General features: G+C 36.5%; 1 pseudogene; it reads left to right on the top strand.

The window, feature by feature from the left end:
• Positions 1-63755: 63755 nt before the first annotated feature.
• LOC106145563 (antigen WC1.1-like) lies at positions 63756-143302 on the top strand (annotated as a pseudogene).
• The last annotated feature ends 877 nt before the right edge of the window (positions 143303-144179 follow it).

Here is a 144179-nt window from a genome sequence, read left to right as displayed (position 1 = left end):
TTTACATGATCCAGGTGAGGGATATGGATTTTTCCCATCTATTCACCTTAAGTACATGGATGTCTTTGTCTATGAGGTGTGTCCATTGAACACAGCATATTGTTGGATCTTGTTTTTAATAAATCTGCCAGTCTATGTCTTTGATTGATGAGTTTAGGCCATAAACATTCATGGATATTATTGAGATATGATATGTATTCCTGGTCATTTTTTATCATTTCTCCTTTTTAAGTTAAATTAGTTTAGCCTTTGATTGACTATTCACTTAATGTAGTTTCTCCCTTTGGTGCTTTTTATTTATTTATTTTTTTCATTTCATCTTTATGGAATATTTTGTTGAGAATATTCTGTAAGATAGGCTTTCTTGCTGTGAATTCTTTTAACTTTTGTTTATCATGGAAGGCTTTTATTTCATCTTCAAACCTAAAGCTTAATTTTTCTGGATATAGAATTCTTTGTTGGCATCCATTTTCTTTCAGAGCATGGTATATATAATTCCATTGCCTCCTAACCTGGAGGGTCTGTGTTGAGAAATCAGCTGAGATCTAAATTGTTTTCCACCTATACTTAATCTGATATTTTTCTCTCCCAACCTTTAAAGTTCTATCCTTATACTGCATGTAAGGCATTTTCATTATAATATGCCTTAATGTAGATCTGATTAACTTTGTACATTTAAGATGCTATAAGTCTCTTATATTTGATTCTCCATTTCATTCTTTAGGTTTGAGAAGTTTTCTGATATTATTTCATTGTAAAGATTGTGCATTTATTTGGTTTGTATCTCTGTGCCTTCATCTATCCTGATAAATGTTAAATTGTTCTTTTCATGTTATCCCATAATTCGTGGAAATTCTCTTCATGGTTTCTTACCATTTTCTCTGCATGCTCAATTTTATTTTTAACATTGTATATTTCATGTTCATTGCCTGAAACTCGTTCTTGCAAGTGATCTAGTCTATTCATAATGCTTTCAATTGAATTTTTATTTTGATTTGTTGATTTCTTCATTTTGAGGATTTCTGTTTGATTTCTTTTTAGAATCTCTCTTTACTGATGTGATCTTTCACCTCCTGTAATTTATCTCTGATTCTGTTTCTTACATCATTCTTCTTGTAAGGGATTGCTTTAATTATGCATATTCCAAACTCCTTCTCTGATATTTCTTCTACTGTGTTGTCAATAGATTTTATTATTGGAGCATCTTAGTTTTCAATATTACCTAGTTTTTCCATGTTGTTCATGTGTCTGCCCATCTAGCAGTGTGGATATAAGCCAATACAGTTTCTTTACTGTAGACTTATACTATCTCTGGGAGTTTCCAGTACCTTGCCTTTAAAGGGAGAGACCCATATTAACAGCACCCAATGCAAACAGTGTACAGCTTTAAATCAAATAGTTCCTATTAAGATGTTTACAGTTTTGTTGCAATGAACAGAAATTATGTGTCCAATTATTGTCTATGATATAAATAGTAAGTTAGCAAAAGGGTTTATAATTTCAAATGGTGGACAAAGAAAGAATAGAAGGGGTGTAGGATGTTATGTTTATGAGGTAGGAGGACAGAAGATAGAACTAAAAATGATAGGAAGAGTGAAAGAGGAATTAATAGAGGTTGGTTAGGATAAAAGTAAATCAAGGGAAAGGGGTCAATGAGAGTAAAAATATATATATATGAAATCATTTTTTAAAAGGGAAAGGAAAAAAGTAAAAATAACAGACTACACAACCAAGCTGTAACATACTATTCAGACATTCCAGTTTTCAATAACCTGATATATAAAAAAAATACTTGGTTTCAAAAATGGTAGAAATGTGACTGAAAAAAAAAGATTATCTTGAAAAATTTAACAATTGATTTTATTGGAGTTCAAAAAGTTTCTCAATTTCCCTTCTCAGCAGCAAGGTGTAGAGTTTGATTCTAAATCTACCCTTAGGATGGTTGGGGTTGGTATGGCGAGAGGGTTAGTTCTGGAGGCAGAACTCGTGGAGGTGGGGTGTAGGCTAGGTATGCTCTAGTCTCTTTGCTGTGTGCCAATTGGTCTGGAGATTTTATGTCAGCACATCTCCAGGGCCCAGAAATTGCCAGTCCATGTTGGAAGATTGCACCTCAGGAATCTCCTTTGATTTCCACTTGTATGGTATAGGAGCTTGTTATTAGCCCCTTATATCACCTGCAAACCTCATAATTTCCGGTCTCTGATTTAGTCTCCCAACGCAATCTCTCTTATCAACACTCTTTTGAATTTTTGATCAGGAACTTGTCTTTCAGCCATTTCTGAGGCCTAGGTGCCAGGATCTGTGTACCCTTTGCAGAGCTGTGTGCTGAACCTGGCAGCTAAGAGGCATGTGGGGCCCAGCCACATCAGGGGCCCAGCTATTCTGTTGGGTGAATCAAGACCAGGCACTGAAACCTGTAGGCCAGCTGTGAAGCTGCAAGAGATGGGTTAGTCTGGGGTCTATGAAGAGTTTGGGAAACTGGGAATTGGGTATCTAGAGGACCTGTTGGGTGCTGGAATGATTCCAGACCTGGTACAACCAAGGGACTGGTGGATCCTGGAAGAGGATGAGAGCCAGGGATAAGGTTTGTGCAAGAACCCAGGGAGTGCCAACCTGAGTGGGCCCAGGTACCCAGTGGGTGCTGGACCTGCCTCTGGACTGAGAGGGGAGAGCCTGGCTCTCTCCAGCATCTCTATCCTGTATTTCCTGGGCAAAATGCCCCCAGTTTCTGACTTTCCCCAAGATTGCTAAACTCAGAGAGGCACACAACAACCTAGTGGCAAACTCATAGATCTGGGTTTCAGTTTCCATAGGCTTCTCCAAACCATAATCTCACAATGGCTTCTGGATTGAGGACAACTGATAAACTCCAATGGACAGGCTTTTGTTTTTTGGTTTTTGGTTTTGTCTTGTTTTGTTTGTTTTTTCGATTAATGAGTCATGCAGTCTCAGCTAGGGCAGACTACCTCTCAAGACTCGGAATATTTTAGTCTAATCTTTGGGGAGACATGGGATTCCCTCTGTTTGAGTTTTGGGTAGCTGAGCTAAGAGAAATGCTGCCTCACACTAATCCACCATCTTCCATCTCCTCAATTCAATTTCTTTGCTGAATTTTAAGTAGTTTATTTGTCTCTTTATTGTTGAGTTGTAATAGGTTTTATGTATTTTGAATACTAGTTCCTTAAAAAATACATGATTTGGAAAATTCTGTCCATAATGTGGGTTGTTTTTCTCTATGTATTGCTTATGACATTTGGGAGTATTGCCATTTGAAATATGAAACATTTTAATTTTAATGAAGTTGAATTGATCTACTTTTTCTTTTATTGCTTCAGTGTTTGGTATCATATTTCTTGCTTCATATTACCAAATCCAAGGCTGTGAATATTTATACCCATGTTTTCTACAAAGGTTTTTATAGTCTTGGCTTGGCTCTCTCATTCACTGGTTTAAATTTTGCATATGGTTTGTAGTATGAATCACCTTTTAAATTTTTGTTTATGAATTGTCTATTGTGCCAACAGTATAAAAAGTAAAATCAAACTACTCCTTCTCCAAGAAAGCAAATTGATGCCTTTTCAAAACTGAAAAGATCATAAATAAAAAGATATATTTTCCTTTATTCAATTGATATTGTATGTCACATTAATTTTTAAAACTTATATTCTTGAGATAAATCTAACAGGGTTACTATGTATACAATTCTATATGTTTACAACTAATTTCCATATCCTAGTATTTTTTCAAGGAAACTGTGTGTGTGTGTTTGTGTGTGTGTGTGTGTGTGTGTGCGCGCATGTGTATACACAAATATATAGAATACATACATTTTTCAGGGATATTAGTCAGGTGTATTTCTTTCTTGTGCAGTATTTGTCCTGTTTTAGTATGAAAAATATACTGGCATCATTTAAAGGTAGATAAGTTACAAAATCATACCTTGTTCTGTTTTCAGGTTATTCTCTTAACTGAAGTTATGAGTCACCTGAGAGAGTAATACAATTGGCAAGATGAACAATTCATTCCAAAATAGGATGTAAGATAAAGTTCTAATGAATTTTTCAGGATACTTGGGCTTCCTTGTCAGTTTGAAATAGTTGAGGCGTACTCAGGGGTACTTCATGCTCAACCACAGTATCTTCCTCCTGGGGCTCCACTGACAGCTCACCACAAAGACCAGCACAGGAAACCACATGAAGATGATTTGATGTCACAGAGTGCAAGTGGTGATCTACAGCTGCTGGAGGGAGAACAGAAAAAACCCTGAAACTTTCTTCTAATGGGAAGCAAAAGTTCTGGGTCACTAAATGAAGAACTGCAAACCTTTACTTTAGGGTACAGACAATTCAGTGCTTCTGGTGAAGTAGAAGCAAAACAAGTCTGCCTTTTGCTTTTTTTTCTCTTGTTAAGAGATGAAAAATCTCTCTATCAAAGAGCTGGTAAGAAAAACACCTTTTACCTGGGCACAAAAATGAATACTAATCTCAGTGGTCTGCTCATCACTGGGGAAGTAGCATAAAACACCTATCAAAGATCAACCACATGTATATTTCAGTTGGCTGCTGTGGGGAGAAGCAGCACAGATGCTGAAAACATTCATACTTTAAATTCAAACACAAAATGTATTTGCTCCCACAATGAACTTAACACCAAATAATAAGAATGAGATCTGAGGGAAGAAAGAAGCCTTCTTCTGCTACGGTTATTATAAAATACCATAGAACAGGTGGTTTAACTACAGAACATTTTCCATCACAGTTCTTAACCCAGAAAATCAGAGAGGAATAAATCCTAACTAATTCTATTAGGCCAGCATTACTCTAATACCAAAACCAGAAAAAGGACATTGCAGGAAAAGAATACTACAGACTAAACTTTCTCATGAATATAGATGCAAAATCCTTAATACAATATCAATAAATGGAATGCAATAATGTATTAAAAGAACATGACCAAGTGAAATTTGTCCCAGGTTTTCAAGTTAGTTCAACATTAAAAAAAAAAGTAATACATCAGTTCAAAGAGATAGAGAAGAAAAAAAAACACAATTATATCACTATATTCCGACAAGGTATTTGTCAAAATCTAATGCAGATTCTTTTTTTTCATTTTTTAGTACTGGGGATTGAAATCAGGGGTCTTAGTCACTTAGCCACATCCTCATACTTATTTTGTTTGGTTTTTATTTACAGACAGGTTCACAGTGAGTTGCCTACTGCTTTGTCATTGCTGAGGCTGGCTTTGAACTTAGCATCCTCCTGCCTCAGTCTCCCAAGACACTGGGATTACAGGTATGCACCACCATGCCCACTTGATATTCATTCGGGATAGCAAATAAACTCTCAGCCAACAAACATAGAGTGTGAAGTTCTTCAACTTGATAAAGAATTTCTACAAAAGAAACCTGGAACACAAATCATACTCAAAGGTAATAATCTCAAAGCTTTCTCACTGAGATAGAAGAAAAGACAAGGAATTCCCCTTTCATCATGCCTATTAAACCTCCTGGAAGTCTTTGCTAGTGCAATAAGACAAGAAAGGGAAAATAAAGGTATACAGATATGGAAAAAAAATAAAACTCTCTTTGTAGATGAAATGATTATCTGTGTAGAAAAATGTCAACAGAATCAACAACAAAAACACTAATTTCTGGAACTAAAAAGTGATTACAGAAAGGTTGCAGGATGCAGTACTATTACATTAAAGCCAATCACTTTCCTATTTACCAGGAAAGAACAAGAGAAATTGAAAATTAAAAATACATTACTATTAACATAAGCACCAACAGAACTAAGACTTAGATGTAAATCTAATATGTAGTAGATGTATAAAAGGGAAACTACACAAATTTAATTAATAATAGCAAAGAACTAAATAACAGAGATACTCCATATTTTTTAGTGAGAATTCTAAAATACTTAATGGATATTTTTTTAAAAAAAAATTGTGAGTTTTAAATAGAGAATCATTCTGACTAGCATGACAAATTTTTGAATCATTCTAATTAATCCTACCACCATATGAATCATCCCTTTGTCCAGTGCAATGTACGAGATATTTTGAGAGTGAGAGAGACCACATTCATATAAATTAAATTACACTATACTGATATAGTGTTCTATTTCATTATTATTTTTTGCTGTTAATCTTTAATTGTCCCTAATTTATAAATTAAATGTAATCATATGCATGTACATATAGGGAAATATAACACATGTGGAGTTTGGTACTATCCAGTTTGGCATTCACTGAGGTTCTTGGAATGTGGTACCATGAATAAAGGGGCACTATTGTATCTTCTCAAATAATAGGATGAAGTGAGAAGTTGATATTATAAATAAGAACTAGACAATTCACAAATTTGTCGAAATTGACCAACACACTTGTTGAATGAATGAAAGAAGAAATCAGAAGGGAAATTAAAAAATATTCAGAGATGATAGAAAATGAAAACACAACATGCCACAATGATGGAATCAGTGGGAGCAGTGCTAAAGGAGAAAGTTACACCTATAAAATGAAAATTTAAAAAAAATATGAACTCGAATCAACGACTTAATGTTACAACCTGAGGCCCTAGAAAGAGAAGAACAAACAAAATCAAAATCTAACAAAAAGATGTAAGTAGTAGTAAAGATTAGAGCAAAGATAAGTAGAGACTAGAAAAGCAAGATAAAACTAATGAAACCTTACCACCCCCAAGAAGGGCATCAGAGCACAGTCTCCTCACAATGGGAAGGGCAAGGGGCATCAGCAGCATTGTCTTGTGTAGTGAGGTCAACACAGTATATTGAACCTGCTGAGGATGTTTGCTGTAGCAACCACATATTTGCAAACAAATATTTGACCTGAATTTGCAATCATTATCATGATATGTTGAGTCCCAAAAAAGGGTTGTTATCCCAAATTCTCAGGAAGAGAAACTGCTAATTTAGAAACTTAATGACACCCTACAGGCCACCTACAGTGAAGCATGCATTCAGCGTTTACAGCTGTGGTAAACAGAATTTCTGAAATGTCCCCCAAAGATGTCCCTCTCTACTTCCTAGAACCTGTGAGTATGAGGAAAGTTTCTCCCTTGCTTGTCTCATGTTCTGAGGCACAGCTGTTTTTTTCCTATAAGGAGATCTTCCTGGATTGTGTGGGCAAGTGTTCCCAGGACCCTTAAAAGCAGCAAGCTTTCTGTGGCAGCTGGAAGAAGAGATCAGAGAGATTTTAAATACAAGGATTCTTCAGTTCACCATTGCTGAATACAGTAAGCTGAGAAATTTGTCATTTCATCGCATCTATTTGACAGATCTGGTGACCAGCAAATCTATACAAAGAGGTTTAGGGTAAATTGGGGTATGGAAGTTGTTTCTTCTACTGGAAGCTGCTTGAAGGAAATGATGGCTTATGTCTTTTTGGATTAGGGACTCTCTGCTATGAAAGGCATGATGCCATTTGTGTTGCCTGTGGCCACCATGGTCCTTATTGGAGCTATGTCATGGTGCCATGCCACTTGGCAACAGTGCTGTAGTTACTCTTTGTGAAAGCAACCTGCCTAGAAATATTCCATTGAGGAAGTCTTAAGGAGTATTCTGTGTTGGTACAATCTGTAGCACCACACCTTTGTTAACTAGTTGAACTGAGTGGGAGTCACACTGTTAGAAATGGTAGCTTTTCTTGAATTCTGAATTGGATATAAACTAGTCTTCCTGTGAGTTCTGGTGTCAGATGAACTCTCAGCAACTTTAACCAGCTAATTAAAGTTCCTTTACCTCATGTAGGATGAGCCAGTTCATCTCCATATTGGAAGAGTCTAAACGAAACCTCAGTCAATTGTCTTATTCTGGTGACAAGGGAGAATGAGGGACTCGAGTCAGTGTACGAAATAACTCAGAAGTGCATGGTCTATAGACAGTGGGTGTGTAAGCTATAATCTGGAACTTAGAATTTTTAACTTCTTTGGCTCAAGAGCAATTTGTGCATGTGGCCATTTTGACAATCTGTGTTTGAAATGTATTTACTCCTTTTGAATCACTTATCCAAATTCCTGTGCATTGGTTGATGGATGTAAGGTCTTTTAAAGACAATATAATTTTTAAAAAATGGCCTACACACATACATGGAGTCCTCGGACTGCATGGACCATGCATTTGAGGAATTGAAAAATTACAATAAAAGATAAGCAGAAATATAACTTTATTGACTATATGAATGAGGACTGAAGCAAAGTTATTTGCATATTCAGTGAGAGAACATTTGATCTATTCACTGTGAGAAGGAATCTTTGCCAAGTGGCAGCCATGCATCAAAGACAATTGCAAAACAGAAATGAGCCACGGCAGGGAGAGAGAAGGGAAACTGTATGGAAATGGAAGGAGACCCTCATTGTTACACAAAATTACATATAAGAGTTTGTGAGGGGAAAGGGGAAAAAAACAAGGGAGAGAATTAAACAACAGCAGATGGGGTACAGAGGAAAAATGAGAGGGAAGGGGGTGGATAGTAGGGGATAGGAAAGGTAGCAGAATACAACAGTCATTAATATGGTATTATGTAAAAATGTGGATGTGTAACCAATGTCATTCTGCAATTGTATTTGGGGTAAAAAATGGGAGTTTATAACCTACTTGAATCAAATGTATGGAAGGTGGTATGTCATGAGCTTTGTAATGTTTTGAACAACCAATTAAAAAAACACAATAAATTCCTAAAAATACAAAAGCTACCAAAATGAAATATGTTGGAATCTTTTCCCTATTGTCTTTTTGTTTTTTCTTTTCTTATATAATAGTACTTCTTCCTTGATAGCTTGGTGAAACAAAATCATATAAAAATCTAGACATATATTTTAATAAAGATCAATCTTCAAAAACATTTTAATTCTGTAATATTTATTGTTGAATTAAGCTCACTAACTCTACTTATTTTAAAAGAAGCATGATATACATTTTATAAAACTGTGAATTTATTTAACTAATAATATACATTTATCTTAGTTAAGAATGACTTTCTAGCCCTTTGTATAATTCTAAGTTCAAATTTATTGTTTTTAAAAATTTTATGTGTCTCTCTCAATTATCTTTTTATAAACACTTTTGCTGTTTAGAATCAATCTGATTCACACTTCCTGGAAGTTCATATGCCCTTTCACTTGGGTGTTAATTTGGTACTTTTCATATTTCTCTATAATTTGGACAAGTATGATGATTTTTAATTATGGAAATGTACTAGTGTTTTCAAACTGAGATTGCATCTCTCTCTTTTTTTTCTTCTATAAAATTTAATCTGTTATTTCTAAATTCTTTCTTTTTCACCAACTTTATTTCTGTTCTTCTGGGATTTTATATAATTAGATGCTGCTTCTCTGTCCTTCAGCATTTTAGTGATATTTTCTCTCATCTTTTCCTGTGCCATCTTGTAAAATTTATTCCAAGTCACTAATTTTTTTTTACTTTTTTGTTTTTTCATTGTTTAATATCTTCCTTAGTAATAATTGGTACTTCCCTGATATGAGTCAAAGATCCAGCAATAAGATTAATAGCAGAATTCTGTGGCTATAGAAAAAGGAATAAATGGGGAAATGGAAGATCACAAAATTCACTGTTTTGTCAGGAATAAGGATCCATGGCATAGAACACAAATTGTCCCATTTAAGAAAAAATATTTAGAGAAAATAATACAAGTACTCATAGTTTTTAGCCAAACTAAATAAAATAATATGTTAATAAATCAAATTTAATTGTCTACAGCTATATTCCCCCTTATCTCTATGATTGATCAATGGTGAAGATGCTTTATTAGAAGATTTCAAACATACTATGGATCTTTTAGAGTGATCCAAGACACATAAATCATATCACAATTCTCTGCCAAGTGGTGATCATCAAGGCTTATTGCATTGCTGTTCATCAGATATGACCAAAAGTGCAGCATGTGTTTCGTTTTGTCATTACAACCATTTGGGTTTGTCACCATAGTGATATATAATAGCAAGGAAAATTTTGCCCTAACAAGAAAAAACATAAGTTGATTTTGCACTCAGGAAATGGGGGTGGGTTGCAGGTAAATAGGAAGTAAGAGTTAACACTATGTGTGCTGTACTACAGGAGGTCACTCAGTGCCCAATCATTATGACTGTATTCATATTTCTAATAATAAGCCTGCTGTGCATAAAGTTTTTAATTAATAAAGTGGTTTAGAAACACTGTGTCCAGAGTAGATAAAATTCCTATACTCTGATTTTAATGGAGAAATAATGTTTTATTGGTTTACAATCCTGTTAAATCTCTATATCCAAGCCAAGAAGGTTTAATTTAAGAGGACTTATGAGAGCCAATTCAAACCTTATAAAACAAAGAAACCAAGCAAGGTTGGGAGACAGAGAGGGAAATCTATACAAAGTTATGAACACAATTAGGGTGAAATGGAAGAAAAGGTGAAGAGAAATCCCCTCAGAAGAAAGAAATGTGAAAGAACAGAGGCGGAAAATTAAAATTAGGTCCATGTGCTTATAGTTACATTGCACTTTCCATTTAAGAGTTTAAAAAAAAAAGAACTTTTGTCCTCAGTTCATTATCTTGGAAATATCTCTCAAGGGAATTATTGGCAGACAAGAGAAACTGTAAAGTGTAATTTCTCAGTCTGTATAACTAACCACATAAAATAGGAGACAGAAAATGTGAATATTCCATCCCATTTTTCCTAGGAAAAAATCTTAGGAAATTGGTGGCATAAAGGTACAGCTCTGTTACCATCTATCCATAAACATACTTAGGAACCAGATTCTGACTTCTCAAATGCCCACAGAGTTAATATCAGCTTCTACTGAAAGTCGTCAACTGGGTGCAGCTGCCATGATTTTTCTCCTCCCAAGGGATTAGACCACTGTCACACAGGCTTTGGTTTATTGGGCCAATCATCTCTGAAATACCTCATGGACATATAACCTATAGAATTGCACATTGCTTTTTAAATTTTTTTAAATTTATATATGACAGCAGAATGTATTACAATTTTTATTACATATATAGAGCATACTTTTTCATATCTCTTGTTGTATACAAAAGAATTGCACAGTGCTCAGGATCAGAAGGGCCTCATGGTTTGTTGAATATTTCAGATCCATTTTGAACATAATGGTTTTTAAATCGAATTTTAAATGTTTACATTGACTAAAATTATTATTATTTTAAAATTTAAAATAAATGTCAATTAACACATAAATAAAAGATTAATTGAAATAAACACATCTAAGTAACAGACACACCAAGAGAACATAACTCAAAATCTGAATGGAAGTGGCTTGTGGGTAAATTAAATTACACTAACAAAAAATGAATAATGCTTATTTTTCAACAGGTTCATGAAACTGTGGAAAATAAGGTTTTAACTCAGGCTCTTCCAGGCAATCTGAGTCCTTCTGAACTCTAGATGAAATTGAAATTTTCTGGAGGGCTATAACCTCAAAAGAGAGTAACCTAGAAGTAATCTTAGCCCTAACAAAATTACCACTCAAACAAATTTCTTCTGATTGTATCTGCATTAAGAAATAAAAGGCTCACTTAATGAAGAAAGATTATTTCAAGTCAGAACAAAATTTTCAATTAAAAAAAATCTAGCATTAAATCAAAACATGTTAGGTATAATAAGGATGGGATGAACAAAAGAGGGAGAAAACAGGTAATATGAACAGGATTATAGATGATAAAATTCTATCATAAGCATGCTAGAACATTAAAAGAACAATTTTTGAAACAACCATTTCTATTGAGATTATAGAAAATTACAAAGAATATTTATTTCTCCTTCTTAAACATTGAGAAAAATGTAGACGAGATAAAAAGGCATAGCTTTTTATTCCTTTAACTTATTTTTTTAATTGAAGTCATTTGTTATCCAAGTAATCCTAATCCCAAGTAGACAATCCACTAAAAAAAAAAGGATATAATATACAATTTGAAAGAGTTGCCTCCTTGCCAGTTTTGAATTGTTGAGGTCAGAGACACAAGGGTACATTACACTGAAGTATCTTCCTCCTGGGCTTCCATCAGAAAGATCAGGAGCAGCACAGGAGATGACAAAGAAACCTCAGTCTCACAGAGTTTATCGACAACTGCTGATGGAGAAAGGCAAAGTCCTGTCTTCTCTAAAACTTTCTCTTATAGGCAATAAAAGTCTTAAGTCACCAGATAAGGGGAAGCAACCTTTTCACTTTAGGGTGTAGCAAAAAGCTCAGTGTTTCAAAAGAAGGAGTAGAAGCAAAATAAGTGCCTCTTCTTTCCAAGGTACAAAGATTCACTCTCTTCTAAAGGGTGAGACGAAAACTCTACCTCTGAAGTAAGTGCAGGGAACTGTCTTGGCTATGAACCAACACTACTAACACCAAATAGAAGGCTCTTAAATATGGAGGATATGGCACAAAACCACCACCAAACATCAACCTCAGACACATTTCAGAGTTCAAATGCTGTGGGGAGCAACACAGAAGCTAAGATGATCCACATCATTAGTTCAAACACAAAGGTATTTGCTCCCAGTAGAAAAAAAAAAACTGTAGTCCTTTTGGGCTACTACTAAATATAGCAACTGAATAACAATGTGAGCACTTATTTCTCAAAGTTCTTGTTCAAAGAATAATAGCAAAGGGAATATTTCCTAACTTATTCTATGAGGCAAGCATTACTCTAACACCAGATAAAGGTATTACAGGAAAGGGAAATTACATTCCAACATCCCTCATGAATATAGAAGCAAAATTCTTAACAAAACATATTAGTAAATAGAGTCCAGTGAAATATTAAAAGAATTATATACAATGACTGAGTAAGATTTATTCTACTTGTACAAGGTGGTTCAACATTCAAAGCCCAATAAATATAATCCATCACATCAACAAGACAGAAAAGAAAAAATCACATGATAACATCAATATACACAGAAAATCTTTTGAAAACTTCAACACCTGCTCATGATAAAAACAACAAACCCTCAGTAAATCAGGGATGTAGGGGAAACTTCCTCACTTGATAAATAAGTTGTATAATAAAACCTACAGGTAATGGTAGGAAAAACAAAGATGCCCAATAAGATCAGAAACAGACTAGGATGAAGGAAATCTCCTCTCAACATGCTTTTTAACACCATTGAGAAGTCCTTAATAATGACATAAGACAAGAAAAGGAAATAAAAGTTGTACAGGTTTGGAAGAAGAAGAATCTTTGTTTACAGATGCAATGATTATGTGTAGAAAAAATCAAAAGACTTAACAACAAAAGAAATATAACTTGGAAATACAACATGAATACAGCAAGTTTGCAGGATATAAAGTTACTGCACTGAAGTCAATTACTCAACATACCCGAAAAAAGCAAGTTGCTTTGGAAATTAAAAACATGTTAGCATGTACGTAAGCACCTCAAAAATTAAGAACTCTGGTATAAATTTAGCAATATAAGAATTTAAAAAGGAAAACTAAAACTAAGGAAAGATAGCAAAAAACTGAATAAAGAGATATTCTATCATCCTTTTATTTTCTTTATTACTAGATTACTTTCAATTCAATTAAATTAGCCTGTAATGCCTATATAAAACAAGGGAGAAAAAAAGAGACACTCTATGCTCATGAGTAAGAAGACTCAATACATCAACTGGAAAATTAAAACAATTTTTCATTTTTAAAAAAATCTGCCATTCTGAGTAGCATAATGACATCTTGAAGCATTCCTGTTTATCCCAATAATGTGTAAATTATCCATTCATCCAGCATACAGTAAAATAAGGTATTCTGAGAGTGAGAGAGACCACATTCACATAACTATTACATTATATTTTTATAATTATTTGATTTGATTATTCATTGTCACTGTTAATCTTTTACTATGACAAATTCATAGATGAGACTTAATCAGAGGCATATTCATATGGGAGAAAATGTGGTATATTTTGGCGTGCTACTACCCACAGTTTTTAGCATCCTCTGAGGGTCTTAAAAAGTTGTCCCTGTGGACAACAGGGGACTATTATATTCTTCTTCAACCACAATGAAATAGAGTTAGAAATCAATAACAGATACACAACTGGAAAAATTACAAACTGGTAGAAATTAAACAGCACTCTTAAACAACCAATGGATCAAAGAGAAATCAGAGAAAAAATTAGAAAATATTTCTGAGATAAATTAAAATGAAAACACAGCAAGACAAAATTTAGAGCATTTAGTGAGAGCAGGGATAAGGGGAAAATTACAGCTATAAATATATTCATGGGGAAAATAAAGCTTATCACTCAAATCAGCAACTATATTTGCATCTAGAAATAGAAATCTAGAGAACCTAGAAATAAAAGAACAAGCTATGCTCAAATCAAGCAGAAGGATAGATCTATCTTAGATCTAATAAGGATTATATCTAAAATTAACAGAATAGAGTCCATGAAAAACAGATAATACTATTACCTTATCTTTGAAAATACAAACAATATTGATAAATCTTTATTAGGGTTCCCTGGTGCACTCCTGTAATCCCAGCCACTAGGGAGGCTGAGGCAGGAGGATTACAAATTCAAGATCAGCCTCAGCAATTTGGGGAGGCCCTAAATTGCCTAATTAGACCCTCTCTTAAAGTTTTAAAAAATGGGATTGGGAGAGGCTGAGAATGTAGCTCAGTAATAAAGAGTTCCTGGGTTAAAATCCCCAGTGCCAAAAACAATTTAAAAGATTGACAAACCTTTAACCAAAAAAAAATAAGAGAAAGAGAAGACACAAATTACTAAAATTAGAAATGAAAATAGAGGCATTGTTGCCAATTCTATGGAATTTTTTAATGTTATTAGAGTACCATGAAAAATTGCACACCAAGAAATTTGGATAACCTAGATTAAATATATAAATTCATAGAAACACAAGAATTGCCAAGACTAAACAAGATGAATATTTTTTCCACTATTTTTTGTTCTGTTTTTCTTTTTGTGTAAAAGAGAAAACATTCTATGAGAGTTTGATGAAAGTCAACAATAAACAATCTAGTCCTGTGTTTCACTAAGATTGGTCTTTGAAAATCTTTACGATTTCCTAATACTTATTGTTGAATTGAGTTTTTTCTTTCTTTTTGTGTTAGTGGCAGCATGATATGTATTTTATAACGTTGTGGGTTTCTTTAACTTATAAAATACTTATCCTCTCTTAAGAACAATATTTTGCTATAAATAGAATTCTAACTTCAAAGTTGTTGGATTTTATTATTTCAAGATATTACTTTATTAATTTTTTTGTAAGCAACTTTGCTATTAAAAAGTTTAAAGTCAATTCGTCTTTCATCCTAGAAGATCACATATCCATTTTTTGAAAATTTTACTTTAGTACTTTTGTTATTAGTTCTTTTTATTTATACATGACAGTAGAATCCATTTTGACATAATTATACATGCATGGAATAAATCTTATTCTAATTTGTTTACTTGTAATTATCATTATTTATTATATTTAAGTGGCAATATACAAGTCTTTTCAAAATAAGATTTGTTTTTTACTTCTCTGCAATGTTCAACTGATAGTTCTTCATTATTTATATTTTCTCCAGGTTTATGTTTCACTCCTTCTAGGACTTCTGATAAATAGATGCTCTATGTCTTTAATGTTTCAGAGATAAGTTCTGCTTGTATACTTTCTTCTTACCTTCTTGGTAAATTGACATTCCAACTAAAAATTTGTTCTTCAATATACTAACCCTGTTTTTAATTCTTTTAATTGTTGAACATTTTAATTTAGTAACATTTGTATATCTCTGAAGCATCATGGACACATGGACTAGCTCTGATTGTTTCCACAAATGTCTGTGGCTATAACACAAGTGATAAAATGAAATGAGGAAATACATGATCAAACTTCCCTATGATCAATCCACACTGTCATTGCCTCCCAGACGCAGTCCTATTCTCAGGCAAAAGCCATTTCATCACCCATAGAACATATTTACCAGTTTAATACAGGCTTCAACTATTCAAGGACAAATTTATTCTAATGTGCTTAATACTGTGGATAGTTACTCTTATTGTCACTACTATTTCTCTAGGGTTGATTATGGAAGAGAGAATCCCCTGTTAGTTCACTGATTTGGCAGAAATATGGAGACGTTGCCAATAAAACACATTATTTCATTTAAGAAAAAATATTTAGAGAATATGATATAAATCATTGTCACCTTTCAGCCAAACTACATGAAAAGCTATCAATTAACACATCAAATTCATATTTCTAAAATTAAATGCCCCTTTATCTCTATGATTGATCATTTGTGAGGCTGGCAGTTTAGGAAATAATGTAGATGATATAGATATTTCAGATACACAAGTCACACCACAATTTAATGCCAAGTAGAGATCAGCAAGTCCTCCTGCATTACTGGTAATCAGATATGACCTAAGGTGCAGGATGTTTTTCTGCTCATTGTTATACCCATTTGCAGTTATAATCATAGTGATACATAACAGGAAGGAAACTTCTGCCATATATATATGGCAGAAGTTGCATTTCCATTCAGGAAATGGGGATGAGACATGAGTAACAGTCATAAAAGTTAATGCTGTATGTATACTGTATTACAGGAGATCAGTCAGTGCCCAATTATTATAATTTGATTCATTGTCCTAACTGTAAGTTTACTGTGTTGACAAGGTTCCTATTTCTCCCAGCAAGCCAGACTAATCAGTTCGCCAAACTTCTGCCATGTTACTATTTAGGCAGTCTGTCTTGGACCAAATCATGAGTGTGGACTAAACTCCAAATAGGCAGAATGCACAAATCCTATTTTGTGGGGTCAGCTTCTGCACACCATATCTCACATATGAGAATCAGGGAATCAAACTGGCCAAGTAATGACTGTTTGGAAGCTAAAATTTTCTTTTTTTCTGACCTTAGAACAAAGTATAAAATAGGAAGTAGACAAAATTTCTCCACTTTGCCTCTTTTGGAGGAAGAATATTTAATTAATTTACTCTCCTGTTACCACTCTACACCTGAGGCAAGAGGGTCAATTCCAAGAGGACTTATGGGAGCCATTTCAAAACTCATAACAGAAAGAAGCCAAGATAGGCCAATCTGAGAGATGGGAGAGACTCCATAGTAAGTTATTGTCACAATTAGGGTTGAATTTAATGGAAATAATCACAAAGAGAAATTTCCTTGGGTGAAAGGGATTGAAGGGCACAGCAGTATGATATTAAAATTAGGTTAATTTAATGACGTTTACATCTTTCTCCAGGTTGTATCACTCTTCACTTTCCCTTTAACACTAAATATCAGTAAATATTGACTACAAAAAATAAAATTTTAAGAGAAATATTTTGGATACAGAAAAAGTAAAATGTCCATACAGTAAGTGAAATAGAGCAGAAAGAAAAGCAATAAGATCCCACTTACAGAACATAGTATTTGGAAGCATGATAGCCTGACACATCCAAAAGCCATGAGAAATACCAGAGTGTTTATAGAGGAAAACTTTATCCACTTTCCTTCTCATTACTGAAAGAATTAAAAACTTGGACTTATTATCTGCAGATAATATGTTTACTTCTAGCAGAACGTGAACTCTAATGTTCTTCCCAGGAAGCTCAGAGGATAGCAGCTCTGACCTTTCTCTAAAGTGTGTCATCACATTAACCTACTACAGCAGGTAAAAATAAACTCATACCCCTCCCCTTCCACTGATAAGAACATATTAATATGGAATTTGGAAAAAAGATAGACAATTTTTTCTTTCTTTTTTATTTTTATTTTTTGCTCAAATCAAGTTATTCAAAGATAGTGGGATAGAGAGTAATTTTATAGATAGTGTAAATAATTATACTAAAACGATTTTTCAAGGTATCATGCATTCATATCTTCTCATGGCTTAACATGCTCAGGGAATAAGACTCATCTATACCCTAACAGAACATCATTAACCCTGACACCAATCCACTTCTAGCATTGCTATTACTCATCTTTTCCTGTTTTTAGAGGAAATTTCTCATCTTTTCCTGTTTTTAGAGGAAATGAACAAAGAGTTGAAAATTGTTTCCCTAAGTAGAACCTAATAAACTTACAGTGTCACTTGGATTTGTTTACATTTTACAATATCATTGCAGGATTGGGAGTGGAGCTCAGTGGCATAGCATTTGCCTAGCAGGCACAGTTCCATGGGTTTAATCCCCAGCACAGTACAAGTAGATACATTAATTAATAAAACAAAACAAAAAAATATCCTCATAGTTGAGAAAGCTGTGCTTTATCGGGCCAATCAGCTCTGGAATGTTGTGAATCAGGGAAGCATCATAGGCATGTGGCCTATAGAATTGCACAGTGCCCAGGATCAGAAGGGCCTCATGCTTTGTTGAATGTTCTAGATCCATTGTGAACATATTTATTGTTTTTAAAGAAGGCATCTCACATTTTAATCTTGCACTATGTCCTGAAAACGATTCAATCAGTCCTGCTGTGGGTCTTAAATAATTATGGAGAAATTATTTTGCCTTACCAAACTCTGCCTAGTGAAAATGAATGCTTAGTCAAGAAATTCTAATGTATTAGAAACTATAAAGTATCAAAATACTGTGTCAATGTTACATCCTTTTTTACTCCCAAAATATCTATTCATAACTTATGCCATTGTTGTTATTGGAAAGATAAGGTTGCTGCATGGTAAAATGTAACTGTCAGTGGGAGCCTGTCATAAGTCCCAGTCTCTTCCCATCTCCCTAAAGATGCCTAGAAATAAAAGAAATTATTTGAGAAGTTGATTTTCATTGAGAATAAAAGTTTTGTCTTTGCAGGAAGGCTTGGCAATTATTGACTCAAACCCATACTCCTAGGAAATGATGACTTCTGAAAATGAACCATACTTGTACCTGTCTTTGAGGAACTGTCTTCTGGACTAAAGAACTAGTAAAGCCCAGGGAAAAATTAAAATGCAGAGTATCTTGTCTAAAAACCACTAATAAATCAAGACAGTGACAGCAGAGCAATCAGACAACACATGGTGGTGCTGTCCTGTCCCTTAGGTGCCCTTCCTAGGAGAGTAGCCCTGGGTACGTCCATGTCATCAATTTTACATAGAGAAAGCAAAGAAAGCCATTCATTTTTCTTACTGTTTTTAGACCATCAGCCTTCTTTCCTCTAAAAGCAGACAAGAGTCCCTGATGGAAAGCATGAAGGTGATGGGGACTTATGCTTAGGGATGAGAAGAGGGCCATCCTGGATCAAACAGTGACCTCTGTGCGACCTTGAGAAAGTCCCATGTTATCCACTTTCAGTTACTTCATGTGTGAAGTAGTATTTTGTCCTGCATACCTTGTGACCTCTTAGAGTACTAAAAATCCCAGTCTGTAATTAAAGAGAGTTTGGATAGTTATTAGAGGTTCAAACTTCAATATTTCTTGCAAAAGTCCCTTCAAACAAAATGTTCAGTAGAGCCTAATATTTTTCACTAAAATGTTATTTCTCCATTGACTCACCCTAAAGTTTTATGATTTTTTTTAATTTTTGGTCTAATGACATATCTTAACTAAATAAAAATTTATAGCTGAAATGATTAGAGAAGCTTTGAATATAGAGAACACAGACTGGTTCCTACTCTTTGAGGTCAAAAGATGTCTGAAAAAGAAAAAGAAAATAGAGTGTAAGTGTGAAAATTATTTAAGTTAGAAAAGTAGTCATTCCATTCCTTAAAGAATGGTCCCATGAGAACCAGATGCTCCCTCTCAGAGGACAGATGTTCTAAATTCCCTAAGCTCTATTATCCTCAATGTCTCCTCTATATAAAGCCATATTCTACCTCAACTCTTCTCCTCAGAAGTTACTTGCTCACATTGCCTAGAATGTCTCTGAAACCAATTTGGTCTTCACACCTCTCAGTGCACAAAGGCAGATATATTTCTGAGGTGGGACTCAGAAATGCTGGGTGCAGACATTGTCACACAGGCAATGTGAATAACCCCAGATGATGGTTTAGGGTAAGAACATGGTAGAAAAGATAAGGGACATCTGCCTGACTCCAGCTCTTTCTCCACTCTGGTCTCAATACCTCCATGGAATTTGTTACATGCCACCTCACAGACAATATCACAAATAATAAAGACTGAGACAAAAGTTAAACAAGAAACATCATGAAACACATTAATATAGACCAACCCTTGAGTTCTGGGACTGCTGTTAGATCAGCAGAGTCCCCATAGTCTTCATGTTTTCTGTGCTCTGAAGAATAGAGTTCCTGTACATTGAAAGAACAAAAAGGACACTCACTGCTGGCCTAACTTGATTCCTGGTCCCATGTGTCCATCCCTACTGTTATCGTACATTACATCATGTTTTCAAAGTCTCTGATGCTTACATTTTAGAGAAGTACAAGTATCACTTTCCAGAAAACAGTAAGGACAAGATACAGACTCAGTAATCCCCATCACACTGGGCCCTTTTTACCTACTTCCCCAAAGCTCTCCTCATCCTAGGATCCTTGTGTTTTCTAAAGTCCTTGTTGCATATTATATTCTTCCTGCACCAGTAAAATGTGTAAAAGGAAGAGGCAAGTTCCCAGAATAAAACTAAGGATATTTGTTACAAAGAAGATCCCAGTAGTGGGATTTGAATGGTCCCCTGTGGGTTGGGGGGAACATATCTTGAATATAGAAAGGATGTGGAGGGTCCTTCCACTTACTATCACATATTGGCACTCAACATGATGAAGTCAAAACTTCAGGAGCAATGCTAAATTGTGACAGCCTAGCAGAGACCTCAACCCCATCCCATGCTGTCCTAGATGTTAAATAAGAAAATGCTTCTAAATACCTGTAGGCTTCATAGCTGCCAAAGACTTAAAATTTCAGAGGCACAAGATCCAGCCCCTTTCACATCTGAGTCACCCACATCTGAGCAGAGAGAGAGAGAAAGTCAGAGCACAGTATTTGCTGAGCTATCTGTTTCTTCAGCTTTTTTTCCTAAATCAATCAAAGAAACAAGAGTTTTCCTGAAGAGATATCTTATCCCTTTTTTGAAGGACTAACGGTCCCTCTGGGCATATTCAGTCCTGTCTAAAAAGTGTGCTCCAGAGGAAAACTCTACTCTCATATGGGGGTAAATGGAGGAAACCATGTGTCTGTTTGATAATGCACCAATTTTTCCTATACCCTAAGTAGAGAGAGAACCTGGGGTGGGTTAGCCATCTCCAGGATATTGACCCTGAATTCCTTGCCTCTGCATTGCTAGTAAGTGTCAGGCCCTGTCCTCTAAAAGGGCCTGGAGAATTCAGGTATTCAGCCACCGCTTCACCTACAGTAATAGACATTTGTTCCATGGAAACACTTTTTCAAAGAGCATTTTTACATCCTGTTATGTTTTGGATCTGTGGTGTCACCTCAGTGCTCTTATGGCAGAGGAAATTTAATGTAGCACAACATGTGGCATGAATATTTCTAGCTGCAGGTAGCTAGATTTACATTTAAAATCAGAACAAAGAGTTAGAGCAAAAAGATTAGAAAAACCTACAGTTTGGCTAGAAAAATAACTTGTGAAATTGAGGTTAAGGAAGTTTTGAAGAGATTAGTGCCATTACAAAGAATTCAACTACTTTGTACCCTTGTACCTTAAGGGCATCTTAAGTATTAGCAAAATCCTAACAGGATGGTTTGGAGCTAAAGAGTTCATCCCAAAGGCTCATGTATTGAAGACTTCATACCAAATGCAGCAATACAGCATTGTTGAGAGGTGGAGCTTTGTAGAAGTGATTAAATCATGGGGACTCTAACCAAATGAGTGGATTGATCTTTTGATAAATCCGTAATTTGAATGAATTACTCAGAGTTGGTAGAAATGGTAGGAACTGGAACCATGATGAACGACATGGCTCTTTGGAATTCTTAAGAATTATATTTTGTCCCCAACCTCTTCTCTCAACCCCCTTCCCTTTTCTCTCCTACATGACAACCATGAATTGAGCAGATTTCCTCCACCACGGCTTTCCACCATGGCCCAAAGAAACTAAATAAGCGAACCATATTGTAATCTCTGAAATTGTGAGCCATGATGAATCTTTCCTTCTTTAAGTTGTTTTTCTAAAGTGTTTCATCACAGTGATGAAAAGTTAACTAACAATGATACTATTTCCCTGAGATATAAGTACGAACCTGAAGCTGGATATGGTAGTGCATGCCACTAATACCAGAAGCTCAGGTAGCTGAGGCATGAAGATCAAAGGTACAAGCCAGCCTCAGCAAGTTAGCAGATCCCCAAGCAACTTATAAAACAGTTCAAAATGGCTTGAGATTTTGCTCTGTGGTTAAGAGTCCCTGGGATTTATCCCTAGTGCCAAAAAGTAAAATAAAATAAAAAATAATGTAAGTAGAAAAAAACATTACTAAAGAACATTGCATAATGGTCTATAGTACAATGAAATACCATAAACCCCTATAAGAAAGGAAATCCTGTACCAGCTACCACACGCATTAAGTTTAAAGATGGATTATATTTAAAATCGTTTTTATAATATACTTTATGTGATTTTCCACAAGGAAAAAAATAGATGGAATTGTTATATACTAACATTAAATAAAAATAAAAATTAAAACCATAATAAAAACTTTATTTGCAATAACCAAAAACATATATTTAGGTATACATTCAAAAAGATATATCCAAGACTGTTTTGTAGAAAGTTTTAAAAGATATACAATAAATTTTAAAAGATAAATGGAGAGACATACTCTATTCATGGATTAGAAAATCATTAGATTTATGTGAATTTCTATCTAAAGACTATTGAAAAATTATATATATAAAGATATACATATATATAAAGAATCTTTTAAAATTTATGCAAAAAGAAAGTAAATGAGAATATCTAAAAATGGGGAGGAAATGATAACACAGTAGGAGTCAGTATGTGCACTATCAAGACATTTACAGCTATGATAATAGAGACCATCTGGCTTAAGTGAAGGGACTGGCATGTGAGTGGATGTTACAGAACAGAGAACACAGAAAAAGACTTACAAAAACAGTCAACTGAGTTTTTATAAAGGTACAAAAACAGTTCAGTGGAGAAAATCCAGCCTAGAGGTAGTGATGCAATTAGATATCCATGAGCAAAGAAAGAAACTGAACCTTACCTGAGTTTCACTCCCTATTCAAAAATTAAATGAAAATGCAACCTGGGTTCAAGAACAAAATGTAAAACCACAAAACTTTTAAAATATAATTTAAGAGAGAATTTTGGGATCTAGGACTGGACAGAGAAATATTTGATGATGGCAAAAGCATGATCTTATTATAAAGGTAAAAATCGATAAATTAGATTGAAACATAATAGAAAAAACTATTTCTCTAGAAAATTCCACTTAAAGAAGATGGAAAGACAAGCCTCATACTGAGAGAAAATATTTGCAAAAGAAATTTCTGATAAAGATATATTTAGAATATATATAAATTTCTCAAAATTCAACACTAAAAATATCCAATTAGAAAATTGGCAATAAGCATTAACAGACAATTCAATAGAGAGAATACAAAAATGTCAAATAAGAATATGAAAAATGTTCAAGAAAACTAGCCATTGAAGATACAATTTAAAACTATGATACAATATTATTATCATCTATTCAAATAGAAAAAATGAAAAATATCAACTACTAAATGTAAGAGTATATGCAAAAAATTAGATCTCTCATGTGTTGCTGGTGACAGTGTCAAGTTCCTAGTTTTAATACTATACTATTGTTTTACAACATGTAAATTTTGAGTGGATTTGATGAAGAGTATGTGGGTCATTTCTAGTTCTGCAACTACCTAAAATATATAATCATATCAGAGTAAAATTGTTTTTAAAAGCAGTATGCATCTTTGTTTCTATAAAAAAATGAAACAAATATAGTCACCAAAATTTGCAAAGGAAAAGGATGGAAAGAGATACAAAGAGAAAACATTACTCATAATAAAATTGGTATAACTACATTCATATAAGAAAAAGTAGACCCCAATACAAAGGCTATGACAATTAAACAAGGACTTTTCAAGATGATAAAATGTAAATTTTGTGAAGAAAACAAAACCACCATAAATACTCGTGCAAATAATGGCAGAGCATCAAAATCCATGAAGCCTGGATGATATAAGCAAAGGCTGAAATAGACAGAGTTGCCATCTTAAGTAGGATGTTTTCCCTGTCTCAGTAATTGATCAAGTAAGTAGACAACACTTCAGGAGGTATGCCATTCGGGGTAGTGGTTGAGAAGAGGTCAGAAGAGAATGTGAAAGAGAACTAAGCAGTTTATATGAGAATGAAGGGAAGAAGAGGAGATATAAAGAGAAATGCTGAAAATGAGGACAAGGAGCAGGGTCTAAAAGGGCAGAAATACCAATATGGTACAAAATAAATTCTTTTAGCAGAATCCATGAGTCCCATAGAGACTGGAGTGTCAGAGGGAGGAGAGCTGAATTGTAAATGAGAAGTGAACAACTTATTTTCAACCTCTGATCCACCCATGTCCCATGGAAGTACAGTTTATCCCCATGTAAAATCAGTAAATGTTCTCTGAGATAAATCTTAAGGAGATAAAGACAGTCTTCATAAATTTAGAGTGTCATCAGTAGAGTTATGGAGAGGCTTTACTTATGACCTAGAAATGAAGAAGGAGGGAAATTAAGCCTACAGGATCCACACTCACATCCTGTGATGTCCAACTCACCTATGTTCATTCCCCCAAAGTATTTTTATCTTTCTAATCCCCTTCCTTTTTCTTCTTACAGTAAGGACATCTTGATTTCCTGTAGCTACAACATGCTGGTCCTGTGACACTGGAATCTTAGATATCACTCAACCAAGGTAGTCTTCTCTTGGTTCCACTGGGTAATGGTACTGACCCCAAATCTTGTACTTGATTAATGCTAGCAACTGGGTGAAATCTGCCATTGAACCAAGCCGCTAAGTTTAAAAAAAAATTGCTTTTCTGTATCAGTCTTGAGAACAGAAAGAAATCTGATATCAAAAGACCCCTGTTTATATAAGGAGATAGTTAAGATTCAGCAGCTAATTGATGTTTTAACTTCAGAAAGTTTCCTTTTCCTACAGTCTCTGAGGGCAGGAAAGATGTCAAACACAGTTTCTATTGGCTGTCAGAACATGGCCATGTCAGAGGCTGGCACTATATAATCCCTGCTGTAGGAGCCCCATCAAAAGTTGGGAGGGCTCCCTAAATCATCTGGGGAAGCCGATACTGTGACCAGAGGACACAGGCACAGAAGAACCATGCAAGGACACTGCCTTCTCCAGGGACTTGCTTTTCTCCTCCTTACTGTCATAATGGATGCTCAAGGTAAGCATAGCTTACTTTTTAAAACTAGGGAGATGCTGGATTAGCTCCAGGATTTTGGGAAATGGTCTTTGGGATCCTAAAGACAATGTCTCTTTATCATTATTGGGTTTTGACCTAATATGATCTAAAGTGACAGTAAATGCTGATTTTTCTTCTTTGGGGTCTCAGTTATTCAAGAATAACAATTGGATGTTGCAAAGATATAAAGTTTGTTTCCAGAACAAATTATGAGACTATATTTTGGATTTCTACAATGACATCTAAAAACTCACTTCCCAGGTTTCCCATAACAGTTAGAGGCTGAGGGATGACCTCAGGCTGGGCCTCTTATCTCTTTCTCCTGTACTCTATATTTTACTTACCTTCCCTATTGGTATTTCTGCCCTTTTAGCCAGTGAACTGGTGTGTTTGTGTATATGAAAGAGAGACAGACATAGAAAAGGAAGGAGGGATATAGAAGGGTCATAAAGGGTCATGTACCTGAAGAGAGAAGGGCGAGAGAGAAACAGAAAGAAAAATACAGGAGAAGAGAGAAGAGAAAGATGAGAGAGAATGGAGGAAAGATTGAAAAATAGAAACAGAGACATATACTGGATGTGGCAAGGGGAGAGAGGTGGAGGGGTAGAGGGAGAGAGGGAGGAATTGTATCTGTGAAGGAACTTTGAAGTAAAAGTGTGAGCAAGAGCATGCCTGCCCAGTGGAAGTCAGCTGTTTAGACAGGAGTCCATAGAAATCACTCTGACCCATGATGGTGGATTTGATAGTGAGGATAGTTGTGGTGATGATATATGTGTATGTGCACATGACAAGGGCAGATGTAAACCTTGGTGCCTATAAAGAACACCCCCCCCAACATGAACTGCAATTATACCACAGATAACCCTGCACCTGCACTCTGAGCCTGACATGAAATTTTTTTTATTTCTCACAAACCCACAGCTCAGGCATTTTCTGTCTTACTATAGTGTTTCTCCTGCCCAGGGTACTTGGCAGAACTTTGTCTTTCTGCAGGTGTTTTACTCTTCCTATCACTTAGATTGATCCCATTGTGCAGAAAAAAAAAACTATACCAGATGCAGAAGGCCATGGATGAACTGATGTTAGAGCACTGTAGGCAGAGACTTTAGGATGCGTCTCTCCTGGTCCATTTTTTTTCTTTCCTGTGAGTACTTGAACTTGTTCTCTCAAATGCCCAGATTCTGCTGCTTAGAGGAACTCTGTGATTGTGAAAGTCTTCAAGGTAAATTTTTTACCTTGTGGTTTCCTCAGACCTTGCTTGAAATCTGTTCTCCACTGGACCTGTGGCTCAAGAGTTCAGGTTACCAGCATTTGAGCTCCTGAAATGGGAATAATCTAGCTACATCCTTGGAGAGCTAGCTTTTCTAGTTACAAGTGTTGGTCCTGCCTGCTTCAACAATGTCCCTCACTTCTCTGTCTGTACTCAATTTTTCTTCCCTTTTTAACCTCTTTTTCAGAAGTCTCTACTCCTCCCAAAAGAACAAGATGTTCTGCTCCACATTCCCTTACTATATGTATAGGAACGTCCAGTTCCTTGTGTTCTAGCCAAAGGCCCCTGATGGTTTTCTGTTTTCAAAGCTGTCTGGCTCTTAGCAGTGGAGGTTGACTCACAAAATGGAATGTAAAATTAATGTTCTGATTCCATTGTGGTCTTTATCATCACCATAAGTGAATGTATTTCTCATCAGGCTGAGAATTATTCCTCCTTCAAACAAACATAATTTTTCCTCAAAGAGAACATTATCCTCAGAGGATGAATATATCAAAACACATGTTCACATATTAAAGCACTTTCTTCAGATGAATTTGCCCCATCTTCTTGCAAAATTTCAACCTTGGAATTATGCTGTCAGTGCATTAAAAATTCCTTAATCCTAGGACATGTCACAAGAGCCTTTACTGCCAGTCGTCCAGGTGACACAGCAGCCTGCCAGATCACACTGGACCCTTTCTGTGGCACAGATTTAATGGATGTATTCATGATAGCTCCCACAGTGCCCCTCAAACAGTTCCAAGGCATAGCACACTCAGAAGAGCGCCCTTCAGAATTCTTCTCAGAACTACCCAATGTCTCCTGCTGGCTTATATCTTATAAATCAAGGCCATACTGGTGTCAGGACCTGTTGCCTAGTTGTTCTGTGGAGTATTTCCACTGTATCTGAAGGGATCCCTAGAGTATCTAGTACACTGCATTGCTAGATGTAATCATTCTTCATTGTGCCTTGACAGGCACCAGTGCTACAACAGTGAGCACACTTCTCAGTGACACAGCACAGTAGGGGAGGTGAACAACTAAACCAGTAACAATGATCAACCATGGTTGTGCAATAATTAAGAAAGTAAAGAATGCTCTGGGAACACAATAGGGAGTCAGCTAACCTACTCAGAAGTGGTCAGGGAAGGCTTCTGAAAGAAACAATAATACAAAGTGTATTTTTTGTATTTTGGAATTGAAATTGTTTTTAGGTATTTAACTGTATATATACACCTACAACATCTACATAATGCTATAACAGAAGTCCCCACATTTGTGTGTGCACACACATTTATTAATATAATAATAATTTCCATATTATTATTAATTTTTCTAATTTGGGCAAATGCTAACCAATAAGTAGGTAAAGAAATACATATGTTCCTCTGTTCTTAGAGTTCTTTTAAATTCTCCTAGATTCAAAGTTTATAATTTTTCTCTTAAAACAACATTTGTGACCAGTAAAGTCTCATGAAGATTATATTACTGAGGTAGTTTAGCATAAGAATAGAGGGTTTGATCTCTTAAATCCAATGGCCTGGCTTTGAATCTTCATTTTAAATTTTCATTGAAATATTAAAATATAGAAGAGTATCAAGTCTCAAGCTCCAGGAATTTTTGTGAAGTGAATACATGTAAACAACACAGAAATCAAGAAATAGAATATTAACAACTAGAAGACAACTTCATGCCTTCTTTCAGGCAAAGTTAACCAGTTTCTTGACTTTCAAAACCACACATTAATTGGCCTACATTGATGCATTCATACAGTATGTGACACTTTGTTCCTCTTTGTTCAACATTATAGATGTAGGTGAGAGGATACAAATTGGTAGATAAGTAACATGAACAAGTCTAGAGCTCTAACATACAACAGGAGAACTATAGATAATGAAATTGTGCTCTTTGAGGGATTTATGCTAAATGACTAGATTTTAGCTGCTCTTGCCAAAGGAAGAAAAAGTAAAACAAAATTTGGTAAGAATGTGTTTTGTTGGCTATGATGTTTTGCTTCACTATAGTAAATATATATGTGTATACATATCTATATACATGTATATAATTTACCATGGCACCATGTAATAAACATTAAATAACCTAATAACATTTATTTAAGAATACTTTATTCATTTTATTACATAATAACTTTTCATTATGTGGATATATCTCTATTTCTTTATCCATTCACCTATTATGGAACAGCTGAGTGACATTCTAGTTTTGTTACTATATACAAAAATGTTAGGAAAATGCATGTAATATCTTTCATTGCTTTGGAATATTATTGAAATTGTCACATCATTTTGTCAGTATCTTTCTTTTAAAGTAATAGCTGGAAGTTTCCAAAGTTAATACTACCATTCCCATGACTACAAATCCTCTCCAACAATTGCCATTTACTCTTTTAAAAATTCTCATAAATAAGTTTAATTCTCTATAAATCTAACTTGCTCTTCCCTACTTACTAATGGTTTTCAGTTCCTTTTGTGTCTTCATTGGTCATTCTTATATTTTACTCAGGAAGGGAGGCATAACATAAGAGTTTGATTCTAGGCTCCTAGTAGATTCCAATGACTTATATGATTATCTTTAGTCCAGTACAGTACTGTTTCAATGTGGTAGATTTACAGCAGATCTTGAAGTAAGCGGTCTGATGTACTTTTTCCAAAAAAGATTATTAACCTTTCTGACTTTTTTTGCTATAATAAGATGTTTTAATTGTTATGTTGTGCTTATGTTTTATAGCTTTATCAATACTGGCAGATATTTGCAGATTCCTAGTTTCACACACACAATCATATTCTCTGATAATAAACAGAATTTTACTTCATATTTTATATACCTTTTTCTTCTTTTTCTTGACTTTTCTAGCACCTCCAATACAAAAAAATGGAATTATTAACAGAAAATGTTGTTGTAGCTTAGTGAGATTCTCTTTTTTTTCCTATTTCCCTGAGAATTTTTATTATAAAAAGATATTAAATTTTACCAAATGTTTTCTCTCCATCTATTGAAACAATCTTGCATTTTCTCATTTACTTTACTATTATGCTAAATTATTTTCATTTACTATTTTAGAAAACCAGCATTGCATTCCTGGGTAAACCCCATTTGGTCCTGGTGCTTCTGTTTGTGTATTATTTATTATGACTTGCTATATTTTGCTGAAGATTCTTTTGTCTGTATGCATGAAGAATATTGCTTTGCAGTTAACTTGTTTTCTTCTAATGCATTGATTTTAACATTATATCTTATTGAGATTATAAAATAAATTATATAAGGTGCTTTATTTTCTTTTTTGAAAAGCAAAACAAAACCTAGAACTCATATAAATTTCCTATGAAATATAATTCACCACTGAAGGCTTCTGGTTCTGGAATTTTTTGTGGGGAGGTTTCAAGTAATAATTCAATTTGGTTATAAATTTGGTATGATAGTGATTTTTTTATATCCTCTATCTCCCAGTAGAGTTGATCTTTTGCTTTTTGGATTTTTTATGCAATTCATTGTCAAAGTGATCTTTCATTGTCTGATTTTGCTGTCTAATGTCTTCCTTGAGACTCCAGATCATCTGAAGCATGTATATCCTGAACCCTTTATCTGACATTCCATCTGCTGCAGGTATTACCTCTTTTAATGTTGAATTGACCTGCATTGTTTGTGGTCCTTTCTTTGCTTGTCTTTTCATACTGCTCATGTTTCTTTCTAGGTTTGTGAAACTGTTGTGTTAATGGTTTTCCCCTTATATATTTATATTGTTCTTGTATATCTCCAAAATCCCTCTTTTGTGGAGATAGACGATGTTAGAAGTTCCCAATATTAACAGTACATCTTCTAAGCACAAGTTTTCATTATTAATACATTTATAGTTAGACTCTAAGACTACAGATATTGGTTTCTTATTATTTAAAAATATAGTCATTAGATTCATAAAAGGCATACCATATCTGGTGGCATATAGAAAACTGAATTTCAGATGAAGGATGTTATACCTAGGGGAAAAGGAGTGAGGGTATGAGGTTAATCTAACTTAGCAAATTTGGAGAACTCTAAAAAATAGACTGGTAATTTATGGAAGAATGTATAGATTCAAACTCCTATCTGTATTTAGAAAGTTACCCTACATATAGATAGTAAAAGTTAGGGGGTTGAAAGTGGGATAGAGGAAGTAAGAATGAAGAAAAAAGAAAAAAAGTAACAAAAAAGAAAAGAGAAAAAATAAAGAAGGAAAAAGAAAGTAAGGAAGAAAAAAGAAAAAAATTAGGGGGGAGGTGGGGCATATGAAATTCCTCTATATTATATTATTTTGGTGATTCAGTTGTTCATTCACAGTTCTTGGTTTCACATATGTTGAGGTTGTGAAAGAGAGAAAAGAAAAGAGCACACACAAAAAAAAGTCTCTCAGAACTCTGCTTTCCTTTCTTCCAGTAGGTGGCGTTGTCTATTTGTAGCTTGAGCCTCTGTGTTCAGGGTGGTGGATGTAGCCAGTGTGAAAGGACATGAGCTTCCACCTGTATCCTCCCCACCCTAGTCTCTGAGGTGGAAAACAGGTGCCTGTACAGTTGTTGTTTTGCATTAATAGCTACACCCCCCAAAAGCTTGTGGGAAATATTTTGATTTATGGCAGCTAAGGGTGAGGGAGTTGGAAACCGGGTACCTGGATCAGCGGCAGAACCATGCTGGTAGCCACTCCCACTTTGATGGGTTTTAAGGGTTGATAGGTTTCCTCCGGTCTGGTGCAGAGGGGGCCAGGGCCAGACTTCCTCCTTTTTGTGATTTTTAACAGATATATAAAAACATAAAATGTACACATAATTATGGGATACCAGGTGATCTATTCTGCATATATATTATACAATGTTTAAATCAGGTTAAACCTATTTATCTCCTCAAATATTTATAATTTCTTTGTGGTGAAACCATTCAAAATCCATACTTGGAGCTTTTTGAAATATGCAGCACATTAACATTATTGATAGTCACCCTGCTGTTCATAAGCACAACAGAACTTGTTTCTCCTGTCCCCATCATCCCCTCTCCCCCCAGGCCTCCAGTCTCGCCTGCTGTTTCTACACTACTCTTCATTTCAGTGAGATCAACTTCGTTATAGTGCTCATCTCAGAGAGCTCACCTGGCACTTATCCTCTGTACTCCACCTGTTTCACTAAAGTATAATGTCTACTTGCATCCATGTTTTTTTGCAAATGGCAGGATTTCATGGTTTTTGGTGCTGAATAATATTCTGTTGTGCATATAAACCACACTGTCCACATGCTTACACTCGTTAGTGTTTGTATTTTTGATAATAGCCATTCTTACTAGAGTAAGACAATATTTCGTTGTACTTTAGTTTGCTTTTCCTTGAAGATTAGTGATGATGAGCATATTTTCATACACCTGGTGGTCTGGTATGTGTGTGTGTGTGTGTGTGTGTGTGTGTGTGTGTGTGTGTGTGTGTTGGTGATGATCAAACCCAGGGCCTTGTGCATACAGGACAAGCACTCTGCCAACAGAGCTATACCGCAGCCCCCATTGTATATATTTGGAGAAGTATCCGTTTTGATCTACACCCCATATTTTATCAGGTTATTTTTAAATATATCTTTTTAAAAAATATATATTATGTTTGAATATATCTTTCTTTTTAAAAAAACATTAATCCATTTTCATATATATAATTTTAAAATGTTTTCTCCTGTTCGGTAGACTGTCTCTTCACTTTACTATGTGGAATATTTTACCTTTTTTCATTTGTCTATTTTTTACTTTGTTTCTTGTTCTTTTGGTCTTGTCCAAAAGTTTCTTGCTCATTTTCAGTATCCTGAAGAAGTTTTTTGAGGTTGTTTCATAGCTTACATTAAAGTCTTTAATCCACTTGAAGATGAGTTTTGTGTCGGGTGAGAGGTAAATCTAGTTTTATTCTTTTGTTCTTTTGAATGAGGATATCCAGTATTCTCATTGGTGTTTATTGGAAAGACTGTTTTCCTCCAATGCATGTTCTTAACACCTTTATCAAAGTCATTTGACTATGGAGGTATGCATTTACTTCTGGACTATGTATTCTATTCTGCTGTTCTGTGTTTCTGTTTTTTTTTTTTTTTTTTTTTTTGCCCATAACCTGCTTTTTTGATTACTGCAGCTTAATAGTACATTTAGAAGTTGAGTACTATAATGAGTCCTGTTTTGGTGTTTAGGCTCAAAATAATCTTACCTATTCTAGGTTTTTTCATTATTCTATATACATTTTGAGATTGTTTTTCTCTAGATGTGTGAAGAATACCATTGGTATTTTGACAGGGATTACCTTGAATCTAAATTGCTTCTGATAGAAGTGTTGACTCTTGATCTATAAGCATGGCATGACTCTCCACTTTATATTTTTGTATATGTCCTCTTCAAAATCTTCATTAATGTTTTAGTTTTTATTGCACAAATCTTCTCCTTCTTTTGCTAAATTTATTCCTAAGTATTTCTCATAGCTGTTATAAACAGAATGGATTCTTGATTGTGTTTCGGATATTTCACTATTGGTAAACTACAACAATATGAATTTTCATATATTGATTGTATATCCAAAAGTTTGCTGAATTCATTTTCAAGTTTCAATTGATGTTGTGTGATAGAGTCTTTGGGGTTTCTGTATTAAGATCTTGTGATCTGCAAACAAAAGTTTGACATTCGCTTTTGCAATTTTTATTCCCTTTATTGTTTGCTCTTACCTGGTTGTTCCAGCTAGGTTTTCTTACTATGTTGAATAAAACTTATAGAAGTCGACATTATCATTTTGTTCCAGATGTTAGGAGGAAAGATTTTTAAGTTCTCTCATTCAGTAACATTTTACTTATTGGCATATTATGAATAGTCTTTATTATGTTGAAGGAATTTTCTTCTATTCTTAATTCATTCGATTTTGTTATTGTAAAAGAATGCTAAATTTTATACAATACCCTTTTTTGTATTTGTTATTATATAATTTTAATATCATATGATTTTTGTCCTTTATTCTGTTGATGTATTGTATCATGTTTACAGCCTTGGGTTTGTTAACCCACATTTACATCCCCAGGATAAATCCAATTTGATCACAGTACTAGTCTTTTTAATGTGCTGTTAGGTCTGCTAGTATTTTGTTAAGGATTTTGACATCTATAATCATCAAAAGTGTTCAGCCTGTAGCTTTTCTCTTTTTGTATGTGTCCTTGTCTAATGTTGATATGAGGGAATTAAGGCCTCTGAGAATGAGTTTGAAATAATTACCTTGTCTATTTTTAAAATGATTTTAACTGTATTGATATTAGTTCTTCTTTAAAACTTTGTGGGTTACGAAGTATTGAAGTCATATGCCCTTGTGATTTTCTTTAGTGGGAGGTTTTTTATTAATACGTTAATTCTTTACTTATTATTGGGTATTTTCATGTATTCTATTTCTTCATGATTCAATATTGATAAGGTGAAAGTGTTGAAGAATTTTTCCATTCTTCTAGGTTATCAAATTTGTTAGCATATAGTACTCATAAATAATCTCTAATGATCCTTTGTATGTCTTTGATGTGAGTTGTAAGGTTTACCTTTTATCTCTGATTTTACTTGGGCTTTCTCTCTCTCTCTCTCTCTCTCTCTCTCTCTCTCTCTCTCATAGTCTGGCCATCAATTTTTTGAATATTTCTAAAAACCAGCTCCTAGTTGTGTTGATATTTCAGTCTCTACTTCATTTATTTCAGTTTTGGTCTTTTTCTGCTAATATTGAATTAGTTTCTTCTTGTTTTTCTCTACTTCTTTGAGTCATAATTATAGTATATGTGTATATGGAATATTTTTCTGCTTTTGTTTTTATTTTTGATGTAGACATTGCTTAACATAATCTTTCCCTCTTGAGACACCTTGCTGTATCTCATCCATTTTGGTATGCTGTGTCTCTATTTTGATTGTTTTAAGAAAATATTGAAGTTCCTTTATAATTTCTTTCTTAATCCATTGGTTGTTAAAGTAAATTGTTTTCTTTACAAGTATTTATATGGTTTCCACCCATTAAAATATCCCTATGTGTTATTTATTTTCTTTTGATTTATTGAAATACTTATCTTTAATCTTTTAATCATGTTCCAAATTCACTTTAGGCTTTCTTACTTCCTCTTCATTATTTTTTCTTTCTCTCCTCAAACTGTGTGTTTTTAAATAATCTGTCTTTGAGCCAGCTATTTTTTTCTTTCTGTGCATATTCTTCCATATTTCATGGTTTTAAATTCACTTAGTTTATTTTTCATCTCAAGGATTTCTGATTGCTTTTTTAAAAATTACTTCGATCTATGTAAGTTTCTGTTGAATATTAAAATATTTCTCTGTCTGAAAGCTCATTGAATTTCATTAAAACAGTTGTTTACAGTTCTATCTAAGAGTAAATGGATAGTATATGGTCACTTTCTGGCACTTCTTTTGACCATTATTGAGGTTATGCTTCTTGGGAAGTTTTCTACCTTGGTGATGTGACATTACCTGCATTATCTGCATATTGAAGTATCAGGTATTATATATATATATATATGACATATTAATGGGGTTCAATGAGATATTACCATAAACACATGTAGTGTGCACAAATATTAACTAAGGAGACTTCATATTTTCTGTGAGCCTGTGGACACTTATATTATTTTAGTACTGGGTAGTAACTTAGCCCATGCATTTTTTGTTCAGTAGTAAACTAGGAAATACTAGAGAACAAGGCCTGATTTTCCCAAATATATAGTAGGTGTGTTTTTCAACATGAAATGGGGAAATGGGGAGAACCTAAAGGGGTAGTCCATACCCAGAAATTCTCCCTGAGACTGGGGTAGGTCTAGATGCTTCATCCAGGGTCACTAGCCTGCATTCAGGTACTCTGACATTCCACTGGGCCCTGGGCAGAATTACTGTGGAATAACTAGCTGCATCTACTCTTAACCATAGATGGTGCCCATTTTATTTCCTGAGAAGGTAGTTTTTCTCTTCATGTTGTTCTTTCTGAAGTTGGCAGAAGAATGAGGAGGGAAGTCTTTGGTCATTAACACTGCAATGTTATTTTACATGCCGAGGCCACAGTCAACACTGAGGAAGGACCTAGATCGATGCTCCTATGAGTTGTGTACTGCCAAGGTGGATTCATGGCCTATGACTGTTTTAACCAGCCACAGGGCATGCTGGCTGGAATACAAGTCCAATTGACTGGGGCCATGTGTCTCTTCTCTATTTAGGGATACAGGCCTGAGAACAAGTACCACCAGGATCTGCCCAGTATTAGATTTTACCTGTCTGGCACTAATAAACAAAGCCAAATTCGGTGCTTAATATATTTCTCTACACCCAGAAATTTGAGGTTGTCTCAACATTCTGCTTCTCAAAACTGATGTAGTGTTGGTGAAGGTAGTTCTTTGACCACCAAAGTTAGCACTAAACTGGGTCCCATTTGAGTCTTACAGCTACAAGTAGCTGCACAATCTCAGGGGTGTATAGAGGAGCTCCCTATAACTTGTTTTGATGTAGGCCAAAACATGAATCCATCCTATTGATGAATAAGTGTTTACCCTGAGCTCTGCTATGTCTGGAATTTCTGTGTGTGAGCTCTGGCCTTAGTAGAGGGACCCTTGGGTTCTCCTTGGTGCTATGTGTCACTGTCGTGGGCCAGAACTGAGCTCCAAGTCAAGTCCTATGATACCTTTTCTGCCCTGATTCCAGGAGCGTGGAGTCTTGCTCCTTCCTCTGCTGCCCAAGGTTGGGGAAGGAATGATGAAGCACTATTGGCTAAGGCAGTTCCAGAGAATCAGTTCCTGCAATGCAGGGAACTTGGGATATGACCAGGCCCTGGAGTGCACCATGACATGATTGGTCTTTAAGTCTAAGGTTCAGCTTTTATTCCTTCTCTCTCCCTATGTGGGAGGCATTTCTCCAGGCTGCATTACTTGATTGAAGGGAGGGACAATATGAGTAACTCTTTTCTTCCTGCCTTATCCAGTGCATCTTTTCCTATTATTATACTGCAACCAAGCATTATATTTTCTTGTCAGGATTTCTTAATTTTTGTGAAAGTAGTTTGGTGTGTGAATATCTAATTAAATTGATGTGTCTATGGGGAAATAATCAGTGAAAGGCCTTTGGCACCATTTTGTACCATCAATTTGGTAGTGATTTTGTTTTTTATTTGTCCTTGTACCAGTTTTGAAAAATTATATCTTCCTAGAAAATTATTAATTTTATGTAAGTTGTCTAATAAATTATGATGAACTGAATTATGGCATTTTCTTATGAAGGATAATGGATAATTGTTTGAAATGGAGTGATGCACTCTCCTTCATTCATCATATTCTGCTGAGAGCCATAGCCAAGAAGGAATGATGCATGGCATTTTTGGTTGAAAGTTGACCCCAGCAAGCCATTGACATGATAATGATTATGTTAAGATGTGCATTCAATTGGAGATTAGACCCCTGCTGTCTGCCTAGGCCTGCTACTTTGGAGCTCTCATGGGACTCCAGGAGAGTTCCCATTGGTAGGAGGGAATACCGGAGGAGGGATTTCCTGTTGGAGTAGTGTGTCCGGAGATAACACCACGTGTGTGGTTGGTGGGAGAATTCCTAGGGAGTGTTTGTGGAGTGTGCTGGTGGAAATAAAGTTTGTTCCTGCTTCAGTGGCTCGTGATTTGTGCCCAGCCAGACTGCAGCATTTGGTGGCCATTACGAGGAATGCCTGAAGCTCAGAGGTAAGTGAAATTGCTCGCCCCTGAGGGAAGGCAAGAGAATGGGTGACTATTTCAAAAAACAATGTGTTCTGGTTTTGATTTATTTTGTTTTTGTTTCAAGCTGCCTATCCCTGGAACATTCTCAAGCAAACTGGAAAAAATGGTTTGCTCAAGGTTTGAAGTTGTTCGGCCCTGAGGAAGAGAAAATTGATACAACAATTTTTTGTTCCGTTTTTGCTTCATTCTGTTTCAGTTTTGTTTTGTGTTATCTTATTGGGTTGCATAATCTTCATAGTAGACTAGAAATTAGTAAAAAACAAACTGAAAGAGTGTTAAGTAAATGGTTAGAGGTTCAAACCATGGAGAAAGACATTTTAGATCAAGCAAAAGAGAAGGTCTCTCGAGCTAGTCAGACAGAGGAAGAAAATTTAAAGGAAAGGGGGCTTTTAGGGAAAAAGCTACAACAGGATGCTGCTAATAACACCGTTCTATCACCAAAGGGCGTAATTCAACCAACAGCTCCACCTATAGAGATAGCTGAGTGTCCCTCAACCCCCGTAGTTGATAGATGAAATCCTGAGACAGGACCTCAAAGATTAGCATGCCCTGTACTTGAGCAGGCAAGAGGGCAGTGAATTCACCATGCTCTAGATTTCAAAACAGTGAATCAGTTAAAGGAGGCTGTAACAACCTATGGTCCCCAAGCACCCTTCACTGTAAGCATGGTCGAATCCATTACCAATTTGGACATGATGCCAGCAGATTGGGCTAGCATGTGTAAATCTGAGCTAAATGGAGGACAATATTTGTTATGGAAGGTTGCCAATGAGGAATTTTTCACAGAGACAGCTAGGCAAATTGCAGTAGCTGGTTACCCTGAAAGAAATCTAGATATGTTGTTAGGAAAAGAACCTTATGAGGGTCAATGGCAACAAATTGAATATGATCCTGCTATATATGCACAAATTGCTGCAGACACAGTTAGGGCATGGAAGACTTTACAAGGACATGAAGATTTACAAGGTCAATTATCTAAGGTAATACAGAGAGCTAATAAACCTTATGCTGAATTTCTAGATAGGCTTATTCAAAGAGCTGCCAGAGTTTTGGAGGATACAGAACAAGCAATGCCATTAATAAAACAACTGGCTTATGACCAAGCAAATTGTTGATGCAGAGAGGTTATTAGACCATGGAAACATGAAGATTTAAAGACATGTACTGAATTATGTAGAGACATTAATAAACAAGAACAAGTCTTGGCAGCTGTCATACAACAGGCTTTAGATGCCAGGCCAAAAACATGCTACAATTGTGAACAAACAGGACATTTTAAAAGAAATTGCCCCATAGGAAAAGGGTTTAACAAAATGAGATATCAAAGGAATAGAATACCCGGTATTTGCTCACAATGCTGTAGAGGGAGACATTGGGCTAATGAATGTCATTCTCAAACCACCATAGAGGGTACTCCATTATCAAAAAATGGACAAGGACCAGGTGTTTACCCATGATATCATGGGGAAAGACATCAGGCTCCATTGTCAGAAAACGGACAGGGGGGGCCAATGCTCTGGAGCCCACAACCACAAATATATGGGGCAGTGGAGGAAACCAGAAACACCATCAGGGTCGTGCCCAGGTCTTATTATCCATTAAATCCCTCATCAGACAAACCAGAGGGAGTGCAGGGTTGAACATCTGAGCCTCCACCAGAGCAGTAATAACTCCAGAGATGGGAGTTCAAATCATTCCCACAGGAGTAAAAGACCTCTTCCCCAAGGAACAGTAGGCTTTTTATTGGAACACAGTTCTTTTACACTAAAAGGACTTATGATAAGTCCTGGGGTAATTGATCCCGATTATGAAGGTGAAATAAAAATTATAGCTAGTTCTCCAGGAGGTATATCAGTAATTTCACCAGGAGATACAATATCACAGTTATTAATAATACCCAGCCTGCATGATAAATTTTCCAGTCATACTGTAGAAAGAGGTTCCAGTGGATTAGGCTCCACAGGTGTAGATTGGGCTATGCTGTCTTTAAATTTAGATTCTCACCCAATGCTAAAACTAAATATTCAAGGACATGAATTTAATGGGTTACTGGACACAAGTGCAGAGCTTAGCATCATATCTCGTCAAGAATGGCAAAAACATTGGCCATTTCAACAAGCAACTCAAATGCTTTGAGGCCTAGGAGTGGCAACTAATCTCCATAGAAGTGCAATGGTATTAGATTGGAAGGATCCTGAAGGATGTGAAGGAACTATACAGCCATATGTATTGGATCATATTCCTATAAATTTATGGGGATGAGATGTCCTAGATCAATTAGGTTTGACATTAACAAATAACATCAATCCTAATGCACCCACTACTAGGGCGAGACAAGGTTTTAGGAAAGAAAAACGATTAAAAGAACAAGAACAAGGTATAGCAGCACCAATTCAAATAGATCAAGGAATAAATAGACATGGATTGGGTTTTCAGAAGGGGCCACTGAGACAATCAAAATTACTTGGAAATCAGAAAGACCAGTATGGGTTCCTCAGTGGGTTCTGACTAAAGAAAAGATACAAGCAGCCCATGACCTGGTCAAATATCAATTAGTGGAGGGACATATACAACATTTCGTATCTCCCCATAATACTCCCATTTTTGTCATTAAAAGAAATCTGGTAAATGGAGATTACTGCAAGATTTAAGAGCCATTAATAATGAGATGGTTATTATGGGACCTGCTCAATAAGGGATTCCTCAAATATCTGCTTTGCTGAAAACCTGGTATGTTTTAGCTATAGATATTAAAGATTGTTTTTTTTTCAATTACAATTCATCCTGAGGATAGTCTACGTTTTGCATTTACTATCCCTGCAATAAATCATGAAGGTCCTGATCAGAGATATGAATGGAAAATACTCCCTCAAGGGATGGTTAACAGCCCAACCATGTGTCAAATTTATGTTAACAAAGCAATCCAGCCACTTAGAAATCAAACTACTGAACTACAAATATTTCACTATATGCATGATGTATTATTAGCACATAAAGATAAAAACACATTGCTAGAATGGTATGCCACATTTACAAATTTGTTAAAAATTATAATCTAGAAATAGCAATAGATAAAGTACAATTAAAATTTCCAATTAATTTTTTAGGAATTCTATTGTCCTCAACCATGTCCATCCACCAAAAATTCAAATACGAGTAGATCTACTCAAATCACTTAAGGACTTTCAAAAGTTATTGGGAGACATAAATTGGATAAGGCCTTATCTAGGCATACCAACAGGAGAGTTGGGACCTTTATTTGATATCCTAAAAGGTCCATCAGATCTAAATTTACCCCAAATGTTAATGCCTGAAGCAAGAAAGGCATTAAAAATTATTAAAACATATATGGAAAATATGCATTTGGATAGAATTGATATAAGTTTGCATTTATTATTTATTTTATTACCAACAAAAAAATATTCATACAGGATTATTTTGGCAAGAAGGTCCATTATTGTGGATACATTTATCTTATTCTCCTAACACTATTCTTACTAGGTATCCTGAGGCTGTAGGACAATTAATTCTCAAAGGAATAAAATAAGCAAAGGGAGTGTTTGGAATTTCTCCCAATAAAATTATTACTCCATATACTATGGATCAAATTGATGAGTTAGCTAATGAGTTAAATACTTGGGCAATAATCATGTGTAAATCTAATGTTTCATTTGATAACCACTTACCATCTAACCCTTTGTTGTCTTTTTGGTCTTCTCATCCTATAGTTTTTCCAAAAATCACAAGAAAAACCCCTATCATGAATGCTCCAAACATATTCACTGATGGGTCAAATACTGGTACGGCAGCAGTAGTTACCCCTGATCAAACTTATACATTTTTAATATCCAAACAATCAGCTCAAAAGGTAGAGCTTAATGCAGTATTAAAAGCTTTTGTGATGTTTAAAGATTCTGTATTTAATTTATTTTCTGATAGTCAGTATATAGTTAATGCTATAGTATCCCTTGAAGATGCTGGTAGGATTTCCCCTTCCTCTACTGTTTTCTCTTTGTTTTCCACTATACAAAGTCTAATCTGGGACAGAAAAGATACATTCTTTATAGGACATATCAGGGCACATAGAGGATTGCCTGGAGCCCTTAGTTTGGGCAATGAATTAGCAGATATATCTACACAATGCATACATATTTTTTTCTACACTAGAAGAAGCTTCAAATTTTCATAAAAGGTTCCACATCAATTCTAATACTTTACAAAAGCACTTTAAAACAACTAAGGAACAAGCCAGACATATAATAAAACAATGTCAAAATTGTGTGACCTTTTTACCACAAGTTAATCTTGGAGTCAATCCTAGAGTATTGATACCTATCCATATTTGGCAGATGGACGTCACACACTTGCCAGAATTTGGAAAATTAAAATATTTGCATGTTACAGTTGATACTTCTTCCAGATTTTTGATGGGCTCCCTTCATGTTGGAGAAAAAACTAAAGATGTTATAGCTCATTGCTTACAAAATTTTGCCACTGTGGGCGATCCAAAACAGTTAAAAACAGATAATGGTCCTGGTTATACTTCCACCTCTTTTAAACAATTTTGCTCATTATTTGGCATTACTCACATAACATGAATTCCATACAACCCTCAGGGACAAGGCATAGTTGAAAGAGCTCATCAAACTATTAAAATGTACTTATTAAAGCAAAAATAGGGAATTGGAAAGGGGTATATATCCCCCAAAGACAAACTTAAAATAACACTTTTTACTCTAAACTTTTTAAATTTGGATTCATCAGGGCTTAGTGCTGCAGAAAGGCATATGTTTCCAAAAAATGTATATAAGCCTAAGGTACTTTGGAAGGATATTCTAACAGGACAATGGAAAGGTCCTGACCCAGTGATTGTCTGGAGTTGGGGTTCTGTTTGTGTGTTTCAACAGGGAGAACAGCACCCAATTTGGATTCCAGAGAGACTAACCAAAGCGATTTCTACAGACCAAAAAGAAGATGATTTGACTCAAATTCATAAGAGCTGATATCCAGTGCTCCAGCTTGGCTATTCTTACATCTGCTACAGTTGTTCTCCCACAACCTGAAGCTAATGAATAATGAACACCATTAGCCTATTTCAAATATAAAAAACCTTGGGGCTTGTGGGAATACCTTCAGACCCATTATGCAAGTTTCAGGAAAAAGGATGAAATATCCAAAAAGAGTCAAACCCAGGTGGTAACCAGGATGTCTTTTTTCAATATCTATTTTATTATTGCATTTTTCCACATCATAAAGTTCTATTTTATTTTTTGAGCTCATACAGACCTCAGTTAATATTTTTCTGATCAGTTTTATTTTTTGACTGTGGAGTTTTCAAACATTGCAATGGAGATTTCACCTGTGTAAAGCTAAAAGGCCTTTACTATTGTCTTTCTAATGTGTTGTACGTTTGAGTGCACACTTGTGTTTTGTGTTGTATGTCTCTGTGTGCATATGTTCATATATCATATATGAGGAGTGCTCATGAAAAAATGGATCCAATTTTTTTTTATTCACGTGATTTAAATGGTTTAATTTAAATTGGGTAAACAGCTGTTGAGGATTTTTTTAATATGTGTACAAATAAGGAGGTTAACCGATCTGTTTGTTTACTTTCACCTTTCCTTTTCATTATATTTAATAATTTTGTTCAGGATAATGTAAATTGTTCAGAAAATTGTTTTCTTAGTACCTGTTGGAATGTTACATATTTTTTTAGCCATCATTGCCAGAATCCCTATCTTCATCTCAGTGTGGGTGAAGACAAAGATAAAATCCAACTACAGCTTCTTTGATAGCTATCACAGCAAACTGTATAAACTGATGCATCAATGAACAATAACTCAACAAGTAATGCTCAATCAAGGAGTCAATTTACTTTGGGAGGAAATGGACATATTGATAGATTCCTCTGCTTTGAACTGCTTGCAGAATTTTACTGGACTATGTATCACTTGTGTACATTGTTAAGTATCTTTTGGTGCAGTGAATTATGGTAATGTTGGAGTTTCTTTGCTGATGGTGTCACCAGTGGTACAATTTTTTCAAAGGAGCCATCAATTGGCTTGGTGTCATGGCATTTCTGTATCCTCCTTCCTTCTGCTTGTGATGGTCTAAAATTTGGGGGCCAACAGAGGTGAGGCAAAGAACTTCACCCCCCACTGGCACCAAGGCCAAATTTGGGAGCCAACAGAGGTGAGGCAAAGAACCTCACCCCTCCACTGGTGCAAAGGCAAAATTTGGGGGCCAATAGAGATGAGGCAAAGAACCTCACCCCTCACTGGTGCATAGGCCTACCCACAAGTCTGGCTGTATGCTGGACTGGTAGTCAGTGACGGGTATAATCAAATTGCAGTGGTACCAACCTAAGACAGGAGGCTGATGCCTAGAGGTCAGCTCATTCAATGATGGGTAAGGACCATATGTTGTATTGGACAACTTAACAGGCATGGTCCCTAAGCCATATTTCTTGTTGTTTAATTAAAAAGAAGTGGGGAGATGCTGAGAACCATAGCCAAGTAGGAATGATGCATAGCATTTTTGGTTGAAAGTGACCCCAGCAAGCCATTGATATAATGATTATGTTAAGATGTGCATTCAATTGGAGATTAGACCCCTGCTGTCTGCCTAGGCCTGCTACTTTGGAGCTCTTGCAGGACTCCTGAAGAGTTCCCATTGGTTTGGGAAGTGTGGTAGGAGGAAATTCCGGAGGAGGGATTTCCTGTTGGAGTAGTGTGTCCTGAGAGAACGCCGCGTGTGTGGTTGGTGGAAAAATTCCCAGGGAGCATGTGTAGAGTGTGCTGGTGGAGTTCAGAAATAAAGTTTGTTCCTGCTTCAGTGGCTCATGATTTGTGCCCAGCAATACTCAGAATTTGTGTCTTCTCTATTATTTCCTTGATCCATACAACTAGGTATTTTTCAATTTCATTGCTAATTTTGAAGAGCAACCGAACTGCAACAGCAGGCATGATGATATAGGAGTCCCATGCTCAGGTACTGTCATTGTATTGTCCAGTGTCTGGAAGTTGAAAAATTCTAGATTAGTAGGTTTGTGATTTCTCGGGAAATATGAGGTGGATAAGCTAGAAAGAACTCAGAGATTATAGATCAAAACTGCTCAGTTTCTGATTGTGATGAGCTTCACTTATTTCCCTCTTGTGAGTCTCAACTACAGTTTCCCCTTCTCCAGTTGTCTGTCTTAAAAAGATAATTTATTTTAATAATACCTCAATTAATATTAAATTTATAATTTTGTTCTTATATGTTTCTTATAATCCAAAACATCTGCAAATCAACGGATATATCTTTCAAAAGACAGTGAGCCTGTCAGAAGAAAGGACTAGAATGAGGTTGCACTTTCTTCATTGAAGTGTTCCATATGTGTAGCCTGGGACACTGTTTTGCACTAGGCTAGCAGGTGTATAGGCACAGACGATATCAATAAACAAATCACAGAGGAATTTATGGGTTACTACAAAGTCAAAAGTCTCTTACAAATTCAGAGAAAAGAATACATAGCTTTTGGTAAGAGGGAAAACTACAGATGAATAGCTTTGAGTTGTGGATTCTCCTTTCACCTTTACTACAATCCATTCTCTTCACTTTTTTTAACACAACATCTTCATAAACTCAAATTGGAAGGAACACTTGGCCATGTATTTGCAAGTCAATGTTGGGTTTAATAAAATGTCATTAGGTATGTATTTTGGTAAAAGATGACAGTTTCTACCTGTTGCAGTCAGTCATAAAAGTGCACTTGATGTTATATGATAAGAATGGGAGGATAAAGACAAGTGAACTTTCAGAAGGTAAAAGAGTCTTGTGGCCAGAGGATTTGACAATAAGAGCTGACTATGTACTTAAAGATTCTCTAAACAGAGCTGAATATCCAGTTGTAATTTGGAGAATTTCCTGTGTATATTTATGTAAATTCTGCATGGAAATTGTAGGAAAAGAGAAGAATGAGTTGTAAGAGTTAATCAATTTTGAGGCAATAAGCAGATCAAAATGTTGAAAAGGGGGTCCCCATGATGATATTTCATTAAGAATCTTGCCTTAGGTTAAAGTGCATCCATATAGAAAGAAATGAAAGAGAAACATATCTGACTGAAATATTCATTTTGCCTTTGGTTAGATTGGTTCGTACAAATCAGTAGTCCTCTGTAGGGGCAATATCTCTTTCTTTGTCCACCAGGTCCTTCATAAACCTTCATAAATAGTTTCAAATAACTTGAAACTATTTGCTTCTCTTTCTTTCCACTAGAAATAAGAAATTCCAAATTATGGGGAAAAGTGCATGGAGTACTGCATACATGGTATATGTTAAGGGTGTCAGAGTGGCAGGTGACTCTCCTCGTGTGCTAGGTGCATGATCAACAGGCTAATTACCCTGAAGGTACAGCCCTGGGCGTGAAGCCATGTGTTGCAGTCCCAGCTCTTGCTCCAAAGCCCATTCTTTGATTGGTCTCTGCAAGGACAGTTAGTAGAATTTGCATTGGTGGCTGTCTATAATCTGCTTAGTTACTGCCTGAGTATATATACATGGTAACTGTGCAATAAAACCAGACCTGCTTTCTGCTTGTCCTCTTTAGAGGTGTATTCACTATATTAATTCTAAACAGAGTGACCATTGGTAAAATTGTTCCTCTTTAGCTAGACTTTCCAAAAATGCACTGAATACAATAGTTTGGATCTTAAAAGTGTCCCCAAAGGCCCGTGGTAAATGCTTAATCTCCAACCTGGTTCTTTTGGGAGGTGAGAGACCCCTCAGGGATTTGTGAATAGTGGGAATTACTGAGTAATTAAGCACCTGCTCTTGACAGAGATTATAGAACCCTGGCCTCCTCTTACCTCTCTTCCCAAACAAGAGGAGAGCAATTTGCTGTACCTTGTTTTTTTGTTGTTGTTTTTGTTTGTTTTGTTTTGTTTGTTTACAATGAAGAGCTATGCTACCCCCTAAAATTAGGCCAACCAAATACTAGCTATAATTTCTAAAATTGTTAATGAGATTAAACTTTATAAGCTGATTATTTAATGTGTGTTTCATAAAAAACATTAACTAACACATTAACCTGGCTGACAATTTTAGTAACAACATTTGTCCTATATGTAAGACATAAAATTTCATTTTTTGAGTCAAATTTTTAAAAAATGCTCTTACCAAATCAATGGCCAATAAAAAGATTTTTGCTACATCCCAGATAAAGGATTTTAGTAAATATGGAAATATGGAGCCATTTTCATGAGAGGCTGAAATTTGAGGGTTAGTTAGAAAGTGCTCAAATATGTCTACTTTACAATAAACTTGGATAATATTATATATATATATATATATATATGTGTGTGTGTGTGTGTGTGTGTGTGTGTGTGTGTGTGTGTTGTCTCTGTGCATTATGAATGACTTTCATATTTGCTTATTAAACCACTTAAAGCTTTATTTTAGGGCACAATGAAAAGTAGAAGTTAAATACTATTTTTTAAAAACCAATACTTACATTTTCAATGATATAAAAATATATATGTCCTAATGATTTAAGGTGTTAACTTTTAAAAACTAACTTCCTAAACATAATTGCCTTTTGTCTACATTTATATGTTGCTGCTTTGAATTCTCATAAGAACTTAGTTCTTTTGTTATATTTTTAAAATTTCATGAATATTTTATAGCATCCTTCTATTTCAAAAATTTCTTTCCTATATTCACTTTATTTTTACTTATGAACTTCAAAAATCCTATACAAAACATCAAATTAGTAATAATTCAGCTTTTGAACTGTATTCTATCAAACATTTGCATTCACTAAAGAAGACATTATAAAAATTATTTATGTTTCCACTTAAAAGTAAGATCTTTAAAACCTTCAAAGACAGTTTGGAGTCTTATTATGGAAGTCAGGGACTAATTAGACATTGTAGAGATTTGGGCCTACTCTTTCTTATTATATTTTGGGTTGAGTTTTATGCATGTGAGAGATAGTATTTGCAGCACCATTTGTTGAAGAAGCTATCTTTTCTCCAATGTATGTTTTTGGTGCCTTTGTCTAATATAAGATAACAGTAATTAGGTCGGTTAGTCTGTGTGTCCTCTATTCTGTACCATTGGTCTACAAGTTGATTTTGTTGCCAATTTCATGCTGTTTTTGTTACTGTTGCTCTGTAGTATAGTTTAAGGCCTGGTGTAGTGATGCCACCTGCTTCACTCTTCTTGCTAAGATTGCTTTAGCTATTCTGGGTCTCTTATATTTCATGACTACTTTTTTCTATTTGTATGAAATTGTCATTGGGATTTTGATTGTAATTGCATTAAATCTGTATACTACTTTTGGTATTGTGATCATTTTGATAATATTAATTCTGCCTATCCAAGAACAAGGTAGATCTTTCCATCTTCTAAGGTTTTCTTTAATTTCTTTCTTTAGCATTCTGAAGTTGATTCCCAAGTATGTATGTATGTATGTATGTATGTATCCCATTTACAATATTGTGTGTACACTATTGTAAATATGTATATATGTATGTAAGTATGTATGTATGTATGTATCCCATTTACTATTGTAAATGGGATAGTTTTCCTCATTTCTCTGTCAGAGGATTTGTCACTGATATACAAAAATGCCTTTGATTTATGAGTGTTGATTTTACATATTGCTAATTTCTGAATTCATTTATTATTTCTAGAATTTTTCTGGTGGAATTTTCTTGGTCTCTAGGTATAGAATCATATCATTGGCAAATAGTGCTAATTTGAGTTCTTCTTTTCCTATTCATATCCTTTTAATTTCTTTCATTTGCCTAATGGTATGCTATTCAGCATTAAAAGAGAATAAAATCATGGCATTAGTAGGTAAATGGATGGAGTTGGAGTATATAATGATAAGTGAAGTTAGCCAATTCCAAAAAACTAAATTCTAAATGTTTCCCCTGATATAAGGATGTTGATTCATAATGGGGTTGGGGTTGGGGTAGGAGCATGGAAGTATTAGATAGATAGAGCAAAGGGAATGGAGGGAAAAGAAGGAGACATGGGTGTAGGAAAGACAGTGAAATGAGAGGGACATTATTTCCCTAAGTGCATGTATAAAGACACAAATGGTGTGATTCAATATTGTGTACAGCCAGAGATATGAAAAATTGTGCTCTATGTGTATAATATAAATTGTAATTTATTCTTCTGTCATAGAAAACAAATTTGAATAAAAAATTTAAAATATAGTTTTATTGCTTTTACAAGGGTCCTACATATTTCCTGTTAGATTTATTTTTGTAAATTTATAGCTGCATCCTAATTTGCTGCTAAATGTCTCTTCTTTTATGCATTATCACTCTTAATCAACACAGTGTTGATGGTGCACTACTAATCCACTATCACTGATGGCATAGGGATAACACAGGGGGGTCAGTAGGAGTCATTGCCCCATATATACCATATTCTTGTGGATCAAATATACATTCTGGGGTCCACAGTCTCAGCTGTATGGGAAGCACATGTCTAAAGAGCAAAGGTAAATGGAAAGAATCAGGAATTGGAAGGAAATGTGGAAAGAATGTTCTAGAAGCATCAGGCCCCCATTCCTCATGATTTCTCATTAGAAGCTCATCTTTTCTGTGATCTCTACAGTTTTATATATCAAATCACTTTTAGTTATGCCTATCATTTCTAGTGAATATTAACATTAAGAGACCCAACATCAGATACTTTGTTTAATGACAATGTCTAAACAAAGGCCTCAGGCTGTAGGCTTACTATCTTTCAAAACTGCAAGTAGTACTTCCACTGTAATTGCAGTTTACAAATCAGAGGGTGAAGATGCCTGCCAATTGCTTCAGTAAGCCATGGAAAATGGCCATTACAGGTAAATGCCAATCACTGTAGGCCTTTAAGCCACTCTCATGCTATGACATATTCCACTCCCCAGTATTCAAGATAGGCTACTCTGAACATATATTAGATCATTTTGTATCTATATCATAGAGGTTTAGATGATACAATCATAACATTCTGAAATATGTTTTTCATGATTGTAGACTGTACAAGTGATCAATACATAGAGTATGGTACATAATGTCTTTTCATGAATACATTATTGCATGAAAAACACAGGTGTGAGAAGGGCATCTCACTAAATTGGTGGTATTTTTTACCTCAGTCATCTGGAAATGAAAAAGAAGATTGAATTTTTCATCTCCAGATTCATATCAACCAGTGAAATATTACAAAAGAATATGTACTTTTGAAATTAAAACCAAGTACTGTCTTTAATCCATTGTAACATAAGGAACACCTTTCTAATTTAAAGCTTGGGTAGGCCATAGTAATACTCATCTTTGAAAATCAGGTGATCTTGGTTTGTAGAACAGTGCACACATGCATCTGAACCACACCCTGACTGTGCACTGTTTATAACTCATCATTTGCAGAATCTATTGATCCCTGAGAACCACAGGTGAGGATCACCTGTCTATGTACAGTTGGTAGCAGAATGAGATTTCTTTTTTTAAAAAAAAATATTTATTTAGGTGTAGATGAACACACAGTATGTTTATTTATTTTTATGTGGTGCTGAGGATCGAACCCAGTACTTCACACATGCGAGGCAAACAGTTGACCACTGAGATAGAGCCCTGCCCCAGAATGAGATTTCTAAGTCATATATTATTCAAAATATCTGTTCCATGGCTTCTGGGTGAAAGGAATTTCTTAACATAATACTAGAACATCATAAATGATCCACAAGTACTTGAGGATTTGTTTAAAGATGAGAAAAGAATATTCAGTTTTCACTGATGCTGTTGCTTAGGTCTCTTTCCACAACTCTAATACTCAGCCAAAGCTCTAAGAATGCTCAGTGAATGAATTTTACACTTTTCATGACCTAATCAGACTACAGGAGGATTAGGTCTCATTGATCTGTGAAGAATAGATCTCTGAAACTGAGTGCTGCACTACAAATGCAGATGATGTGTATTCTGTAGCTGTTGGGTGGAACAATCTGTAGGTATGTTCACTTGATGTATGATGTACTCTAATCCTATGTTTGTTTGTTGATATCTTGTATAGATAACCAATTTATTAATGAAATATTAAAACATCATTAGCATTGCATTCAATTTTATTTTCCTTTTAAATCCTATATTTGTTTTATAAAATTGTGTTCTGTTCCATATGCATTCATAATCATTATATCTTTTAGATGGTTTCTTCAAATTACCACTATGTAGATACCTTCTTTGTCTTTTCTAACAGATTTTAAAATGTGCTTTTCATATATAAACATATATGGTCACTATCATGACTCAGAAAGAAAACAAACAGCAGCAACAACAACATAAAAAATAAGCTACATAAATACAGTAATAATCAATTATACTTAACAACAACTAAAAAAACAGTAACCATAGATAAGAGGAAAAATAAATTAACAAGAAAGTCAAATGTTAATAAAGGAAAGAATAACTCAAGAAGAAATAAGAAGGGAGAAAGATTGGAAATTAAATATATATAATATATATGTATGCAAGAAAATGGAAAAAATGAGAAAGAAAAAAGAGAAAATTTCTTTTAAAAATTTTAAAAATAAATAAATTAAGAAAATATACTAAGATATAAATAATTTAAAATGTGTCAAAATTCTTTTCAGGTAGAATATTTACACTGGGGACACCTCATTGAAGGTGATCTAACATTTGAATGCAGCAGGTATGTGGGGTTATTAGCCTACAAAAGAAACCAATTGTAATTCCTCTCTCTTCCCACAAAATGTTCTGGGATTTGGTGTGATATGCTGGCTGCACTGTGATCCTCACTTCCTGCCATGGAGGGTAAGGGAAGTTTGATGGGGCTGGCCATCACACTACAGGGATTTTGTTAGGACACCTGGGAAGCATTGCAAAACAAAAGTCAAAGTCACCGCAAGCCCTTTTTAAGTGCTTTGTGTATCCCACTATTAGGCACACACTTGTTCCAGAGGCCTCTAGTCATTGCCCATTGAAGTGTCCTAGTCATAGTGGATCCTTGAAATGCCTGTGAAAAGTGGTTAAGCAATCAAATCATTGAGCTCCACCCTGGAGAGAGGATGTGGGAATGAGGTGAACTGTCAGATGTGTTCTCTGAGCTCTCTCCATATGTGCAAGCACATGTGAATGGAATCACTATTCTTTACAGAGGGAAGGACCACTTCCTAATGAGGTTTCCAGGTCCTTCCCTGCCACTCAATCCTCTCAGAATGTTTGCAACAGGAACTGTCCCTATCTGAGACAGTAGAATGATAATGTTTTCTACCCCCATCACTGTAGCAAGGTGACCAGGGACCCTGAATTGATTTATATATATATATATATATATATATATATATATATATATATATATATATATATATATATATATATATACATATATACCCTACAATAGGCCCAATCTCAAGATAGCTTCTGGTTATAGCAAGTACTCTGAGAGCTTATTAAGCATTGTCATGAATTCTCTAAAGCTCTGTTGTTGTGCAGGAGGAGTCTCTCTTAGAACAATTCTCCAAACTTGATCTGAAGCTTTAAGAATCATATGTTTCTCCCACAGCTAAGACTGCTGCTCTGCTGACACCATCTGGGTTGCCTGCACTCTCCAGCTTACCTTAAGCTTACAGGTTGCCTCCCTCACCAGGCAGCTGAAATTGATCTTTTAAATTACTTTGCACTTTTCTCTGGGCTGCCTTAATACTTCTCTGAGTTATTAAGAATTCTCATCATTTATTTAATTAATTCTGAGTCCTCTCTATCTCTTCTTACAATACAGTTTCCATTGTGTTCCCTGATTCTTTTCATTCTCAGAGTCACAACAAAGGTAATTCTATTCTGCAACATCCTTTCCCAATTAAGAACTTCTATTTTTGAATAATAACAACTCCTGACAGAAAATCCAAGCCATTATTTGATTTACTTGAAGAAAAAGTAACATTCTATGATTCCTAGTGGCATCTGAGCAATGTCAGCAACTGACATCATCTTTTTGGTAGGTTGCACAGTCTATCTAAAGTGTATGCCATGCACCCCAACTCTACCCCACTATGAATAAGCCTCCTTATATCAGAGAAAAAATGACCTACCTAACTTCTACTTGAGACTACTTAGATTACAATGAGTTTAATTCCTTTTGTTTATGTACTATTATTTTCCTATTTGTTTCCGTAGGAACTGAGACTCACTGCTACCCTGTAGTAAAAACTCCATGCCTTACCCAGAAAACTCTGCATTCTGAAAGCTTATTTTGTGGGAGACAGTAGAACACATCTCATTCTCTTTGTTTTTTTATTATTAATTTTTAAAATATATGACAGCAGAATGCATCACAATTCATATTACATATATAGAGCACAATTTTTCATATCTCTGGTTGTACACAAAGTATATTCACATCAATTCATGTCTTCATACATGTTCTTTGGATAATGATGTCCATCACATTTCACCATCATTTCTAAATCTGTTCCCCCTTTCTTCCCTCTCACCACATTGCCCTATCTAGAGTTTGTCTATTCCTCCCATGCACCTCAACTCTACCCCAGTATGAATAAGCCTCCTTATATCAGAGAAAACATGTAGAATATGTTTTGGGGGGGAATGACTAACTTTACTTAGCATTGTATTCTCCAATTCAATCCATTTACATGCAAATGCCATGACTTTATTCTCTTTTATTGCCTAGTAATATTTTATTGTGTATATACGCCACATTTTAAAATTTACATCTCAAAATGTTTAATAATAACAAATTATCTTCTACACTTAACACTTGACTTTCTAACTGTATGGTAAATTGCATTGTACACCTATATCTTCAGACTGTACCTTCTTTGGATGGAATTAAGATGTAACTAAAAAATTTTAATATAAATAATTGTGAAGATGGATCAACTAAGATGACAGCAGATATATTACATGCAGAAGTTAATATTTTTAATTATCTCTTTTTTAAAAAGGATGCAGTTAAATTGGAGGGGGAAAAACTTATAACAGGACAAAAAAGAACCTAGAATCAAGATATAAAAATGTTTCACAATAGGTTGATGGTAGTAGTAAAAATTAGAGAAAAAAGGTAATATTTTTGAACATCATTTTCTTTTTTAAAAAAATTTGTAAATTTATATATAACAGTGAAATGCATTACAATTCTTATTACATATATAGAGCTCAATTTTTCATATCTTTGGTTATATACATAGTTATTCACACCAATTCGTGTCCTCATACATGTACTTTGGATAATAATGATCTGATTGTCACATTCAACCATCATTAATTACCCCATGCTCCCTTCCTTTCCCTCCCACCCCTCTGCTCTATCTAGAGTTCATCTATTCCTCCCATTTTCCCCCTCCCTATCCCACTATGAATCAGTTTCCTTATGTCAAAGAAAACATTCTGCATTTGGTTTTTTAGGATTGGCTAACTTCACTTAGCATTATCTTCTCTTACTCCATCCATTTACCTGCAAATGCCATGATGTAATTCTCTTTTATTGCTGAGTAATATTCCATTATACTACATTTTTTATCTGTTCATCTACTGAAGGGCATCTAGGTTGGTTCCACAGTTTAGCTATTGTGAAATGTGCTTCTATAAACATTGATGTGGCTGTGTCCATATAGAATGCTGCTTTTAAGTCCTTTGGGTATGGACCGAGGAGAGGGACAGCTGGGTCAAATGGTGGTTTCATTCCCAGGTTTCCAAGGAATTTCCATACTGCTTTCTGCATTGGCTGCACCAATTTGCAGTCCCACTAGCAGTGTGTGAGTGTACCTTGTTCCCCACATGCTTGTTGTTTGTATTCATAGCTGTCATTCTGCCTGGAGTAGGATGAAATCTTAGAATAGGTTTCATTTGCATTTCTCTGATTGCTACAGATAATAAACATTTTTTCATATATTTGTTGATTGATTGTGTATTTTCTTCTGAGAAGTGTCTGTTCAGGTTCTTGGTCAATTTATTGATTGGGTTATTTGTTTTTGGGTTTTTTTTTTTGATGTTTAGCTTTTTGAATTTTTTATATTCCCTAGTAATTAGTGCTCTATCTGATGTGTGGAAGTAAAAATTTGCTCCCAAGATGTAGGCTCTCTATTCACCTCACAGATTGTTTCTTTTGCTGAGAAGAAACTTTTAAGTTTGACTCAATTCCATTTATTGATTCTTGATTTTAATTCATGTGCTATAGGAGTCATATTAAGGAATGTGGGGCCTAATCTGACATGTTGGAAATTAGGGCCTACATTTTCTTCTATTAGACTCAGGGTATCTGGTTTAATTCCTAGGTCCTTGATCCAATTTGAGTTGAGTTTGTGCATGGTAAGAGATAGGGATTTAATTTCATTTTGTTGCATATGAATTTCCGTTTTCCCAGCACCATTTGTTGAAGATGATATCTTTTCTTCAATGTATGTTTATGGTGCCTTTGTCTAATATAAGATAATTGTGGTTAGGTTGGTTAGTCTCTGTGACCTCTATTCTGTACAATTAGTCTACCAGTGTATTTTGGTGCCAATACCATGCTGTTTTGTTACTATAGCTCTGTAATATAGTTTAAGTTTTGGTATAGTAATGCCACCTGCTTCACTCTTCCTGCTAAGGATTGCTTTAGCTCTTCTGCGTCTCTTATTTTTCCAGATGAATTTTATGACTTCTTTTTCTATTTATATGAGGAATGCCATTGTGATTTTCTTTGGAATTGCATTAAATTGGTACAGTGCTTTCGGTAATATGGTCATTTTGGTAATATTAATTATGCCTATCCAAGAGCAAGGTGAGTCTTTCCATCTTCAAGAGTCTTCTTTGATTTTTTCTTTAGGGTTCTGTACTTTTCATTGTTAGATCTTTCATCTCTTTCATTAAGTTGATTACCAAGTATTTTATTTTACATTTTTGAGGCTATTGTAAATGTGCATGGGCTCTCTCTCTTCCAGTGAGGAAGACCATGGAACAGAATAGAGGACAGTGTGGCTGCAGAGCATTATTCAAGACCTCTGGAGACCAAGCAGAAAGTAGGTCTGACTTTATTGAGCAGTTACCATGTATATATATTTAGCCAGTAGCTAAGAAAACAGACAGCCACTAATACAATTTCTGACCAACTGTCCTTACAACAACCAATCAAGGAATGGGCTGTAGAGCAACCACATGGACTGCATCATATGGCCTTACACCCAGGGCTGTGCCTAGGGGGTAAACAGTTTGTCAATCACACACCTAGCACAGGGGAGTGGTTTGCTACTCACATGTCCCTAACATATGTCATGTATGCAGTACTCTGTGCACTTGTCCCACATAAAGGGAGAAGTTTTCCTCATTTCCCTTTCAGAGGATTTGTCACTGCTATACAGAAATGCTTTTGATATATGGATTTGACTTTACATTCTACTATATTGCTAAATTAATTTACTAGTTCTAGAAGTTTTCTGGTAGAATTTTTTGTTTTTTCTAGTTATAGAATCATTTCAACAGCAGATAGTGCTAATTTGAGTTCTTCTTTTCCTGTCTATATTCCTTTAATTTTTTTTGTCTGTCTAATTGCTCGGGCCAGTGTTTCAAGAACTATGTTTAATAGAAGTGGTGAAAGAGGGCATCCCTGTGTTGTTCCAATTTTTTTAGAGGAAATTCTTTCAATTTTTCTTTATTTACAATGATGTTGGTCTAGGGTTTAGTTTAGATTGCCTTTATGATGTTGTGATATGTTCCTGCTATCCCTAATTTTTCTAGTGTTTGGAACATGAAGGGTGCTGTATTTTGTCAAATGCTTCTTCTGCATCTACTGAGATGATCATATGATTTTTTAAGTCTATTGATGTGATGAATTATACATTAATTTTTATATATTGAACCAAACTTGCATCCCTGGAATGAATCCTACTTGATCATGGTGCACTATCTTTATTATATGTTTTTGTATTTGTTTTACCAGAACTTTATTGAGAATTTTTGCATTATGTTTATTAGAGATATTAGCCTAAATTTTTCTTTCTTTGATGTCTCTGTGCTTGGTTTGGGGATCAGGGTGATATTTGCCTCATAGAATGAGTTTGAAAGTGCTCCCTCTTTTTCTGTTTACTGAAATAAATTGAAGAGTATTTTTATTAGTTCTTCTTTAAAGGTATTGTAAAATTGAGGCCTGGGCTTTTCTTGGTTGGTAGGCTTTCAATGGTGTCTTCTATTTTATTTCTTGATGTTGATATGTTTAAATTGTGTATATCAACTTGATTCAATTTTGGCAAACCAGGGCTGGGGCTGTAACTCAATGGTAGAATGTCCGCTTACATGTGTGGGGCACTGGGTTCAATCCTCAGCACCACAATAAAAAATAAATAAAGATATTGTGTCCAACTACAACTAAATTTTTTAAAAAATCTGAATATATCAATTTGGGCAAATCATATTACTTAAGAAATTTGTCAATGGCTTCAATATTTTCTATGTTATTGAAGTACAAGTTTTCAAATTTATTTCTAATTATCTTCTATAGTTCTATAGTTCCTGTTATATTACTTTTTTCATCAGGTATGCTAGTAATTTGAGTTTTCTCTCTTCTTCTCTTTGTTAGTGTAGTGTATTTATTTTTTCAAAGAACAAACTTTTTGTTTTGTCAATTTTTCAATTGTTTCTTTTGTTTTCATTTCATTAATTTCAGCTCTGATTTTAATTATTTCCTGTCTTCTACTACTTTTGGTGTTGATTTGTTCTTCTTTTTCTAGGGCTTTGAGGTGTAATATTAGGTCATTTATTTGTTGACTTTTTCTTCTTTTAAGGAATGAACTCCATGGAATGAACTTTCATCTTAGTACTCCTTTCATAGTTTCCCAGAGATTTTGATATGTTTGTTGTGTTCATGTTCTCATTTACCTCTAAGAGTTTTTTAATCTCCTCTTTAATGTCTTCTGTAACCCATTGTTCAGTAGCATATTGTTTAATCTCCAGGCGTTGGAGTATTTTTTTATTTTGTTATTTCTAATTTTATTCCATTATGATCTGATAAAATGCAGGGTAGTATCTCTACTTTTTGAATTTCCTAAGAGTTGCTTTGTGGCATATTATATGTTCTGTTTTAGAGAAGGATCCATGTGCTGCTTAGAAGAAAATGTATATGCTTGCTGAAGGATGAAATAGTTTATATATGTCAATTAATTCAAAGTTTTTGATTGTAGTTTTGAGATCCATAGTTTGTTTGTTCAACTTTTATTTGGAAGATCCAGTGGTAAGAGAGGTGTGTTAAAGTTACCCAAGATTATTGTGTTGAGGTCAATTGGACTCTTGAACCTGAGAAGAATTTTTTTGATGACCATAGATGCTCCATTGTTTGGGGCATATATATTTATAATTTTTATGTCTTGTTGGTGTATGGTTTTCTTGAGCAGTATGAAATGTCCTTATTTATCCTTTTTGATTGATTTCAGCTTGAAGTCTACTTTATTTGATAGGAGGATGGAAACTCTTGCTTTCTTCCACAGTTCATGTGAATGATATGATTTTTCCCAACCTTTCACCTTCAGTCTATGTATTTCTTTACCTATCAGATTAGTCTCCTGGACTAATCTCCAATCTACTAGTCTATGTCTTTTGATTGGTGAGTTAATGCCATTAACATTCAGGGTTATTATTGAGACCTGATTTGTATTCTAGCCATATTTGTTTATTTTTATTAATTAACTTGACTTTTTTTTTTTTCGATTAGTTTTTCCTTTAGGGTAATACATCCCTCTCCTGATTGTCATTGTTTTTTTTTCATTCATATTTCCCCAGGATGTTTTGTAGTGCCAATTTTCTAGCTGTCAATTCTTTTAACTTTTGTTTATTATGGAATTTTTTATTTCATCACTGAATCTAAAGCTTAATTTTGCTGGACACAAGATTCTTGGTTAGCACTCATTTTCTTTCAGAGCTTGATAAATTTTGTTCCAGGATGTTCTAGCTTTCAGGGTCTGTGTTGAAAAATCTGCCATTATTCTAATTGGTTTCTCCTATATATAATCTGATTCCTTTCTCTCATAGCTTTTAATATTCTTTTTTTATTCCGTATTTTTGGCCTTTTCATTATAATGTGCCTTGGTTTGGATCTATTTTGATTTTGTACTTTTGGCATCCTATAGGCTTCTCAAATACAGTTTTCCAATTAATTCTTAATATTTGGAAATTTTTCTGGTATTATTTCATTGAATAAATTGTTCATTACTTTGGTTTGGAACTCTATGCCTTCCTCTATCCCAATAAACCTTAAATTTGGTCTTTTTATGTTATCCCATATTTCTCATATGTTCTGCTCATGGTTTCTTAGCATTTTCACTGTGTGGTCTAGATTCTTTTCAAGATCATATATTTTATCTTTATTGTTTGATGTTCTATCTTGCAAGTGGTCTACTATGTTGATAATGCTTTCAATTGCACTTTTAATTTGGTTTATTGTTTCTTTCATTTCAAGGATTTCTGTTTTTTATTGTTTTTGTTGTTTTGTATTTAGAACCTCTATCTCCCTGTTGAGGTGATCTTTTGCTTCCTATATTTGTTTATATATCAAAAATGACCTTTTGCTGCCTGTATTTGCTGTATTATATCATCCTTTAATTCACAGAATATTTTAATCATGTACATCCTGAATTCCTTCTCTGTAATTTCTTCTACTGTGCTGGCCATGAACTCTAACAATGTGGTATCATGATTTGCTTGGGGCCCTTTCTTACCTTGTCTTTTTGTCTTACTTGTTTTTCTTCCCTTCTAGCATTGTGGGTCCAAGGTGTTATTGTTTTTCCACTATAGGCTTAGAGTGCTCCTGTAGGGTTCCATTATCTTTCCTTTGTGAGGAAGGACACTGTTAACCAATCCCAATATCAATAATATCCACCCATAACCAATTCATTGCTATTAAGATGTTTACAGTCTGGTCACAATTTACAAAAATGTTGAATTTGATTATTATCTATAATATAATCGTAGGTTGTAAAAGTGTTTACAGTTTTTAACATTGGATAATGAACTGGAGGTGAGGCATAGGATGATATGCTGAGGATATAGAGTTAATATATCTTAGGAAGTATGAAAGAGAAATCTAATAAAGAAGGCTAGTAACAAGAGAATAGGCTGAAAGTAATATTGGTTAGACAAGTACATAGAAAGATAGTAGAGTATATAAAACAACCTCACTTATGTATTCAGAAAAATAAAGCATGTTAAAATAGTGAAAATTGGAGGGGAAAAATAAGGTATATACAACACACCTATAATATATTATTCAAATGTCCCAGGCCTCAAAATCCTAATTCATGCAAAGTACTTGGTTTCACCTATGTTGGGGATTTGAGGGTGGGAAGATAGAGGAATAGAAGAAAAAGAATAAAGGGAAAAAAACTTCAAAGGAAGAAACCAGGATTATTGATTGTTTTGGAGATCAGCATCTTTCTTGCTTCCCTTCTCATTCAATAGGTGGGGTTTTCTGGTATCTCCACCTTCAGGATGGTGAAGGTAACCAGGGTGGGAAGGCTGGGTTACCTGGAAGTGAGGTGTGGCACCTGCCTCTCTCTGTAGGGAGACTGCACCTTAAGGGTCATTTTATGGGTCCGCTCATATGACTTGAGCGCCCAGTCCTATCTCCCTAATTTGCCTGAAGATTTCCCAGTTCCTGATCTCTTTGTTAGTCTACAAATTTTTGCCTAGTTTCCCTCTCCTTTAGCAGTTCCCAATTAAGGGACCTGTCTCACCAGGGCTCTCGTGGGTGGCACCCTGGTTTCATTGCATACTGTCCCATTGAAAGCTGTTTTGTGTTCTGCAGTTGCTATGCCAAATTACCCCTGCTGGGAGAGGGGGGAGTTGGAAACTGGGTACCTGGACAGCTGGAGTTCTAATCTGGGGGATTCCCCCACTAAATAAGGCAAGGAAGGTGGCAAAAGTTGTAAGTGGTTCGCTTCTAGCACTGGGGTGTTTCATGGGTTGGGGGAAGTCAAGCAATGGGGCTGTGCAATGTGTTCAGACATGAGCTGTGTTTAATACTGCAGATTTTGGCTGTCTTCAGAGGCTGTGAGATTCCCCAGGTGCAGGGAGGTTGCTGTGTAGGGAACTATGTCAGTAGCAGAGGAGTGGAGTCACAAGATGGAGGCAACTGGGAGAGCCCTTTGTTGGTAGTTGGGGTTCCACAGGGGAGTGATAGCCAGAGTTCCTGTGGGTAGGTAGCAGCTGAGTTTAATACCTTTTAATACATAATTAATTTTTCTACTTGTTTGATAGAAACTGAGACTTAGCTGCTACCCTGGATTAACAACATCAAACTGCATTCTGAAAGTGTAGTTTGTGGGAGGAAGTAGAACCTTTCTCATTCTCTTTGTAAATGCAAATGTTGACATGATTCTTTCTCCTCAGAGACTCCATCGCCTGGTGGATGGAGGCAGTCACTGTACAGGCAGAGTGGAGTTTTTTACCAGAATTCCTGGGACACTGTCTGTGACTACAACTGGGACCTAAATGATGCCCATGTGGTGTGTAGACAAATGGACTGTGGAGTGAACCTAAATGTTGTGCACAAGGCACTCTTTGGGGAAGGATTATGGCCTATATGGCTGGATGACCTGAAGTACACAGTAAAGGAATTCCATTTGTGGAAGTGCCCTTCTATACTCTGGGGGCAAAACTACTGCACACACAAGTCGGATGTAGGTGTCATCTGCTCAGGTATGGCTAGTGAATTCCCACTGTATTGGAGAATGAAAAGGTCTAAGGAAGTGAGTGTCTTACCCTTGCGGGGAGTAGAAAAAGCACGGTCCATAGAGGACAGAGAGGTTCTTTCATAGACCCTGAGTGTTTGAAATAGCTGCAGATGATGGGCTTCATTTGTTTCCTTCTTGTAAACTTCAAATATTGTTCTTTCTCTTCTTAATTCTCTTTCTTGTAGGTTGATTCTACTTAAAATCAATCTTCATAATTTTCTTTCTCTAATTTACTATTTTTGGAATTACACTTAAATTACAACACATTCTCTTTTTGCAGCACTTTTCAAAAAACACACAAGAATGAGGATTTGCTTTTCTCTGTTAAAATGAATGTTTACATATGTATATCCGGAGATAATTTTTCACTGGGTTAGTAGGTGTATGGGCACAGGAATGGGATTAAACACCTCACAGGAGAATTTTGAATTACTGGAATGTCATAATTCTTCTTTCCATATTTAGACATGAGAATTCTTAGCACATTGACAGGAAGAACTAGAGAACTGTGAATTAAATGCCCTGAGTCACAGGCTTTCCTTCCATCATTACTACAGTAGATTCTTTCTGCATTTTCTTTTCAAAGCAACATCTATATAAACTCATACTTGGGATGGTTAATGTAACCCAGTTGTGGCTAATGTCGAATTCCATAAAATATTAATGCATATTTATTATGGTAAGAGAGCATGTAGTTTAGGATAAGGATATTTATTCAGTGTTCTCCCACAAATACACTGAGTTAACTGCTGTTCACACACCAAACTAGCTTGGTAAGAGAAAAATAAACCAGGTGAGTGCCCACTTTTAGTATATTAAAAAGAAATGACTTATTCAAGAGGGAGTAAGTTTAGAAGTTTCCAACCTCAAGCAGCCCAGCATGAAGACAGATGCATCCTTCCTGGGGAATGGAAAAGAAATCAACCTTAGGCTTCAGACTTAAAACCCAGGACAACTCTTGACAGAATGAAACCTGGTGCCCTGTAGAGTCTGACAACACTGGTTGCTATACCTTCAGACTGATAATCTGGAACTGTGTTTACTGAGGCAGCAAAGGGACTGTCTCCACCACCACTCCTCCAAGCTGCCTTGGCAGAGGGGGAAATAAGACTCCACTTTCTAAGGAGCAGGGCACAGGGCTGGCATAGGACTTTGCTCTAGAACTCAGTGTCAGGCCCACTGTAGGAGACTGATACTCAGAACTCAGTGGGAATTAGAGGCCCCAGCTGTAGGACAGAGATCTTAGGTTGAGAAAGACCTGAGTTCTGGTGACCTGTTCAAATAGAGCCTATGGTTGATTGCAGGTCTTTGAGTCCACCTCAGCAGTATGCAGCTCATAACACTGAGGGGCGTGGTGCCTTCGCAGTTCTGTGTTGTCCTAGCTAGCTGTTTCCTAGTGTTGTGAAATAGCATGGCAGCATCGGTGGCCACAGGACCACCCTCCTCATTCCTCCCCAAAGCCCAGATAGCACACTATGGAGAGAGTAGAGAGTTAAGTCTCTACTTAAGGGTGAAAATTAGTTGGCCACTCAGATTTAATCTGGAGTCTTGGGCTCTTTACATGTTATAACACACCTCTCAAAGATGAAAGATAAAGAATCTCAAGAAATCAAGAGAAAAGAAACAAACAACACATAGGGGTGACCTAATTCACCTGGTGGCAGGCTTCTCAACAGCAAACATATAGACCAGAATTGAGTGCCATGAGATTTTCATAGAACAAAAGAAAAACTGACGATCAAAAATACAGAACACATTCACAATAGTTAAATTGTGGAACCAACCCAGATGTCCTTCAGTAGATGAATGGATAAAATAATTTTGATTATTTTATCACATACATACACAATGGAATATTACTCAGCATTAAAAGAGAATGAAATAATGTCATTTGCAAGTAAATGAATGGAATTAGAGAATATTATGCTAACTGAAGTAATTCAATCCCCCAAAACTGATAGCTGAATGTTTTCTCTGATATGTGAATGCTGATCCATAATGGAGATGAGTGCATGGAGAATGTGGAAGGAATGGAGGAACTTTAGATAAAGGGGAGGGAGGAGAAGGAAACGGGCAGGAGGATAGAAAAGATGGTAGAATGAGATGGACATCATTACTCTAAGTACATGTATGAAGACATGAATGGTATGACTCCACTATGTGAACAACCAGAGACAGGAAAAATTGTGTCCTATATGTGTACTATGAATTGAAATGCCTTCTGCTGTCCTGTATAACAAATTAGATAAATAAATAAATGTTTAAAAAATACAGAACATAGCAAAACTATCCTTTACAAACACAGGAAATATGAACAGATATATCAGACAGTCCCCAGAAAAATTACCATATGATATAGCAATTCACTGCTGAGCTTATATCCAAAGGAAATAAAATTAAATTGGGACGTTAAAGAGACATCTGCACTCCCATTCTTATGGCAGCAGTATTGATATTATCTAAGAAATGGAATTGATATGAGTATCCATCAACTGATAAATAGATAAATAAAATGAAGTAAATTTATGCAATGTAATACACATTAGGAAAAGAAAAAAAGAATGAAATCCTTTGACTTACTACAGCAAGAATTGACCTGGAGATCATTAGGTTATGGGAAATAACTCAGGCAAAAAAAAAGTGCTTTAAAATTTTATTGGGAAGATGGCGGCGAATGGAGTGCATCACACCTGTGTACTGCATCACTGTGTGGGTGAATGATGAGTTAGAACGGCCAAAAGCTATTTTGTTAGGAATTTCCAGCAAAATTGGGGTGCACCAAAACCTAGAGGTTAGATTTCCATCGCCCGAGGATCGGTTACTGGGGCTCAACCACGAGCGATTTGTCCGCCCGGAGATTCAAGCTTCTTATTCAGCTGCTCACCCCGCTGCTAGAGACTGCAGCGCATGCCGAAACGGCGAGCTAGCAACGCAGAGATACAGCGCTGTTGATTCTGCAGGCTCCTGCCAGCTGTGCCCTCACTGTGCTCAGTGCTGAATTCTGAATTTGAGACGGGGAAGGAAGCAGTCCAATTCTGTCCTCCACACCAGTCAGATGACCCAGGAAGCCATCGGCCACCATCTTGGAGAGCTGACGTCACCATCTCCAGTTTTCGACTGATTGCAGCTCATTCAGTGATAGAACAGGTCTGTGACATTTAGTCCATCTACCTTACAGTGGGGAAATCACATAAAATCTCTCCATGGCTTTCCAGGGGCGTGATTAACAGAGTGAGCAGGAGTAGAGGCATGGGGGAAAGGTAAAGGCACCTGACCTCCAACTCCTCCCTCCCACCAGTGGTGAAAAGGAAACCTGTTTCGCCAGCTCTAGGAGGAGGGGCTAGCAGAGGGAATCAAAACAATAGGTGCTGGTTCCCAAAAGCTGTGCTCCAAGTCCAGGAAACTGCAGGCACAGAATGTAGTTTGAACTGCTGAGATATCACACTGGGATAGACCTGGCTGACAGGAGAAGCCAAGGGACTAGAAACCAGGAATTAACCTAAGCTAACAGGTCTTGAGAGACACCAGTGGTGGGAGGAGGGAGCGACCTCATTCCTGTATATCAGCGACAAATCTTCTGAAATGGAAATGAGGACAACCACCCCATTCACAATATCCTCAAAAAAAATAAAATACTTTGTAATCAACCTAACAAAAGAGGTGAAAGATTTATACAATGAAAACTACAGAACCCTAAAGAGAGAAATAGATGAAGACTTTAGAAGATGAAAAAATATACCCTGTTCATGGATAGGAAGAACTAACATCATCAAAATGGCAATATTACCCAAAGTTTTCTATAGGTTTAATGCAATGCCAATCAAAATCCCAAGGGCATTTCTTGTAGAAATAGATAAAGCAATGATGAAATTCATATGGATAAACAAAATCCCAGAATAGAAAAAGCAATTCTAAGCAGGAAGTGTGAGTCAGGTGGTATAGCGATTCCAGATTTCAAACTATACTACAGAGCAGAAGTAACAAAAACAGCATGGTACTGGTACCAAAACAGGCAGGTGGACCAATGGTACAGAATAGAGGACACAGAAACCAACCCACAAAACTACAACTTTCTTATATTTGATAAAGGGGCTAAAAGCATGCAATGGAGGAAGGATAGCATCTTCAACAAATGGTGCTGGGAAAACTGGAAATCCATATGCAACAAAATGAAACTGAATCCCTTTCTCTCGCCATGCACAAAAGTTAACTCAAAATGGATCAAGGAGCTTGATATCAAATCAGAGACACGGCATCTGATAGAAGAGAAAGTTGGCTACGACCTACATGCTGTGGGGTTGGGCTCCAAATTCCTCAATAGGACACCCATAGCCCAAGAGTTAACATCTAGAATCAACAAATGGGACTTACTCAAACTAAAAAGTTTTTTCTCAGCAAAAGAAACAATAAGAGAGGTAAATAGGGAGCCTACATCATGGGAACAAATCTTTACTCCTCACACTTCAGATAGAGCTCTAATATCCAGAGTATATAAAGAACTCAGAGAATTACACAATAAGATAACAAATAACCCAATCAACAAATGGGCCAAGGACTTGAACAGACACTTCTCAGAGGAGGACATACAATCAATCAACAAGTACATGAAAAAATGCTCACCATCTCTAGCAGTCAGAGAAATGCAAATCAAAACCACCCTAAGATACCATCTCACTCCAGTAAGATTGGCAGCCATTATGAAGTCAAACAACAATAAGTGCTGGTGAGAATTTGGGGAAAAGGGTACACTTGTACATTGTTGGTGGGACTGCAAATTGGTGCGGCCAATTTGGAAAGCAGTATGGAGATATCTTGAAAAGCTGGGAATGGAACCACCATTTGACCCAGCTATTCCCCTTCTAAGTCTATTCCCTAAAGACCTAAAAAGAGCATGCTACAGGTACACTGCTACATCGATGTTCATAGCAGCACAATTCACAATAGCAAGACTGTGGAACCAACCTAGATGCCCTTCAATAGACGAATGGATAAAAAAAATGTTGCATTTATACACAATGAAGTATTACTCTGCATTAAAAAATGACAAAATCATAGAATTTGGTGGGAAATGGATGGCAATAGAGCAGATTATGCTAAGCGAAGCTAGCCAAGCCCTAAAAAACAAATGCCAAATGTCTTCTTTGATATAAGGAGAGTAACTAATAACAGACTAGGGAAGAAGAGCACGAGAAGAAGACCAACAATGAACAAGGAGGAGAGGTGGGAGGGAAAGGGAGAGGGAAGGAAAATTGCATGGACATGGAAGGAGACCCTCATTGTTACACAAAATTACATATAAGAGGTTGTGAGGGGAATGGGGAAAAAACAAGGAGAGAAATAAATTGTAGTAGATTGGGTAGAGAGAGAAGATGGGTGGGGAGAGGAGGGGGGGATAATAGAGGATAGGAAAGGTAACAGAATACAGCAGTCACTATTATTGCATCATGTAATAATGTGGATGTGTAACCAATGTGATTCTGCAATCTATAATTGAGGTAAAAATTGGAGTTCATAACCCACTTGAATCTAATGTATGAAATATGATATGTGAAGAGCTTTGTAATGTTTTGAACAACCAATAAAAAAATAAAAATAATAAAATTTTATTATATGTCAAATCTGAGTTGTCCATATCAAAGCTGAGAATGGAATTGTGATTATCATAGGCTGGAGAGTGTAGGGAATGGAAATAGATGGTTACAGATGGTAAATAAATAAGAGGTTTTGCTTAGATAGGAGCAAGAAGTTCTGGTGCACCATTGCCCAGTAGGGTGACTATAGAAAACAATAATGAACTATGTTTCAAAGGGCCATAAGAAAGCATATGGGAAGTTTTTACCAAAAAGAATTAAAGTATTTGAGGAGACAAAGATAACACAATGTATACATTCACCAGCACATCTATTTGCCCATTAAAATGTATACTATTTGTATTTTCAGGTGTCAGTTCAAATAAATTTAAGGAAAATGACAAGATATGGTGGAAGATTATATAGTTTATATCTAATGAATTCAATGATACAAGAAAAATGCATTGAGAAATTAATTTGATAACAATAAGAACAAGGAGAGAATTCAAATTTTTGGAAGAAGATGGAGAAATCTTACGGTATATGGAAGATGGTGACAGAAGGGTGACAAAGAGCACACATGAATTATCTGAGCAGCATTAAGACCCTGGGTGTACAATGAGGAAATCTGTTTACATTTGTGTGAATCCTGTACAACTTAGCTGTACCAAAGGAGAAGAATGATTTGCAAATCTGACTGAAAGTTATGTTACTGAGATCAGAATGGGGGAAAAAAAGATCCCATGGATGACACATTTTTAAGAAACTTGAAACATTCCCAAGGAAGCAATGTGTCTATGTAGCTAAAGATCAGACAAGGATATATCTGACTCTAATTTTTAATTTACTCCAGTGAGAATGAATCAATATATTTCTTCAGATGGAATTTTTCTTTCTTTTTCCATCCAGGTCTTATAAATTTTTAAATTACTTGAAAATTTAGTCCTCACTGCATGTGCAGTTCACAAAGATAACAACATTATTTCTTTGAAATATATGCATCCAGAACAAACAAAACAAAAACAAAAGCCAAATACACTTCTATAATCTGGAAATTTTGGTTATATATTTTGAATAAGAAGACATGGAAGGAGACTCTCAAAATGCCTTTATGCACATGTTTCCTACATTAGAACTGGGCAGAAAGTTTAGATTGTGTCTTCTTTGAAGACCTCTCTGCCCCATTATTACCCTTTCCCATTGAGAAGCATTTTAAACCATACTGGGCCTCTAATGACCACTCACCTTGTCCCCTGCTGTGTCTTGATAGACAGGTGATGATGACACCTCTGGCTTTCAAAGGTAACTTGGAAATCCAATGGTACAGGGCAAGTTTACTCTTTGAGGCAGACACTTGACCTTTGTGGACCACTGCCTGGGCAAATATAACTTCTGATGGAGACAATTCCATGTGCTCAGGTGACACAGTTCTGTGACCTCAAAAGAATAGTAGGATTGTGGAGTAATGGACATGGAGACAAATGGACACAGAAATGAGGCTTCTGGACCCAACCTTCAATATTATATTTAATTTTTATGCTTCAATAAAGCCTCAGGTAGTGGGTTTGCTTCATATTATGCCTCAAACTCAAAGAAGAAACTTCCAACACAACTCAGAGGGAGAGATGTATGTCAATTCTTTCTAGACTTGAAAAATTACCATTCTGTCTAAATTCTATCAATTTAAGCCTCTTCAGTAATCTTGAAACCTTCATAGTTTTTCCTCATGATTCAAGAAGAATGACTACTCTGAATATATAATTTATAATTAGTATTCATACACTAGAGGTACAGATGAACCAATCTCAACATTCAGACCTCTGGGATTTTGTCACTATAGATTGTCAAACTGAATAAATAGCTTCAACAGAGCTCCTTACTTTTTTGTTTTTTGGATCTATCTATCTATCTATCTATCTATCTATCATCTAATTTATTGTTACTAGAGGTGGAACACAAGGATGCTTAAACACTGAGCCACCTCCCAAGCCCCTTATTTAGAGACAGAATCTCACTAAGTTGCTTAATGTATGAATGTTGCTAGAGGTTGGCTTTGAACTCACAATCCTCCTGCTTCAGCCTCCTGAGAGGGATGACAGGCATGTGCCAGAGCAAGTGTTTCACGTTAGTTTACTTTGAGAGTATATTTTTGCATAAGCAAAACAGGTGCACAAAAGGGTGAACAATAAAATGGTTGTACTATTTACCTTAACCATCTGGTAATGTAGATAAGTAAGGAAAATCATTTTTTATCTCCAAATCCCTTTATACCATTGATATTTTAGCAAAACTGATATGTATTTTTGCCAATAATGAGGATTTCTAAACCACTATGATATTAAAAAATACCTACTTAGCTGAAGAACTATGTAGACCATAGTAATACCTACCTCTGGAATCAAGAGATCTGGATTTGCAGAACAATGTATTCACATGAACACCTGCATCTGAACCACACTTTAACTGTTCTATTTATATTTCATTAAATAAACAGAGTAATTCAACCTCTGAGAATGACAAGTGATGATCATCTCTGTGTATATATTAGCTGATTCTAATTTCTAAATCAAGTAGTTTTGAAAAAAAATGTTTCTGAGTTTTCTGGATATGTCATTTCATTAAAAATGCTTAGAAATCAACAAATAATTAATATAGCTTTAAAGATGAATAAAAATATTGTTGAGTTTGCAACAACACTGACATCTGAACATCTTAGAATCTCTGTTTAGTACAATGACAGATACTCAGTTGATGGTCTGAGTACATGCTCTTTACGAATTTTACTTTTCATCCTCTCTGACTTATAGCTGGATTTGTTCTCTCTGATATGTGAATACTAGTGGAGCAATGGTGAAACCTACATTGGGTAATCTATTTTTTGAATCTGAAATGCTTCCAATTTTCATTCATGGAATTTATAGAAAAGTTCTTGGAGAAGGTATTGTATTGCAATAGAATGTTTTTCTTAGTTCAATGCCTAAGAAAATATGCCACATAACATTTCAACTGGAGAAAACTGCAATTTGATATTCCATTGAATTGTCTCATAACTCAAAAGTAATGTTATTCTACCTCAATTGTGGCATTCTATATTGGGAGTTAGAAAAATGCCATGTAAAATTAAATGAAAAAGAAGTACTGCTTCTGAAGACAACTTTGTGTATCTAATTGAGCCAGAATTTTAATCAGGCATGCACAACTCATGGTGGTGGTGGTGGTGGTGTTAACCTCTAGTGTGGAGATGTTGTGAATGGAAACCAGAATCCACAGAGAAAAAGACCTGGCTGCATCCACAGGCAGACCCTGCAGTGATAGTTTCTGTTCTGGAGGTTGATCTTAATGTTCTTGTCACTGGACACCAATACTGATAGCTGAGTTTTATGATGCCCAGCATGTCTCATACTCTGTAAAACATACCATCTGAAAGTATAATGATTTCAATTTGAAATTTTTTATTTTCATTGTGACTTTACAAGTAAGGTTCATTGTCATCACTCCTCTGTAAAAATGATATAAATTAAAAAGTCCTTGTAGTCACAAGGTCACAAATCCATACTTGATGTTAATGGATCATTTCCAGGGAGAAATAGAGTATTCTAATTATAATGCTTTAAGTAAAATTTTTAATAAAGTAGATTTATATTTTTGATGTTAATTCCATTTTGAAGGCATACTTTGGAAAAATAATCACTAATCATATTATCCTCTTCAGCAAGAATTCCCTGCTGAACATCTTCATGACATAAACTTACTTTCTTTTTCCATACCTGTGGCCTGAAGCCTGCCCAAAGGTCTGAACCCATACTTAAAATCTCTTTTTTATGAGCTTCAATAGATATCTAATGGCTTATTGCAACTCCACTTATTAATAACAAAATAATCCCTCAAAAATAAAACAAAAGGCAAAAAAGTGCTCAAATCTCTTCATAACTTTGTGTGTGTGTGTGTTTGTGTGTGTGTGTGTGTGAGAGAGAGAGAGAGAGAGAGAGAGAGAGAGAGAGAGAGAGAGAGAACTTCTGATCCTACTTCTAAATTCTTTTGCTGTCTTGGGAAGTATGATGTGAAAACCCTGATTATTTTAGTCAAAATAACCTGGTTTCATTTCAGTCTCACACTATTTAGTGGACTCTGTCCTCATCTTTAAATGGAAAATAAATATAAATTGTCAGTTTTTGATACATATTAATATTTTTAATTCATTAACAAATGTTAACTTAGTTGGAATTTCTTTAGTGAAGAAAAGTTTTTTGAGGATAAAATTGTGAAAATTAAGCCCAGTTATTTTTCTACTGGAGTTTAAATTCAGTGGATTGATGTAGATGCTATAAAAAAGTAAGTAGACTTATAGAGACAGATATATAGACACACAGGGGTATCTTTTTATTATGAAGTAAAGTATGTTCATAGAGAAAAAAAGCAAAAACGCATATGTCACACACACAAACACACACACAGGTATATAACTGTACATTCATTTCTTAAATCAATCATTCAGAATTGACCTTTTAAATTCCTCCTTCTACATTTGTCTTCACACACTTGCTCTGATACCAACTGTTGAATATGCCCCCTACACACTGGGAAAAGAAAAACTCTCAAGCATTGCCTCTGACATGTAGCTTTGAATTCCAAGCCAAGATACTCATTTTTTTAATTTCTTCCACAGAATTTGTGCATTTGGACGGAGAAGCTGGACAGTGCTCTGGGTGAGCGGAGAGTGGATACCACTATCTGATGGAAATTTCACCTTCCTGATTGCCGAGATCATTTGTGCAGAGCTGGGGTGTGGCAAGGCTGCATCTGTCCTGGTGAACCTGCTCTTCAGAGAGAACAGTGAACAGGTCTTGGCTGAAGAGTTCCAGTGTGAGAGGCAGGAGCCTGAGCTCTGGTTCTTCCCCAGAGGATGATGCCCACACAGAGGGGCTGTGCAACTTGTCTTCTCGAGTGAGAATCACAGCAGGACATTAACCACCATATACACTCTATGGGGGTAAGAAAAATGTGGGAAGTTGCTAAAACCCTGTCTTATACCAGGATATACAGATATTTGGCTCATGAAAAATGGCAGCTCTCAGTGTAAAGGTCAAGTGGAGATGAAGACCTCTGGAGGCTGGAGAACACTCTGTGCCTCCCACTGGAATATGGCCAATGCCAATGTTGTTTGCCATCAGCTGGGCTGTGGAGTTGCCATCTCCATCCCAAAAGGAGAGTACTTCGTGGAAAGAGAAGATGAGATCTTGAGACAATGATTCCACTGCTCAGGGTCTGAGTCCTTCTTGTGGAATTGCCCTGTGACTGCCCTGGGTGTTCCTGCCTGTGACCATGGAAACACAGCCTCTGTGGTCTGCTCAGGTAAGAGAGATCAGTGCTGACTGGTACTAGAGTGGCATGTCTCTAAGAGCAGACAGCATGGAGAGCTGACATTCCATGGTAAACTATGATTCTTCTCAATGACCATTCCTCTTTTAGGCCCTGTCAAGGGGTTTTAAGAGGAATGCTTCAAAGTAAGCATTATTATTTATTGCAATTCATAGAGATCACTGTATAACAATGAATGAAAACTCTGGGAAGTTTTGTCATCTGGACTATCAAAGAGCATTAGAAGCTCCCAAAAGTCACCTGCACACCCCTCCAGTCACTGTGCCCTCCTGTCCTCTGAAGATGAGCACTCTGACTTCAGCTGCCAAAGAAAATTGTTGTCAGATTTGACCATTATGTAAAATCAAGCAGTATCTTCTCTTGTTGTATCTACTTTGACTCCACATTGTGCTTAGAATTTACCAATTTTGCTATTTGTAGCAGAGCTTCCTTTATTTTTATTGCTGTTCAGTTTTCTGCTGAATGACCATATGTGGAGACATTCAAGTGATATTTAGATTTGACACTTGGTGACTTCCCAAATAAAGATCCTACATATTTTCATGGTAATATCTTCTGTTGTAGGTATGTATGTATTTGTATCAGCTTTTTAACCCTTGTCCTTTTACTTTCCCTATCTTAATGTTGTATTCTTTCAGATGTCAAATGTAGTTCTTAATGATGCACAGCTTGTCAACTCTTTCTGTGCACTACATAGACCTTTCTACCATAAGAGCATAAAAATATTCTCCCAGGGTATGTTATACATGTTTAATTCCTTTTCTTTCTTTATTCTTCTTTTTTTAAAATCTTATTTATTTATTTATTTATTTAGGTCAGGTTCTTTTTTTGGATTTTTTTTTTTTGGAACTGGGGGTCAAACCCAGGGCTTTGTGAATGCAAGGCAGACACTTTGCCCTTGAGCTACATCTTAGCCCTAATTCCTTTTCTTTTGCATATAATTGTACAATCTTTCTGAGGCTGGTATTGTAAGAGTGTGTAGGATGTGAAAAAAACTTGCACATTATTGTTTGGGCAGCAAATTGACTCAACATAATTACTGAAAAGGCTTTTACCCACAACAGGATCATCTTTGAAATAAACAGGGTGCAGATTTTCTTACTCATGTTATACTCTTTTCCATTCAATTCTGTTGTTTGTTTATCTTTATAGCAGTTAGCAGTTCTTACATCCTTAATTATTATAACTTTATAGCATGTCTGAGTAAGTTTCCTTTAAAGATTACCTCAGAGTAAATCCTCTAATTGTGTAGTTTTTCTTGCCTAATTCATACTTGGTCATATGTGTTTCACATACATTTTAGAAGCACTTTATGTGTTTACTACAAATAAAAGAATTATGTTTTTTTAATGTTGACATTGGATTTGGACTACACATGAATGAATATGGAGATAAATGCCTTACAAGGTATAATTCTAATTTGTCTCAGGGATCATATAGGGCTGGGTCAAATGATGGTTCCATTCCAAGATTTCCAAGGAATCCATTCTGCTTTCCAGATTGGTTGCACTAATTTGAAGTCCCACAGCAATATATGAGTGTACCTTTTTTCCCTACATTTTATCCAACACCTGTTATTTGTATTCTTCACAGCTGTCATTCTAACTGGAATGAGATAACATATTAATTTCATTTTTCATTTTCCCTAATTGCTAGAGATGTTGAACATTTTTTTCATATATATGTTGATTCATTGTACATCATCTTCTGAGAATTGTCTGTTCAGTTTCTTGGCCCATTTATTGATTGGGCTATTCATTTTTTTGGTGTTAAGTTTTTTGAGTTCTTTATATAAACTAGAGATTAGCCCTCTCTCTGAAGTGTGTGTGGTAAAAATTTGCTCCTATTATGTAGGTTCTCTCTTCACCTCACTGATTTTTTTTTTGAGAAAAAGTTCAGTTTATATCCATCTCATTTATTGATTCTTGATTGTTTTTTCCTTGCTCTATAGGAGTCTTGTTAAGGAAGTCAGGGCCTAATCTGGCATGAGGAAGATTTTGTCATACTTTTATTTTATTAGGCACAGGGTCTTTGATGTAATTCCTAGGTCCTTGATCCACTTTAAGTTGAGCTTTGTGCATGATGAGAGATAGGGGTTTAAGTTCATTGTGCTGCACATGGATTTCTAGTTTTTCAGCACCATTTGTTGAATAGGATATCTTTTCTCCAATATATGTTTTTATTGCATTTGTGTAGTATCAGATAACTGTATTCATGTGGGTTTGTCTCTGTGACCTATTCTGTACCATTGGTCTACAAGTCTATTTTGATGCCAATTCCATGCTGTTTTTGTTATTGTTGCTCTATAGTCTAGTTTAAGTTCTGGTATAGTAATGTCATCTGCTTCACTCAACTTGCTGAGGACTGCATTGGCTATTCTGGGTCTCTTATTTTTCCAGATGAATTTCACGACTGCTTTTTATATTTCTATGAGGAATGTCATTGGGATTTTGATCAGAATTGCAATAAATCTGTATAGTGCTTTTGGTAGAATGGTCATTTTGATAACATTAATTATGCCTATCCAAGAACAAGGAAGATATTTTCATCTTCTAAGATCTTCTTTAATTTCTTCCTTTAGTGTTCTGTAGTTTCATTAAAGAGAACTTTCACCTCTTTCATTAAGTTGATTCCCACACATTTTTTGAGGCTATTTTTAATGGGAAAGTTCTCCTACTTTTTTTTTTTTTTACTTTTTTAGAGAATTTGTCACTGATGTATAAAATCACTTTTGATTTATGGGCATTGATTTTATACCCTGCTACTTGCTAAATTCATTTATTAGTTCTAGAATTTTTCTGGTGGATTTTTTTGAATTTTCTAGGTATAGAATTATATCATTGGCAATACTAATAGTTTGAGTTCTTCTTTTCCTATCCATATTCGTTTAATTTCTTTTATCTAATTGGTCTGACTAGAGTTTCATGAATTATGTTAAATAGAAGTGGTGAAAGAGGGCATCTCTGTCTTGTTCTAGTTTTTAGAGGAAATTCTTTCAAGTTTTCTACATTTAGAATGATGTTGGCCTTGTGTTTAGCATAGATAGCTTTTACAATTGAGATGTGTTTCTATTATTTCTAGTTTTTCTACTGTTTTGAACATGAAGGTGTGTTATAATTTGTTAAATGCTTTTTCTGCATCTATTGAGATGATCATATGATTCTTTAAGTCTATTGATGTGATGAGTTAAATTTATTAATTTCTGTATGTTGAAACAAAGTTACATCCCTGGGATGAAATCCACTTGATCATGGTGCACTATCTTTTATTATGTTTTTCAATTTGCAAGAGTTTTATTTAGAATTTTTGCATCTCTGTTCAATAGAGACATTAGTCTGAAGTTTTCTTTTTTGAGTGTGTCTTTGTCTGGTTTTGGAATCATGGTGATATTGGCCTCATAGAATGAGTTTGGAAGTGCTCCCTTCTTTTCTATTTCATAAAATAATATAAGGAGTATTGGTATGAGTTCTTCTTTGAAGGTCTTGTAAACCTCAGCTCTGTATCCATCTGGTCCTGGGATTCTCTTGGTTGGTATGTTTCTGATGACATTTTCTATTTCACTGCTTGAAATTTATCCTTTAACTTGTGTATATCATCCTGCTTCAGTTTATATAAATCATATGATTCTAGAAATTTTTTGATGTCTTCAATATTTTCCTACTTTATTGGAGTATAAATTTTCAAAATAATTTCCAATTATCTTCTTAATTTCTGTAGTGACCCTCCTGAAATTTCATTTTTCATCACAGATTTTAGTAATTTGAGTTTTCTCTCTTTTTCTCTTCATTATCAAGGCTAAGGGTTTATCAATTTTATTTATTTTTCAAAGAACCAACTTTTTGTTTTGACATTTTTTTCAATTTTTTGTTTTATTGACTTCAGCTCTGACTGTAATTATTTCCTGTCTTCTACTAATTTTGATGTTGATTTATTTTTCTTCTTCTAGGGCTTTGCGATGTAATTTTAGGTCATGATTTGTTGACATTTTCTTCTTTGAAGAAATGAATTCCATGCAGTGAACTTTCCTCTTAGTACTGCTTTCATAGTGTCCCATAATGTCCCAGAGATTTTGTTTTATCTGTGTTCTCTTTTACTTCCAAGAATTTTTAATGTACTCTTTGATGTCTTTTGCAAGCCATTGTTCATTAAACATTATATTATTTAGTCCCAAAGTGTTGGAGTAGCTTCCATTTTTTATTTTATCATTGGTTTCTAATTTTATTCCATTATGATATGATAGAATGCATGGTAATACTCTACAATTTTGTATTTGCTAAGAGTTGCTTAGTGGCATAATATATGATGTATTTTAGAGAGGGACCCATGTGTTGCAGAGAAAAAAGTGTATTTACTCATTGATGGATGAAATATTCTATATATGTGTCTTAATTCTAAGTTATTTTTTAAAAGAGAGAGAGAAAGAGAGAGAGAATTTTTTAATATTTGATTTTTAGCTTTCAGTGGACACAACATCTTTATTTTATTTTATTTTTTTGTGGTGCTGAGGATTGAACCCAGCACCATGCACATGTCAGGCGAGCGCACTATCGCTTGAGCCACATCCCCAGCCCAATTCTAAGTTATTGATTGTATTTGAGTTCTACAGTTTTTCTGTTTAGCTTTTGTTTGGACAAGCTATCCAGTGATGAAAGAAGTGTGTTAAAGTCACCCAGAATTATTGTGTTGTGGTCTATTTGACTCTTGAAATTGTGACAAGTTGATTAACATATATGCTCCATCTTTTGGAACATATATATTTATAATTGTTATGTCTTGTTGATGTATGGTTCCCTTAAACAATATGTAATATCCTTCATTATCTCTTTTGATTAACTTTGGCTTGAAATCTATTTTATTTGATATGAGGGAGGAAACTCCTACTTGTTTCCACAGTTCATATGAGTAATATATGTTTTCCCAATCTATTACCTTCAGTGTGTGGATGTCTTTTTCTATGATATAAATCTTTTAAAGGCAGCATATTGTTTGGTCTTTTTTTAAAAATCCACTCTGCCAGTCTATTTTTTGATTGGTGAGTTCAGACCACTAACATTTTAGGGTTATTATTAAGATATGATTTGTATTCTCGAGCATTTTTGTTTATTTTTGTTATTTAACTTGACTTGGTTTCTCATTTGATTGTTTTTTTCCCTTTAGTGTAATACCTCCCTTTGCTGATTTTCATTGTTTTTTTTTTTTTAATTTTCTCATCACAAAATATTTTTTTAAGAATGTTCTGTAGTGCAGGGTTTCTAGTTGTAAATTCTTTTAAACTTCTGTTTATCATGGACAGTTTTTATTTTATCATCAAATCTAAAGCTTAATTTTTCTGGATATAAGATTTTTTGTTGGCATCCATTTTCTTTCCGAGCTTGGTATATGTTTTTCCAGGATCTTCTAGCTTTCAGGGTCTGGGTTGAGAAATCTGCAGAGATACTAATTGCTTTCCCCCTATGTGTAATCTTATTTCTTTCTTTTGTGGTTTTTAAATTTTTTTTCTCATTCTGTATGCTAGGCATTTTCATTATAATGTGTCTTCATGTAGATCTGTTATAATTTTGTACATTTGGTGTTCTATAAACCTCTTGTATTTGATTTTCCAATTCATTCTTTTTCTTTTTTTTAATAGATGGACACAACAAAATGCCTTTATTTTTATGTGGTGCTGAGAATCAAACCCGGGTCCCACCCATGATAACCCATGCTAAGTGAGTGCTCTACTACTGAGCCACAATCCCAGCCCTTCAATTTATTCTTAAAGTTTGGAAATTTTTCTGATATTATTTCTTTGAGTAGATTATTTATTTCTTGGTTTGTAACTCTATGCTTTCCTCATCTCAGTAATTCTTAAATTTGGTCTTTACATGTTATTCCAGAATTCTTGAATGTTCTGCTCATGGTTTCTTACCATCTTCACTGTGTGGTCAATTTTATTTTCAAGATTATATATTTTGTCTTTATTGTCTGAGGTTCAGTCTTCCAAGTGATCTATTTTGTTGGTGATGCTTTCTATTGAATTTTTTTAAGAGAGAGAGAGAGAGAGAGAGAGAGAGAGAGAGAGAGAGAGAGAGAAAATTTTTTAATACTTATTTTTTTAGTTTTCAGTGGACACATCTTTATTTTATTTTTATGTGGTGCTGAGGATCGAACCCAGTGCCCCGAACCATGAGCCACATCCTCAGCCCTCTACTAAGTTTTTAATTTGGTTTATTGTTTCTTCCATTTCAAAAATTTTTGTTTGTTTTTCAAAAACTTCTATCTCCCTATTGAAATAATCTTTTACTTCCTGTATTTGCTTATGTAGTTCTTTATCAAAATGATATTTTGCTGCCATTATTTGCTCTCTTATTATCCTTTAATTCACAGAACGTTTAAATTATGTATAACCTGAACTCCTTCTCTGTCATTTCTTGTGCTTTTCTGGCAATGGATTCTAATAATGTATTATTTTGGTTTGTTTAGAGCACTTTATTCCCTTGTTTTTTCATGTTGTTTGTGTGTCTTCCCTTCTAGCACTGCAAGTCTGAGGTGTTGCAGTTTTTACCCTATAGGCTTATAGTGTCTCTGAAGAGTTCTAATACCTCTCTTTTAAGGGGATGATCAATATTAACAGATCCAAATACAAACAATATACACACTTAAACCAAATAGCTCCTATTAAGATGTTTATGGTTTTGTCACAATATACTGAAATGGTGAGTTCAGTATATCTACAATATAAACAGTAGGTTTTTCAAAAGGGTCTACAGTTTCTAATGGAGGACAAAAAGAGAACTGGGAGTGGGTTGTAAGATTAGTTGTTCAGGAGGTAGAAGCTGAGGATATAAAGTTACCAGATCTTAGGTAGTATAAAAGAGGAATATAAAAAAGTTGGATAGTAGCAGGAAAAAAAAAGAAAGTGATTTTGGGGAGAAGCATAAGTGAAAAGATAATAGAGAGAGTACAAAAAATGTAAAAAGTTAGAAAAATAAAATATGTAAAAATATGAGATAAAAGAAATTACAATACACCTGTAATATAGTTTTCAGATACCCCATTCCTCAGTAGCCTAATCCATGAAAAGTACTTGGTTTCACAAATGTTGGGCATGTGAAGTGGGAGAAGAGAGAGAGAGAAGGAAAAAAAGAAAAAAAATAGAGAAAAAAGAAAAAATAATCTCGATGGAAAATACAAGGATTGTTTTTGTTGAAGTTCAGTAACTTTCCTGTTTCCCTTCTCATCCAATAGGTGGAGTTTTCTGTTTTCTGGTATTTCCACCTTCAGGATGGTGAAAGTTATTAGAGTGGGAGGGTTGGCCTTGGGAACAGTGCTTCTGAAGGTGGGGTATAGCACCTACTTGTCCCCAGAGGGAGATTGCACCACAAGGATCTCTCTCGGGGGCCTTCTCATGTTTTATGGGTGCCTATTCTTATCTCTGAATGTTCCCTGTAGACCTCACAGTTCCTGGTCTCTAATTTAGTCTCTAAATTGTATTACTCTCCCACTCCCTTTCTACTTCTCAATTAGAAACCTCTCCCTCCAGAAATCTTGTGATCTGCACCTTGGGGGCTTCGCACCCATCATGGAGAGCTGTTTGGTATTGGGCCATTAAGGACCAAATTTTGTGAGGTACAGAATGTCCGCATAGCTACAAGCACTGTGTCAGGTTAGTGGCTACAGGAGAGGGAACTTGGGGACTATAGGTACCTCTATATTGCTTCTAGGCCTCAACCAGTGTCCCAATTTCAAAGTTGCCCTAAATAAAGATGGGGACAAAGGTTTCCCAAGGTGGAGGTGACTGCCTTCAAAGATGGGGTGTCAGGTCTGATCAGACCAGATGGTGGCTTTGGGCAGCATGTTTAGGGATGCAACTCTGTAGGGTGCAGTGTTGTGGCTGGCAGCTGTCTCCACACCCTATCCTGTGTTCCCAGGTGCAGGCTACCATGTTTAGGGGACTACACGTTTGTTGCAGTGTACCATATGAAGGTGACCAGGGAGCCCTATGTTGGTTGATGGGGTATGCACATGGGAGTGGCTGGCAGGAGTCCTGCCTGAGACACTGCATGGATGAGCAGCCAGGGTTCTTGTGCTGACACTGAGGGTTTGGGACCTGCACAGGCTCTGCGTCCAGGATCAGTGCATGGAAACAACTGTTAGGGGTTCTCTAATAATAATACCACCAGTTACCTGTATGAGTCCTACTTCTTCACATGTTGCAGTATCACATTAGAGAGGCATGACAAAGCAATCATATGAAGCAGAGTTTATTTAAAAGCGGGTAACATACACTTCTCCTAGGAGGGAGAAGGTGGTCATAGCTGGTATCCTGGTATCCAAGACCCTAGATGTTCTCCTTTTTTTTTTTAAATATGTCCTAAGCTTCCTTTGTTCTCCTGCTCTCTTCCCCTTATCTCTCTCCTTCCTACATATGTGACTACACGTAGGAAATGCTTCCTGGGATGGCCAAGGTGGGAACCAGGTGGCCTGAAGGGGGAAGGGCAGGATGGAGCAGCCTAGGACACATTTATTAAAAACGTTTAAAACTCAATGTTGGGAGGGGCAATTCCTGGGACAGGTTACCTTAGCAACAGGTTGGAGAAGGGGCAGATTATATTGATAGGGTGGAGGAACGGCTCTGAAGACGTTATTTCATTCTCTTAGGGGGCAGTCTCCAACTTCTGGGACTCACTCAAATTGACTTCCTTGATTTGACCTGACTTGATTTACCTATCTATACCAACTGCATGTCTAATTCTGGCTTCAATACCTCACACAGAAACAGTATTCCCACTGCTTGAATCCCAGAGCTACACAGAATGCAGATTTCTTAATATCACTATCTTGGATCTCCCTCTTTCTTTCATTTTATTTGTTTATTAATGTTACTTTGATAACTCTGAAAAAGTTTTAAGGATAATACAAAATTGCCAGGTAATCCTAAACCAGATTTCCAAATGCCACTATTTTACTATATTTTCTTCTTCTGACCCATTTATGCCTAAATTTATCAAATCTGTTTGAATGAGTATTTAAGAGTAGGTGAATAATGCATAGTGTCCCATTAGTCCTAAAATATTTTTAAGAATTTCATATGTAACTACAGTGCTGTTGCCAGATTCCATAAATACACCATGATGTAATATGATTATGTAGTGTAAAATATTTGTTCATATTTTTACCAATTTTACTAAATATATTATTCATGTTGAACCATCATGCAAAGAAAAGATCACCAACTCCAATTTTAAATTGAATTAAAGCAAACTTATATTGTATAAACAAAGAAAGCTGTCCAGCAGCTATCTCTTCCTAAGCTGGGCTAGAGATCAGAACCCCAGCTCTATAGGCACAAGGTTTTATAGCACAAAAAGTTGCAAAGAGATGTATCTTGAGAACTTAGGGCTAACAGGGTTTGAAAAGCATGATACAAAAGCAGACAGTAGGGAAATGATCTATGTGGCTTAACATTTCAAGGTAGGGAATAAATTCAGTCTCTCATTAGGTTGTGCTTGTATATCTTTTGGAACTGAGGTCATTTAAAGGCTTGGCCAAGATGGGAATCCAGAATAGTTTATTCACATGGCTGGTATCTTCATGTTCAACTGAGGCTGCTGACAGAACAACGTGCAAATGCTCTCTCCTACATGATAGTTTACAGAGTAGATTTCCCACAAAGCAAACATCCTACTAAGTCAAGAGAAAGAGGCATTTTTCTTAGCTAGGTTCCTAAGTCAAGCCCTGCTGGCTTCACCACATTCTATTGCTTATAGACAACTAACTCATCACTGTCAGCCAAGATTGGAGTCTAGGAGTAATGGACTGCAAAAGTCAGTGGATAGATTATTACAGATTGTATGGATATTATTAAACATTAAAGGTGTATTAAATATTCCGTGTTATGTATTTTCTAATTTCTACCTAGCATTATCAAATCAAAGTTCAAATATTTTCTCTGATTTGTAGAGCAATAAGTGGTTAGTTAGGTGGCAGTGAGGGGAAGAATAGAAATGCAGTAGATTAGACAATGAGAGATAGAGGGAAGGAGAGAGAAAGGAAAAGAAAAGACAGTGGAATGAATCTGAATGAAAACATCACAGTGAATCCCACAATCATGGACATCATAAAAAATGTAACTCTAATTGCAATAAGATATATTCCTTTCTTGTATAATTATACAAAATGGCTTCTTCTGTTGCATATAACTAAAAAGAGGCATGTTTTTTTTTAATAAAAATAATGGGTTCAAGTACCTAAACTTGTAGAGTATTAGTAATGTTGTTTTTCTCTTTTTTATTGGTTGTTCAAAATATTACAATGCTCTTAACATATCATATTTTATACATTTGATTCAAGTGGGTTAAGAACTCCCATTTTTACCACGTGTGCAGATGTCAGAATCACATTGGTTACACCTCCATGTTTATACATACTGCCATACTATTGCCTGTTGTATCTTGCTGCCTTTCCTAATCCCTTTCTATAACCCCTCCCTTCCCATCTTCTCTCTCTACCCCATCTACTGTAATTCATTTCTCTCTCTTGTTTTTTTCCCTTTCCATTCACATCCTCTTATATGTAATTTTGTATAACAATGAGGGTCTCCTTCCATTTCCAAGGAATTCTCCTTCTCTCTCCCTTTCCTCCCACCTCTCCTCCCTGTTTAATGGTAATTTTCTTCTCATGCTCTTCCTTCCTGTTCTGTTTTGAGTTGCCCTCCTTATATCAAAGAAGACATTTGTCATTTGTGTTCTAGGGATTGGCTAGCTTCACTTAGCATAATCTGCTCTAATGCCATCCATTTCCCTGCAAATGCCATGATTTTGTTATTTTTATAGTGCTGAGTAATATTCCATTGTGTATAATTGCCACAATTTTTTTTTATCCATTCATCTATTGAAGGACATCTAGGTTGGTTCTACAGTCTAGCTATTGTGAATTGTGCTGCTATGAACATCGATGTAGCTGTATCCCTATAGTATGCTTTTTTTAGGTCTTTGGGAAATAGTCCAAGAAGGGGAGTATGTGGGTCGAATGGTGGATCCATTCCCAGCTTTCCAAGGAATCTCCATACTGCTTTCCAGATTGGCTGCACCAACTTGCAGTCCCACCAGCAATGTATAAGTGTACCCTTTTCCCCACATCCTCACCAGCACTTTTTGTTGTTTGACTTCTTAATGGCTGCCATTCTTACAGGAGTGAGTTGGTATTTTAGCGTGGTTTTAATTTGCATTTCTCTGATTGCTAGTGATGGTGAGCATTTTTTCGTGTATTTGCTGATTAATTGTGTATCCTTCTCTGAGAATTTTCTGTTCAGGTCCTTGGCCCATTTGTTGATTGGGTTATTTGTTTTCTTATTGTTTAATTTTTTGAGTTCTTTGTATACTCTGGATATTAGGCTCTATCTGAAGTGTGAGGAGTAAAAATTTGCTCCCAGGATGTAGGCTCCCAATTTACCTCTCTTATTGTTTCTCTTGCTGAGAAAAATCTTTTTAGTTTGAGTATGTCCCATTTGTTGATTCTTGAATTTAACTGTTGTGCTATGGGTGTCCTGTTAAAGAATTTGGAGCCTGACTACACGAGAGGGAGATTAAAGCCAAATTTTTCTTCTATCAGAAACAGAGTTTCTGGTTTGATACCAAGCTCCTGGATCCATTTTGAATTAACTTTTGTGCATGGTGAGAGAAAGGGATTCAGTTTTATTTTATTGCACATGGATTTCCAGTTTTCCCAGCACCATTTGTTGAAGACACTATCCTTTCTCCATTGCATGCTTTTAGCACCTTTGTCAAATACAAGGTAGTTGTAATTTTGTGGATTGGTCTATGTGTCCTCTATTCTGTACCATTGGTCCACCTGCCTGTTTTGGTACCAGTACCATGCTGTTTTTGTTACTATTGCTCTGTAGTATAGTTTAAAGTCTGGTATCCTATACTGCCTTTTTCACTCTTTCTGCTTAGAATTGCTTTTGCTATTCTGGGTCTTTTATTTTTCCAGATAAATTTCATGATTGCTTTATCTATTTCTACAAGAAATGCCCTTGGGATTTTGATTGACATTGCATTAAACCTATAGAGAACTTTTGGTAAAATCACCATTTTGATGATGTTAATTCTTCCTATCCATGAACAGGGTATATTTTTCCATTTCCTAAGATCTTTTTCTATTTCTCTTTTTAGGGTTCTGTAGTTTCCATTGTATAAATCTTTCATCTCTTTTGTTCAGTTGATTCCCAAGTATTTTATTTTTATTTTTTTGAGGATATTGTGAATGGGGTGGTTGTCCTAATTTTCATTTCAGAAGATTTGTCGCTGATATACAAGAATGCCTTTGATTTATGCCTGTTGATTTTATATTCTGCCACTTTGCTGAATTCATTTATTAGTTCTAGTAGTTTCTTTGTAGACCCTTTTGGGTCGTCTAGGAATAGAATCATGTCATCCGCAAATAGTGCTAATTTAAGTTCTTCTTTCATGCCTTTAATTTTTTTCATTTGTCTAATTGCTCTGGCCAGTGTTTCGAGAACTATGTTGAATAGAAGTGGTGAGGGAGGGCATCCCTGTCTTGTTCCAGATTTTAGAGGGAATGCCTTCAATTTTTCTCTGTTTAGAATGATGCTAGCCTGAGGCTTAGCATAGATAGCTTTTATAATGTTGAGGTAATATCCTGTTATCCCTAGTTTTTCTAGTGTTTTGAACATAAAGGGATGCTGTACTTTGTTGAATGCTTTTTTCTGCGTCTATCCAGATAATCATATGGTTATTATTTTTAAGTCTATTGATATGGTGAATAACATTTGTTGACTTCCATATATTAAACCAGCCTTGCATCCCAGGGATGAATCCTACTTGATCATGGTGCACAATTTTTTTTGATATGTTTTTGTATTTGATTTGCCAGTATTTTATTGAGGATTTTTGCATCTAGGTTCATTAGAGATATTGGTCTGTAGTTTTCTTTCTTTGAAGTGTCTTTGTCTGGTTTCAGAATCAGGGTGATGTTGGCCTCATAGAATGAATTTGGAAGAGCTCCCTCTTTTTCTATTTCCTGAAAAAATTTGAAAAGTATTGGTATTAGTTCTTCTTTAAAGGTTTTGTAAAACTCCGCTGTATACCCATCCAGTCCTGGGCTTTTCTTGGTTGGTAGTCTTTTGATGGCTTTTTCTATTTCCTCCTTTCTTATTGGTCTGTTTAAGTTGTGTGTATCCTCCTGACTCAATCTGGGCAAATCATGACTTAAGAAATTTATGGGTGTCTTCACTATCTTCTATTTTATTGGAATATGGGGTTTCAAAATAGTTTCTAATTATCTTCTGTATTTCTGTAGCATCTGTTGTGGTATTGCCTTTTTCATCCCGTATGTTAGTAATTTGAGTTCTCCCTCTTCTTCTCTCTGTTAGCATGGCTAAGGGTCTGTTGATCTTATTTTTTTTTTGAAGAAACAACTTTTAGTTTTGTCAATTTTTTCAATAGTTACTTTTGTTTCAATTTCATTGATTTCAGCTCTAATTTTAATTATTTCTTGCCTTCTTCTACATTTGCTGTTGTTTTGCTCTTCTTTTTTTAGGGTTTTGAGATAAAGTGTGAGATTATTTATTTGTTGTTTTTTTTTTCCTTTTTTTGAGGAATGAACTCCAGGCAATGAATTTCCCTCTTAAAACTGCTTTCATTGTGTCCCATAGATTTCAATATGTTGTGTCTGTATTTTCATTTATCTCTAAGAATTTTTTTGATTTCCTCCCTTATGTCTTCTATAACCCATTGATCATTCAGTAATATATTGTTCATTTTCCAAGTGATGCAGGATTTTTCCTTCCTTCTTTTATTGTTGATTTCCAGTTTCATTCCATTATGATCCAATAAGATGCATGGTATTATCTCCACACTTTTATAATTTTTAAGGGTTGCCCTATGGCATAATATATGGTCTATTTTTGAGAATAATCCATGTACTGCTGAGCAAAAAGTATATCCACTTGATGATGATTGATATATTCTATATATGTCAGTTAAGTCTAGGCTATTAATTGTGTTATTGAGTTCTATAGATTTTTTTATTCAAAGACATAACAATTATCAATATTTATGTACCAAAAATGGTGCTGCTATGTTCATAAAACAAACTCTCCTCAAGTTCAAGAGTCAAATAGACCACACAACAACATAATGTTAGTTTTTCTCACCATGACTCTTATTTCACTATCATATTTTCTATCCTTTTTTTTCTGTGCTTCATTCTGCATTTTCCCATGTTCTTCCACTTACTATTTTTATTTTGTTCTAATATACAGTGCTGTTAGACTCATCCACTGGTTTTTTTTTATTTTTAGCTTTCTGACTTTAAAATACAACTCTCAAATATTTATTGGATTTTTTAAAATAATTTCTCTGCCAAGATGCACATCCCATGAAACCTTCAAAAATGTATTTTGTTTCTTCCTTGAAGTAAATTTAGGGAAGATCACCTTAAGTAAAAGTGATTGAGGTGGATAGATATTGGGCACCATCTAAAAGAAAATTTATACTTTCAATTCATTAAATATGATATCAGTTTTCAAGATGTTTAATAGGATTTCACCTCTTTGGCCCAAACTAAATTATATTTGTATATTCCCAGGGAAATTAGGCAAATATGCTGAGATTTTCAGAGTTTCTCCTACTACCTTTGAATGAAAAATTTCTATAGGGGAAAATAGCTTATCCTAGTTGCTGAATCAGATAATAGCTGATTATATCTTGCTGCCCTGGGAGCTATTCAATGCTCTCAAGCAGCAACTGATATATTCCAAATAATGAGCTCTAACTAAAAAACTTTGGCATAATGAAAAGCAGAAATCTCTATTAAAATATACGCTCTGAAAAAAGGAAATTGATGCTTCTTGGTTATAGCTTTCACCTCAGATGCCTCAGTAGATTATTCTGTACTTTAATTCAGTTTTTGCTCTCCAATCCCTTCTGTAGGAAACCAGACTCAGCTGCTGACCCAGTGCAATGACTCCTGGTCTGACCCAGCAGACTCTACAGCCTCAGAGGGGCAGACTGCCAACTGCTCAGGTGAGCAAAGCCCCCAGCACAAGAGCCTTCCCATTCCCTGTACAAATGCCCACTGACATGACCCTGTCTCTCCTCAGACAGCAGACAGCTCCGCTTGGTGGACGGGGGCAATCCTTGTGCAGGGAGAGTGGAGATCCTGCAGCAGGGCTCCTAGGGCACCATCTGTGATGACAGCTGGGACCTGAGAGATGCCCACGTGGTGTGCAGACAGCTGAACTGTGGAGTGGCCCTTGAGGCCACCATCTCTGCTCACTTTGGAGAGGGATCAGGACCCATCTGGCTGGATGAGCTGAACTGCACAGGAGAGGAAGCTCACATGTAGCATGCCCTTCCCAGCGCTGGGGACAGCACAATTGCCATCACAAGGAGGATGCAGGGGTCATCTCCTCAGGTCTGTGGTGCACACTGTGCACAGGTGGGAGAAGGAAGGGGAGTGTCTTCAGGATGGTGTCTGAGCCCCAAGTCAGCAATCAGGACAGGGCAGATGGAAAGAATACTTCTGGTCCTTCCAGCAGAGATGAGGTGCTTTCATTTTATGCTTTAGAAGCTGAGCTTCTGTTCTTCCCTTCTCAGTCCTGTCTTCTGCCACAGTCATTCCTTACAGTGTCCATTTAAAGCAGTCATCACTCTTTTATGACCTATGGGTGCAACATCTTGACCCACTGAATTAGTTTTCTAATTCTGCTGTAATGAGGTAGTATAGATTGAGTGACTCAGAACAACACATATGTGTCATCCTATAATATGTAGGTTAGAAGACTGACCTGGATCTGTCTGGGCTATAAATAAGGTGTCATCAACCTGCAAGAGCTGAAGCTCTCGAAGACTCTTTTCTTGTCATTTTCATTTTCTAGAAGTTGCCTAATTCCTTGTCTCATGACCCCTTCCTTCTTCAAACCAACAGCTTTGCAACACACTGAGCCACATGTTTCTCTGATGAGGGCCAGAAATAATTATCTGCTTTTGAGGACACAGGTCTAAGGATATGATTATGTTGCACTCACTTATTAATCCAGGATGATCCAGGATAATCCATGAAAGATTTATTTTTAATCATGTCTGAAAAGTTCTTTTATAATAAGGTAAAATATTCACAGGCTCCAAGAATCAGTGAGAGGACATATCTGGAGCTCCACTATTCTACCACTCTTCTGTCCATGCTCCTTTTCTAAGATCTGCCAAATAGCTCCTCAGATAGTAGATAAAGAGTTCACTTCCAGCAGAGCCCCCAGGTCAGTGTTCCTGCATATTGATTTGCTAATATTACATTGTTGTAGAAACAGAACGAGAGGTACACGTTAGAAAAAAAAAGGTTTAAAGGACATAACTTCCAGTCTTCCACCTGGTGGGCACATTTTTAGCAGAGTTATCAATGAATATTCACTACTTAGAAATAAAGAAAAAAACATCAATAAGACTTTAATGTTCACTGAGCCCTGATATTTCCCTTTCCATTTCAGAGTCTCTGACCTTCAGGTTGGTAAGCGAGGAACAGGAGTGTGCTAGGTGGCCAAAGGTTTTTTACAACCAGACCTGGAGCAGTGTCTGCCACAGTCCCATGGATGTTATGACCTTGTCCATTATCTGCAGACAGCTTGGCTGTGGGGACACAGGGACTCTGGATTTCTTGATTCCTTCCAGGGAAGGTGCTAGACCCCACTGGGTAAATGGAATCCACTGTCAGGAAACTGATATATCTCTCTGGCAGTGTCCTTCTGACCCCTGGAAACACCAATCTTGCTCTGCAAAGGAGGAAGCTCATATCATATCTACAGGTGACCTACTGTATATTTCTATGTGTTTGTCCTATGCCTGTAAGTTGTTATTAGAAAAGTTTCACATATTCAAATATAATGGATGAGGTGAAACAAGTCTACAAAATGAAAACTGGATAGAGATTACCTGATCCACCTGTTGCAGTCCTGTTTCAAAGGCAGATGTAAGGAAACTATTGATAATAGCAATTTATGTGAAAAGAACTAGAGACTGAACTGAGAACATGGGAGCATGAAGTTATACTCTGATGAACATTCTTAGCAATTCCCTCATGCAGTCTTAAGTTATATTAGTTAATCTGTATTTCCTTAGTGAGAGGGTGAATGATTGGACCTGAGTTATACACGTTGCTTGCTATGTGCTCTCACTTTGTTCCCACAGACACAATCAACTTTTGGTAGGTACCATGATGATCATTTATTTCAGATGAGGAAATTGAGGTTAGGAGTAAACACTTTATCTTCCTCACAATTTCAATTGCGTGAATGGCAACTTGGGGAATCTAATACAGTAGCATGTTTATTCTGAAACAAAAAACCTCTCAGATTAGTTTGTTGATGGTAAGTAATTGAGTGATTTATAGGTAGAAACTTAATTTCAGGCAGGAGGACCAATACAAGGAGGAAATACCGCTGCAGTTTGCACTCCAGCCTAATGAAACACACCATGCCTAAATCTGAGTGTCATAAAGGTAGTGTAGGTGTTGTGGAAATATGTACATTGAGGAAGAGAGAAATCATATTTAAGTTGAAACTTAAAGAACGACTAGAGTTCCAGTGCAGAAAGAAAGCAGAACAATGGGTCAGTGTAAATATTGAGGTAAGAAGAGCATGGTGACCTTGAGGTACTGATAAAATCCCATCGTGAGCAAAGAAGGAGGAGGGTAGGAAGAGAGATACATGATTACCTGGATGCATAATAAAATCTAGAGTCCTCTCCAAGGCATGAGTCCCTTAAAAATCCTGTTGAAAAGCTGTTTATTTTATCTTCTCATCTGCACATTATGGGGAATTGCTGTATAATAAGGGCCCTTTATTTTTCTATTGAATCGACCTCCTCTCAGGCCATGTCCTCTTGCTTGATACTAAGCCTTTATCCATATCCTACTGCAAACTAGTATGCCCACTTTATCCCTATTCCAGAAAACATTCCAGGGGGCCCTTTGGAAATTGGAGCCTATCATCTTCTAATATTTTAAGACCTATAATGTCCCATTCAGTTTCATGTTCTAACAAACACCTGGCTGTCCTCTGAGAACAATGATGTCCTTATCATTGGGAGTCTCAGTGCTTCCCTTTCAATGGGATATTTCTGAGTCAAATCTTAGAGTAAGTACATTCCTGCTTTACTTTGTCATTTTCAATAATTTCTTTTCTTTTTCTTTTTTCCCCCATGTCCAGCTACTTGAAATTTGCTCCCTGAGATTGCTGGTGCCACCATTTCTGTTGTTGTCATTCTCCTGACTGATCACTCCCCGTCAATCAGGAAGGCTGCAGTACCAGTCTCCCCAGGCTCCTCTTTCTCCTGCTCTTCTGTCAGCATAATTGAATATAACTGAGATAACATTCTAGCCTCTCCATTCCTGACTTTCTACCCTTGAAGCATCCCTCACGCCCCATCTGCTTTATGGCCACACTATTGAACATCACTAACTGTCCAGCTTGAGATCTTGATTGCATTGTTTCTTCTCTGACTATTGCTACTTCTCCTTGTGGTACATATTCTTGATGCTCCTTTCCCAGATATTTCATCCTCATGCATCTTCCAAATATTTTCCCCTATCAGATTTTCAGTTTTCCACTCTCCTCATGAATGCACATTCTTTTCTTATCCTGATTACTCAATATAATGCCTCATTGTAATCCTTCCCGCTTCAAGTACACACAACTCCGTGGTTTTCTCTGTCAGTCAAAGACAAAAATAATATTACCACTTAGTTAATCACACCAGGGGATTAATTCACTGATTTGGTTAAGACGCATAACCCAATCATTTCTCTTCTAAAACTTCTTGCATTGTACCAACAAGAGCTTTCAGGGGTCACCTCTCATCCAAACCAAAACGTCCACCAAGGCTTGTGCAGGGCTAGGTCATGGCTAAAATAAGGTACATCCTCATTCTAGTGTCTGGTGTGTAGCTCAGTGGCAACGCACATCCAACCTGTTCAAATTTCTTGGCTTGAGCAACATCATAACTCAGAAAGAAGAAAGTGAATAACAGCAGTATCTACCACATAAGCATAAATCAACTATATAAATACAGTAATAATCAATTAAACTTAATAAAAACTAAAAAAGTAACAATAGATTAGGAAAATAAACAGAATTAATGAGAAAGTGGATTAAGAAAAGGAAATTAATTCATTGTTAATTATGTAGAGAAAAGATGAGAAAGAAGAGAAAATCCATTTGAAGAATTTAAAAATGCATTAAATACAGAGTAGTAAGGAAAATATAATTTTATACATACACACACACACACACATGAAAATTCATAAAAATTTTTCTCAGACAACATACTTGCATGTAGACAACACTTTCTTGGTCATTTAACATTTGAATCCACCAGGAATGTAGGTTTGGTAGCCTAAAAATGAAACCAATCATAGTTTCTTTGAGTTCCCATCAAAATAAACTAGGATACAGTGTGATATGCTGGCTGCACTGAGCTCCTCATTTCCTGCCATGGAGGGTAAGGGAATACTGATGGAGCAGGCCATATTCATACTGGACAAATTTTGTTTGCAAATCTGGGTGCATGGCAAAAGTCAATATCACCAAAAGCCCTTTCTTCAGTAGTTTCTGGACCCAACTGGTGGGCACACACTGCTCCAAAGACTCATGCCCATGTGGGCATGCCGACTGTCCTAGCCATGGTGAATCCCTGGAATACCTGTAAAAAGTGGTGTAAGCTATCAAACCAGTGAGCTCCACTCTGGAGATGGGTCATGGAAATGGGGTTAATCACCAGTTGTGGTCTCTGAGCTCTCAGATATTACTTGCATGTGCAACCACTTGAGACTGGAATCACCCCTCCTCACATAGAGAAAAACAATGTGTCAGTGAGGCCTCTAGGCCCTTCTGTGCCACTAGGTCAGTGTGTTTGTGGAAGTCAGTCTTTCTATCTGAGACTGTAGGTGCTCACTTCCTTCACACAATCACTGTGGAAGATGACCCAGGGACCTGGAATTATGATTAATCCATATTTTATAATCCCAGTACAATTTATCCTGTACAATAGGACCCTTGTCAAGATAATCTCAGAGTTATAGCACTCTGAGAGCTTGCTGAGCAATATGATGGACTCCTTCTCTAAAACTGTCTTGTTTTGCAGGAGAAGTCCATCTCAGAAAATCTCCCCAAACTTGTTCTAAAACTTGTAAGAACCATGTGTTTCTCCCATGGTTATCCATTACATGGTTACAGCTGTAATTGAAGTTGTAAATTGCTTTATACTTTTCTCTGGGCTGCCTTAATGATTTTCCATATCATTAACATTTCTAATCATTTTGATTTGTTCCCAGTGTTCTTCCTCTATCTCAGAATACAGTTTCCCTTGTGTTCCCTGACTCTTTTCACTCACAGAGTCATAAAAAGTGTACTTCTGTTCTGCTACTTGCCTCCTAATCAGAACTCCTGGCAGAAAATCCAAGCAGAGATTAGATATATTTGGAGGAACAAGTAGCATTCCATCATTCCTAGTGTCATTTGGGCAATGTCAATATCTGGCATCATTTATTGAGGGAGGTTGCCCAATCTACCTTAAGCAAATGCAAATTTAAAATTACATACCCATATTTGAACTATGAAGGCTAGAACCATTAGTGAAATAAATTGCATTAACTATGGTTTGTCTTATGATCCATTTATTTTTCAGTCTTAATGTGTATATATTACTTTTTTTTTTACTGGATTCATGACTGTCACCTGAGACTTCTGATGATCTTATCCCATATCTTACTCCATCTCCTGTGCTCTGACCCTTCCAATCTAAGGCCATGGGTCCTCAAGCATATGTCTACAAGAAGCCAATTCAGATACTGGCCCATTACAGAAACTCTTAGAAATCATTCAGAAAAAGACACATTCAGCTACTTAAAGTAGGAAATCTGGCATTGCTCAAAGTTTTGTCACATAATATACAGAAGTCTACCAATAACAAGTTTTATTCTGATCAGATCTACATAATAACTTCTACTCAGATTGGATTACATTGTATTTAATTCACTATTTCTTATTTTTTCACAATTAATTCTCCTACATGTGATGGTAGAAACTAAGGATGGAACCCAGTGCCTCAAATTTGTGAGGCAAGTGCTGCTGCCCTAGTATAATGAATGACTTCTTGTCTTATACCACAAGCACTGAATTCTGAAAGTAGATTCTCCAAGTGCTTTGTTGAGAGAGGGTGTACCATATGGCAGTAGAATCCTTCTCATTCTCTTTGACAATACGTGACATCATTGACATGATTCTTTCTCCTCAGAGAGCCCACAGCTCCGCCTGGTGGATGGTGGCAGTCGGTGTGCAGGCAGAGTGGAGATCTTTCACCAGCATTCCTGGGGCACTGTCTGTCATAACAATTGGGACTTGAAAGATGCAGATGTTGAGTGCAGACAATTGGGCTCTGGAATGGCCTCCAATGCCTTGCTCTTTGTACAAGGGATTTGGGCTCATCTGGCTGATGGACCTGGCATGCACAGGACAGGAGGATTACTTGTGAAAGTGCCCTGTCCTGGGCCAGAAAGAGAACAACTGTGAGCATTCTAAAGATGCAGGAGTAATCTGCTCAAGTATTGTCAGTGCATTCTCCACTACCTAAGAGAATGGAAAGTTCCAGAAAATAGTGTCTGATTCCTGGGAGGCTAAGGGATGAATTGTCTGCAGAGGAATAGGATGCCCTTCCCTGAATCAGTGGATTCAGGGATAGCAGTGGATGATGATCTTCATTTATTCCTGTCCTGTAAATCTCTACTATTGTCCTTTCCCTTCTTAACTCTCTTACTTGAAAAGATTTTTCTGTAGAGTATTTCAATTTAAAATCAGTCTTCATATTTTTTTTCTCCAGTTTACTATTTTTTAGGATTACATACAAAATTAGCACACATACTCTGTTTGCAGGACTTGTTAAAGGACAGGCAAGAATGAGGCCCTACTTTTCTCAGTTGAATTCAGTGTTTGTATATATATAGTCAGAAGTATTTTTACACTGGGTTAGTATGTGAATGAGGACAGGGATGTGATTAAACACATCACAGGGGAGTTTATGGATTAAGGGAAAGTTGCAATTCTCTTTTCCAGATTTAGACATTAGAATTATCATTTCATTGGCAGGAAGGGCCAGAGAACTGTGAGTGAACTGCCCTGATTCACAATTTCTCCTTTCTCTACTACAGTAGAATTGCTCTACATTTCTTTTTAAGCAACTTCTGTATAAACTCATCTTGGGAGGTGAATTAAACACTGTGCTCCAATATCAATGTAGGAAGCAATAAAATATTAACATATATTTATTATGGTAAGACATTATGTAGTTTAGGACTCAAGATCAAGGTGTTTATTCAGTGATCTACCACAAATACACCACATAAACACACACAAAATAGCTTTATATGAGAAAATAATCAAGATGTATGAAAATAAAAGATCCCAGGTAAGAGCCTGCTTTTAAAAAATAATTTTTTAGTTGTAGATGTACAGAATACCTTTATTTTATTTATTTACTTTTATGTTGTGCTGAGGATGGAACACAGTGCCTCACATGTGAGAGGCAAATGCTCCACCACTGAGGTACAACCCTAGCCCAAGTGCCAGACCACGTGCCTGCTTTTTTGATAATAAAAAGAAAAAACACATTGAAGGAGAGAGGAAAATAAGAGTTGTCCTTTCCCTTAATCCAAGCAGCCCAGCATAGATGCACCCTTGTTGGGAAATGGAAAGGTGATTACGTCCAGGCCTTAGACTTGAAACTCAGAACTAAGCTGGTGCCCAGTAGAGCCCAACAATCCTTGTCCCCATGCCAGTAACCTCAGATAGAGACTCTGGACCTGTGTTTAGTTCGGCAGCAAAGAGACTGTATCCACCACCACTCCTCCAAGCTATCTTGACAGAAGGAAAATCAAGACTTTACTTGCTAAGGAGCAGGACACAAGAGCAGAAACAGGTTTTGTTTTAGAGCAAAATGCCAGGCCCACCATGGTGATACTCAGCACTCAGTAGGTATTACAGTCCTCAAATGTGGGACAGAGTTCATAAAGAGAGCAAGACCTGTGTGCTGGTGGGACACACTCAAGAAGAGCCTATGGCTGGTTGTAGGAGTCTTGGGCTATGAGTTCACCTCAGAAGTAGGCAGCTCATAGCATTGAAGGCCTTGGTCCCTCCACAGTTCTGTGTTGCCTTGGCAGGCTGTGGCCTCAGTGTGTGACATAGCATTGCAGCATTTGTGGCCACAGGACCTCCCTCCTCATTGCTTCCCAAAGAACCAGGCAGCACACTATGGAGAGACTTAAGTCTCTGCTTGAAGGTGAAAAGTCCAGAATTGACCTATAAACTTTGAGCTCTTTTCATTACATATTATAAGAGAGTTCTCAGGGATGAAAGCTAAAGATTCTCAAGGAATCAAGAGAAAAAAAACACATAAGGGTGAGCTCATTCACCTAATATGAACTTCCTAATAGGAAACATGTAGACAAGAAAAGAGTGCCATGAGATTTTTATAGAACTGAAGAAAAAAATCTGTCAATAAAAAATATACAACACAGCAAAGCTGTACATTACAAACAAAGGAAATACAAATACATTAAGTCATTATCAGACAGCCCCTCCAAGTTATCATATAATACAGCAATCCACTGATGAGCTTACATTCAAAGAAAATGAAATCAAGGTATTGAAGAGACATCTGTACTCCCATGTATATGGCAGCACTACTGACAGTAGCTAAGAATCAGAAAAAAATCTGTGTCCATCAACTAACAAATGGATACAATGAAGTACATTTGCACAATGGAATACTCTTCAGCCAAAAGTGGAAGACGAAGAAGAAGAAGAAGAAGAAGAAGAAGAAGAAGAAGAAGAAGAAGAAGAAGAAGAAGAAGAAGAAGAAAACCTTGACCTGAAAAACCATTAGGATAAGTGAAATAACTCAGGCCACGAAGGACAAGGGTCTAGTAATCTCATTATATGTCAAATCTGAAAGAGTTGATCTAATAAAAGTTTAGAAGTTTAAACTACAATTGTGATTACTATAGGATGGAAAGTGTAGGGGTTAGAAATGTAAGGCTACAGACTGATAAATCAGTTATAGGTTTTACTTAGATAGGAACAAGAAGTTCTGGTGCACTGTTGCACAGTTAGGTGACTGCAGATAACAATAAGAAACATTTCAAATAACAAGAAGAGAGCATATTGAAAATTTTCACAGAAGGAAATGAACAGTGTTTGAACAAACAAGATAACACAATATACACATGCATCAAGAGATCTATTTAGTCCATTAATAAATATACTTTATGTTGAGGCATCAGCTGAAATATATTTAATTTAAATGGAAAAAGGAAGGAAATGCTACAGGTGACAAGATATGGGGGAAGGTTATGTAGTTTATATGTGATGGATGCAGTAATACAAGAGAGGTGCACTGAGAGGTAAATTTGATAAGAACAAAAAGGGAACAAATAGAACATTTTGAGGAAGATAGAGGAAGTTTATAGTGCCTGGGCTTAAGACCCTGGTTTAGAGTGGTGACTCTGTGTACATTTGTGTGAATTCTGTACACCCTCACTATATAAAAGAAGAAGAATGAATTGTAGGAGTGACTCAAAGATGAAGTATTGAGGTGAGAATGTGGGGAGAAAAGGCCCTGTGGATGACACCATTTTAAGACATGAAACTTGCCCAAAGAAGCAATATATCCTTTAAGCAAAGAATCAGACAAGGATATATCTGACTATAAGTTTTAATTTACTTTAGAGAGAATGATTCATGTGAATCAGTGGACCTCTGCAAATGCATTTTTCTTTCTTTTCCCAATTAGATCTCTCATAAAGTTTGAATGGCTTGAAATGGTTGGTTTTGGTCTGCATTATTTTCTTGAAATGTTTTCACCCAGCACCTAAAAATATTTCTGGAACATAGCAAATTCTGAAAAGAAATTAGTATTTTGTATTAAAATACAGGGAAGCAGACTTTCCTCAATATGCTCCTCGAATGCCTGTCTCCTCTATCAGGCATCAGTGGAAAGTTTAGATTATGTCTCTTTTGAAGATCCCTTTGCCCCATTTTACCTTTCCTGAATACACACATTTTTGCCAATTTCTGGTCCTCCAATGATCACTCTCATTATCCTCTTCCTGTGCCTCAAAGGGAAGTTTATTCTGCCACCTCTGGCTTTCAGAGATGACTGAGAAGCCCAAGAATACAGAGCAAGTTTGGTTTTCAAAGAAGATACTGGGATCTATGTGGACCTCTGCCTGGCCAATGTCTCCACATCTGATAGAGACATTCCCATCCACTTGGATGACACAGTTTTGTGCCCTAAAGTGTATAGTAAGATTGTGAAGTCATGGATGATGAAAGAGATGGATAGAAAATCAAGGCTTATGATCAAAACCCTATAGAACTGGTTGTATGCAAATGAGTCCCAGCTATAGGCAGGGTAGAGGAAGCAGTCTTGGTATTAGTGAAATAAATGAAGGGTAATCTTGAAGAAAGATGTTGAAAATCAACCTGGCCACCCTGCCTCTTTTGTTTATCTGGATAAATTTGAGCCCAATGGTGATGGGAAGTGAGAGAGGTCATTTCCACAAGCTGAAAGAGCCCGAGATTTCTAAAAGATGGGATGTGGAGAATTGGGGATCTCCCAGGAGCTGATACAGGTACATAAAGAGTAGTTTCCTGGAGCCCAGGTCCCTACAAGCTCTTCTGGGACTTGACTGAAGTGTTTTTGCAAATGAACCCAGTTTGTAAAGTGGAGGCCACTTCTGTTAAATAAGAGTAGAGATGAGGCACCAAGGAGCAAAGAACATGATATATCCTCAGTGATGGTCTGGAGGATGGAGTGGGAGGCAGCTGGGATGTGGGGAAGTTGAAGCCAGAAGAGCTATCACTTAGAGGCAGAAATGAGGTCATGGTGGAATGATCTGGATGGCACAATGTTTCTAACCTCTAACAAGTCACTTATTCTTACCAGATCTGTCATCTCTGTTAAGGCATAAGGATGTAGCATATGAGCTTCTTCAACAATATATAGTTTTTAGTAACTTTTAACACATTTAACACTGTCAACAGCATTTATCACTGTGGAGCTTTAAATAGCTATGAAAAGGGCCATTATGCCAAGGAATGTAGGTTACTGGAGAATTCAGATAGAGAGTTTTAGGAAGGGAAATTGAGACTGAGAATGAATTTAGTATAAACACCACAGTACCTTATTTATTTATACAGGAATCAACCAACACCCAGACGTTGCCTGTGAGCTGCTCATCTGTGTGTCGCTATTAGAGAAGCCACCCAAAGAGTTCATTTTCTGCCATGTGCCAAACACACACCCTGCACCTTCAGTTCTTTTTAGTGCCAATCCTACAAGCTCCTTAGGCCACAGAGCAGGACCACATTCCTTGGTTGGTTGCTGTGGGCTTTGATGCATCCTCCTTTTGTACTGAAGCATGAGTGTGTCTCTAATTCTTCTGATTTATGACATAATAAGCAGAAATTGTTCTTTAGTTTTCAATATGTAGCTGTCAAACTTTAAGGTTTTTGAAGTTACTTTTAATTTTTGCTGTGTTGATCCTTTGGAGTTTTCATGGAATTTGGTTCCATGTATTAACTCTCCATTCAGTGGTTCTTGGTAAAAATTCTCTTTCTCTGCTATGCCTCCTATATACACGTAAGTCCTGATATCTTTCAGGTGAGATTAGGAAGAATGATTTCCTTTAAAAGGACAAGGAGCTGGAGAGTAGGCTTCAGTGTCAGCTCAGTCTTCACCCTGAAAATTCAACCCCTGTCCTCAGATGAGTCAGGCACAAGCTGAGTGAGGAGTTCAAGTCAGTCAGGCTCTGTCTTGGCCCTCATGTGGAGAAATGTTAGGCAAAAGAGCCAGAAAAAATATTGATACTGTTTAAAACAAACATATAGATGGCTCTGGTGAACCCAAAATCTATGTACCTCACATGACAATATCTATGGAATTATTTCAACATTAAGACATGTCATGAAAATATTAGTCTCATTCAGATATTGAAATGTCCTTACCATGCCTCATGCAATTTCAATTGGTGGTCATGATTGAAACAATATTCAACCATGGTGAAAAATAAAGAACCGTTTCCTTTTTTCTTTTTCTTTTCACATCATTGTTGCCAATCACTGCTTTGCCTCTAGGGACTAAGGCAAATGCGCCTCCTCTTCCAGTCTTACTACTCCTGGAACAGTTGATTAGACTGGGATGTGGCTCTGTTCTCTAACTGTGATGCGTCAGAGGAGAAGATTCAAAAGTCTTCAATGAAGCATCACAGATTTAGAAGAAGAGCCTGTTACTATAGCAGAAAGGATGTGAGGAATTTTCATTCTGCTTTTTTGCACTGAATTATTCAGTCATATTCTAAAGTCTCTCACCCATACTCCTAATCCAACCTGACTCATGTCCTCAGAAGAGGGAACACAGAGACAGACACAGAGAAGAGGGACAGGTAAGCACAGAGGCAGCAACTAAAGCGAAGCATCTGTAAGCCAAGGCATACCAAGGACTGCCATTGACCAGCAGAAGTGAGGGAGAGAAAGGATGGATCCCCTCCTACAGTCTTGAGAGAAGGAGCCATTCTGGCTGATATTCTCAATCCCCACTTTTGTCCCCCACAACTTTAAGGTAGTGAAATTGTGTTTTAAGCAAAATAATCATCAGTAGTGATATTGATTCCTTACCCAATTCTAGATTATGAAAGGATTTGTGTTATATCAGATAACTGAAAGACTTTAGTCAATAAATATGGAAAAGTCATGTTAGAGGACACACTGAAAATGTTACATTAAAGGAAAGGCCTAGAATGGGTCTTTTTTATAATCCACTCTAATATTTTATAAAGAGCAGGTATCATTTATTTTCCATGAGTTATGACTCTTTTTAAAAAAATATTTATTTGTTATTGTAGTCGGACACAAAACTTTTATATCACTTATTTATTTTTATGTGTTGCTGAGGATGGAACCCAGGGTCTTGCACGTGAGAGGCAAGCACTCTACTACTGAGCCACAACCCCAGCCCATGTTATGACTCTTTTTGACATCTACATATTTGACTACACAGGGCAATACCAGAGACTAATTTTCTTTTATTTATGCCTATCCCTAAAATATCTAACAAATATTTAGATATAAATATATGTAGTCTAATAATTTAAAATATTATTATTTAAAATTAAATGTAGGTATATTAATGATTTTATAAGTACTAAATTCTGCATACATATACACATGTATGTGTGTATGCGTGTTTGCATCTGTTTGTATTCAATCCAATGTACTTGAAGCCTATTATTTAATTAAAAACATTATTCTTAATATATTTTAACATATTCCATACATAATTCCTTCACACCAGCCTTCTGTCATAAATATCCTTAAATCATGGACACACTAAATCTTTGTCATGAAAACAGAATTAACAACTTGGATATTGACCTGTATTTCAGCAAATAAGTGCATTTGCTAAAGGAAACACACTTAACCATTAAAAGAATAATATAGTTAATGAATACCATCATAAAATTGAAACTAAGTAATAACTTAAAAACACAAAACAAACAAACAAACAAACAAAACACCATGCTCAAATATCTGTATAAATTCAGTTCCTACTTCTAAATTGTCTTTCTGTCTTCTTTAATAGGAAGTATGATGTAAAGAACCCTGATTACTTTAGTTACAATAAGCTCAGTCTCACAATATTTAGTGAGCTCTTTTCTCATCCCCAAATGGGAAATAAATATAAATTGTCAGTTTTTGATATATATTGAATTTTTCATTCATTAACAATTTTATCTTTGTTGGAATTATTATCTGAATTGAAAGTTTCAGAGCATAAAATAGTGAAAAATTAATCAATATTTTTGTACACAGAGTTACATTCAGTGGATAGATATGGATCTATTTTTTAAAAAAGAGGTAAAATGTCACAGAAAGTCATGCAAACACACATATACTTTTATAATATACATCCATATAAAAAAGAAAAAGGCATATTACACTATATATATATATATATATATATATATTCATTTTTTGAACACACACATATACATGTTATGTATATGTATGCGTAGAATTCACATTTTGGCACCTGGTGAAGGCATTCCTGTACCCACTGTCTGACACGGTCACAACATGGGGGATGCTGTGGCAGAGCTGCACTATCTGGAAATCAGAACCATTAGGAATGTTAAGTGTTTTGTTTATGATACTCATGATATGGATAACAGGACATACATCAATCAATAATAAAGAATATATTGCCTGAGATTGCAGGAAAATTCCCAGAATGAGAGTAAGGATTCAATTGAGACATGCCATGAGGTGGTTTCAATGTCTCTCAGGATACAAACAATGGTGTTATTCCTCAAGCGTAAACAACAAGAAATATTTATCCCATGGTTAACAATTTATACTATCCCCCCTCATTCCCATCCTAAAGCCATAACCTGTACAACAGCCTAGCTACAGAAAAACGATTGCTGTGCCAACTGTACAAGGACCTACTATGTAGATTATGGTATCCCCATTGAGGACAAATGCTAATAAAAATACATTCCCCAACCAATAGACCCTCTTAATTTTTTTTAAATTTAATTCAATAGAAAATTACCTTGGAAATTAAAAATAGAATAATGTAAAATTTACATAGATATATTTTACAGGCACTTCGGAGTAGTAGGCTTTTAAATAATAGACTTTCACAACTTTAAGAGTGCATTAATGGGATTTTAGTTTATAAGTGTAAAGCTTACCAGTAATCATAAGTATGCTTTAAAGTTAAAGGTCAATGAAGGGAGCCTACATCATGGGAACAAATTTTTACTCCTCACACTTCAGATAGAGCCCTAATATCCAGAGTATACAAAGAACTCAAAAAATTAAACAATAAGAAAACAAATAACCCAATCAACAAATGGGCCAAAGACCTGAACAGAAACTTCTCAGAGGAGGACATACAATCAATCAACAAGTACATGAAAAAATGCTGTACATGTATGTGTGTATGCGTGTTTGCATCTGTTTGTATTCAATCCAATGTACTTGAAGCCTATTATTTAATTAAAAACATTATTCTTAATATATTTTAACATATTCCATACATAATTCCTTCACACCAGCCTTCTGTCATAAATAAAGAACAATGTATCTAAACAATCTAAACAATGCATCTAAACCACACTTTGACTGTTATGTTTATATTTCTTTAAGTGTAACAGAGTAAATTATCTTCCAAAAATACTATCTGTATTGATGGCAGCTGGCTCTAATTTCTAAATTGTGTCTTTTTCAAAAAATTGTTTCAAAGATTTTGGATATACGGCACTTTATAATACAGTGCCCAGAACATAATAAATCCTCAGTGTGTTTTGAAAGATAAATAAATGTATTGCTGATTTTGTAACAATCCTGCTCACTGAACATCTCAGGATCTCTATTCAGCACAATGACAGATGCTCAGTTGATCATCTCAGTACATGTACTGTATAAATTTTACACTTTGCCCTCTCAGGCTATGGCTGGATTAGGTCTTTACCATCAGTGCAGAATAGAAGAGTAAAGGTGAAGCCTGCTTTGGGTGATCTATTTTTATCTGAAATTCTTCCAATTTTTATTAATGGAAATTATACAAAATCTCTGCAGAAGGTTTGATATTGCAATAGAATTTGATGCCCAAGACAAAGATGCCCTCTTAATATTTTATCTAGAGGACACTGTACTCAGATATCACAGTGGATTATCTGAGATAGAACCAGCATGTAATGTTATTCTCTCTCAGCTCAGCAATTCTAACTCTTGGATGCTAGAAAAGGGCCATATAGAATGAAATAAAGGAAAATAAAAAGGAAATAATGCCAATGAAGGTGAGATTGTGTTTCTATCTGAGCTAAAACTACAATCAGTCATGCAAAACTGGTGGCCCTCTCTGATGGGGCTGATGTTGGCCTTTAATGTGAAGGTGGAACTGTGTGAAAACCAGAGTTCACAGAGAAGAAGACCTGGCTGCATCCAGAGGCAGAGCCTTCAGCCAGTCAGGTTTCTGTTCTGGAGGCTGATCTTTGTTGTTCCTGTCACTGGATAACTGTATTGCTGGCTGATTTTTATGATGTACCTGCAGATCTAATATTCTTAAAAATCATAACCTCCTAAAGATTAGTGAATTCAGTTTAGAATTTTGACTCTACAAGAAAAGGTTTATCATTATTCCTCTAATGGTATAAATTAAAATTACCAATGTAGTAAGACTTCAGAAATCCACATTTCATGTGAATAACCCAATCAACAAATGGGCCAAAGACCTGAACAGACACTTCTCAGAGGAGGACATACAATCAATCAACAAGTACATGAAAAAATGCTCACCATCTCTAGCAGTCAGAGAAATGCAAATCAAAACCACCCTAAGATACCATCTCACTCCAGTAAGATTGGCAGCCATTATGAAGTCAAACAACAGCAAGTGCTGGCGAGGATGTGGGGAAAAGGGTACTCTTGTACATTGCTGGTGGGACTGCAAACTAGTGCAGCCAATTTGGAAAGCAGTATGGAGATTCCTGGGAAAGCTAGAAATGGAACCACCATTTGACCCAGCTATTGCCCTTCTCGGACTATTCCCTGAAGACCTTAAAAGAGCTTACTACAGGGATACTGCCACATCGATGTTCATAGCGGCACAATTCACAATTGCTAGACTGTGGAACCAACCCAGATGCCCTTCAATAGATGAATGAATAAAAAAAATGTGGCATTTATACACCATGGAATATTACGCAGCACTAAAAAAATGACAAAATCATAGATTTTGCAGGGAAATGGATGGCACTAGAGCAGATTATGCTTAGTGAAGCTAGCCAATCCCTAAAAAACAAATACCAAATGTCTTCTTTGATATAATATAATGAGAACAACCAAGAACAGAGAAGGGAGGAAGACCAGGAAGAAAAGATCAACATTAAACAGATACACTAGGTGGGAGGTAAAGGGAGAGAAACGGAAAATTGCATGGTAATGGAGAGAGACCCTCATTGTTATACAAAATCACACATAAGAGGTTGCGAGGGGAACAGGTAAATAAACAAGGAGAGAAATGAAATACAGTAGATGGGGTAGAGAGAGAAGATGGGAAGGGAGGGGAGGGGGATAGTAGAGGATAGGAAAGGTAGCAGAATACAACAGTTACTAATAGGGCATTATGTAAAAATGTGGATGTGTAACAGATGTGATTCTGCAATCTGTATTTGGGGTAAAAATGGGAGTTCATAACCAACTTGAATCTAATGTATAAAACAGGATATGTCAAGAGCTTTGTAATGTTTTGAATAACCAATATATATATATATATATATATATATATATATAATATATTTTAAAATTTGTATGCATAATATGTAATTAAAATTTAAAATATAAGTAAAATGTTTAAAATTTAAAAAAATAAAATTAAAAAATAAAGGAACGCTTAAGTGTTTTCTAAAAAAAAAAGGTCAATGAAATAATTTTAAGTATGCTTTAAAGTTAGAAGTGAATCATAGGTTTGGAGTCATGTAGTCTATTTGTGTCACCTAGCACCTAGTGATTGAGGTAAAAACCTAAAAGCTTAATCATGATTAGCTAAGGTTACAGAAAAATATTTTGAACAATGTATTCAATATCTTATGTAATCAATGAATGTCAGAAAAGATTGTAACTCTTGAAAATTATGTAAATCAAAAAAAGTCTCAGGCTTTGAAGCTATCCATTAACTACCTGAAAAAACACCTGTAAAAAAAGGTATAAAAATAAAGACCACTCCAGGGGCAGCAGACATCTCCTGGAGGCTGCTCTTAACTTGCAACCTATTCTCCAACTCCTCTTCTTTAGCCATCACTGCTCCTCCTTCAGGACTCCTGGAACCCCACTCCCCCCCAACCCACTCCCAAGGGCTGGACCTCAGCAGCCACCATCTGTTAAATCCATTCCCCAGAAACTAACCATGGAAAATGAAAGATGTCACAGCATTACCTGTGACTTGCAACTTCCTGTTCTATTCCCTGATACTTCTTGGTTTTTTTTTCTCCCACAGGATTTGTGCATCTGATTGGAGGACATAGACTTTGCTCTGGGCAAGTGAAAGTAAACTCTGGAGGAGAGTGGATTTCAGTATCTGATGGAAATTTCACATTACTCACAGCCCACGTCATCTGTGCAGAGCTGGGGTGTGGCCAGGTTGCTTTTGTCCTGGAGAATCTTCCCTTCAGAGATCCTGGTGAACAGTTCTGGGCTGAAGAGTTCCAATGTAAGGGACAGGAACCTGGGCTCTGGTTCTGCCCCAGAGTGCCCTGTCCTGGAGGAAGTTGCCCACACAAAGGGGTTGTGCAAGTTGTCTGCTCAGGTGAGACTCACAGCATGGCCTTAACCTCTCTACTCACTCTGTGGGGATAAGAAAAATATGTGATGTTGCTAAACCCTGTCTTCTACCAGGATATACAGATGTTTGGCTCATGAAAAATGGCAGCTCTCAGTGTGAGGGTCAAGTGGAGATGAAGACCTCTGGAGGCTGAAAATCACTCTGTGGCTCCAACTGGAATATGGCCAATGCCAATGTAGTTTGCCGTCAGCTGGGCTGTGGAGTCACCATCTCGAGCTCAAAGGGAGCACACTTTGTGGAAGGAGGAGATGAGATCTGGAGAGACCAATTCCACTGCTCAGGGTCTGAGTCCTTCCTGTGGAACTGCCCTGTGACTGCCCTGGGTGTTCCTGCCTGTGCTCATGGAAACACAGCCTCTGTGGTCTGTTCAGGTAAGTTGTATGCTTAGGTGAGATTCACAGCAGGACCTTAACCTCCCTACACACTCTATGGGAGAAAAAAAATGTGAGATGTTGCTAAAATCTTGTCTTCTATCAGGATATACAGATGTTCGGCTCATGAAAAATGGTCAGGACTGATTGATACTTGAGTGACATGTCTCTAAGAGCAGATAGTATGGAGAACTGACTTCAAAAGTGAGGCATTCTGTGGTAAAATATGATTCTTCTCAATGATCATTCATTTTTCAGGCCCTGTCAAGGGGTATTATGAGAAATAGTTCTAAGTAAGCATTACTATTATTAGTAGTATTAGTATTGTTATTGCAATTCATAGAGAACACTGTATAATAGTGAGTAATAGCTCTGTCAAGTTTCTCACCCTGGACCATCAGAGATCATCAGCTGCTCCCAGAAGTCACCTGCAGATGTTTCAGTCACTATGCCTTCCTCCGTTCCAAAGAAGACCACTCTAAATGCTGCCAAAGAAAAATTTTTTTCAGGTTTTTACCTTTATGTAGTCATAGCATGCCCTCTCTTTATATCTACTTTGACTCAACATAATATTTAGAATTTACCCATGTTTTTACTTTTAGCCTAATCTCATTTATTTTTACAACTGTAGAGTTTTCTGCCAAATAACACAGGATCATGTATTGATGCATTCAAGTTATATGGAGATTTGAGAAGTTTGCACTTTTTGAGTACCCGAATAATGATCCTAGAAATTACCACATCAATATCTTTTGGTGCAAATATGGATATATTTGTATATGTTTTTTAATCCAGGACCCTCTCCTGTTATGGTGTCCTTTCTGCAACCAAATTCTTTTTCTTAATGAAGCATAGCATACCAATATTTCCTGTACACTTAGTATTCTACTGCCCTTTTAAATAGAACTTTACTGCCATAAGATCATAAAAATATTCTCCAAAAGTATCCTATAAAAGTTTAGTTACATTTCTTTTACATCTTTTTGCAGTTGATATTTTACATAGGGTGTGTGGTGTGAAAAACCTTTCACATTATTGTTTGGACATCCAAATGTCTCAGAATCATTACTGAAAAGCCTTTTACCCACTGCTGTGTCACCTTTGAAATACACAGTGTGCAGATATTTCTGATCATGATCTATGTTCTGTTCTGTTCTATTCAGTCATTTTCTATGCTTCTAGCCAAGCATGCCTCGTTAATTATAATTTTATAGCATGTCTGACTAACTTTTTTAAAAGATTACTTTAGAGCAACTGCTATAATTGTGTAATTTTTCCTGCCCAGTGTATTGGTCATACATGGCTTATGCATTTTGCATACATTTTACAAAAAACTTGATATATTTAATTCAATAATAGCATGATGGTATTTATATTGAGTTTCGATTTGATGTAAACATCAATATGGAGCTAACTGACTTGCAAGGTATATCTCTAATTTCTCTCAGAGATTGTAGATAACTCTTACTAGGCATACTTTTGGTGTTTTAGGTTTATGATGCTATTATATGTGTTTTTTATGAAATGTCCTAGGAATTAATTCTATTAATGTTTTAGTCAGCTTTTTTTGTGTTGTGATAGAAAGACCTGACAAGACCAATTTTAGGAGAAAAAGTTTATTTTGAAGTCCAAGGTTCCAGAGGTCTCAGTCCATACGTATCTTACTCAATGTCATGGAGCTGGAGGTAAGGCAGAATATCATGGTGGAAGAGTGAAGCAGGGGAAAGAGGTCAGCAGATGGCCACCAAGAAGCAGAAATAGGGAGAACTCTGCTCAAACAGGACAGAATATAAACCCCAAAGGCCCGCCCCCAGGGACCCATCTCATCCAGTTACACCCTACCTGCCTATACTCAACACCTAGTTAATACTACTAGAGTATTAATGTGCCAGTTAGATTAAGGGTCTCATAACCCAATCATTCCACTTTTAAACTTTCTTTCATTATCTCTCACATGAGTTTTTAGGGGACACCCTCTCTATAAACCATAACAACTAAGTTTTATCTTAACATTTTTGTGGCTTTGTTTTTCTTTCTTTCTCATTTATTTATTTATTTGATTAGTTGAGAATTATGACTAAACTTCAAAGATAGTATAAAATTCCCAGATAATCCAATGAAGATTCCCTAATGCTGTTATTTTTCTAAATTATCCCTTCATTCTGCCACATTTATCCCTGAATATATAAAATATTTTACTCTTAAAATATTTTCAGAAATTTTCTTACATAATCACTGTACATTGCCAAATTCCATAAATTAACCTGTTGGCTTCCATATATGACAGAGAACATGTTGTATTTGACTTTCTGTATTTGAGTTATTTAACTTAACATAATGTCCTACAATTCCATTCATTTGATGCAACGGCAAGATTTCCTTCTTCTTTATGGCTATATTTATACCACATTTGTTTTTATTGTTGGTCATTCAAAACATTACACAGTTCTTAATACATCATATTTCACAGTTTGATTCAAGCGGGTTATGAACTCCCAACTTTACCCCATATACAGATTGCTGTATCACATCAGTTACCCTTCCATTGATTGACATATTGCCTTTCTAGTGTCTGATGTATTCTGCTGTCAGTCCTATTCTCTATTATCCCCCCACGCCTCCCCTCCCCTCCCGTTTTCTCTCTCTACCCCTTCTACTGTAAATCATTTCTTCCATTTGTATTATCTTGTCTTACCCCTCCTTTTCTCTTATATATCATTTTGTATAACCCTGAGGATCGCCTTCCATTTTCATGCGATTTCCCTTCTCACTCCCTTTCCCTCCCACCTCTCATCTCTGTTTAATGTAAATCTTCTTCTCAAGCTCTTCGTCCCTACCCTGTCCTTGTTTACTCCCCTTATATCAAAGGGGTCATTTGGTATTTGTTTTTTAACGATTGACTAGCTTCACTTAGCATAATCTGCTCTAATGCCATCCATTTCCCTCCAAATTCTATGATTTTGTCATTTTTTAATGCAGAGTAATACTTCATTGTGTATAAATGCCACATTTTTTTTATCCATTCATCTATCAAAGGGCATCTAGGCTGATTCCACCATCTTGCTATCGTGAATTGTGCTGCTATGAACATCGATGTAGCAGTGTCCCTGTAGCATGCTCTTATTAGGTCTTTAGGGAATAGACCGAGAAGGGGAATAGCTGGGTCAAATGGTGGTTCCATTCCCAGTTTTCCAAGAAATCTCCATACTGCTTTCCAAATTGGCTGCACCAATTTGCAGTCCCACCAGCAATGAACAAGGGTGCCCTTTTCCCCGCATCCTCTCCAGCACTTATTGTTGTTTGACTTCCTAATGGCTGCCAATTTTACTGGAGTGAGATGGTATCTTAGGATGGTTTTGATTTGCATTACTCTGACTGCTAGCGATGGTGAGAATTTTTTTATGTACTTATTGATTGATTGTATGTCCTCCTCTGAGAAGTGTCTATTCAGGTCCTTGGCCCATTTATTGATTGGGTTATTTGTTATCTTATTGTCTAATTTTTTGAGTTCTTTGTGTATTCTGGTTATTAGGGCTCTATCTGAAGTGTGTGGATTAAACATTTGTTCCCAGGATGTAGGCTCCCTGTTTATCTCTCTTATTGTTTCTTTTGCTGAGAAAAAACTTTTTAGTTTGAGTAAGTCCCATTTGTTGATTCTAGTTGTTAACTCTTGTGCTATGGGTGTCCTATTGAGGAATTTGGGGCCCGATCCCACAGTATGTAGATCATAACCAACTTTTTCTTCTATCAGATGCCGTGTCTCTGATTTAATATCAAGCTCCTTGATTCATTTTATGCATGGCGAGAGATAGGGATTCAGATTCATTTTGATGCAAATGGATTTCCAGTTTTCCCAGCACCATTTGTTGAAGATGCTATCATTCCTCTATTGCATGCTTTTAGCCCCTTTATCAAATATAAGATAGTTGTAGTTTTGTGGATTGGTTACTGTGTCCTCTATTCTGTACCATTGGTCCACCCGCCTGTTTTGGTACCAGTACCATGCTGTTTTTGTTACTATTGCTCTGTAGTATAGTTTGAAGTCTGGTATCACTATACTGCCTGATTCACACTTCCTGCTTAGCATTATTTTTGCTAGTCTGGGTCTTTTATTATTCCATATGAATTTCATGATTCTTTTATCTATTTCTACAAGAAATGCCATTGGGATTTTGATTGGTATTGCATTGAACTTATAGAGAACTTTTGGTAATATCGCCATTTTGATGATGTTAGTTCTGCCTATCCATGAGCAGGGTATATTTTTCCATCTTCTAAGGTCTTCTTCTATATCTTTCTTTAGGGTTCTGTAATTTTCATTATATAAATCTTTCACCTCTTTTGTTAGGTTGATTCCCAAGTATTTTATTTTTTGGGGGGATATTGTGAATGGAGTAGTTGTCCTCATTTCCGTTTCAGAGGATTTGTCGCTGATATACAGGAATGCCTTTGATTTATGCGTGTTGATCTTATATCCTGCCACTTTGCTGAATTCATTTATTAGCTCTAATAGCTTCTTTGTAGACCCTTTTGGGTCTGCTAGGTATAGGATCATATCATCTGCAAATAGTGATAATTTAAGTTCTTCTTTTCCTATTTTTATGCCTTTAATTTCTTTCATCTGTCTAATTCCTCTGGCCAGTGTTTCGAGGACTATGTTGAACAGAAGTGGTGAGAGAAGGCATCCCTTTCTTGTACCAGATCTTAGAGGGAATGCCTTCAATTTTTCTCCATTCAGAATGATGCTGGCCTGTGGCTTATCATAGATTGCTTTTACAATGTTGAGATATGTTCCAGTTATTCTTAATTTTTCTAGAGTTTTGAACATAAAGGGATGCTGAACATTGTCGAATGCTTTTTCTGCATCTATCGAGATGATCATATGGTTCTTATTTTTAAGTCTATTTATGTGGTGAATAACATTTATTGATTTCCGTATATTGAACCAGCCTTGCATCCCAGGGATGAATCCTACTTGATCATGGTGTATAATTTTTTTGATATGTATTTGAATCCGATTCGCCAGAATTTTATTGAGGATTTTTGCGTCAAGGTTCATTAGCGATATTGGTCTGTAGTTTTCTTTCTTTAAAGTGTCTTTGTCTGGTTTCGGATTCAGGGTGATTTTGGCCTCGTAGAATGAATTTGGAAGTTCTCCCTCTTTTTCTATTTCCTGAAATAGCTTGAAAAGTATTGGTGTTAGTTCCTCTTTAAAGGTTTTGTAAAACTCTGCTGTATACCCATCCGGTCCTGGGCTTTTCTTAGTTGGTAATCTTTTGATGGTTTCTTCTATTTTCTCTATTGTTATTGGTCTGTTTAGGTTGTTTATATCCTCCTGACTTAATCTAGGCAGATCATAAGACTTAAGGAATTTATCTATGCCTTCACTATCTTCTATTTTATTGGAGTATAAGGATTCAAAATAATTTCTGATTATCTTCTGTATTTCTGAAGTGTCTGTTGTGATATTGCCTTTTTCATCCCGTATGTTAGTAATTTGAGTTCTCTCTCTTCTTCTCTTCGTTAGCATGGCTAAGGGTCTGTCAATTTTATTTATTTTTTCTAAGAACCAACTTTTAGTTTTGTCAATTTTTTCAATTTTTTCTTTTGTTTCGATTTCACTAATTTCAGCTCTGATTTTAATTATTTCTTGCCTTCTACTTCTTTTGCTGTTGTTTTTCTCTTCTTTTTCGAGGATTTTGAGATGAAGTATGAAATAATTTATTTGTTGGTTTTTTCTTTTTTTGAGGAATGAACTCCAAGCAATGAATTTTCCTCTTAGAACTGCTTTCAATGTGTCCCATACATTCCGATATGTTGTGTCTGTGTTTTCATTTAACTCTAGGAAGTTTTTAATTTCCTCCTTGATGTCTTCTAAAACCCATTGATCAATCAGCAACCTATTGTTCATTCTCCAAGTGATGCTTAATTTTTCCTTTCTTATTTTATCATTGATTTTTAGTTTTATTCCATTATGATCAGATAAGATGCATGGTATTATCTCTACCCCTTTATATTGTCTAAGAGTTGCCCTGTGACATAATATATGGTCTATTTTTGAGAAGGTTCCATGTGCTGCTGAGAAAAAAGTGTAACTACTTGATGTTGGGTGGTATATTCTATATATGTCAATTAAGTCTAGGTTGTTAATTGTGTTATTGAGTTCTATAGTTTCCTTATTTAACTTTTGTTTGGAAGATCTGTCCAGTGGTGAGAGAGGTGTGTTGAAGTCTCCCATGATTATTGTATGGTGGTCTATTAGACTCTTGAACTTGAGAAGAGTTTGCTTGATGAACACAGCTGCACCATTATTTGGGGCATATATATTTATGATTGTTATGTCTTGTTGGTGTATGGTTCCCTTGAGCAGTATGAAGTGTCCTTCTTTATCCTTTTTGATTAACTTTGGCTTGAAATCTATTTTATTAGATATGAGTATGGACACTCCTGCTTGTTTCCGCAGTCCATATGAGTGGTATGATTTTTCCCAACCTTTCACCTTCAGTCTATGAATATCTTTTCCTATCAGATGCGTCTCCTGTAGGCAGCATATAATTGAGTCTTGTTTTGTGATCCATTCTACTAGCCTGTGTCTCTTAATTGGTGAGTTTAAGCCATTAACATTTAGGGTTATTATTGAGATCTGGTTTGTTCTTCTAGCCATATTTGTTTATTGATGTTACTAAACCTGATTTGTTATCCTCTTTGACTACTTTCCCCCCTTTACTGTCCTACCTCCCATTGTTGGTTTTCAATGTTATTTTCCATTTCTTCTTCCTGTAATGTTTTGCCAAGGATTTTTTGAAGAGATGGTTTTCTAGCTGCGAATTCTTTTAACTTTTGTTTATCGTGGAAGGTTTTAATTTCATCTTCTATCCTGAAGCTTAATTTCACCGGATACACGATTCTTGGTTGAAGCCCATTTTCTTTCAGTGTTTGAAATATGTTATTCCAGGATCTTCTAGCTTTCAGAGTCTGTGTTGAGAGATCAACTGTTATCCTGATTGGTTTGCCCCTAAATGTAATCTGCTTTCTTTCTCTTGAAGCTTTTAAAATTCTCTCCTTATTCTATATGTTGGACATCTTCATTATAATGTTCCTAGGTGTGGATCTCTTATGATTTTGCACATTCGGCATCCTGTATGCTTCTAGGATTTGGGATTCTGTCTCATTCTTCAAGTCTGGGAAGTTTTCTCATATTATTTCACTGAATAGACTGTTTATTCCTTTGGTATGGAGCTCTGTGCCTTCCTGTATCCTAATGACTCTTAAATTTGGTCTTTTGATATTGTCCCATAATTCTTGGATGTTCTGCTTATGGTTTCTTAGCAGACTTGTTGAGCTGTCTATGTTCTTTTCCAGTTGAAATGGTTTGTCTTCATTGTCTGATGTTCTATCTTCTAAGTGATCTACTCTGCTGGTAGTATTCTCAATTGAGTTTTTAAGTTGGTTTATTGTTTTCTGCATTTCTAGGATTTCTATTTGTTGGTTTTTTGTTACCTCTATCTCTCTGTGAAATTGATCTTTTACTTCCTGGATTTGTTTGTCAATGTGATCTTTCATTGTCTGATTTTGCTCTCTCATGTCTTCCTTGAGACTCCAGATCATCTGAAGCATATATATCCTGAACTCTTTATCTGACATTCCACCTGTTGCAGCTATTACCTTTTTTAAAGTTGAATTGATCTGCATTGCTTGTGGTCCTTTCTTTCCTTGTCTTTTCATGCTGCTCACGTTTCTTTCTGCTTGGTGAAACTGTTGTGTTTATGAGACTTTCCCCCTAATTATTTATATTGCTCTTGTATAATTGAAAAATCTCCCTTGCAGGGCGGGTAGTGGCTGTGCTCCTCCTCTAGTTGGGGTGATCTCTCTACTGCGCTGGCAGGCCGCTAGGCCTGCTCTGCCAGTTGTTCGCAGGTCTGCCCACACTGTGGGTGCCAGTGGCGGCTCTGCTCTGCCTCCCCTCCAATTGTGGCGATATGACTACCACCCCCTCGGGTTGTTGGGCCTGATCTGGATGCGGGAAGCTCCTCTGCTCTGCCCCTACTCCATTTCTAGTGACGTGTCTACCATGCTGGCAGGCCTCTAGGCCTGTTCCACTGATGTGTCTCAGATCTGCCTGACTCTGGCAGTAGGGGGAGTTGGGGGTCAAGAGTCCTTTGGTTCTTGTGGTCATGCCCACGGGGAAATTTTGAAGTTTCCCGGTTGTTCCCAGGTGGGTGGGGCTGTTAGCAGAGCCCGAAGGGCATGGCCATGTGCTGTGCCATGCGGGGACACTTCTAGCTGAGTCAGGCCACCGGGAGCCACCTGAAGATTGGGGCAGCTGTGTCTGCATGGCTAAGATTCGGGCGAGTGGTTTGGCTGTTCGCAGATCGAGAGCAGGGCCTCCCGGGAGAGCCGGTATGGCGGGGGCATCTGCCGGTTTGGGCTGCCACTCCACTCCGGGCCACCGCCGCTTTCAGAAGCTGCTGGTGGCTGCGGGATTGGACCTCTGCGCCCACCGGGGGGGGGCCCTGTAGAGCCGGGTAGCTGCGGCCGCGTGGTTAGGAACCGGGCAGGTGAGGCGGCTGTTCCCAGAGCAAGCACTAGGCCTTCCAGGGGAACCCGGATGGCGGAGGCTGACTGCCGGTTCGGGCGGGGTGGGCCAAGTCGCTCCAGGTGCCGCCGCTTGCAAAAGCGGCTGCTGGCTGCAGGACTTGACTTCTGCACCCGCCGCGGGGCTACCTGTAGAACCGGGTAGCTGTGGCCGCGTGGTTAGGGACCAGACAGGTGAGGTGGCTTCTCCAAGAGTGACAGCTAGGCCTCCCGGGGGAGCCGCTTGCCGTAGCGGCTGATGGCTGCGGGACTAGACCTCTGTGCCCACGTGGCCGTCCACGATCCACTTCTCTGGTACAAACTGTCACTTCCAATAAACCTACCAGTTCACGGCAGCTCTCCTCTTAAGGGAATTATGCTAGAAGTTCCTCCGTAGGTAGGCTGCCGCTGTTCCGATGGGTCTTTCTTATTCCGTTAAAGTGGAGAAGTTGGAATCACTGCTTCCTCGCTGGCCGCCATGTTGGATCCCTCACCACATTTTTTTTTATGAATTTCTCTTGCAATGGGCATCAAATTCCATACTGTAGCTTCTGATTTCATACTGTAGCTATTGTGAATAATGCCACAATAAACATGGGAACATCGGGTTGCTATTTCATAGTAAATATAATTGTCCTAGGTGCTACTGCTTATAATACATCCCTCCCTGCAAAAAATAGCAACATAATAAAAATATATTTGATTTTGCTTCTCATTTCCAGATTTATAAATTTGGCAAAAGCTGCCGGAAGTTGCCTTTTGAAGTCTCTCATAAGGTTGCACTTAGATCTCGTTTGGAGCTGAGGTCCCTGAAGACTTGACCAAAATGGGAATCCATCTTGGATAGGTCATTCACATGGCCAGAGGCTTCAAGTTCAACTGGGGCTGCTAACAGAGCCACCTTCTTTTATGATAGTTCTCTACTGATAGTCTCTACATGTTTCCCATGAAGCAATCATCCTACTAAGTCAAGAGGAGGAGGCTTGACTTTCTTAGCTAGGTTTCTAAGTTAAGCTGTGCTGGCTTCACCACATTCTATTGCTTATAGACAACTTACCACTGTTAGCCCAGATTGGAGGAAAGGAGGAATGAACTGCTAAGGTCAATGGATAGAGTGTCACAGATTTTGTGGGTATTTTTTAAAATGACATGTGTGTTAAATAATCCAATTTTTGTATTATTTATTTAGTTAGTTAGTTAGTTACAGATGACAGTACATTGATCTTGACATATTATATATTTGAATCAAATGGGATATAATTTCTCATTTTTCTGAGTGTGTAGGTTGCAGAATCACATTGGTTATACAGTCACGTATATACATACAGCAATACTAGTGTCTATTTTATTCTGTTGCCCTTCCTATCTCCCCTTTCCTCCCCTCCCCTCCCATCACTTCTCTCTACCCAATCTAATGTGATACACTTCTTTTTTTTTCCTCACATCATCATACATGTATTCTGTATAACGTTGAGGATCTCCTTCCATGGGATAGGGAGGAAGAGCATGAGAAGAAGATTACCACTAAATATGGAAGAGAGGTAGGAGAGAAAAGGAAGGAGAAGGAGAAGTGCATGGAAGATGTATTTTCTAATTTATATTTTTACACTACCACTTATGGCCTTAATACCTAATACTTGTAGAGTTTATAAGAATGTGAGGTTCTCTCACTATAGCTCTTAGTATCCTATTATATTTCCTATGTTTTTGTCCACCTGTTTTTCACTCTACATTTTCCCACAATCTTCTCTCACCCACGTCCTGCACAGGTGATAGAAATGGGATTCCCCTCAGTGGAATGGGCTGGCTGAGGAACAAAAACTAGGAAAAATAGAAGGATAAAAATACCACAGGACACAGAAAATATTTTCAGAAAGCAGAGGCAGGATAGACTAGACAATCATATGGATCAAGCTTCTATACTTGGGGCTGGGGATGTGGCACAAGCAGCAGTGTGCTCACTTGGCATGCGTGCAGCCCAGGTTCGATCCTCAGCACCACATACAAAACAAAGATGTTTTATCTACTGAAAACTAAAAAGTAAATATTCAAAAAAAATCCTCTCTCTCTCTCCCTCTCTCACTCTCTCTTTTATTTTTTTGAAAAGAAACTTTTATACTAAAAAGAAAAATGGAGTCTACACCTACTTTTTTTATATTGGGGGAATCAAAGGTCTTCCATAGAATGTTCTTTTCCATAAAAGGTTAAAAAGGTGGGGTATTCAATTCCCAATGGGTTATGCCCATCTCTGGAGTGATCCTGAGAGATCTTCCTGGCAATGCAAAGATAAAGGTCATGTGCCTTGGGAAATCTATTGCATGAGAGGGCCATGGATAGTTCCCAAGGTTAAACTTAAAATCTCCCTGGCTTCTTGCCTAGAGAAGATCCACATGTGTTTTTCATGGATGGCTCCCTGCATTATTCCACTATTTCTACATTATTCCACTGCTATTTCTTATAAAAATATAAAAATATTTTTAGCTACTGACTTTTTTATTGGCTCTATTTCATTAGTTTTTTTATAAATGACTCTCAAAAGATCCAATATTTATTGGATTTTTATTATCATTTTTCTAACAAAATGCATATCATGTCATTAAATTTACAAAATTTAATCATGATTATTTCATTTACTTATAAGGAAACACCAATACCACTCTCTGGAAATCTTTCCTTTATCTCCTTTTTGCACTTCGTTTTTTATGTAAATCCTTTTATATGTGTGGGGGTTTCTTTGATGGACAGAAATTGTATTTGAAAAAAAAAATTCATCCTACAAAGCCTTCAGAAAAGATTCTACTTTCTTCAATGCACTTTATGTAGGGTAGTTCATCTTATACAAAGAGACTGAAATGGTGAGAAACTGGGCACTCGACAAAAATTCTTTTAATTCACAACTTTTTTGGAGGATTCTCCTCTTTGGTCTGACCTAATTTTTACTAGGGTACACCCAGGAAAATGTGGCAAACATGCTGAGATTTTCATTCATAACTACTACCTTTGAATGATTAAATGTCTTCAAGGGAAACTAGTTGATTGTAGTTTTTACATTTCTCTGAACTTGACTCCAAAAGTCTTCTTACCTGGGAGCTATGCAATGCTCTCAAACAGTAATGATATATTCACACTTTCCTAAAGTAATTTTTGGGTCATGGTTTAAAAACAGAAGAGTATCTCAGAAGTAGAAGCAGAAATCTGGAATAGACAACCAGCTCTGAAGATAGAAAATTATGGATCATATCCTACAGCTTTCTAATGCCATCACTAGATTATTATGTACTTTATTTTTTAATTTTTTCTGTGAAATATTTTCTCAATTTTTTTAGTTTTATTGATTTTATTTTTTTAAATACACAATAGCAGAATGCATTACAATTCTTATTACACATATAAAGTACAATTTTTCATATCTTTGTATATAGAGTATGTTCACACCATTTCATGCCTTTATACATGTATTTTGTTTTGGGTTGTTTTACATTACAATTCTTAATACACATATATACCACAATTTTTCATATCTGTTTATATAGAAAGTATGTTGACACCAAATTTGAGTCTTCATACTTGTACTTTGGATAATGATGTCCATCACATTCCATGGCCTTGCTAATCACCTGGCCCCTCCTTTTCCCTCCCACCTCTCTTCCCTATCTAGAATTTATCTAATCCTCCCATGCTTCCCCTTCTTGCCTGACTATGAGTCAGCCTTCTTATGAGAAAATATTCAGCATTTGTTTTTGGGGGGTTGGCTAATTTCACTTAGTATTATCTTCTTCAAAGCCATCCATTTACCTGCAAATGCCATAATTTTATTCTCTTTTAATGCTGAATAAAATTTCATTGTATATATATGCCATATTTTTTAAGCCATCCATCTGGTGCAGGGCATCTAGTTTGGCTCCACAGTTTAGCTATGTGAATTGTACTGCTATAAACAACACCATTTGACCCAGCTATTCCTCTCCTTGGACTATAACCAAAGGACTTATTATGTACATTTTTTTAGTTTCCTGCTCTCTAATCTCTTCTGTAGGAAACCAGACCCAGCTGCTGACCCAATGTAAGAACTCCTGGTTAGACCAAGCAGACTCTGCAGCCTCAGAGGGGCACACTGCTAACTGCTCAGGTGAGCAAGGTCCCCAGCACAAGAACCTTCCCATTCCCTGTGTGAATGCCCACTGACATGACCCTTTTTCTCCTCAGACAGCAGACAGCTCCACCTGGTGGATGGAGGCAGTCGCTGTGCAGGGAGAGTGGAGATCCTGCAGCAGGGCTCCTGGGGCTCCATCTGTGATGACAGCTGGGACCTGAGTGATGCCCATGTGGTGTGCAGACAGCTGGGCTGTGGAGTGGCCCTGGAGGCCACCATCTCTGCTCACTTTGGAGAGGGATCAGGGCCCATCTGGCTGGATGAGCTGAACTGCACAGGAGAGGAGGCCCATGTGTGGCAGTGCCCTTCCCAAGGCTTGGGGCAGCACAACTGCATTCACAAAAAGGATGCTGGAGTCATCTGTTCAGGTTTGTGGTGCACACTGTGCACAGGTCGGGGAGGGCAGAAGAAGGTCTGCAGGATGGTGTTTGAGTCCTAGGGCAGAGGTTTAGCAGTTGCTGACAGGAAAAAGGGGGGGCTAACAGTTCCTGTCCCTGCAGCAAAGGAGAAGATGAGGTATTTCTATTTCCTGCTGTAGCACCTGAGCTTCTGCTCCTTCTGTCTCAACACTGTCCCTTGACACAGTCATTCTCTACAGTGTCATTTAAAGCAGTCATCACTGTTCTGTGATATGTGGGTGCAACATCTTGACCCACTGAATTAATTTTCTATTTCTGCTGTAACAAGTCACCATAGTCTGAGTGACTCAAAATAACACAAATTTATCATCTTACAGTGTATAGGTGAGAACCTGACCTGGGTCTCTCTGGGATATAAATGAGGTTTCAGTAGGCTGAAACAGCTAAAACTCTGGGAACACTCACTTTCTTGCCTTTTTCACCTTCTAGAAGTTGCCTGAATTCCTTGTTTGACCCCTTCCTTTTTCAAAACCAAAACATCTCAACCCTCTCACAATTCCATATTCATATCTCCCTCTGATGAGGGCCAGAAAGGCTTACCTGTTTTCGAGGATACAGTGTAAGGATGTCACTAGATTGGGCACATCCTATTTAGGATTCTCCAGATAATCTCACAGTGAAAACATTCTCTTATTTTTAATGAGATTAAACCTAAGGGGCTCAAAAAATGAACCACAGCCACAGCCATTTTATTTATTTTTTACTTTGAGATGGAGTCACATTAAGTTGCATAGAGCCTCACTGAGTTGCTGAGGCTAGCTTTGAACATGGGATGCTTCTACTTCAGCTTCCAAGCAACAGGCATCTCCCACTGTGCCTTGAGAAAGGATCCTTGTCTTCATCTTGTCTGAAAAGCCCTTTTGCAATGTGAGGTAAAATATCCCACAGGCTCTCAGGATCAGGAAGTGGACATATTTGGAGCTCCATTATTCTCCCACCCTAAAGTGGCAACCCCTTTCTCCACTGAAAAGTCTTAACTGGGCCTCTCCAGAAATCTTCACCAGACTGATTTTAGAACTGTCAGCAAAAGAGTCTCTGCAAAAGAGTTCAATGTAGATAAACTTCCTACTTTCGTGTCACCCTGTTTACTTGGCTACTGGCCGAGAAGATACCAGCACTCCAGGTGCTGGACACCCTTACTAGTTTTTCACAAATATATCCAGTATAGTTCTTTGAAAGAGTGTGCAAACAATGCCTCTGGCCTTGAGCTGGGGCTTCACATTGATGTCTATATTTTTAAATTAAGTTGTAATTTGGCTCCATGATGATAGTTGGCAGGGGGAGAAAACAAAGGGGAGAAGAAGCTATTCTCTTCTCAGATGTTGTCCTTGAAGGATTAACTTGCCCAAAACAGTGAAAGAAAAAGCTGCTTTTATGTGAACTTCTGCAGACTGTGAACTTCTGAGCCCCTTCCCTTACTTGCTGGGTATAAAATTCTGAAACTCCCTGTACTTGGGTTTCAGGGGATTAATTGATTACAACAAAAGCTGTATCCTCTGAACATGGCTGCAGCCAAATAAAACTGTTTCTTGCTATCTTTTGTGCCTTGCCTTGTTTGTCCCTACAACAAACCCTCTGTTAATGCTCCTTTTCTAGGATATGTCATATGATTAGTCAGGTAGTAGATGAATATAAATAGATAGCAGGTAGTAGATAAAGGGTTTACTTTCTGCAGAATAAACACCCACATCAGTGTTCCTGCCTATGCATTTGCTAATAGTACATTGTTGTAGAAACAGAAATGGAGACACAAGTTAGCAAAACGGATTAAAGCAAAAAAAAAAATCAGTCTTCCACCCAGTGGGCACTTGTTCATCAGAATCAGCAATGAGCACTTCATTACTTAGGAATAAAGAAAAAATAGCAGTAACAGTTTAATGTTCACTGTGCCCTGTTTTTCTCCTCTTGCTTTTAGAGTTCCTGGACCTCAGGCTGGTGAGCAAGGACCAGGAATGAGCTGGGTGGCTGGAGGCTTTCTACAACAAAACATGGGGCAGTATCTGCAACAGCCCATGGAAGCTGTGACCTTGTCCATGATCTGCAGACAGCTTGGCTGTGGGGAAACTGGGACCCTAGATTTTTTGGTTCCTCCCAGGGAAGGTTCTAGGCCCCACTGGGTGGATAAAATCCACTGTCGGGAAATTGATACCTCTCTCTGGCAGTGTCCTTCTGACCCCTGGAAACAAGAGTCTTGCTCTGCAAAGGAGGAAGCTCATATCACATGTACAGGTGACCTACTTGTCTATTTCTATGTGTTTTTTTATGCCTGTAGGTTGTTATTAGAAAAGTTTCACATATTCAAATATAATGGATGAAGTAAAATAAGTCTACAAAATGAAAACTGGATAGAGATTACCTGATCCACCTGTTGCAGTCCTGTTTCAAAGTCAGATGTAAGGAAACCATTGATAATAGCAAGTTATGTGAAAAGAACCAAAGACTGAACTGAGAATGAAGTTATACTCTGATGAACATTCTTAGCAATTAGCTCATGCAGTATTAAGTTATATCAATTAAACTGTATTTCTTTAGTGATAGATTGAATGATTGGACCTCAGTTGTGCACATTGCTTGCTATGTGGTATCACTTTGTTCCCACACTTCCACCCCACCACAGGCTTAATTGCCACTATTATCTGATGATAGGTAACACAGTAAGAATTTATCTCAGATGAAGAAACAGAGGTTATGAGTAACATTTTATATCTCTCACACTTTCAAGTGAATGTGGGAGCAATTTAGGGAATCAAATATATTGAGCTGTTTACTCTGAAATCCATCTATACCGTACAGACAACCTCTCAGGTCATTATATTGATGGAAAGAAATCAAGTGATTTGTAGGTAGAAACTTAATTCCAGGCAGGAGGACAGACACAGAAAGAAAACACCACCACTGTCTTCATGGATTTTCCACTCCCAACTGACAACACAACCATGCATAAATTTGAGTATCATGAAGGTACTATGGAAATGCGTGAATTGGGGAAAAGAGAAATAATGTTTAGTTTGATAACTGAAGGAGAAGTAGAGGTCTAATGAAAGAAGGAAATAGACTACTTATCAATGTAAATACTGAGAGGAGAATAGTGAAGTGACCTTGAAGTACTGATAAAATCTCATCATGAGCAGAGCAAGAAGAGAGTGGGGGAAGAGAAACATGATTACCTGGATGGGTAAGAAGAGCTAGAAGTCTCTCCAAAGCATGGTCCCAACAACAATTCTGTTGAAAAGCTGTTTATTAGTCTTCTCATCTCAACATTATGGGGAATTTCTATGAGATATGGGGGTGGGTCTTTTCTTGTTTTCTTCTTGGATTTATCTCCTCATATTTCCAGTGGTCTTTGTTGATACTACTTCATCACCTTTATCCATATCCTACTGGAAATTAATGTGGCACTTTATCCCTCTCCCAGAAAACATTCCATGGGGCCTTTTGGAAATTGGAGGCTATTATCTTCTAATTTTTTTTTTAAATTATTATTTATATATGACAGCAGAATGTATTACAATTCTTATTATATATTTAGAGCACATTTTTTTCATATCTCTGGTTCTATACAAACTATATTCACACCAATGTGTGTCTTCATACATATACTTTGGATAATAATGATCATAACACTCCACCATCATTTATAACTCCATGCCCCCTCCCTTCTCTGCCCACCTTTCTATCCTATTTTGTCTATTTCTTTGTCTATTTCTATTTGTCTGTTTCTACCATGCTCCCTCTCCCTATCCCACTATGAATGAGCCTCATTACATTAATGAAAACATTAGGCATTTGGGATTGGCTAACTTCATTTAGCATTATTTTCTCTAACTCCATCCATTTACCTGCAAATGCCACGATTTTATTCTCTTTTATTGGTGAGTAAATTCCATTGAGTCTATATGTCATATTTTTTTTATTCATTCATCTATTGAAGGGCATCTAGGTTGCTTCCACTGCTTAGCTTTTGTGAATTGTGCTGCAATAAATATTGATGTGGCTATGTCCCTCTAGTATGCTATTTTTAAGTCCTTTGGGTATAGACCAAGGAGAGGGATAGCTGGGTCAAATGATGGTTCCATTCCAAATTTTCCAAGAAATCTCCATACTGCTTTACATATTGGCTGCACCAATTTGCAATCCCACCAGAAGTGTAGAAATGTAATTTTTCCCCACATCCTCACCAACTTATTGTTGTTTGTATTCATAATAGCTGTCATTCTGATTGGAAGGAGATGAAATCTTAGAGTAGTTTTGATTTGCATTTCTCTAATTGCTAGCAATGATAAACATTGTTTAATTATTTGTTGATTGATTGTGTATCATTTTCTGAGAAGTGTCTGTTCATGTCCTTGGCCCATTTATTAATTCTTTTTTTTTTTTTTGGTGGTTAGCTTTTTGAGTTCTTTATATACTCTAGAGATTAGTGCTCTATCTGATGTGTGAGAGGTAAAGATTTGATCCCAAGATGTAGGCTCTCTGCTCACCTTACAGATTGTTTCTTTTGCTGAAAAGAAACTTTATAGTTTGAGTCCATCCCATTTATTGATTCTTGATTTTAATTCTTGCACTATAGGAGTCTTATTACGAAAGTTGGGACCTAATCCCACATGATGGAGATTAGGACCTACTTTTTCTTCTATTAGATGTAGGGTCTCTCATTGTATTTCTACATACTTGATCCATTTTGAGTTGAGTATTGTGCATGGTGACAGATATGGGTTTATTTTGTTGCATATGGATTTCCAGTTTTCTCAGCACCAATTGTTGAAGAGGCTATCCTTTCTCCAATGCATCTTCTTGCCACCTTTGTCTAATATATATATATATATATATATATATATTTCACCTCTTCTATTAAGTTGATTTCCAAGTATTTTATTTTATTTTTTTGGGGGGGCTATTGAAAATTGGATGATTTTCCTCGTTTACCTTTATGTGGATTTGTCACTGATATACAGAAATGCCTTAGATCTATGGGTGTTGATTTTATATCCTGCTACTTTGCTGAATTTATTTACTAGTTATAGAAGTTTTCTAGTGGAATTTCTAGGGTATTCCAGGTATATCATCAACAAGTAGTGCCAATTTAAGTTATTCTTTAATTTCTTTCATTCATCTAAGTGCTCTGGCCAGTATTTCTAGAACTATGTTAAATAGCAGTGGTGAAAGAGGGCATCCCTGTCTTGTTCAAGTTTTCAGAGGGAATGCCTTCAATTTTTTCTCTACTTAGAATGATGTTGGTCTGGGGCTTAGCATAGATAGTCTTTATGTTGTTCAGATATGTTCCTATCATCCCTAGTTTTTCTAGAGTTTTGAACATAAAGAGGTGCTGTATTTTGTCAAATTCTTCTTTCTGAATCTATTGAGATGATCATATGATTCTTATCTTTTAGTCTATTAACGTGATGAATTACATTTTCTTTTTAATTTTCATATGTTGAATCAACCTTGCATCCCTGGGATGAATCCTACTTGATTGTGCTTCACGATTTTTTTGATATGTTTTTGTATTTGATTTGCCAGAATTTTATTGAGAATTATTGTATCTATGTTCACTAGAGATATAGATTTCTTTTTTTGATGTATCTTTGCTGGGTTTGGAATTAGAGTGGTATTGACCTCATAAAATGAGTTTGGAAGTGCTCCCTCTTTTTCTATTTCATGAAATAAGTTGGAGAGTATTGATATTAGTTCTTCTTTAAAGGTCTTGTATGTAGTTTTCATCTGTGCATCCATCCAGTCTTGGGCTTTTCTTGGTTGGTAGACTTTTGATGGTGTCTGCTATTTCATCACTTAAATTAATCTGTTTAAATTATGTATATCATCCTGAAATTTGGGCAAATTATATCTCTAAGAAATTTGTTGATGCCTTCAATATTTTCTATTTTATTGGAGTACAGGTTTTCAAAATAATTTCTAATTATCTTCTGTATTGTATGTTGTAATATTTCCTTTTTCATCACGTTATGTTGGTGATTTGACTTTTCTCTCTCCTCTACATCAGCATGGCTAAGGGTCTGTCAATTTTATTTATTTTTTTTCAAAGAACCAACTTTTTGTTCTGTCAATTTTTTCAATTTTTTGTTTTGTTTCAATTTTATTGATTTCAGATCTGATTTTAATTATTTCCTGTCTTTTACTGCTTTTGGTGCTGATTTGTTCTTCTTTTTCTAGGGCTTTGAGATGTAGTGTTAAGTCATTTATTTGTTGACTTTTTCTTCTTTTAAGGAATCAACTCCGTGCAATGAACTTTCCTCTTAGAACTGCTTAAAGTGTCCCAGAGATTTTGATATGTTGTATCTGTGTTCTCATTCACCTCTAGAAACATTTTAATCTCCTCTTTTATGTCTTCTCTGACCCATTGTTCCTTCATTAGCATATTATTTGGTCTCCAGGTGTTGGAGTGGATTTTATTTCTTATTTTATCACTGAATTCTAATTTCATTCCATTATGATCTGATAGAAGACAGGGTAGTATCTCTACTTTTTTATATTTGCTAAGAGTTCCTTTGTTACAAATCATATGGTCTATTTTAGAGAAGGATCCATGTGCTGCTGAGAATAAAGTGTATTCTCTCATTGCAGGTTGGAATATTGTATATATGTCAGTTAAGTTTAAGTTATTGATTGTATTATTGAGTTCTATAATTTTTTGTTCAGCTTTTGTTTGGAAGATCTGTCTAGTGATTAAAGATGTGTGTTAACATAACCCAAATTTATTATGTTGTTATTTGTTTGACTCTTAAACTTGAGAAGAGTTTGTTTGATGAATGTAGATGCTCCATTGTTTGGAGCATATGTTTTTATAATTGTTAAGTCTTGTTGGTGTATCATTCCCTTGAGCAGTATGTAGTTTCCTTCTTTATCCTTTTTAATTGACTTTAGTTTGAAGTGTATTTAATATGAGGATGGAAAACCCTGCTTACTTTCAAAATCCATGTGAGTGGTATTACTTTTTGCAACCCTTAACCTTGAGTCTGTGGATCTTTTTCCATGAGATGAATCTCTTGGAGGCAGCATATTGTTGGGTCTTTTTTTTTTTTTTTGATCCAATTTGCTAGTCTATGTCTTTTTATTGGTTTATTTAGGCCATTAGTCTTCAAGGTTATTATTGAGACATGGTTTGTATTTCCAGCCATTTTGTTTACTTTTGATATTTAATGTGACTTGGTTTCTCCTCTGATTAGATTGTCCTTTAGTGTAATCCCTCTCTCTGCTGATTTTCATCTTTGTTTTTAATTTCCTCTTCTTGGAATATTTTACTGAGGATTTTCTCTAGTGCAGGCTTTCTAGTTGTAAATTATTTTAACTTTTGTTTTATTTCATCATCAAATCTAAAGCTGGACATAAGATTCTTGGTTGGCATCCATTTTCTTTCAGAGCTTGATATATGTTATTCCATGATCTTTTGGCTTCAGGGTCTGGGTTGAAAAATCTGCTAAGATACAAATTAGTCTCCCCCTATATGTGATCTGATTTCTCTCTCTTGTGGCTTTTAAGATTCTATCCTTATTCTGTATGGTAGGCATTTTCATTATAATATGCCTTGGTGTAGATGTGTTGTAATTTTGTATATTTGCTGTTCTGAGCACCTCTTGTATTTGGTTTTCCAATTTGTTCTTCATGCTTGGGAAATTTTCTGATATTATCTCATTGAAAAGATTGTGCATTCCTTTGATTTGAAATTCTGTGCCTTCCTCTATCCCAATAACTCTTATATTTGGTCTTTTGATGCTGTCCCATTATTCTTGGATGTTCTGATCATGGTTTCTCACTTTCTTCATTGTGTGATCAACTTTATTTTGCAGATTGTATACTTATTCTTTATTATCTGACATTCTTTCTTCCAAGTGATCTAGTCTGTTGGTTATGCTTTCTATTGAGTTTTTTATATATGATTTATTGTATTCTTCATTAAAGGATTTCTGTCTTTTTTCAGAGTCTCTATCTCTCTCTTGAAGTAATCTTTTGCTACCTGTATTTGCTCTCTTATCTCATTGTTGTAGTTATCATTTTTTTTTACTGTATTTTCTCATTTAGGTCATTCATTAATTCACAGGTCATTTTACTTATGAACCTTCTGAACTCCTTCTCTGACATTTCATCGACTTCTCTGACCATGGATTATTATAGTGTTCTGGTTTGTTTGGGGGCATTTTCTCCCTTGTTTTTTTTATGTTGTCTATGTGTCTTCCTTTATTGCAGTGTGGATCTGAGATATTAGTTTCTTTCATATATTCTTGTAGTACCCATGCAGATTATCTGTAGCTCACCTTGATATTGAACTTACAGACCCTGATGGTGTCCCTCAATGAATGCTACTGCATCCTGAATCTAGGTCCTGTGCAAGTTAGAGTGGGTGAATGTGGGCTGCTGGACTTGACCTTCCTCAATACTCTCTTGGTTGGGAGGGGATTTCCTGCACCAGAATACTGGGCTCTGGCATGTGCCTGCCCTGCTGGGGGAAGAGTAGACTGAGCCTTCTGTAATCTTGGGACCCACATAGGCCAGTGTAGATGGATCTGGGCCACCGGGCTTGACCTCCCTTGGTAGTCTGCTGGTCTGAAGGGTAATTTCTTAAGACCTATAATGTCCCTTTAATTTTGTTCTGATAAAACTGTGGCTGTCCTCTGAAAACAATATTGTCCGTATCATTTGGAGGCTCTATTCTTTCAACATGCTTTTTTTTAAAGGTCAAAATTTAAAATAAGGTTGTATTCTGTTATTAGAATATTTCTGCTGTGCCTTGAAATTTTCAACAATTTTTTTTCTTTTTCTTCATGTCCAGTTACTTGAAATTTGCCCTATGAGGTGGCACCAGTTACCACTTCTGTTGTTTTTACTCTCCAGTTTATCCTCTCCCCTTATCCAGGATGGCTATTGTATCAGGCTCACTAGACTCCTCTGTCTCCTGTTCCTGGTTCTGCCATTATCCTTGAATACAACTGAGATAACATCCTGGACTCTCTATTGCTGACTTTCTCCCTTTAAGGCACTCTACTCCCTCCCACCCCATCTCTGTGTATGGTCACACTATTGATCACTAACTGTCCAGCTTGAGACCTTGATTTCATTGTTCCTTCTCTGACTATTTCCTCTTCTCTTTATGGTACTAGTCTTAATACTCCCATTCCAGATATTTCATCCTCATGCAGATTCCAAATGTTTTCCCTTATCAGTTTTCCACTCTTCTTAGGATGGCACATGTTCTTCTTAACCTGATTAGACAACATGATGCCCCATTATAATCCTCCCTCTTCAAGTACACTCAATTCCCTTCTTTCTTATTTATCTGTCAATGGCAAGAGTGGTTGTTCAAATATCTATCTCTTCCCTGCCTGCACTAGCTAAGGCAAGGAATGCTAAATCATGGACAAGTACTATATTTTGTTATGGTGTGAAATTACTCTGATAGTCTCTTTGAGTTTGTGATCAACCTCTAACAAACCATCCACAATGGCCCTCTATTCTAGTGTGCTTCTCTTATATGTGTTCTTGCCCTCTCTGTAACATGTTATTTTGCAAATTCTCAGATCTTCCTCATGCTGATATTTTAACCCCACCATACACTTAAATGATGACCTTGCCTCAAATATCCATGGAAAATAGAAACCTTCAGATGTCTTCTTTGTTTTTTCCTCAAAGTCACTCTACCTTATTGGTTGTTCTTATTCTGTCTTATAGGTTTGCTATCTCTCTGTTCACCTTATAAATTTTAGACACATTCTTGGTTGAACCTCAGACTCTCTATTCTTACCTACCTATCCTGCTTCCCCAGATGTATATTCTAAATATGTTGAATGGAATATTCAGTAGATATCTGCTAAGTCCAGTTGATTTTTAATGTTAGTGTAAATATGATGTGTGCTTGTTGATATTTTCTGTGTATACCAAATCTATTAGTGAGATGGAATATTAAGATACCACTAGTATTGTACTGAAGTTTGTTTTCCCATTATATTCTATGGGTGTTCTTTAAAAATAAAATTCTGTGTTTTTTTGGTGCATATATATTTGTAATTATTATATCTTCTTGATGGTTTATTCTATTTACTAATATGTAGTGACCTTCTTTGTCTCTTCTGACTGATTTTGGAGTGTGTTTTTCATCAATGAATACAGTTACTTCTGTTTGCTCTCAGGTTCCATTTGCTTGCAATTTCACTTTTAATAATTTTCTTCTCAGTTGACATATGTCTTTGCCTATGTGGTGAGTTTCTTGCAAGCACCAAGTTGTTGGGTTTTGATTCTTAATGCAGTTATTCAGTCTGCATCTTTTAATTTGAAAATCAGACCACTTATTCTCAGAGTTATATTTGAAAGGTTTTTAGAAATACTTGTGATTTTTTTCTGGAAGATTTGAATAATCTGTGGTCATGTTTTTCTCCCTTATTCGTCTTGGAGCTTTGACGATTTACTAAATTGATAATGTTTAATTTTTCCCTCTTTCTTACTTGTTTATCTGCTCTTCTAATGAGATTTATTCTTTCTTATGCTCTTGTAGCTAGATTGCCCTGCTTCCTACTCTGTGTGCAGGAGTTATTCATTATCTTCTACATCGAAGTTTCAGTGGTTCAAAATTCCTTTCACTGATGCTTATCTTCAAAAGACTTATTTTCCTTTAATTCTGAAGTATAACTTTTCTGAACATAGTCATGTAGGTGGCAACTAATTTCTCTCATGTTCTCAAGTTCATCATTCATGTCCCCCTGGCTGCTAGTATTTCGGCTTATAAATCTGTTATGTGAGGGTCTTCTTAGTAAGCATCGCTCTCTTACTGATGTGACTTGGGGTGTCAGTGTCCTGAAGATTGAGATTAATTCCAAGTGGATATTCTAGGTTGCTTATCTGTGGCTTCTTTGGCTGGTAATAATGGGTTTTGAAACTCCAAGTATTCTGTCAGAGCACGATATTTTTTCTCTATATTTCTCATACAAATAGGGGTCCTTCTGGTAGTTCAGATATGTTGTTCTAGACAGCACAGTGTGTAGGGCATTTTTTCTGTAATTATTTTTCCAGTATTACTTTTGGCTTTTGGTCTGAAGGGATAGGGCAGCAATCTGTACTGAAGTCTTTCTTTCCCCACATTTGAATTATTTACCCCATGATTTTTTAAGCTGAAGATTGTCCAGAAGCAGATGTTATGTCTACTTGTGGAGCCTCATCAGCTGTGGATTTCTCTCTTCCCTATTCATTATGTTGAAATACCAACAAACACTTTAGTAGTACTAAGTCATGGCTTCAGTAAGGTAAAACTTCTCTAGATTGGCTGGAGTTTTATCTCAGTGGCAAAGCACACACCCAATATGTTTGAGGTTCTCTGATTGATCACCAACATAACTCAGCAGAAAGAAAATAATAGCAGTACCCACAACATAACAATAAACTGGCTGAGCATGGTGGCACATGCCAACAATCCCAGCCACTCAGGAGATTGAGGCAGGAGGATTGTGAGTTGAAACCCATCCTTAGCAACTTAGCAAGGCTCTAAGCAACTCTGTGAGACCTGTCTCAAAATTCAAAAAGGAAGTCAATGCATGTCTGTAATCCCAGTGGCTTTAGGGGCTGTGATAGGAGGATTGCAAATTCAAATCCAGCTTAAGCAATTTAATGAGTCACTAAGCAACTCAGTGAGACCCTGTCTCTAAATAAAATACAAAATAGGGCTAGGGATATGTCTTAGTGGTTCAATGCCCTGGAGTTCAATCCCCAGTACCCACCACCACAAAAAAAAAAATTGAAAAAAGGGCTGGGAATGTGTCTCAGTGGTTAAGTTTCCCTAAGTTCAATCTCTGTTGCCAAATAAAATAAATTTTAAAGCCAGTTATACAAATACAGTAATAATCAATTACATTCAACAACAACTAAAACAGCAGTAACAATAGATAATGGGAAGAAGAAATATAGAATGAAAAAGAAAGTAAAAAATAGTAAAAGAGAAACTAATTAAAAAAATATTGAAGTTGGAAAATAAAAGAAAAAGAAGACGGAAAATTAGGGAGAAAAATATTTGTAGCAAAGAATGGAAAACATTAACCAGGCAGGAGGCATTTACTTGAGATCCTATGGACTCTGAAGACTGAGACAGGATTACAAGTACAGTACTAGCTTGAGCAACTTAGAAAGAACCTGTCTCATAAATAAATAAATAAATAAATAAATAAATAAATTTTAAAATACTGGGGATGTAGCACAGTGGTAAAGTACTTCTGGGTTCAATCACCTGTATAATTAAGAGAAGGGGGATGTGAGAAATAAGAAGAGAGAAAAAATCCATTTGAATAATTAAAAAAACAAATTAATTAAGTAGTAGTAAGGAAATATAATAAAGCATAAATAAGAATATTTGTCAAAAGTCTTCTCAGCCAATATATTTGTATTGAAGACACCTTTTCCAGGTCATCTAACATTTGAATTCAGCAGGTATGTGGGAGTCAGTAAACTGCAAAAGAAATCAGTTTTAGTTTTTTTCACTTCCCAGCAAACATGCTGGGATCAGAGGCAATAGATTGGCTATACTGTGCTCCTCATTTCCTGTCAAGGAGGTTAAAGGAGTGTTTACTAGACAGGCCATACTATCCCCCGCAGGGGTTTTGTCTGGAAACCTGAAGGCATGTCAAATGTCAAGTCAGCTCTCTTTTCAGTGGTTTGTAGACCTAACAGGTAGGCACACATTTGCGCCAGAGGCCTCTAGAAGGTGCCCATTGAGGTATATCTTGAGTCCTAGCCATGGTGAATGCCTGGAAAGCATGTGGGAAATAGTGAAATCCCAGGATCCGTGACATGGGAATGTCATGAATTGCCAGATTTTGTCTCTAAGCTTTCAGACCTGGTCCCTACATGCAACCACATTGCCTGGCATTGCTCTTCTTCACAGAGGAAGGGACCACTTACCAATGAGACCTCCATTCTTCCCCTACAATTTGATGCTCTCAGCATGTTTGTGACAGGCACTCTTCCTATCTGAGACTGTAGAACACTAACTTCCACCCAATCACTGTGGAAGGGTGGCCCAGGGACCTAAAATTGTGATTACCCCATATTGTCTAAACCCCAGACTCATGTATTTCCTAACAATGGCCCCTTCTTAAGAAAGCTCTTGGTTATATCACTCTGAGAGCTTGCTAAGCAATGTGATGGATTTTTTTTCTAAAGCTTGCTTGTTATATAAGAGTATCCCCTCTCAGAACAATGCCACAAATTTGATCTAAATCTTGTAAGAATCATGTGTTTCTCCCACAGCTAAGACTGCTGCTATGCTGACACCATCTGGGTTGACTGCACTCTCCAGTTGACCTTATGCTTGCAGGTTGCCTCCCTCACCAGGCAGCTAGAGATGAAGTTGTAAATTACTTTGTACGTTTCTCTGGGCTGCCTTTCTGCTTCTCCCTGTTGTTTATCAAATTGTGTTTGATAAATAGTTCTTTATAGTTCCACTACTTCTCTTCTCAAAGAACAATTATACATTTGGTCCCTAATGTTTTCAACTCACAGTCACAACAAAGTTACCTCTTTTCTGCTATTTACCTCCTATTTTTGAATAATAACAACTCGTGAAAGAAGAATTTGGGGAAAAATAACATTCTATAATACCTAGTGAAGTTGAGCAATGTTGATATCTGAAATTCTCTTTTTGGGGAACTTGTTTAGTCTACCTAAAGTGAGTCAAATTTTGATATTACCTATCCAGTCTGATCTCTGAACCCTAAAATCATTATTGAAATATTTTTAGGTAAACCATGGTCCATTCATTTTCCAGTCTTAATGACTATATGAATATGATTTCTCTTGGATTCTTGGCCATCACCTGGTTTCTGATGATCTCATCCCAGTTCCATACTCTATCCCCTATTCTCTGGTTCTCCCACAACTCGGGCCATTGGCACTCAAGTGTGTGTGCTCTATAAGAAACAATCAGATGCTGGCCCATTAACTTTTAGAAATTATTCAGAAAAAGGCACTTTTAACTACTCAAGGTAGTAAACCTGACATTTCTAGAACTGTGTTACCAGATCCTGTGAAAATCTCTTCAAATAGTAAGTTTATCTCAGATAGCAACTATCTCACAACTTTTACCGAGACAACTAACTAGATTGTGTTGTGTTTGATCTCATTTTTTGTTTTTTACACAATTAATTCTCCTACTTATTTGGTAGGAATTGAAACTTAGCTGATGCCCTGCTATAAATAATTCCACATCTTACACAGCAAGCTCTGCAATCTGAAAGTGAATTCTGCCAACTGATTTGTTGGGGGAGGGAGTATGAGAGGACAAGAATACCCTTCTCCTTTTTTTGTAAATACAACCATTCACATGATTCTTTCTCCTCAGAGACTCCACAGGTCTGCCTGGTGAATGGTGGCAGTAGCTGTGCAGGCAGAGTGGAGATCCTTTACCAGTATACCAGCACTGTCTGTGGAGATGGCTGGGACTTGAATGATGCCCACGTGGTGTGCAGACAAATGGGTTGTGGAGTGGCCCTCGATGCCATGTACTATGAACAATTTGGGAAGAGATTAGGACCTATCTGGCTGGACGAACTGAAGTGCACAGGAGAGGATGACCAAGTGTGGGAGTGCCCTTATCTAGGCTGGGGACATCACTACTGTACACATGAGTGGGATGCAGGTGTCATCTGCTCAGGTATTGTCTGCACATTCTCCATTGCCTAAGGGAATGAAAAGGACAAACAGTGTGTATTTGAGTCTAGGGAAATAAGAGACAGATGAGCCACAGAGGACTAAGTGTTCCCCTTGGACCTTGGGTGTTCAAAATAGCAGTGGGTAATGGGATTTAATTATTTCTTTTTAATCTCAAATATCATTCTTTCCCTTCTCTACAGTCATGCTTGAAAAGAAAGGTTTTTGGTTTTGTAGAATTATTTTACTTAAAATCATCTTCATAATTTGTTTCTATAATTTACTATTTATAGACTTACCTATAAATTAACACACATAACTACTTTTCAAAAGATAGACAATAATGAGGCTTGCTTTTTTCAATTGAATTGAGTGTTCATATATGTATAACCAGAGATAATTTTTCATTGGGTTAGTAGGTGTATGGGCACAGGGCTAGTTGCTCTACTCTATCACCTCACTTCTCTGCACCCCCTTCCCCATATCTGTCCCTGTTTCTATTTTTCAATCTTTCCTCCTTTTTCTCTCATCTTTCTCTCCTCTCTTCTCCTGTATTTTTCTTTCTGTTTCCTCTCTCCCCCTTCTCCCTTTAAGTACATCACTTTCTATGGCCCTTCTATCTTCTTCCTTCCTTCTCTGTCTCTGTCTCTGTCTCTCTCTCATATACACAAACACACCAGTTCCTGGTCAAAAGGGAAGAAATGCTAATGCAGTGAGTAAGCATACTATAGAGTACAGGAGGAACAGAGAAGAGGGCCAGCCTGTGGTCATCCCTTAGCCTCTATCTGTTATAGGAATCCTGGGAAGTGAGTTTTTAGATGTCATTGTGTAAATCCAAAATATACTCTCTGGTTGATCTGGGAACAAAGTTTATATCTCTGCAACATTCCATTTTTGTTGTTGAATAACTGAGACCCTACAGAAAAAAAATATCAGCATTTACTGTCACTTCAGATGATAGTGGGTCAAAACCAAATGATTTATAAAGATGCATTGTCTTTAGGATCCTAATGATTATTTCCCAGATCCTTGGAGCTAATCCATCATCTCCCTGGTCTTAAAAAGTGGGGCTATGCTTACCTTGAGCATCCACTATGACAGTAAGAAGGAGAAAAGCAAGTTCCTGGAGATGGCCCTGTCTCTGCATAGTCTGTCTGCTCCTTGTGTCCTCTGATCACAGCATTGGCTTCCCCAGATGATCTAAGGAGCCCTCCCAGGTTTTGATGGGGCTCCTACCACAGGAAGGGGATTATATAGTGCCAGCCTCTGACATGGCCATCTTCTGAGAGCCAATAGAAACTGTGTTTAACATCTTCCCTGCCCTCAGAGACTGTAGGAAAAGGAAACTTTCTGAAGTTAAAACATCAATTAGCTGCTGAATCTTAATATCTTCTTATATAAAAGAGGGGTCTTTTAATATCAGATTTCTTTCTGTTCTCAGGGCTGATATAGAAAAGCAATTTTTTTTTACCTCAGGGATTTGGTTCAATGTCAGGTTCCACCTGGTTGCTAGCATTAGTGAAGCACAAGGTTTTGGGTCAAATCCATTACCCAGTGGAACCAAGAAAAGATGGCATTTGTTTATGAGATCTAGTTTTCCAGTTTCACAGCACCAGCATGTTGTGGCTGCAAGGATTCAAGATGTCCTTAACTGTAAGAAGAAAAAGGAAGGGGATTAGAAAATTTAGAAGACTTTGGGGAATGAACAAAAGTGAGTTGGACATCCCAGGGATGTGAGTGTTGATCCTATAGGCTTAACTTTCCAACCCCTTCATTTCTGGGTTATAAGTAAAGCCTGTCCATAGCTCTCTTGATGACAGTGTAAGTTTATGAAGACTGTCTTCCTCTCCTTGAGTAGTATCTCAGAGAATGTTTACCAATTTCACATGGGAATATATTGCACTTCCCTGGTACATGGTGGGATCAGAGATTGAAAAAAAAAGTTATATGTTCATTTCCCATTTACAATTCAGCTCTCCTCCCTCTGACACTCCAGTCCTTATGGGATTGATGGGGTGCCTGCCTGCTCCTGGGTCCTCCTTTTCAGCATTTCTTTCTTTACCTCCTCTTCTTTCCTTCATTCTCATATAAACTAGTTCACTTTCACATTCTTATGCCCTCTACTGAACCTCTACCCAGTATGGCATACCTCCTGAAGTGTTATCTACTTGTTTGATTAATTACTGAAACAGGAATATTAAAATATTGCCCTTCAGATAGCAGCTTTGTCTATTTTCCACTTTGTATCATTCAGGCTTCATGGATTTTGATGCTCTCCCATTATTTGCATGAGTATTTATGGTGGTTTTGTTTTCTTCACAAAATTTACATTTTATAATCTTGAAAAGTCCTTGTTTAATTGTCATAGCCTTTGTATTGGGGTCTACTTTTTCTTATATGAATGTAGTTATACCAATTTTATTATGAGTAATGTTTTCTCTTTGTATCTCTTTCCATCCTTTTCCTTTGCAAATTTTGGTGACTATATTTACAATTCGTTTTTATAGAAACAAAGATGCATACTGCTTTTAAAAACAATTTCACTCTGATATGATTATATATTTTAGGTAGTTGCAGAACTAGAGGTGACCCACATACGCTTCATCCAATCCACTCAAAATTTACATGTTGTAAACAATAGTATAGTATTAAAACAAGGAACTTGACACTGTCACCAGCAACACATGAGAGATCTAATTTTTTGCATATACTCTTACATTTAGTAGTTGGTATTTTTCATTTTTCTATTTGAATAGGTGATAATGATATTGTATCATAGTTTTAAATTGTATCTTTAATGGCTAGTTTTCTTGAACGTTTTTCATATTCTTATTTGACATTTTTGTATTCTCTCTATTGAATTCTCTGTTAATGCTTATTGTCAGTTTTCTAAATGAATATTTTTAGTGTTGAATTTTGAGAAATTTATATAGATTCTAAATATAACTTTATCAGATATTTCTTTTGCAAATATTTTATCTCAGTATGAGACCTGTCTTTCCATCTTCTTTAAGTGGAATTTTCTAGAGAAATAGTTTTTTTTATTATGTTTCAATCTAATTTATCGATTTTTACCTTTATAATAAGATCATGCTTTTGCCATCATCAAATATTTCTCTGCCCAGTCCTAGATCCCAAAAATTTTCTCTTAAATTATATTTTAAAAGTTTTGTGGTTTTACTTTTTATTCTTGAACCCAAGTTGCATTTTCATTTAATTTTTGAATAGGGAGTGAAACTCAGGTAAGGTTGTTTCTTTCTTTGCTCATGGATATCTAATTGCATCACTACCTCTAGGCTGGCTTTTCTCAACTGAACTGCTTTGGCACCTTTATAAAAACTCAGTTGACTGTTTGTGTAAGTCTGTTTCTGTGCTCTCTGTTCTGTTTCATCAACTCACATGCCTGTCCCTTCACTTAAGCCAGATAGACTGCATTATCATAGCTGTAAATGTCTTGATAGTGCACATACTGACTCCTACTGTGTTATTATTTCCTCCCTATTTTTAGATATTCTCATTCATTTTCTTTTTGCATAAATTTTAAAAGATATATAAATTTTAAATAGTCTTTACATAGAAATCACATGAATCTAATGATTTTCTAATCCATGAATAGAGTATATCTCTCCATTTATTTTTTTAAATTTATTGTATACCTTCTGAATCTTTCTACAGAACAATCTTGGATATATCTTTTTGAATGTATACATAAATATGAGTTTTTTGTTATTGCAAATAAAGTTTTTATTACGTTTTTGATTTTTATTTTTATTTAATGTTAGTATATAACAATTCCATTTTTTGTTCCTTGTGGAAATACACATAAAATGTATTATAAAAACAATTTTTAAATGTATAGTCTATTTTTAAACTTAAGTAGTGTGGTAGCTGGTACAGGATTTGCTTCCTTATAGGTGTTCATGGTATTCCATTGTACTATAGACCATTATGCAATGTTCCTTAGTAATGTTTTTTTTCTACTTACATTATTTTTTATTTTATTTTATTTTTTGGCACTAGGGATCAAACCCAGGGACTCTTAACCACAGAGCAAAATCTCAAGCCATTTTGAAGTGTTTTATATTGAGACAGGATCTCACTAAGTTGCTTAGGGATCTGCTAACTTGCTTAGGCTAGCTTGTACCTGTGATCTTCATGCCTCAGCTACCTAAGCTTCTTGTATTACTGGTGTGCACTACCATATCTAGCTTATGGTTACATCCCAGGGAAACAGTATCATTGTTAGTTAACTTTACATCACTGTGACAAAGTATTTTAGAAAAATAGCACAAAAGGAAAGATTCATTATAGTTCACAATTTCAGAGATTACAATATGGTTCGCTTGTTTAGTTACTTTGGGCCATGGTAGAAAGGCATTGCGGAGGAAATCTGCTCAATTCATGGCAGCCAGGAAGGAGAGAAAAGGGAAGGGGGTTGAAAGAAGAGTTTGGGTACAAGGTATAGTTCTTAAGAATCCCAAAGACCCATGCTGTTCATCAAGGTTCCAGTTCCTACCATTTCTACCAACTCTGAGTAACTCATTCAAATTATGGATCTATCAAAAGATTAATCCACTCATGAAGTTAGAGTCCCCATGATTTAATCATTTCTACAAAGCTCCATCTCTCAACAATGCTGTATTTCTGCATTTGGTATGAAGTCTTCAATACATGAGCCTTTGGGGTGTACTCATCAGCTCCAAACTTTCCTGTTTTCTCCCTGTTCCCCAAAAGGTCATGGACATCTCACAATGCACCAGGGAATCAGTCAATCCTCAAGAATCTCCAATGTCATAGAAGTTCAACATTTCTTAAAAGTCCAAGACTAAAGTCTCCTCTGAGACCCAAGGCAGCTGTTCACTGCAAAAATTAAAAAATAACAAGTTACATATGTCCAACATACAATGGTGGGTCAGGAAAAATTCCTAGTCCAAAAAGGGAGGAAGGAGGGGATATAAAGGAAGGATTGTATCAAAGAAAGACTGAAACCCAGGAGGGCAAACTTTAAATCTGGTAGCTCCATATGTTGGCATCTGGGGAACATGGTGGTGCACTGTGAGCTCCTAGGGTTTAGGAATTCCTATCTCCATGACCTTGCCAGTTGCAGCCCACATGACCTTTTTTTGGTTGTCTCTGCTCAATTCTTGTAGCTTTCCTCAGCAAACATTCCACATTCTTGGCACCTCTAACTTCCTGGGGTGTCCACTGCAGTTTTGATTTTACAGTCAAAGCCTCATTCATTCCTTTCTCATGGGCTGTCCACAGAGATACCAGCCCTGTCACAAATGTCTTGCTTCCAGGATTTCTTCTGAAATCTTGGTAGAAGCCTCCACGTCCCTGTAACTCTTGTATTCTTCATGCCTGAAAAACTAGCACCAAATGGATGATGCCAAATTCTGCAGTAATTTGAGCAGAAGTGTGACTCACTTAGGCCAGAGATGCAGCCTACAAAGTGGAGCAGAGTGTACTGTACCCTGTGGAAACAACTTAATACAGGTAGCCCTGTGGTAACAGTGCTCTCAAAGGAAAGTTTTTAAACAAATTTTCACCTATACACTCTTGAGCCTGCTATGGTTAGGATTTTGCTAATACTTAAGATGCCCTTAAGGCACAAGTGTACAAAGTGCTTGGATTCTTTGTAAAGGCACTAATCTCTTCAGAGCTTCCTTAACCTCAATTTCACAGGTGATTTTTCTGGCAAATCTGAAGGTTTTTCTAATCTTTTTGCTCTAATTCTTTGTTCTGATTTTAACTGTAAACCTAGCTATCTGCAGCCACATCCTGAGTGTTGTGCTACCTTTAAATTTCCTCTGCCATATGAGCATGGAGGCGACATCAGAGATACAAACCATAACAGGATGTAAAAATTCTCTTTGAAAAATTGTTTCCATTGTACAAAGCTCTCTTACTGTAGGTGAAGCTGTGGCTAAATACCTGGATTCTCCAGGCAATTTTAGAGGATAGGGCCTGACACTTCCTAGCAATACAGAGGCAAGAATTTCAGGGTCAATATCCTGGAGATGGCTAACCCACCCCAAGTTCTCTCTCTACTTAGGGTATAGGAAAAAATTTGTTTTATTATCAAACAGGTACAGAGTTCCCTCCATTTCCCCCCATTTGAGAGTAGAGAAAATCTGTTTTCCTCTGGAGCACACCTTTTAGACAGGACTGAGTATGTCTAGAGGGAACCTTAGTCCTTCAAAAAAGGGATAAGATGTCTCTTCAGGAAAACTCTTGTTTCCTTTGATTGATTTAGGAAAAAATCTGAAGAAACAGATAAAACTCAGCAAATACTGTGCTCTGAGCTTTCTCTCTCCCTGCTCAGATGTGGGTGACTCAGATGTGAAAGGGACTGGATCTTGTGCCCCTGAAACTTTAAGTCTGTGGTAGCTATGAAGCCTCCAGGTATTCATGAGCATTCTCTTATTTAACATCTAGGACAGCATGGGATGGGGTTGAGGTCTCTGCCAGGCTCTCACAATTTAGCATTGCTCCTGAAGCTGTGACTTCATCATGTTGAGTGCCAAAATGTGAGAGTAAGTGGCAGGAGCCCCCCACATCCTTTCTATATTCAAGATATGTCCCCCCAACCCACAGGGGTCCATTCAAATTCCACTACTGGGATCTTCTTTGTAATAAACACCCTTTGTTTCATCCTGGGAACTTGCCTCTTCCTTTTTCTCATTTTCCTGGTGCAGGAAGAATAAACATGCAACAAGGACTTTAGAGAACACAAGGGTCCTGGGATGAGGAGAGCTTTGGGGAAGTAGGTGAAAAGGGCCCAGTGTGATGGGGATTACTGAATCTGCATCTTTTCCTTGCTGTTTTCTGGAAAGTAATACTTGTACTTCTCTAAACTCTAAACATCAGAGACTTTCCAAAAATTAAATAATGTATGATAACAGTAGGGATGGGCACATGGGACAAGGAACTAAGTTAGGCCAGCAGTGGTTGTCCTTTTATTTTTTTCAATGTACAGGAACTCTGCCCTTCAGAGCACAGAGAACATGAAGTCTATGGGAACTCTGCTGATCTGACAGCAGTCCCAGAACTCAAGGGTTGGTCTATATTAATGTGTTTCATGATGTTTCTTATATAACTTTTGTCTCAATCTTGATTGTGATATTATCTGTGAGGTGGCATGTGAAGACCTCCATGGAGGTATTGAGACCAGAGTGGAGAAAGAGCTGGAATCAGGCAGATGTCACTTATCTTGTCTACCATGTTCTTCCCCTAAACCATCATCTGGGGTTATTCACATTGCCTGTGTGACAATGTCTGCACCCAGCATTTCTGAGTCCCACCTCAGAAACATATCTGCCTTTGTGCACTGAGAGCCAAATTGGCTTCAGAGACATTCTAGGCAATGTGGGCAAATAACTTCTGAGGAGAAGAGTTGAGATAGAATATGGCTTTATATAGAGGAGACATTGAGGATAATAGAGCTTAGGGAATTTGGAACATCTGTCCTCTGAGAGGGAGCATCTTGTTCTCATGGGACTATCCTTTAAGGAATGGAATGACTGCTTTTCTAACTTAAATAATTCTTGCTTACACTCTATTTCTTTTTGCTTTTTCTGACATCTTTTGACTGCCTTCTGACCTCAAAGAGTAGCTATCAGTATGTTTTCTCTATGTTCATAGCTTCTCTAATCATTTAAGCTATAATTTTTTATGTAGTTAAGATATGTCATTAGACCAAAAGTTTTTTAAAAATTCATAAAACTTTAGGTTGAGTCAATGGAGAAATAACATTTTAGTGAAAGATATTAGGCTCTAGTGAACATTTTGTTTGAAGGGACTTATGCTAACAAATATTGAAGTTTGTACCTATAGTAACTTTCCAAACTGTCTTTAATTACAGACTGGGATTTTTAGTACTTTAAGAGGTCACAAGGTATGCAGGACAAAATACTGCTTCACACATGAAGTAACTGAAAGTGGATAACATGGGACTTTCTCAAGGTTGCACAGAGGTCACTGTTTGATCCAGGATGGCCCTCTTCTCATCCCTAAGCATAGGTCACCATCACCTTCATGCTTTCCATCATGGACTCCTGTCTGCTTTTAGAGGAAAGAAGGCTGATAATCTAAAAACAGTAAGAAAAATGAATGGCTTTCTGCATTTGCAATTATTTCTTTGCTTTCTCTATGTAAAATTGATGAGATGGACATGCCCAGGGCCACTCTCCTAGGAAGGGCACCTAAGGGACAGGACAGCACCACCATGTGTTGTCTGATTGCTCTGATGTCACTGTCTTGATTTCTTAGTGATTTTTACACAAGAGACTCTGCATTTTAATTTTGCCCTGGGCTTTACAAGTTCTTTACTCCAGAGGACAGTTCCTCAAAGACAGGTACAAGTATGGTCCATATTCAGAAGTCATCATTTCCTAGGAGTATGAGTTTGAGTCATTAATTGCCAAGTCTTCCTGCAAAGACAAAATTTTTATTCTCAATGAAGATCACCTTCTCAAATAATTTCTCTTATTTTTAGGCATCTTTCGGGAGATGGGAAGAGATTGGAACTTGTGACAGGCTCCCACCAACAGTTACATTTCACCATGCAGCAACCTTATCTTTCCAGTCACAACAATGACATAAGTTACGAATAGATATTTTGGGGTTAATTCAGGATGTAATGAAGTAAAAAAGGATGTAGCATTTACACAGTATTTTGATACTTTATAGTTCCTAATACATTAGAATTTCTTGACTAAGCATTCATTTTCACTTGGCAGGGTTTGGTAAGGGAAAATAAATTCTCCATAATTATTTAAGACCCACAGCAGGACTCATTGCATCATTTTCAGGACATAGTGCAAGATGAAAATGTGAGATGTCTTGTTTAAAAACAATGGATATGTTCACAATGGATCTAGAACATTCAACAAAGCATGAGGCCCTTCTAATTCTGGGCACTGTGCAATTCTACAAGCCACATGCCTATTATGCTTCCATGATTCACAGCATTCCATAGGTGATTGCTCCGATAAAGCAGAGCTGTGTGAAGGTGGTCTAGTACCTTGGGACAGAAAATCATAGCAGCTACACTTAATTGACTTTTAGTAAAACCTGGGATTATCCCTGTGGACCTTTTTGAAGTTGGGGTCCAGTTCCTAAGTTTCTTCATGGAATACATGGTAATGGAGCTGTACCTTTCTGCCACCAATTTTCTAAGAGAAATTGCGGAAAACTGTGGGATGTTCACAATTATTTTATTTGATCCCATGTCCCTGTTTATTTGTATAGACTGAGAAATGGTTTTTTGCAGTTTTTTAGTGTGTCAGTAATCCCTGTGAAAAATATTTCCCAAACAGTGATGTGTGATCAATAGTTTAAAAAATTTATCTCTGTCTGGGTCCCCTTAGGTTGCTGTGTTTTTACCTCACCCATGATTCTGGTGCCTCTAGGGGTCTCTGTTTTGTCTTCAGGTCGTAATTATCACCAGACCCTAAATTTGCTACTTTTTTAAAATTTTTCTCAAAAGAAAAAGATCTGGCAGAGAAGAACCTTCTGAATGAAGAAGAGAAGTCTGGAAATGAGTATTCTGAACTCAGAGACTCTGGAATGTCACTTGAGAACCAGAATGCCTGTATTGACCCAAGATACTTTTGGTCCCATCGGCAGGTTCAGAAACCATCACAGTGTGTGTTCAGATAGGGTGGGTAATGGTAATTTGTCTTTCATTTATATATAAATAATCCAATAATAAATACCTTGGCCACTCTAGACAGTACTGTGTAGTTGAGAATTGTCTGTGAACACCTGGAGATGCCAACACAAAATGCTCTTACAGCATTCATGACATCACCTCTTTAACTCAGAGGTGTATTTCATTCTGGTGGGTGAAACTCAAGGTGAGTTGACTTGTGGTAAAACTTAGGGAGATACTGAGTCAAAACCCAGCTGATACTTTACAGTAAAAACAGATGCATATTCCCCAAAATCGCAATGTTAATTACAGTATCTTTACTTGCATACTTTTCTCCACACCCAGTAGCTCTGGAACTTTGTTACATGGAAGCAGAGCCAGGTGTGACAGGACTTTCTGTGAAAAAATAATAAATCCAATACATTAGAAATCCAAAAACTTCTCACAGACTTAATTGTAATGAGAAGGTAGAGAAATAAGTTGGAAGATGAACATTTTAAATAGTTAACTTTGAAACTTTGTGAAGTTTTTCAGATTTCAATTTGTTTTAAAGCCCTTCTCTACCTTCTCATGGTTGAGTTACTGACTATAACACCTCATGTACCAATGGCAAGGAACTCTCATCTCTACATTTCACAGTAAAGACTGTCTCATACTTTCTCAACTATGATGATTTATTTGTTTTGTTTTATTAATTAATGTATTTACTTGTACTGTGCTGGGGATTGAACCCATGGCACTGTGCCTGCTAGGCAAATGCTATGCTAATGAGGTACACTCCCAATCCTGCAATGATATTTTAAAATGTAAACAAATCCAAGTGACCCCTAAACATTGTTAGGTTTTACTTAGGAAAACAATTTTCAACTCCTTGTTCATTTCCTT

The sequence above is a fragment of the Ictidomys tridecemlineatus genome, chromosome 6 (genome assembly GCF_052094955.1).
Source record: "Ictidomys tridecemlineatus isolate mIctTri1 chromosome 6, mIctTri1.hap1, whole genome shotgun sequence".
NCBI classification, from domain to species: domain Eukaryota; kingdom Metazoa; phylum Chordata; class Mammalia; order Rodentia; family Sciuridae; genus Ictidomys; species Ictidomys tridecemlineatus.
Note: the sequence above shows the minus strand (reverse complement) of the source record. Positions and strands in the feature narration are given on the sequence as shown.